Raw genomic sequence first — 127,931 nt, 5'->3', positions numbered from 1 at the left:
ATTGGAGAATTCAATGTTCATGCCATGGGTTGTTGATTAGCCAAGTGGAATACGAGATCATAGGGAATAGGAGTAGAATTATGCCATTCGGCCCATCAAGTCTACTCCGCCATTCAATCATGGCTGATCTATCTCTCCCTCTTAACTCCATTCTCCTGTCTTCTCCCCATAACCTCTGACACCTGTACTAATCAAAATCTATCTATCTCTGTCTTAACAATATCCACTGACGGCCACCACAGCCTTCTGTGGCAAAGAATTCCACAGATTCACCACCCTGACTAAAGATGCAGTTCCTTTAATGTTTATCTCTGTATAAGCCATTTATATTCAGCACCAATATATTGGAATCGGCAATCAAATGCCACCATTAGCCATTATTAACAATCACAGATGCACCTAACTTATGCTTTGTAATTTTGGCTTCCAATGGGAATTTAAGCAACATAAACTATCCTTGGTTAAAAAATGTAGAAAATGCTGGAAAAACAGGTCAGGCAGCATCAGTGGAAAGAGAAACAATTAAGATTTCAGATCTGGGGCCCTTCAAAAGAACTAAGGGATAGTCAAGCTCCTAGATCTGTGAAGTGCATTGTTAATGTTGTAAAGTCTGAGTAACATGGCATAATGTGGTCTCTATCTGAAATATTAAAGTCAGATTGAACCTTGATATTTGTACAGGGTGAGTGCACTGCCGATCAGGCATGTTTGATTTGTGTAAAGTCCTCTTTCCAATCAGACTGTTATCAGTAGAACAGAGTTAGTTTAGTGAAGCAATACTTTAGATTATTCAAGTTTTGGCACAAAATTGCATTATCTATTAAACGTGGGTGACGTGGCAAATTTTATATCAAACTTTTTTTTAAAGTATGCAAGCCGAGCAACATTAGTTTTACAATTGTTGGCTAAATTTAACATAGAAACATAGAAAATAGGTGCAGGAGTAGGCCATTCGGCCCTTCGAGCCAGCTGATCATGGCTGATCATCCAAATCATAATCATCGTAATATTTTATGAGCCAAGTATGTTTTGCAACATACGAGGAATTTCATTTGCCATACTATCATACTATATAAAAAGCAACAGAACACACAAAATATATTTTAACATAAACATCCATCACAGTGACCACTCCACATTCCTCACTGTGATGGAAGGCGAAATTTTTTTTAAATCTCTTCCCTTCTTTGTTCTCCCACGGTCGGTGGCCTTGAGCCTTCCGTTGACGGGGCAGTCTTGGCTTCCGTAGCTGGCGGCGTTTGGGCCCTCGCGTCGGGGCGATCAAGCTCCTGCATCGGGGGGGGAATCTCAGCTCCCCCGTGTCGGGGGATCTGACCCCGGGTCGGGGCTGGTCGAAACCTTCTGTGTCGTTTGGAGCCTCCCGACATCGGTCTCTACCCGAGATTGTGAGCTCCTTGATGGTGAAATCCGCAGGTCGGTCGGTCCCAGGCAAGGGATCGGCTCCGATGGTAAGCCCACATCCCCTCGATGGGGCTCAAAGTCAGTCCCGAGCAAGGCCTCCAGCTCCATGATGTTAGGCCGCAGAGCGACCGGAGATACGATCCGGAAAACAATTGCATCTCCGGTAAGGTAAGAGATTGAAAAAGTTTCCCCTGACCCCCTCCCCCACATAAAACATACCAGAGAACATTAACACAATCTTTTAAAACATACTAAAAATAACCAAAGAAAGACGAAAAGATAGACTGTTGGCGAGGCTGCCATCGTGCGGCACCACCTGGTGGAATCAGTACCCCGTTCCTGCTTTCTCCCCATATCCCTCGATTATAGTAGACCTAAAAGCTATATCAAACACTCTCTTGAAAACATCCAGTGAATTGGCCTCCACTGCCTTCTGTGGCAGAGAATTCCACAGATTCACAACTTATGCTTTAAGCAAGCATAAATAAAGTTCCATAATGTTAAATTCAGTTACACCCTTATCAAATTAATTTACATTTTTCCAGAGGAAAAAGAAAGGGTCAAGAGAGAACCAAACATATTCCATCACCCCACCATATACCCAGAACATGCTGTGAGGGAGACGCTAACCAGAAATAACAGGACATACAGGGTATCATTAATCTTATACAGATTCCTGTAATTATAGCCATATAATGAAATCATCAATTCCTCCTTGGAACACCGGGTGGTGCCACCAGCAGTGGCTGCCTCGCCAACACTCTGTCTGTCCTTTCTTCTTTTTGTTATTTTTAGTACGTGTTAAAAGTACGCTTTAGTGTTCCTTGGTTTGTGTTATGTGGGGGGAGGGGGTGTTGGGGGAAAACTTTTTTCAATCTCTTACCTCGTGGAGTTGGCGGCCTTTCCTGGAGACTGACGGGCGCTCCAAGCCGCGGAGAGAGTTTCAAGGAGTCTGCGGGACTTTAACATCGCGGAGCTTGCGATCCCTTTGCCGGGGATCGAAGCTTCAATCATGGGACCTGTGGACTTTAACATTGTGAAGCCCACGGTCTCTGGTAAGAAGAGGCCAACTCGGGAGCTCCAAGCCGCGGAGAGTTTCAACCGCCCTTGAAATGTTGTTGTCATCCAAAAGGAACAAGGGGGAGGAAAAGAAGACAAAGTGCTGGAGTAGTCCAGTGGGTCACGCAGCATCTCAGGAGAATATGGACAGGTGACCTTTCGGATTGGGTCCCAAAATGTGTGATCCATGTTCTCCTGAGATGCTGCCTGACCCACAAACCTACTCTAGCACTCTGTCTTTTGTTATCCAGCATCTGCAGTTCCTTGTTTTTAAGGGGAAGGAAAACATGGGGCAACAACATACAGAATAGCAATACAGCCAATCATAGTCCCTACCATCAATGAAATGACCAACAGTGAAACATCAGAGGGGTGTGGGGGACGTTGTGTGAATAAGGCAAACAGACATGCATGTATATGACTCCTTTCATTTCTACTGCTCCTTACACAAACGCAGAAATCTCAAAATGTTTTACAGTCAATCAAGTATTTCTGAAGTGTTGCCGCTCTTGTTCCACAAAAGATAAAGCAACAAATTTCCACGCAGTGAGCTTCCACACTTATCATTGTGACAATAATAAACTAATCAGTTTTAGTTTCTTGTTTTTTCAGGAAGAGATTTTGGTCAGTCTTTCAGTAATATGTGACCAAACTTTTGAAATTAGAAACATAGAAAATAGGTGCAGGAGTAGGCCATTCGGCCCTTCGAGCCTGCACCGCCATTCAATATGATCATGGCTGATCATCCAACTCAGTATCCTGTACCTGCCTTCTCTCCATACCTCCTGATCCCTTTAGCCACAAGGGCCACATCTAACTCCCTCTTAAATATAGCCAATGAACTGGCCTCAACTACCTTCTGTGGCAGAGAATTCCAGAGATTCACCACTCTCTGTGTGAAAAATGTTTTCCTCATCTCGGTCCTAAAACATTTCCCCCTTATCCTTAAACTGTGACCCCTTGTTCTGGACTTCCCCAACATCGGGAACAATCTTCCTGCATCTAGCATGTCCAACCCCTTAAGAATTTTGTAAGTTTCTATAAGATCCCCCCTCAATCTTCTAAATTCTAGCGAGTACAAGCCGAGTCTATCCAGTCTTTCATCGTATGAAAGTCCTGACATCCCAGGAATCAGTCTGGTGAACCTTCTCTGTACTCCCTCTATGGCATGAATGTCTTTCCTCAGATTAGGAGACCAAAACTGTACGCAATACTCCAGGTGTGGTCTCACCAAGACCCTGTACAACTGCAGTAGAACCTCCCTGCTCCTATACTCAAATCCTTTTGCTATGAATGCTAACATACCATTCGCCTTCTTCACTGCCTGCTGCACCTGCATGCCTACTTTTAATGACTGGTGTACCATGACACCCAGGTCTCGTTGCATCTCCTCCTTTCCTAATCGGCCACCATGGTACCATGTACCATGGTAAATTGTACCATGAATCTCTCAAGTTCAATTGTGGCAGTACATGGAAACCTCAGCTGAATATCTCAAACAAAAGACTGATTTTGAGTTTGAACAATAAATTTGTATATTTTAATTATTTTTTGTATTTGTCTGATAATTATGTCAAAATTTGTGATTCACAAATATTGTACCACAGAGTCTACCAATGACTAAGTAAGGAAATTGCTGATACAATTAGAAAGACGGCAACAGTGCTCAAGAGACCGCATTTATGATTATTGGATCCGCAAATGCAAAAAAGCATAAAAATAATTGTTAATTCAATGTATTTATGCTCAGAGAGAATGCAGGGACCTTGACTGAATTGGTATTATTGAGCCTATTTTATGTTTTCAACATTTAAAGAAAAAAATGCTTGCTTGGAAAAATAAAAACAAGTCTCTTTCTTTTTATGAGAATATAACAGAGGTAAGGAGAGGCTCAAATCCTGCTTGCCATTTGTCAAGTATGTGTAAGAAAGAAATGTAGATGCTAGTTTAAATCGAAGATAGACACAAAATGCTGGAGTAACTCAGCAGGACAGGCAATATCTCTGAAAAGAAGGAATGGGCGATGTTTCGGGTCGAGACCCTTCTTCAGACTGATGTCAGGGGAGTGGGCGGTACAGAGATAAAATGCAGTCAGAGACAGTAAGACTGGTAGGAGAACGGGGAAAGGGGAGGGGATGGTGAGAGGAAAAGCAAGGGCTATTTGAAGTTAGAGTAGTCGATGTTCATACCGCTGGGGTGTAAGCTACACAAGCAAAATATGAAGTGTTTTTCCTCCAATTTGTGCTGGGCCTCACTGACAATGGAGGAGGCCCAGGACAGAAAGGTCAGTGTGGGAATGGGAGGGGGAAAGTGTTGAGCAACCGGGAGATCAGGTAGGTTTAGGTGGACTGAGCGGAGGTGTTCAGCAAAAAGATCGCCGAGCCTGCACCTGGTCTCGCCGATATACGAGTGGACCAGGTGTGGACCAGCTCTGTACCGCCCACTACCCTGACATCAGTCTGAAGAAGGGTCTCGACCCAAAATGTCACCCATTCCTTAGTTACTCCAGCATTTTATGTCTATCTGCAATTCATCAAGATTATGACTGATCTATCTCAATACCATTTTTCTGCATCATCCCCATATCCTTTGATTCTCATACCACCAGAAATCTGTTATGTTTTGAGCACAATGACTAAGCCTCCATATCGATCCTACTAGGGTAGTGAATAATAACATTTCAAACTCTGCAGGAAGTAATTTCTCCCTATCACGATCCTAAGTAACTGACCTCTTTTTATAAAACTATGATCAACCCTTCTAAACTCAATAGCCAGAGGAAGTAATCTTCCCATTAAATCCTGTAAGAATCTTAAGTTTAAACAAGATCTCCTAAACCTTAGTCATGACTTTACTCAGATCATCAGTCAAATGCCGAATGGGTTACATAACATTGTGCAACTTTTCTATGTTCTTAGGTCTAGTTCAATTATTAGATGGAACATAGATAAAAAAGAGGTCAATGACATTAGCAGGCTATACAGCAATGAATTACACACACAAAAATCTTCCGAATTGTGTTAAAGTAACAGAGGGTAGACACAAAATGCTGAAGTAACTCAGCAGGACAGGCAGCATCTCTGGAGAGAAGGAATGGGTGACGTTTCGGGTCAAGACCCTTCCTCCGACATTCCTTTGTGTTACAGTAACAGAGGATGATGAGCTACACATTTTAGTTGAGCATCAAACTAGTAGAATGCAACAATTCCCTAGGTTATTTGAGGGTTCTGTTCCCAGAACTTTCTTAAACCGGTTTCTCCATGTCAGAAAATCCCTTTTCTGTAGCTACTCATATCGTCTCGCTCTAGATAGATGTGCTATATGTCTTTTATTTTATTAAATAACCACCCCAATGTTATCCATTATCAAACTAATGGAATATATAATGTATCCAATCAGTGACAGAAAATTTATATTATTACTAGTTTGAAAAATGCTTTTTTCAAATGAGAAGGAGGGAGAGGGAGGGAGAAAGAGAGAGAGAGAGAGAGAGAGAGAGAGAGAGATGACTTTTCAAGCTGATCTTTCAAATTAATGAACTACATAGCTAACAAAGTAATGTTAGAAAAAGCTCTAATTTAAATTTGCGAGACAAACTTTAACTTTGTGAAGAAGGAATTTTCCCTGAATTAAATGTCCTGAAAAATAAAAATTCTCGTTATTGATTCCAATAAAACAAATGTTTCAAATTATTGCAAAGTTGCAATTTAAAATAAGCTGAAGTGTACATTTCTTCAAAATAGCCAGACAGCAAATTTAAATCATACTGCCTTAACGTTCAAGAACTCGCCTTTCTTGTGGAACTGCAAACCAATATTCTGGCTGCTTCTCCCTCTTCACATATTGGTGTATTGTCGTCATGCTATATGACACAAATGACTTTCGCATAGGTTTCCCAAGTTTAATGCAAAGGAACATAGGTGGTTTCTTGCTCTTCTCTTCCTTTGATGGAAGCATGTCTAAAAAAATTAAAGTAAGCAGTACAATTACACGAGAAAATGAGCATCTTTGCAATGGTGTTGGAACAACAAAGGGTGAAGACATACAAATCTTAATATATTTTGTTCACCCAATGATGAGCATCAATCTAAGCGAATAGGATATTGAACAATATAGCTAAAAGAGTAACCAGAAGAAAGAAAAGGTTGAGATTCAGATTAGTCAGTTTAACTTTTAACTTCAAAGTTGATACTTTCTTTTGGAAAGAGATAAATAATATTAGATCATGCTACTCTGGCTTCTAATTATCTTCCTCTCAACCAGATACCCTTTAAAAAGTAAATGATGAATAGAAGTTTTGGTCACATTCTTCTTTAGTTTTCCTCTCACACTGCCGTGAAACGCCTTGGAATATTTTAAAACTACAATTAGGGCACCTAGTCATTATCATTGGAAGATGATGATAAAATTCCAACAATTTTTTCCATAAAGCAAATGTGAAAATACATTTCTCTTGTATTTTCAAAGAAATGCAGGGAATTTGTAAAGAAAGTTTAAATGCACTTTAGGAAAGGTTTGAAGGCTTTTATCAAATTAATTCCAATGATATGAGACTAATTCTGTGGATATACTGGAGAAGCTGAGGTTGTTCCTGAAAAAGGGAATACTTACAAGGAATTGTGTAGCAGTGTTTATATCATGAACAAGAAAAAGAGCGTATATAGAAAGAAACTATTCCAGCAGTGGAGGAATGAAGATCTGAGGAGGAATGGAATGGAAATGATCGACATTAGAACCAACGGGTTTTTTCCCTCCATACACACAATGTGATGCGAGGAGGAATTGCCAGGTGAAGGCAAATTTAATTGCAGCATTCAAAAAATTGGATAATCTGAAATGAAAGAAATTAGGACAATTTGGAGAGTGGGGAAGTGTAACTAGTTGAATTATTCTTGACAAGCCAAATAGCCTCCTCCTGCACCATAAACACTCTGTGATAAGTGCACGTCCAGCAAATAAGAATAAATCCCATCTATATTGGACAATTACCAAAGAAGACATTTCAAAGTTCTTACCAGTTTAGAAGAATTACCAGTCTAGTAAAGCAATGTCAAGCCATTGGGTGATACTAGTGCATATGACACTGTGGATTATGTTTTAAGGAGCATCTTAAAAAGGAGGGGAAAAAATCATTCCTGTAATTAAGGCCTTGACAGCTGAAGAGGTGGCCTCTAATTGAGCAGTGATTAAATTCAGAGACGTGCAAGAGTTGGGAATAACAATGTAAATATCCAAATAGTCTTGGGTTAGAGGAGATTATAGAAGAACATCAAAACCTTGGACAGATTTGAAACAACAAAGATTTTTTATATACTGAAATGTGGTTCAACTATGAGGCAAAACAAAGAATTAAATCAATGGGATAAGTAAGGGAGGCTATTTGGGTGGAACTGAGAAATGGGAAAGGGGTAGCAACACTTATAGGGGTAGGGGTGTATTATAGACCGCCAAATGGGGAGCGAGAATTGGAAGAGCAAATATGTAAGGAGATTGCAGATATTAGTAGTAAGCACAAGGTAGTGATTGTGGGAGATTTCAATTTTCCACACATAGACTGGGAAACACATTCTGTAAATGGGCTGGATGGGTTGGAGTTTGTAAAATGTGTGCAGGATAGTTTTTTACAGCAATACATAGAAGTACCTACTAGAGAAGGGGCGGTGCTGGACCTCCTGTTAGGAAATGACACGGGTCAGGTGGCAGAGGTATGCGTTGGGGAACAGTTCGGGACCAGTGATCACAATACCATTAGTTTCAATATAATTATGGAGAGGGTCAGAACTGGACCTAGGGTTGAGATTTTTGATTGGAGAAAGGCTAACTTTGAGGAGATGCGAAAGGATTTAAAAGGAGTAAATTGGGACAGTTTGTTTTATGGGAAAGATGTGGAAGAGAAATGGAGGACATTTAAAGGTGAAATTTTAAGAGTACAGAATCTTTATGTCCCTGTTCGGTTGAAAGGAAATAGTAAAAATTGGAAAGAGCCATGGTTTTCAAGGGAAATTGGACACTTAGTTCGGAAAAAGAGAGATATCTACAATAATTATAGGCAGCATGGAGTAAATGAGGTGCTTGAGGAGTATAAAGAATGTAAAAAGAGTCTTAAGAAAGAAATTAGAAAAGCTAAAAGAAGATATGAGGTTGCTTTGGTAAATCCAAAGGGTTTCTACAGCTATATTAATAGCAAAAGGATAACGAGGGATAAAATTGGTCCATTAGAGAATCAGAGTGGACAGCTATCTGCAGAGCCAAAAGAGATGGAGGAGATATTGAACAATTTCTTTTCTTCGGTATTCACCAAGGAGAAGGATATTGAATTATGTGAGGTAAGGGAAACAAGTAGAGTAGCTATGGAAACTATGAGATTCAAAGAAGAGGAAGTACTGACACTTTTGAGAAATATAAAAGTGGATAAGTCTCCAGGTCCGGACAGGATATTCCCTAGGACATTGAGGGAAGTTAGTGTAGAAATAGCAGGGGCTATGACAGAAATATTTCAAATGTAATTAGAAACGGCAATAGTGCCGGAGGATTGGCGTACTGCGCATGTTGTTCCATTGTTTAAGAAGGGGTCTAAGAGTAAACCTAGCAATTATAGACCTGTTAGTTTGACGTCAGTGGTGGGCAAATTAATGGAAAGGATACTTAGAGATAATATATATAAGCATCTGGATAAACAGGGTCTGATTAGGAGCAGTCAACATGGATTTGTGCCTGGAAGGTCATGTTTGACTAATCTTCTTGAATTTTTTGAAGAGGTTACTCGGGAAATTGATGAGGGTAAAGCCATGGATGTTGTATATATGGACTTCAGTAAGGCCTTTGACAAGGTTCCTCACAGAAGGTTGGTTAAAAAGGTTCAATGGTTGGGTATTAATGGTGGAGTAGCAAGATGGATTCAACAGTGGCTGAATGGGAGATGCCAGAGAGTAATGGTGGATGGTTGTTTGTCAGGTTGGAGGCCAGTGACTAGTGGGGTGCCACAGGGATCTGTGTTGGGTCCACTGTTGTTTGTCATGTACATCAATGATCTGGATGATGGTGTGGTAAATTGGATTAGTAAGTATGCAGATGATACTAAGATAGGTGGGGTTGTGGATAATGAAGTAGATTTTCAAAGTCTACAGAGAGATTTATGCCGGTTGGAAGAGTGGGCTGAAAGATGGCAGATGGAGTTTAATGCTGACGTACATGGTAAATGGTAGGGAATTGAAGAATGCAGGTGAACAGAGGGATCTTGGAATAACTGCACAGTTCCCTGAAAGTGGAATCTCATGTAGATAGGGTGGTAAAGAAAGCTTTTGGTGTGCTGGCTTTTATAAATCAGAGCATTGAGTATAGAAGTTGGGATGTAATGTTAAAATTGTACAAGGCATTGGTGAGGCCAATTCTGGAGTATGGTGTACAATTTTGGTCACCTAATTATAGGAAGGATGTCAACAAAATAGAGAGAGTACAGAGGAGATTTACTAGAATGTTGCCTGGGTTTCAGCAACTAAGTTACAGAGAAAGGTTAAACAAGTTAGGGCTTTATTCTTTGGAGCGCAGAAGGTTAAGGGGGGACTTGATAGAGGTCTTTAAAATGATGAGAGGGATAGACAGAGTTGACGTGGATAAGCTTTTCCCACTGAGAGTAGGGAAGATTCAAACAAGGGGACATGACTTGAGAATTAAGGGACAGAAGTTTAGGGGTAACATGAGGGGGAACTTCTTTACTCAGAGAGTGGTGGCTGTGTGGAATGAGCTTCCAGTGAAGGTGGTGGAGGCAGGTTCGATTTTATCATTTAAAAATAAATTGGATAGTTATATGGACGGGAAAGGAATGGAGGGTTATGGTCTGAGCGCAGGTATATGGGACTAGGGGAGAATACGTGTTCGGCACGGACTAGAAGGGTCGAGATGGCCTGTTTCCGTGCTGTAATTGTTATATGGTTATATGGTTACTATAAGAACACACTTACAGAAGTTTATAGGGAATAAAACGGGGTCAGATTCCAACTATACATATGAATTACCAAGCTTGATGGCAATCTAGGCATGGTAAGGGCTTCAGTAAGGGCTTCACAAGGTAAAGAAGTTTAGAGGTCATGTTGCAGTTGTATAAGGCTTTGGTGAGATTGCATTTAGAGTATTGTGTTCAGCGGATCTGAGCTATAGGGAGAGGTTGAGTAGGCTGGGTCTCTATTCCTTGGAGCGCAGGAGGATGAGGGGTGGTCTCATAGAGGTGTATAAGATCATGAGAGGAATAGATCAGGTAGATGCACAGAATCTCTTGCCCAGAGTAGGGGAATCGAGGACCAGAGGACATAGGTTCAAGGTGAAGGGGAAAAGATGTAATAGGAATCTGTGGGGTAACTTTTTTACACAAAGGGTGGTGGGTGTATGGAACAAGCTGCCAGAGAAGGTAGTTGAGGCTGGGACTATCCCAACATTTAAGAAAGAGTTAGACAGGTACATGGACACTACAAGTTTGGATGGATATGGACCAAATGCAGGCAGGTGGGACGAGTGTAGCTGGGACATGTTGGCTGGTGTGGGCAAGTTGGGTTGAAGGGCCTGTTTCCACATGATATCACTCTATTACTCTAAGGGGCTAAGATAGAGATGTTCTGGGGTAATAATGGTTGATCTTAAAGTTGCCAAGAATCCATGTTCTAAAATTGCACTTACATCAAATTTGAGACCAATTTCAAATTTTATTAGGAAAAAGACAAAGACAATAGCATAAATAATTGATAGCCCTTGCTTTCTCTCTCTCTATCCCCTTCCCAGTTCTCCCATTAGTCTTACTGTCTCCACCTACATTCAATCTTTGCCCCGCCCCCTCCCGACATCAGTCTGAAGAAGGGTCTCGAACCGAAACGTCGCCCATTCCTTCTCTCCAGAGATGCTGCCTCACCTGCTGAGTTACTCCAGCATTTTGAGTCTATCATAAATAATTGAGACATTTAAACATCTAGTTCGAGATGAGGTACGAACAATTAAAAAACTTGAGGCAAAAAGATCAAAGGATGAATTGGTGCGATAAATTATGTCTTACAGTGAACATTTGGAAAATTATGCCAATATTTTGGATTATTTTACAGAGGAGCATCATGTAGATGAGAAAGAGTAGGTGAGAAGAAAATAGATTTGAGAAACCAGATATAAAGATGTAGTTGTCCAAAAATTAGCAATACTAGTGATTCCCTGGCAATGAACAGATCACTCATAACGGAAGGCAAGTGCAATACCATCAAGCCACAAAGACATGTAAGAAGAGAATGGTGTGGTCAACCACATCAGGTTTGCAGAATGGTCAAGGTGGAAAAGGATGGATTACCTTAATTAATGTCACATTGGATGTCACTAGTGACTGATCAGAGTTTCTCCAGTTTTGTGGCAGAGCTGGAAACCTGGTTGGAAGGATTCAAATAAAAAGTTTCAAGAAAAATAGACATGCATTTGGGAGGCTATATGTCCAAGAGGGAAGGAATGCTGGAGATGGAACAGCAGGTTAAAAGAATGAAGGGTAGTTGCTTTTTTTTAATTAAAGGGGTGATGACAGCAGATTTAAAGATGAGAAAAACAATATTTGTGGAGAGAAAACATTGATAATCAGATGTTGCTTGTATTGGCGGACTTTAGTTATGGGGAAAAAGATTGGATCAGCTGGTCTTGCTTTCCCAGGACCGAAGGAGGCAGAAGGGCAAACTAAGAGAGGAATTTAAAATAAGAAGCATAATAGGATAGTCAGAAACTTTTTCCAATGGTAGAGATTTCAAAACAAGAGAGTAAAGGTTTAAACGTTTGACCCTTCTATGTTGAAGGGAGGAAGGAGGATTTGAGGAAAAGGTCTATTTTCACGGTGATGGTGGAATGAGGATTAATTACTATGTTAAAGAGGCAATTAGACAAGCACTTAAAGAGTGCTATCGTGAGCTTAGAAGGATATAATAGAGCTATCATGAGCATAGAAGGATATGTATCTAAAATAGGCAAATGGGATTAGTAGAGATGGGCAAAAAAATGTCGGCATGGATGGGGTGGACTAAAAGGACAATGTTTGTGCTGGACAAGTCTGTGACATCAAGTGAGTTAGAGAATTGGAGTAATTTAGACATTGGTCAACAGATTTGTGGACAGGTACTAGGGAACTGGAGACGGATCTGATGAAAGTAATGAGTTTGCAAAGGGCACAAGTAGTCAAGGGAGAGCACTATGGAATACAAGAGCTTGGGACTAGAAGAGAAACATTTGAATTTTTGCCTTGTCGGCTGAAAGTAGATGAAGTGACTGAGGCAGCAACATAAATAATCTTAATCCCAGACATCCATGAGCTATCTGAAGAAAAGTGGAAGCAGAAATTTAGGGATAGGGCAAGAGATAAAGAAGGATGTTAGGGCATCCAGTATAAATCTCTGGTGCCCAAACTGGAATAGTGAGAAATTTTGGCAGGTGGCAGCTTCAAAATCTGTGTGTGATTCAATCAGATCTGATAAACAGCTGACAGTTGCCCTATTAATTCAACCAAAACTGCAATCACTGCAATGCTTATTCAAAAAAGTGACAAAGCATGATGAGCCAGACAAGCATTTACAGTGCCTTCCATAATGTTTGGGACAAAGACCCATCATTTATTTATTTGCCTCTGTACTCCACAATTTGAGATTTGTAATAGAAAAAGAATCAGGTGTGGTTAAAGTGCACATTGTCAGATTTTAATAAAGGCCATTTTTATACATTTGGTTTCACCATGTAGAAATTACAGCAGTGTCAATACATAATCCCCCCATTTCAGGGCACCATAATGTATGGGACACAGCAATGTCATGTAAATGAAAGTAGTCATGCTTAGTATTTTATTGCAAATCCTTTGCATGCAATGACTGCTTGAAGTCTGCGATTCACGGACATCACGCTGGGTGTCTTCTCTGGTGATGCTCAGCCAGGCCTGTATTGCAGCCATCTTTAACTTATGCTTGTTTTGGGGGCTAGACCCCTCCAGTTTTCTCTTCAGCATATAAAAGGCATGCTCAATTGGGTTCAGATCGGGTGATTGACTTGGCCACTCAAGAACTGACCATTTTTTAGTTTTGAAAAACTCCTTTGTTGCTTTAGCAGTATGTTTGGGATCATTGGCTTGCTGTAGAATGAACTGCCAGCGAATGAGTTTTGAGGTATTTCTTTGAACTTGAGCAGATAGGATGTGTCTATACCTTTCAGAATTCATTATGCTACTACCATCAGCAGTAAGGATAGGACAGGATAGGAATACTTTATTGTCACATGTGACTAAGCACAGTGAGATTCTTTGCTTGCATACACAATGTATACAAATAGCAGCCACCTACGGCGCTGACTTAGTTACAAAGCACGTCGGCTCCCCTTTTTTCTCCCCCTTCCCCCACCACAGCAGTTCCCCCACGCCGGGTCCACATTGTCCTTTGTTCTCCCCCCATTGTCCATCCCCTCTCTCCTCCATTGTTCTTCCCATCCCCCCTCACAGTGGTTCTCCACGCTCTCATCGACCGTGGATCGACCCATGAGGCATCGCCGCCGTCGCAAGACTTCACCACCGCCGAGGCCCCATCGTCGCTGCTCACCGCTGAGGCCTCACCCCTGTCGACGCCCCACTTCACGCCTCCGTGGTGCCGACCTGGGCTCCAGCCGCGGGCTCCGTCGGCCGCTTCGCTCGTCCCAGGCTTCTACCCACGAGGCCCCGGCCGGGCCCCGAACCGGGCCTCTACGTGGTGATCCGGGAGGCATTGAGACTGCGGCGCCTCAATAAAGGCCTCCGGCTGTGTTCCCAGTCCACAGCCGTCCCCCGTCGGGAAGCCTTCTGTATCAATTAAGATAAGCTTTCATCAATGAAGATAAGTGAGCCAGTACCTTCAGCAGCCATACATGCCTCTGTATTTCTGTGCATGAAGTCTTCTGCAGACAGTGGTCATTGACAAATCCACACCCAACTCCTGAAGAGTGTTTCTGATTTGTCAGAGAGGTGTTTGGGGATTTTTCTTTATTATGGAGATAATTCTTTTGTCATCAGCTGTGGAGGTTTTCCTTGGCCTGCCAGTCCCTTTGTGATTAGTAAGCTCACCTGTACTCTCTATCTCCTTAATGATGTTCCAAACAGTTGATTTTGGTAAGCCTAAAGGGCCTGTCCCATGAGCATGCGACCTGTATGCGGTAAGCGCGACCTAAAGGGCCTGTCCCACAAGCATGCGACTCCATGCGGCAAGCGCGACCTAACGTGGTCGCTTGAGCCGTACGGCCTCGCGGGGCCGGTCCCACTTCGATCGCCGGAGCCGCATGGAGTTGTGCGGAGCTGGCCCCGACATCGCGCGGGACTCCGAAAAACTGACCGTTTTCAAAAATTCTGCGCGGCAATGGCATGCCGGCCCGTAGCCGCCTCAACGCCGTACGCACCGCCTCGACGCCGTATGTCACGAGCGAACTTCCGCGGACTTCGCTCGAACTTCATGTCACTCACTCGACCACCGCGTGGCTCCCGCTTCTGGTTTGGTCGCGCTTGCCGCATGCAGTCGCATGCTCGTGGGACAGGCCCTTTAGGTCGCGCTTGCCGCATGGAGTCGCATGCTCGTGGGACAGGCCCTTAAGGAATGGCTGATCTCTAACAGTTTCTCAGTCTCATAATGGCTTCTTTGACTTTTATTGGCACAACTTTGGTCCTCATGTTGATAAAACAGCAATAAACGTTTTCAAAGGTGATGGAAAGGCTGGAGGAAAGAGTAGGTGCTGAGAGCTCTCTTATACCTGCTTTAAGGAGGCAATTGAACACACCTGAGAAATTACAAACAAGCTGTGAAGCCATGTGTCCCAAACATTATTGTGCCCTGAAATGGTGGAGAAACTATGTAATTTTTACATAGTGAAACGAAAATGTATAAAAATACCCTTTAATAAAATCTGACAATGTGCACTTTAACCGCATGTGATTTTTTCTATTACAAATCTCAAATTGTGGAGTACAGAGGCAAATAAATAAATGATGGGTTATTGTCCCAAACATTATGGAGGGCACTGTACTTTTTCAATGATTCCAACAAAATTGAATATTTGCTATTTACCTTCAATTGGTCCTTTAAGTTTGTTAAAGAATGCTTGAATTTCTGATTGACAGCCAGCTTCTTCATTATCTTCATTCAAAGATGATTTTGTACTCGTGTCTGGACCAATATCAGATGGAAAATCCTGCATTGTGGGAACCTTGCTCCCTTTGCTCACGTACTTTTCTAGGTAGGTTCCCTTTGCTGTTATATCACTGTTGAAGGTAATTTCACTGTCCCCAGAAATACCATGATCTGAAGGAACACCAAATATTAAAGATGGACTTTCAGAAGAATGAATACACATTTTTGAGGTGGGTCCCAGTAACGATTTTTCAAGTATAGTTTGTTGGTCATTGGTCTCATAATTTTTCACAAGTGAGGCATGTTTCATACACTCCACAGCATCAGACATATCTGTAGCTTCCTCCTCAGTAGTGGAATCATCCTTGTAATAACCATGGCTTTTCAAGATAGAGCGAGTTGCAGCCACTTCTGACTTTCCTTCAACTACATCTCTATAAATACCATTTGCAAATTCTGCAGCACTTTCCTCTTTTACCGGGGATGATGCAAGTTCAGTAAACAATTCATCAGATGTATCTTCCATACTTTTGCGGAGAGGATAATGGTTTTCTGAAGAATCATGATCCTTCACCTGTCGATTTTTACTCATGGCCTTGAAACGATTAAATGGATTTAGATCCTTTTCAGCTGATAGATCATCCCAATCTCCAGGCCTATACAGGGGAGAGAGATCCTTTGGTACATCACTGTCAGGATAAATGATGCAGGCATTTGGGATGTTAAATAAAAAATAAAAATGAACACAAAAATGTTGAACAAAATCTAAAATCTTGAAATGAAATCAAATGTAATGAAGAAAATAATATAAAATATGCAATTAAAATGTAGCAAAGGTGTTAACAAATATCAGAACGTTTGGTACTCTTTAAACAATGAAATCATAGGAAGGTAAAACAAATTCAAAATTGTTAATTTTATAGTTTTAAAGCATTCAGGCAAAGTAAATAGCAATGCAGTGAATAAACATTTTCAATGTTATCTTATATCTATTAAAACTATGTGTGTGTGTGGGTGAACGGCATTTTGCATTTGCAACGTATCTCCTCGAAAACCAGACGCAAAAACGCGGAGATTTTTACAATTTCGGTAGGGATTTATCTTATGAGTTCAGAAATCCACTCCTTGGTCAATTAAAGCCCCAGATTTTGAATAAAATTGATCACAAAACTCACTTAAAAAATATATATAATCGCCGCTTGAGCTGCTGATGTCACAATGCCCACATTCCCACCAATCGAGGCCCACCTGCCCGCTCACTCCAACCCCCCCCCCCCCCACACCCCCGTTCTCAAAATGCTCTGCAGCTCAGGAGGTCATCGGAGGTCACAGCAGGTTACAGCTGGTCACCGGAGGCCACCGGCTTGCTTCTGAATTCTGAATGGCTCAATTCCTCCGTTGATCGCAGGGACACAGGGAATCGTCACGCGAGAGCTGCCAAGGCTCGCTGCCCGCTTGCAGTAGGCCCCGTCCGAGCCGCCCGCTCACCAAGTTCAGGTCCGCCCTCTCCCTCTCTCTCCCCCATCCTCTCCCCATCCTTCTTCCCTCTCCCCCTCCCCATCACCCCCACTCGCCCTCTCCCCACTCCTCCCCCTCCTCTCCCTTCCTACCCCTCCTCTCCCCCACACCCCTCATCTCCCGCCCCTTCCCCTTCTCTCTCCACACACACCCTCTCTCCCCCTGCCTCTCCCCTCCTTACCCCTCCCCACTATTCCCCCTCTCCCCACTATCCATCTCCCTACCCCTCTCCCCTTTCTTCCCCTCTCCTCCTCCCTCCCCCCTTCTCTCCCCCCCTCACCCCTTCGCTCCTCCAATCCGTACCCCCCTCACCCTCCACTCTCACCCCTCCCCCCTCCCTTCCCCCCACCTCTCCCCCTCCCTTCCCCCCACCTGTCCCCCTCCCTTACCACCCTCCCTCGCCTCCTCCCCTCCACCCCCTCTCCCTCTTGCCCCTCTCTCTGTCTCTGCCCCTCTCTCTCTCTGTGTCTCTGCCCTCACTCTCTAGAAGCGCCTGTGAGTTGGGGGCTATGCGTCAGTAGATAGGGCCGTAATGGGGTAAAAGGAGCAAATTAATAATATTAATATAATATCAAGGGGGTAGTTAGCGTGTTTGCGGGAGGGGAGGGGGGTAGTTAGTGTGTGTGAAGCCGCATGCTGCCCCCCCTCCCCGCAACCGCACGTTGGGGGAACACTTGGTCTAGTTAGTTTTAGAAAGAGCAATGTAATTTTCTTTGTGGGAGATTTAATACTTTTAGTTTAAATCTCTGTACGTTTTTGAGACACTTTGGCTAAGTTTAAGTATGCCTGATCAAATAATTTATATATTGCACTACAATTTTACAATACAAGGCATGCAAATATACAAAAGCAAAATACTTTTCCCAACTGAAATAGTTATTACGTTTGTCTCAATGTAAACTACTTACGATGGAAGAGCATCTTTAATCTTCATGTGTGAGATATCATGGTATAAGGCAATGGATATGACTTCTTCCATGGGACAAATTAGTCCGTATTCCTCACATCCATTTTCAATTACAAGGGAATCGGATTTATGTGGATCAAACATTATATTATTTGGAGTGACAATCATAACTCCTCCAACAACTCCCTGATGAGAGGGGAAACATTACATGCAATTAGATGTGCAACAAAAGGGAAATCTAGAAATGATTCAGTTACAGCTTTCATTTTATTAAAAGCAAAGTTATGTACTATAAATTTCACATATCTTCACATAAAAGGTAATGGTCAGAGACAGTTATGTAAGAAAAGGAAGATCTCACAAACGGCAATGATATGTATCGATTTAAACATTTTTTGGTGCTAATGGCCTAAGGAGATATCATGCTTCAAATAGCACAATGGGAAGGAACACCCCGCTAACTCTTTAACAGAGGCAGTAAATGCACATTTCATTCAACACTTGATACTGTATTCTCAACACAAAACTCACACAGCACTGTATTGAAGAACTTTGATAAACTACATGAAGTAGCCTGAAATGAGACCATCAAGTAAGTCAAAGTGAAATTGCTCAGTGAGGTAACCATAGGTGTATATCCAACAGTTGAACTCCATATGACATAACATATGAAAGAATATATAACTCAGAGACAGAAATGCAATGATAAAGACATACTGCTGGAGTAAATGTAGCAAAGTTGTGAACAGTTCTGGACAGTGAATAAAGTTAGCTGGAGTGACGATAATGGGCATCCATACAATTGGTTTCAGCCACAGCTCAGATGGCAGTACCTTCACCTCAGTCAGATTTTTGTGGGTTCAATCTTCAACGGTTGAAGCACAAAACTTTGGGGCAACTCTGAAGTGCAGTACTCAGTGTGCTCCATTGTCAGTGGTGCTACTCTTCTGATGAGCCAATAGACCAAGACCTCTGCCTGCCCTCTTGGCCAGATGTAAAAGATCTCATAGCACAAAAAACAGGGAAGTTATCTGCAGAACTCTAATAATCCCATTGCTGTCCGTAACACTTAGTCTATAAATTCTTATATTATATTAGTAACTACATTTCCAAAATTTAAAAATCAGTAAAATGATTCAGCAAATCCTAAAATTGTGAAAGACAAGTGCAAATCTAAACCTCCTTTATCTTTCAGTGTTGCACATTTCTTTTTCATCCAATATTGACTTTTGCTTGTATATTTTACATGCTCACATTTGTGTACTGAATGTACTGAAAGAGATAGTACATTGGTAGATTGGTATATTGATAACAGAATGTAGGTCAATATATCCAGCATAAAGTAGCCAGCCAAATTGATTTTCTCTATAAAACATTGACTAAAGAATCAACAGAACAAGACATTAATTTCAACCACCTCCCCCTCATCTTCTAAACGAATAAGTATACAGTGGTGTAATCAATATTTTGAAGAAAGGGGATTATTGGGCATTTTTACTGGTATTTTCCACTTTAAATATTGAAAATAATAAAATAATCTTGAAGATTATTGGTGAAGAATTCAGTGATAGGTTTAGAAATGTTATTATGATCACAATATGTGGATAAGAGTCATGCAGGAGAGTCACGTGATCAAGATTTTGCTCTGTGACATCTGTATAGTAGTTGGTATGCAATGGCTACTTCATGTTAAAAGAAACCACCCGTGGATATCTTCCACTCCACAATAAAAAGCTTGGGTTTCGAAAAGTTAGGCCCACTATGGACAATTCCAACAGAGAATTGTACGCTGTTCAGCCTTTCTCACTCAGGAACTTGGACAATTTGATATTGGCACCACCAGTGATTTAAACATAACAGGTAGAAGATGGTGTCATTAAAGAAGTAGACAGTTGGCACACTTTCTTCTTCAGTAGGGCCAAGCCAAAAAACCTCACAAATTACCCTGTCAGCCTCCACCTGTCCCATCTGTGCAAGAGGCTGCAGCTCCCCAATTGACTTCAGTCACATCATAACCCACCAAATAAGAGTGGAAGCAAGTCGCCCTCAAACCAGTGTCTGCCTAGAAGAAAGAAGGCACCAAATCTATTCCTGGGAAAGAGATGTAAAAATATTGTAAGTAAATAAAAGGAAGTGCAAAATTATTTTAGAAATTCAGTTTTATCCCAATGGAAACATGAAACAGAAATTGACAATGGAAAGACTATAGTAAACCTGTCACGGGCATTAGGATTTCAGACAGACAACTTACTAAAGTCTCAGTTCTCACCAAAAATGTAGGGATAATTCATGGATTATGAAAAAAAAATGTGAACTGATTAGAAATTAATTGTAGTGGTTACCTCGCCATCTGTGATGTATCTGCAATTCATTTTCAAAAACTTTTCTGTAAGTGGTTCATCATCTTCTGAACCAGATGATGTTACTCTCACAATAGGTTGTGAATGCACTGATGAGGAGAGGAAATTCCGAGCAGTTACTTTTCTTGGACGATCTGCATCCTGTAAATGATAGATTGGTCAATTAGGCATACAAGTAAAATTACCAGATATATCTCTCGATTTAAATGGCTCCACAGTAGGTAATATTTGTACGTTGCAGCTAATATCTGTTCAACTACTTTTTTACATTAAAAATTATGATCTAACAACAGGAAAATTTATCTTCAGAACAATCTATTGCTTAACAGCTCAATACGTACTGGAAGTTTACCATACTCTGTATCTGATGAGGGAGGAGTCAGCAGGCTTCCACAGACTGGGGAAATTGCTGCCGCAGCAGGTGGTGAATCTGGAACATACAAAGTCTGAAAGTACAAAAGGAACTTTGAATTTAAGCAACCTCCAAATTAATGTCAAGTATTAAATTAGCTTAATTGTATTTTTTCTGATATTAGTGAAGCCATACCTGACCAGGAACAACAACACGACTGTAAAGTTTGTTCATCTGCACAAGTTCATTTGGAGTAACATTGAATTTCAAAGCTATGGTGTTCATGGTGTCTTGGGACCCAGCCTGTATATTAAAAACAAAAATAATCAAAAGTCAGTCAATTTTATTCGTCACATGCACCTGATGTGCAGTGAAATGAATTTGCCAGCAGCGATACACTTAAAAAGAACACACAATACACAATAGAATTTAACACAAACATCCACCACAGCATTCCTCACTGTGGTGGAAGGCAACATTGTTCAGTCAGTCCTCCTCCTTTGTTCATCCGTGGTCGGGGCCATGAACCAGAGCTGCCAAGTTTTCTCAGAGCATTTCCGTATTCTAGTACCTGAAAATCAGTATTTTGCTGAGGAAATCAGTATTTTTACACGGTGCCATTTTGCTGATTTTTTTTTTTTTATGTGCAGTCATACCCATGTAAGAGTACAAGAATGCATAACTTTGCTACCAATTGACATGTCTTCTACGCACCTTACTTGACAGTGCATTCATTGCCATTTCTTTGTATACTGCTGTTTGAACGGCTGCTTCCTGCTTTTAGCACCAGATGATGATGTAGAAGCCATTTTGCATTTTTAATCCCTATTCTTTCTAATCTTGTCACGTCATATCCCTCGACTCACAACAGCTTTGCATCCACCACGCCACGTGGTACGTAATGCGCGCGAGCGCCCGTGAAGCCACGACCAAAGATCAAAGCCATAGTACGCTATGGGTAATTTTTCGCGTCATCTTAATGTGCTCGCGATTACCGTCATGGCGTCCACATCTACAGCTCACTGATTGAATGATACAGACATCCTGACTGAAAATCAGATCCTTCCGATCAATTATTTTAGGATAAGCCTTTCCAGAGAACATGCTACTTTTTACTTCGCCCATTTTCAAAATATTCATTCATGGGCGGAAATCGCTTTTAAAACATTTCCTCCCTCCCTCGCTCTCTCCCTCCCTCCCCCTTTCCCTCCCTCCTCCCACCCTCTCTCCTCCTTCCTTTTTTTTCCTCCCTCCCTCTCTTATTCCCTCCTTTCCTCCTTTTCCTTCTGTCCCTCTCCTCTCTCTCTCCACCCCTCCCTCTCTCCCTCTACCCCTTCCTCTCTCACACTCTGCCATCTTTTACCGTTCTGTAAAATCAAGGCCAATCCCAATGTAACTGCAATCCCACTGGTAACCTTTCACCACTAAGCTTATCCAGAATTCTACCACTGCCTGAAAAATAAACAAAGGCTCAACTGAAATTCCACTGAGAAAGAGAATTCCGAAGACTCTTTGTTATACGAGAATTTTCCCAAACAGTCTGTGACCCATAGCGCTGTGGCCATAGCACTATGTGTAAAGCCCATAGTGCTCCAGCTGGTAGCAATACATTCCCAAAGCGCTGCAGCCGACAGCTCTTCGTTTAAATTCCCACACGCTAAACTGCTCTGTTTAAACCTGGAGCGGGACAGCGGGACTTTTATTTATATGTAAATCTGAACTGCTGTGACATCTGGTCAGAGTTGGAAACAGTAGCTATTGAAATCACACAGAAAGAGATAGTACATTGGTAGATTGGTATATTGATAACAGAATGTAGGTCAATATATCCAGCATAAACATTATGGATAATCATGAATGTTTCATACAATAAAGCTGATTTAAGGTGCATAGGGTGGGTATCGATTAATTCTAGACAACAGATTAAAAAAATAATCTAACCCCATTAATTCACTCGGGGTGTATTATGAGGTTTCCACAGTATGAAGTGTACAGCAAAACTTGCACTTCCAGAGTGGTCTATCGTGTTGTTTCTTCAGCAGATCACGGATTTATTTTAAGAGCAAAACATAAAGTGCTGGAGAACTCAGCAGGTCAGGCTGGATCTATGGACGGCCCGCAGAAGGGTCTCGACCCAAAACATCACCTATTCCTTCTCTCCAGAGATGCTGCCTGACCCACTGAGTTACTCCAGCATTTTGTGTCTTTCAATGGAGGGAATGGCTAGACAACGTTTAGGGTCGGGTCCCTTCTTCAGACATTTTTTAAGGGGTTGGGAAAGATCAAAAATTTCAAGTATTTAAATATGTTATTACGAATATAACTAATAGTGTGGGAGAAAATTCCATGAGCCATAATTGCCACATACATATCCAAAAGTAGAAATGTAGAAAATTACAGTGCGTAAAAAAAATAGATATTACGAGCTTTGTAGTCTCCTTGTACCATTCAAACGCCAAATTCAAAATTTTACTCTCAAATCACACACCTTACCTCTATTACCCCTCTACATAAAACCAAAGTGTCAATGCCTCTTCAAGGTCTACTATTCCACCCGTAGCTTCAGTTGCAGGTACAGCTGAAGGGATTTGGCACAATGACCGCGTTAGAAGATCATCTGAGCATCCTGAAATCATCTCATGAGCACTAGTCAAGTAGTGAAAGATAGCCGGGTGACGCTATGAATTTATATTAATTTAAAAAATCTGATACCCATTTAAATCTTTCAAAAGCTACAACCACAACGTGATAAATGACACTAAATAAAACTGAAGCAAATAAAGGCAAACAGAAGAACTAACCTTGAAGGAGAGAGAGAGAGGAAACACACATAAACTTCTCATAAACTAACAAAAACATACATAAAGAAACTTTTGATAAACTAAAGGGCCTGTCCCACTTGGACGACCTAATCCACGAGCTTAGAAGACCCTAGACGAGTTGAAAAAAATGTCAAGGTCGTGATGACTCGTCGAAGTAAAACACCTCCTACGACTATGTCTGCGACCTCCTACTGCTATGTCTACGACCTCCTACGACCCCCTCTCGACCTCAGTCTTCCACACCTAAGACCAACTACGACCAGCTACGTGGAAAATGATCACATGATAAAATGATGTCATGTCTGCATTTTTTTCTCGGGCCAGTTACCGACCTACGACTACCTACGACTGTCTACGACTACTTACGACTATCATCACGACCCACTACGACCTACCTACCACCTACCTACGTATAAAAAGTATCAATTTTTTCCATGTCAACCTTTTTTTACTCGTGGACATTTTTTATCAGGCTGGAAAAAACGGCGCGACCTACTTGAGGCCACGAGTATGCGGAGACCACTCATGACCATGAGGAATAGTTACGAAGACCTCCTATGACCTCCTACGACCTCGTGGAGACCATGCTGCGAGTATGAGTCAAGGGCAATCTCGGCAGAGGTCGCCAATTATGTCATGAAAGTGGGACAGGGGCTTAACAAAAATAAAAAATAAAAACATTTTAAATTCATATAACATCCCTAAATGACGGGTAAAAATTACTAAATAGCGTGGGTGAGTGAGGGACTGTACCTGCACGCCAGGAAGAAGCCTGTGCTCGCGGTCCGGAGCCCTTAATGACAGCGAGTTTTAAGAAATTCTCCCGCGTCAGTAATACTTGAAGGTCAAAACACAATTATATTTACTGAGGAATGCATATCAATGTTTTGGTGACACATTGTATAACTACGTGTTAACTACTGGCAGATACAAGTGCTAACAGTGGTAGTTAACAAATCATTTTCGCCTCAGATGAATCAAGTGATAAACGACTCTTTCTGCAGTACTCATTAAACCCGAGCTTTTTAAAAATGTAAAATTCAAAGGCGATTTTGCTGCAACATGGCCGGTGCAGCGGTGACTCCATTGTCCATGGTCGATTATACATGGTGGTTTTATTAAAAAATCCTTATTTAACAACGCAAAATCATATTTCCGTATTCTTATCACATTTCCGTACGAAACACAGAAAATCCGTACTACTTTGCAGCTTTGATGAACCCTCCGTAGTCACCGCTACGGAAGGCCAGATGTACAGGCCCTCTCGTCAGGATGAACAAACTTTCGACGTCGGGACGGTCAAACACACTCCTTGGCTTGTAGTGCCCAAATTGGCACTTTCCTACCAAAGACCGCGGCTTCAGGATGTTATAGGCCGCAGGCCGGCGGTCGGAGCTCATCTGGCGATCCCCGGCAAAGGATCCCAGGCTCCCGATGGTAAGTCCACGCCACACCCGCGGCTAGAAGCTCCGCAGACCGCAGCTCCATGATGCCAAAGTCATCAGGCCAGCGATCGGAGCATTCCTCTCTGGCGACCCCCGGCAAGAGTTCGCCCGCTCCGCGATGGAAAAAGTCCACACTGCTCCTGCTGCTGAAGCTCTTGGGCCCGACTCGGGAAAGGCCGCTCCAATCCAAGCTGTTAGGCCCCGAGGGAGGCGACATGGAAAATGTCGCCTCTCCGTCGAGGAAGCTACTAAAAGCCGTTCCCCCTTCCCCCCACCACCCCCCACACGACACATCCAAAATAACACGCTACTGTGGCAGGGTAGCCGACTCGCAGCGCCCCCACCGAACCATCTTTTCGGGCGCCCCCACCGATCCGATCATCTCTTTCATACAGCAGATTAGCATCTTAAACCAGAGTAAATGTTTCCTTTTTTTTGGATGAACATATTTTTTCCACCTGTTTTCAACATGTCAGCAAGATTTTACACATGCAACAATTAAAATTATACACCTTACAAATTAATAATTTAATTCCTACCATATATTCTATGGTTCCAAATGGCTTCTGAGTAACCATTTTCTTTTCTTTATTCCTGTTCATCTGTCCATCACCTTTAAAAAATAAATCAGGTATTTTTTAAATAAAAATTAGTTGTACATAATCACTATGGTTGGTCAAAACTTGATAACAATCCTAAAAGAAAGCTGCACAATTAATTTGAAAGATCAGCAAAATGTATTATGTTTGGTTTGTTTTTAATAAATTCCTTTATTTTCAAAAGAAAATGCTAACTTCAAAGACCTAGGAAATTTTAAGTATCCAAGATAAATATTATAAGCACCAGGCTCTGTCCAGCATTAAAAATTACATGCTTAACATTTATGCCATGATTTAGTACTTTCATCTATCTATCTATATATTAAAACTGTGTGTGTGTGTGCGTGCGTGCGTGCGTGCGTGCGTGCGTGCGTGCGTGCGTGCGTGTGTGAGTGAGAGATTTGGCCTTTGATTCCTTGGTCCGCCAAAACCTCACGCTAAAATTCAGAGACTTTTTCCATTTCGCTAGCCATTTCACCCCAATCAACCATGTTTTCGCCTCCTGCTGGCCAGCCATCATAACGGCTGCTGCCGCTGGGCTCTCCTCCAAAAACGGCAACATATTTCAAATTCCCCGAGCGATTTTCGCTGCTGCCACCCAGCTGCTGACGTTAGAATAACTGTTATATTTTTACATCTTCTGGTAGAAATTTTCCTTATGATTTCAAAAATCCAATCCTCGAAACGTTTGGTCAATTATTTCCCAAGATATTTACTAAAATATATAACCAAACAGACATTTTTTGAAATATTAAGGTTGCCCAGCTGTTGACCTCACGATGCCTTTGCACCTGGCCCAACTGCCTCCTGGCTGGGGGGACAGTTGATTCCATTGTTTTTTATTGAATTGAATTGAATTATTTCTCACTTAACATCACTAATTCTTAACATTAACCTTTAATTTCAAAGAGTTTAAAAAAAAAAAATTTGCTGTCTTCATTGACAGCTTAGATTGGACCCGCTGTGTGTGTGTGTGTGTGTGTGTGTGTGTGTGTGTGTGTGTGTGTGTGTGTGTGTGTGTGTGTGTGTGTGTGTGGGTGATGGTTAGTGTGTGTGTGACGCAACAGGCTCCTCCCCTGAATTCCATAGAGCTGCCGACAGCTTTCGTGCATGAGATGTGCACGTTTCATTTCCAGAACATTCTGAACGCGTGACGCACGGTTACATTTCGCTCTGTCTCTCCCCCTCTCTCTCTCCCCATCTCTCTCTCCCTCTCCTCTCTATCTTTCTCTCTCCCCCTCTCTCTCTCCTCCCCCCCTCACTCCCCTGTCCCTCTCTCCCTCTCTCCACCCTCTCGCTCTCATCCCATCTCTCACCCCTCCTCCCCCATCCTCCCCCTCACCCACTCTTTATTCTCCACCACCCCCTTCTCCCTCTGTCTCTTGCCCTTCGGTCTGCCCTTTTCTCGCTGTCTCTCCCCATTCTCTCTCTGCGCTCACTCTCTACCCCCTCCCCTCCCTCTCTAGAAGCGCCTGCGAGTTGGGGGCTATGCATCAGTGGATACGGTGGCTATGGGGTAAAAGGAGTAAAATAATAATATTAATATAATATCAATAGGGGTAGTCAGCATGTGCACGGGGGGTAGTTCGTGTGTATGACGCTGCATGCCGCCCCCCCCCCCCAGCCCTCCCCCCCCCCCCCGCAAACACACGTTGGGGGAACAGACCCAACGGGTCTGCACTTGTTCTTGTATACTTTTAAAACTGTGTGTGTGTGTGTGTGTGTCATTTTGCCTTTGAAATGTATTGCCTCGAAAACCAGACGCAAAAACGCAGAGTTTTTACATATTTCGGTAGGGATTTAACTTATGATTTCAGAAATTCACTCCTCTCTAAATTTGCTCAATTATTTCCCCAGATTTTGAATAAAATTGTGCACAAAACTCACTTAAAAAAAATAATCATCGCTTGCCAGCTGCTGACGTAACAATGCCCACATGCCCACCAGTGAAGGCCCACCTGCCTCCTGGCCCCTCCCCCCCCCCCCCCCCCCCCCCCACCGCTGTGAATTAATGCAGCTGCTGTCAATGCGAATGCGCAGTTTTCCACGGAGTTCCACCGACCCCCCTGTTTTTCAAAAGGCGCAGTAAGAACGAGAATGTTCTGCAGCAAAGACCCTAGAGCTGCGTTCAGCTATAGGATCTTTGTTCTGCAGATCGCTCACGCGTTGAACGAGTTTCTCCTCACTGTCGGCACAACTCGTGAAGCCCCGCCCCTCCCATCCCCTGCACGCTCATTCCAGCTGTGGGTTTCCAGAGTCAGAAGCTGCTTCTGTCTCTGCATTTCGCAGCTCACAGAAGCCATGATGGCTTACTCCTTATTCTTAAATTGTGGCCCCTGGTTCTGGACTCCCCCAACATCGGGGACATGTTTCCTGCCTCTAGCGTGTCCAAGCCCTTAACAATCTTATATGTTTCAATGAGAAGCCCTCTCATCCTTCTAAACTCCAGAGTGTACAAGCCCAGCTACTCCATTCTCTCAGCATATGACAGTCCCGCCATCCCGGGAATTAACCTTGTATGGCAGACGAGTTGAACAGGTACTTTGGATCCGTCTTCACTAAGGAGGACACAAACAATCTCCCTGATGTACTAGTGGCCAGATGATCTAGGGTGACGGAGGAACTGAAGGAAATGCACATTAGGCAGCAAATGGTATTGGGTGGAATGATGGGACTGAAGGCTGATAAATCCCCAAGGCCTGATGGTCTGCATCCCGGGTACTTAAGGAGGTGGCTCTGGAAATGGTGGATGCATTGGTGATCATTTACCAACGTTCTATAGATTCAGGATCAGTTCCTGTAGATTGGAGGGTAGCTAATGTTATCCCACTTTTTAAGAAAGGCGGGAGAGAGAAAACAGGGAATTCTAGACCAGTTTGCCTGACATCGGTGGTGGGGATGATGCTGGAGTCAATTATAAAAGATGAAATAGCGGCACATTTGGATAGCAGTAGCAGGATCGGTCCGCGTCAGCATAGATTTACAAAGGAGAAATCATGGTTGACTAATCTACTGGAATTTTTTGAGGATGTAATTAGGAAAATGTCCCACATCGGAGATTAGTGGGCAAAATTAGAGCACATGGTATTGGGGATAGTGTGCTGACATGGATAGAAAATTGATTGGCTGACAGAAAACAAAGAGTAGGGATTAACAGGTCCCTTTCAGAATGGCACGCAGTGACTAGTGGGGTACCGCAAGACTCGGTGCTGGGACCGCAGCTATTTACAATATACATTAATGATCTAGATGAAGCGATTCAAAGTAACATTAGCAAATTTGCAGATGACACAAAGCTGGGTGGAAGTGTGAACTGTGAAGAGTATGTTTTGAGGATGCTATGAGGATGCAGGGTGATTTGGACAGGTTGGGTGAGTGGGCAAATTAAGTTTAATGTGGATAAATGTGAGGTTATCCACTTTGGTAGCAAAAACAGGAAGGAAGATTATTATCTAAATAGTGTCAAGTTGGAAAAAGGGGAAGTACAACAGGATCTGGGGTCCTTGTTCATCAATCACTGAAAGTAAGCATGCAGGTACAGCAGGCATTGGAGAAAGCGAATGGCATGTTGACCTTCATAACAAGAGGAATTAAGTATAGGAGCAAAGAGGTCCTTCTGCAGTTGTACAGAGCCCTAGTGAGACCACACCTGGAGTATTGTGTGCAGTTTCCCGGTAAGGCGGGACTGTCATATGTTGATAGAATGGAGCGGCTGGGCTTGTATACTCTGGAATTTAAAAGGATGAGAGGGAATTGTGATATCTTATGCTCAGACACAGAATACGGGTTGACACGCTGGTGACTGGGTATCGACTGCAGTGCACTACTGTGGTTTATTCAATCATTTACAGTCCTCCGACACAAAGGTGGCACTATTACAGGGATCTTATTGAAACATATGATTATTAAGGGTTTGGACAAGTTAGAGGCAGGAAACATGTTCCCGATGTTGGGGGAGTCGAGAACCAGGGGCCACAGTTTTAGAATAAGGTGTAGCCATTTGGAACGAAGATGAGGAAAATCTTTTTCACACAGTTGTGAGTCTGTGGAATTCTCCACCTCAGAAGGTGGTGGAGGCCGGTTCTCTGGATGCTTTCAAGAGAGTTAGATAGAGCTCTTCAAGATACCGGAGTCAGGGGATATGGGGAGAAGGCAGGAACGGGGTACTGATTGTGGATGATCAGCCATGATCACATTGAATGGTGGTGCTGGCTCGAAGGGCCGAATGGCCTACTCATGGAGTTTGAGCTGGTCCGGACTCTGGGCTTAGGACTGGGCAAGGGAGGGGCAAGGAGGTTGCTGCTGCCGCCAGCACCACCATCATCAACAGCACCAGCAGCTCCAGCAGGCGCCCGACCAGCCCATGTCCGGCAGGAGCCCGTCTGCAGACTCTCTCTCCAACCAGAATGACTCCAGCAACAGCGGCTCCGAGTCGCCCGTCTTCGAGCAGAGCCGGCGGCTGCCCATCTTCAGCAGGATCTCGGTGTTGGACTGAGAGGAGGGGGGTGGAGGTGGAGGGCTGCCTCATGGTCATTTTGTTCAAATTGCTTTCCCCCCCCCTCAGACCTACTCTTTACATCACTTCGCTCATCTTTAGGTTGCAGTTTATATTTCTTACAGGCCAAATGATGTTATTTCTATCGGATTTTGTTTTACTCAAAGAATACTGTTACAATCTTAAAGCTTACATAAAAATATTATTTCTGATTACCAATTACACCGTGAAAGTTTTATTTTGCTAATAAAACTCTATCTAAGCATTCTGTATTTGTTTTGGAACTTTCTTAAATTTGTCGGTACCAATTCTTGTTACAGTAATGATGACAGACTGTTGAATTAACTTTGTATATTCAAAATAAGCAGTTTACTGCAACAAGTTCTACTTAAAAAAAAACAATGAATGCAATTATCTGCCAAAAGTTCACAATTCTGTATAAATCTCCTAGAGAATAAAAATTATTGTCCGTAAGTAATAACATAACAGCCCCAATCTCTTGTTGCCGTGTTGGGAGTTATCTACATATCCCCTTCGACCTTCCAGTTTCCAGCATTAGCATTAATTTACGGAGATATCAATGCTTTTCAGTCTGGTGTCCACACTCAGCTGCCCTGGACCAGCCACATCGAAGTTAAGGCCAGGAAAGCACATGCCTTAGAAGGCTTTGGAGGCTTGCCATACCTCCGACAACTCTCAACATCTTCTACAAATGCATCATAGAAAACATCATATCGGGATACACAGCAGCCTGCTTTGAGAACAGCTCCATCCAAGACAACAAGAAATTGCAGAGAGTAGCCCAATCCATCGGACAAACCACCCTCCCTTCTACACTTTGTGTAGCCTCAGCAAAGCCACCACCATAATCAAGGACCAGTCTCAGCAGGGCCATTCCCTCTTCTCCCCTCTCCCATCAGGCAGGTGATACAGACGCTTAAATGAAGTGGTGAAATCATTGGACAAAGTCAGCATGGATTTATGAAAGGTAAATCATGTCTGACGAATCTTATAGAATTTTTCGAGGATGTAACTAGTAGAGTGGATAAGGGAGAACCAGTGGATGTGTTATATCTGGACTTTCAGAAGGCTTTCGACAAGGTCCCACATAAGAGATTAGTATACAAACTTAAAGCACACGGTATTGGGGGTTCAGTATTGATGTGGATAGAGAACTGGCTGGCAGACAGGAAGCAAAGAGTAGGAGTAAACGGGTCCTTTTCACAATGGCAGGCAGTGACTAGTGGGGTACCGCAAGGCTCAGAGCTGGGACCCCAGCTATTTACAATATATATTAATGATGAGGGAATTGAATGCAACATCTCCAAGTTTGCGGATGACACGAAGCTGGGGGGCAGTGTTAGCTGTGAGGAGGATGCTAGGAGGCTGTAAGGTGACTTGGATAGGCTGGGTGAGTGGGCAATTGCATGGCAGATGCAGTATAATGTGGATAAATGTGAGGTTATCCACTTTGGTGGCAAAAACAGGAAAGTAGACTATTATCTGAATGGTGGCCGATTAGGAAAGGGGGAGATGCAACGAGACCTGGGTGTCATGGTACACCAGTCATTGAAAGTAGGCATGCAGGTGCAGCAGGCAGTGAAGAAAGCGAATGGTATGTTAGCATTCATAGCAAAAGGATTTGAGTATAGGAGCAGGGAGATTCTACTGCAATTGTACAGGGTCTTGGTGAGACCACACCTGGAGTATTGCATACAGTTTTGGTCTCCTAATCTGAGGAAAGACATTCTTGCCAGTACAGAGGGAGTACAGAGAAGGTTCACCAGACTGATTCCTGGGATGTCAGGACTTTCATATGAAGAAAGACTGGATAGACTCGGCTTGTACTCGTTAGAATTTAGAAGATTGAGGGGGATCTTATAGAAACTTACAAAATTCTTAAGGGGTTGGACAGGCTAGATGCAGGAAGATTGTTCCCGATGTTGGGTAAGTCCAGAACAAGGGGTCACAGTTTAAGGATAAGGGGGAAATCATTTAGAACCGAGATGAGGAAAACATTTTTCACACAGAGAGTGGTGAATCTCTGGAATTCTCTGCCACAGAAGGTAGTTGAGGCCAGTTCATTGGCTATATTTAAGAGGGAGTTAGATGTGGCCCTTGTGGCTAAAGGGATCAGGGGGTATGGAGAGAAGGCAGGTACAGGATACTGAGTTGGATGATCAGCCATGATCATATTGAATGGCGGTGCAGGCTCGAAGGGCCGAATGGCCTACTCCTGCACCTATTTTCTATGTTTCTATAAACACTTAGCTCCGGATTCAGGAACAGTTTCATTTCAGCTGTTATCAGGCAATATAACATTATAAAAGGACTGGACAAGCTAGATGCAGGAAAAAATGTTCCCAATGTTGGGCGAGTCCAGAACCAGGTGCCACAGTCTTAGAATAAAGGGGAGGCCATTTAAGACTGAGGTGAGAAAAAACTTTTTCACCCGGAGAGTTGTGAATTTGTGGAATTCCCTGCCACAGAAGGCAGTGGAGGCCAAATCACTGGATGGATTTAAGAGAGAGTTAGATAGATCTCTAGGGGTAGGTGGAATCAAGGGATATGGGGATAAGGCAGGCACGGATTATTGATTAGGGACGAACAGCCATGATCACAATGAAGGGTCGAATGGCCTCCTCCTGCACCTATTTTCTATGTTTGTAACTGAATGGTCCTCTTATCAGCTAAAGTGTGGTCTTGACCTTCCATCTACCTCATTGCAAACCTTTGAACTTTTTTTTAAAATCGGACTTTATTGGACTTCAATGTTATATATCTCTTCGCACTAATTGTACCTTTTATCGTTATCTTTATCTGTATAGACTGGACGGCTTGATTGTACTCACATATAGCCTTTTGTTCGGCTGGATAGTACAGACAAAAGCTTTTCACTGTATCTCAGCTTCTGACAATAATAAACTAAACTAAAGATGGAAGTATCTGAGGGATAAGATTGTGGATTGATCTGAACAAAAATTAAGAATTTCAAAATTTAGGTAAAGTTTGGTTACCTCTTGGGCAGCAATGTTGCTGCCTCACAGCTCCTGTGAGTCGGGTTCAATTCTGACCTCCAGTGCTGCATAGAAATTTCTGCACTAGATATCAACAAACATCCTGACACTTTGGAGACAGTGAAGTGATCAAGCCAGGTGTAGACCAGGTAATGACAGAATGAAAACATTTTTTAAAATGATGTTGCTGAGCCAAGTAATGCTCCAGCCCAGGACTGTTCAACTATTTACTAGCTATAATTAGACAGTTAAGAATGGAACGAGCTAGATGGGGCTGCAGAGCATTGAAAAATGGTAAGGCAGCAAATGGTTCACAAAGAAGGGGGCATTGCGCACAGTGCAATTAGTATGGCATTAATGTGAGCCATTTCTATGCTAAGAAATGGGCAGAAACCAATTGAAACGACTCCAGACTTTCTGGGAAATAGTGGCTCAAATCCAAGCGAGGTTAAGGGTGTAATGCCAGTTAAGGATTGAGCAGTCAATTGTTGTTTTTTGTGTAGCTGTTTTATGCAAAAAATTGAAGGAGCAAGGAACAACAGTAAGAGGAGCAAAAACGCATTAAAAATGCCAGCCAAGATGAATAAATTGCGTAGCTCAAACTATTATTCGCCATCAGTAGATAATAGGGTCTGGCTAGAAACATTTAGTATTAGAGGGTTTACAGCTGTCATATAACAAATAATCACTAATTTATAATATTGGGTGAAAAAAGTCGGTATGTACGTACTGGAAGAAAACGATTGAATAATGTTTTCTTTGCCGCTCACTCTTTCGGTATCTTCGTTCAATGATTCTTGGCTACCGCCGATCGTGGAATAACCAGAAGAAAATGAATCTTCATCTTCTGGCTGAATTTCCCAAGTAGCTTTGTAATTAGTCGGAGTGAAAACCCTCCACATTTCAACAGGATCATGCATAAAAAAATCCAACCCAAACATGCTTGAAAGTTATCGACGAATTCGGCGGCAAGTTGATTGCACTTTCTTTACCCTATCATTTCGATTGCATAAACGTCTTACATCATCAATTCTAGCAAACTTCAACGGAGCTGCTATCTATCACTATTCAAAGTCAAAGCCGAGAGCTGTTATACGGCTGGCGCGCTGTCACAAAACCACGGACGTGCTTTGCACAACGTTTGCTCCGTCTGGAACATAGCGATCCCACATGGTCGATGTAAACACACGCACAGCACGTTCTACTACTATGTGAAATTTTGCGCTCCTTTTTGCTACAAGAGACGCAGGCAATTTCTAAAGCTGAAGGAGTTACGGAAGTTCCCTCTCACTGCAACCAATAACATATTTGATCTGGAATGGCTGAAAACCGGAGTGGGTAAGATTCTGGGCACGCTTTTAAACAAATATAAAGAAAACTTTTAAAGATATATCTAACAGTCTACACGTATTACGCAGCGGTTGATTATAACTATATTTACAACCGTGGGATCTCAAGTTTTAAAACTCAAAATATGTGGAATAACTGTTCCAAATCTTCTCAATTTGAATGGAAATCTACGGAAGTGGAAGATTGAGACAGAGTACAAATAGGCAGTCAACGAACCTGGCACAAAGACAAAAGGGTCCGGTGAGAAAAACAAATCGAGGAAAAAAATAAACCGAGGGTGGTTACAGAATCATACAGCACAGTGCACAGATATAGGTCGTCCGCAATTTATGTACATCCCGTACGAGCGATTTGCGAATGCCTCCCTTTGTGGAATAGCATAGAGCGGAGCTATGATCTTTGTGGAATAGGGCCCTCCTCTCATGTCATTCAATGCACGAGTCCATGACGACCATCAGCCTCCGAATGCAGGTAAATGCAAGTGTCACCTGCATATTGCAGCTCTGAAAAGGGGTGGTTTTAATTTTGATGTGGAGATTATGTAGGTTGACTTGTTTCCCATGAGTTCTGTAAATTTAGCCCTAGTAAATGTGAGATGATGCAACTGGGAGAACAAAAAAAAAGAGTAGGATATGCATAACGAATGGTACTGAGAAATGGCAAGCACAAGTTCAAAGATTCCTGAAGATGGCAGCACAGGTAGATAATGTGTTAAAGGCATACAGTGCCCTCCAGAATGTTTGGGACCCATAATTTATTTATTTACCTCTGTACTCCACAATTTGAGATTTGTAATAGGAAAAAAAATCACATGTGGTTAAAGTACACATCGTCAGATTTTAATAAAAGCCATTTTTATACATTTTGGTTTCACCATGTAGAAATTACAGCATTGTTTATACATGGTCCCCCCATTTCAGGGCACTATAATGTTTGGGACACAGCAATGTCATGTAAATGAAAGTAGTCATGTTTAGTATTTTGTTGCATATCCTTTGCATGCAATGACTGCTCGAAGTCTGTGATTCATAGACCACCAGTTGCTAGGTGTCTTCTCTGGTGGTGCTCTGCCAGGCCTGTATTGCAGCCATCTTTAGCTTATGTTTGTTTTGGGGGCTATTCCCCTTCAGATTTTTATCTTCAGCATATAAAAGGCATGCTCAATTGGGTTTCGGATTAGGTGATTGACTTGGCCACTCAAGAATTGACTATTTTTTAGCTTTGAAAAACTCCTTTGTTGCTTTAGCAGTATGTTTGGGATCATTGTCTTGCTGTAGAATGAACCGCCGGCCAATGTGTTTTGAGGCATTTGTTTGAACTTGAGCAGATAGGATGTGTCTATACACTTCAGAATTCATTATGCTACTACCATCAGCAGTTGTATCATCAATGAAGATAAGTGAGCCAGTACCTTCAGCAGCCATACATGCCCAGGTCATAACATCCCCACCACCGTGTTTCACAGATGAGGTGGTATGCTTTGGATCTTGGGCAGTTCCTTCTCTCCTCCATACTTGCCATCACTCTGATATAAGTTAATCTTTGTCTCATCTGTCCACAAGACCTTTTTCCAGAACTGTGGTTGTTCCTTTAAGTGCTTCTTGGCAAACTGTAACCTGGTCATCCTATTTTTGTGGCTAACCAGCAGTTTGCAACTTGCAGTGTGGCCTCTGTATTTCTGTTCATGAAGTCTTCTGCGGACAGTGGTCATTGACAAATCCACACCTGACTCTTGAAGTGTGTTTCTGATCTGTTGGACAGGTGTTTGGAGATGTTTCTTTATTATAGAGAGAACTCTTCTATCATCAGCTGTGGAGATTAAACATTATGTGGTGATGGTGTGATAAAGGTGATGAAAGGATCAAAGTACTGGAGCAACTCAGGTCAGGTAGCATCTTTGGATGGGGGAGGGAGGGGGGGAGGAGGAGAAGAAAGCTGCAAAAGGAGGCAGGAAAAAGCATGGCAGGTAATAGGTCAACACACACAAATGGGGGTTTGATAGGCACAGGCGAACTAAGGCCTGAGATAAGAACAGTACAACCATGTTTGAACGGTGGAGTAGACTCAGGGGACTGAATGTACTAATTCTGCTTCTGTCTTGTGGTCTTATCGAAGGTGTGAGACAGGTTTGGCGATTTGCAGATTGTGAAGTAATAGGGAGGAAAATGCTGGAGATGTGTGGAGGGGAGAAATAGGTGGGAGTCTAGGTGGGGCACACCTTGGGGAGGGGTCCTTGAAGGTTATCTAAAATTGGAGCATTCAATGTTCATACAAGAGATACTTGCCTTCATAAACTTCAGCATATAATGTAAGAGCAGGGAGGTTATGGTGCAACTTTATAAACATTGTTTCAGCCACAAATGGAATACTGTGGACACTTCTGGTCACCACACTACAGGAAGGATGCAATTGTACTGGAGAAAGTGCAGAGAATTACCAGGATGTGGGCTGGGATGGAGCAATTCAATTTGAGGAGAGACTGGGTTTGTTATCCATTGAACAGAGAACGCTGAAAGAGGACCTGAGAGATGTACAACATTTTAACAAGGTAGATGGTATGTATTAAAACTACAATATTTAGGTTCAATATTAGGGGCAAGAGATTTAAAAGAGATCTGGAGAACATTTTCATCCAGAGGGTCATTGGAATCGGCAAAGCACTGTCCGAGGGCTGACGGAGTATGTGACAGAGGGACCTCTCACTACATTTAAATATCTATGCGGGCACTTTAATTTTCCATACATAGAAGACCAAGGTGCTGGTAAATAGGATTAATGTAGATAAGTACTTGATGGTAGTGGCTGTTTCTATGCTGTAGTATGATACGGAGGTAGAGAGGACAATAAATGACACTAAGCAGTGACACTAACTCCATACTGGCATTTGGTTTGATAGGTGAACAGATCAGGGTCCGAGGCATCTTAAAATAAATTCAATATGTCACATTTAAAGTAGAGTTTATTAACATGTGCATAAGTACAGTACAGTACTGATACAATTAAAATCTGGCTTGCAGCAGCATCACAGGCACATACTCAAACAACACACAACAAATTATACATAAAGTAGTAATGTTACCAAATTTAGAGATTTTAAAAACCAAGTCTGCAATTTATCCCATCAGATAAAGCATAAAAAGAAGTTTAATTTGACACCTAATTCACTTTCATATCTTCAGTATTAAAAAAGCTATGGCCATTTTCATACTCGGAAATTAGCATCTTGTTCCCTATTGCTTTTCCATTGACTTAACACAAAAGCTGTGATCGAGGACAGTCAAAAGCCCATAACTTTCTTAAAAATTAAGAGAACTGAAATAAATTTTCAGTTATTATAGATTGAAGCATTCTGAAAAAAATATGAAACAATCTTACTTGGATGACCTGAAATGAAAGCATATAATTAGTTAGTTACCTAATTGTAGCTAATTACAAAATTCAATTACTAGATCTAAACATCTATCAATTTCTTGAGAAAAGGTTAACATTTTTAAATAGCCTAAGTGTCCAAATAGCATTCACACAAGAATTCACATTATAACATGATTTTTAAATCTCATTGTCATGAATTTATAGGCCAAATGGAAGGAATTTAATGTTTAATTCCCGTAAATTAATGGGCTTTTAAATCATCTTGCGAGTGGGTTTTTGTGGAACGCGTTCGATTGGAACGTTGCGGCTGCAGAGAATTTGAACCCCATTTCGGCAGGAAAAACACTGCCGGTTCATATAGGGCCAAAATCACATTTTCGCCAAGGAAATTTTGATTAAAGTCATCCTAAGAAGCAAGTTTATATGTAAAATAAACGACTTACCCCGTGTTTTGTCCCCTACGTGAGATATGTCCCGCTGTAGGCGTTGAGGGCGTTAGAAGTTGCCTTTTTATTTTACTCCAGCGATTAAATTGTCCCGCGATTTTTTTTTAATCTTCCGAGAACGGATGTCAGAACTATTTTTCTGCATCAGCTTAGCAGGCCGAGTAAATCCATCTTGGACAGGCAGGAGAAAACGGCATTTTAATCCCGCCCCCCCACCCCCTCAAAGGCGCCAAAGTCGCGCACACGGCCAGTGGCAGAACTGCAGCGCCGCTGAAGGTAAGTATTGTGACATCGCTACATAAAGCATACATAACTTCTGCAAGACAGTAAAAACTAAATGATGCAAAACAATTAGAAGACAAGTCCACACTAATACAAGAGGTGGACCGTAGTATTCCGTTGCTGAGGGAGGGTTAGGGTTGTGCAGTTCGGTTCAAAATCTGATAATTACAGGTAAGTAGCTATTCCTGATCCTGACATGTATATAACTAGTAGCATCTGTTGGTCACATTTTAAACAAACATTTAGCATTTAATATAGTTTAATTTATTTTACGCATCTCTTGTCTCCCCTTTAAACAATTAAAAGGGAGGACTGAAAACAAGTTACTGCTGCAATTCTGGGTGCTTTTGGATACTAAAGGGCCTGTCCCACTTTCACGACCTAATTCACAACCTTTTTTACTCGTGGACATTTTTCATCAGACTAGAAAAGCGCCCCGACCTACTTGATGCCACGAGTACCTACGACTAGCATCACGACCTACCTACGACCTCCTACGACCTCGTGACGACCATACTGAGAGTACGAGTCAAGGGCAATCTCGGCAGAGGTCGTGAATTAGGTCGTGAAAGTGGGACAGGCCCTTTATTCAAGGTGACTACATCTGCAGAAAATATCTGTAGTTAGAGAAAATTCAGCTCAATGTTAAGGGCTGGAGTCTAAGTTCTCTATAACTGGTAGAACAGGTAAAGGAGAACCAGTGGATGGAGTTTATTTGGATTTTAAGACTATTTGATAAAGTCTCATGTTAAGGGATTAGTGCACAGAATTTAAGCAGAATATAGGCAGACCCCAGGTTACAACAAATGTCTTCCTGAAAACTGTTCACAAACCAAACTGTTCATGTCAGAAATAAACAAAAAGGGTGCATGGATGAGGATCACAGAAACATCTGTGACGGGACAGCAAGCAGGCACGGGCAGTACCGCCACCAGCTGCTGAAAGAGCAAGTAAAAGTCTGCTTAGTGCTCTCAGCTTTGCTCCACTCAGTTGGTGCAGTGAAGAATTGGAATGGGAGGGGTGTAGCAAGAGAAGGCACGCAGAACTGCCCCACCCAGAAGATAACTGGAATCAGTAAATTCAACCTCATCCATCCCCCTGGTCTCCCAAATGCTCGTCCATATGTACTGGGTGTCCATACAACCTATGTTGGGTAGGATATGTAATATACTGACTTCATAGTTGGTAATTTCTCGACAGATAAGAAACAAAGCAAGAACACATTAGACTTTACTAGGGTAATTGGAAGTGATCTGTGGCATGCCGTAGAAATCAGTGCTTGATCGATAGCTATTCGCAGGAGAACCAAATGCAATATTTCCACTCGCCACCACCCATAATTGGATGGGATTGTGAAACATGAGGATGCAAAGAAGCTTCAAGGTGATTTAGACAAGTTGAATGAGTGGGCATATACATGGCAATTGCAATATAACATGGGTATATGTGAAATGATCATTTCATGCAAAATACAAAGACACAATATTGATACAAAGATAATAGATTGGGAAATGCTAATATACTAAGGGACCTGGATGATAGTGTACACCGGTCACTGAAAGCAAACAAACCGGTGAAGCAAGCAGTAAAAAAGGATAGTATGTTGGCCTTCATATCAGTAAATACCTTTATGTAATGTTTATGAATACCTTGTTACAGAGAATCTGGTGAGACCACACTTTGAGTACTGTCTGCAGTTTTGATCTCCTTCCTAAAGAAGGATATCATAGATCATAGAAAAGTATAGCAGAGGAATAGGCCCTTTGACCCTCAATATCTGTAACAAACACGATGCCAAACTAAACTAATCTCATCTGCCTGCACATGATCCATACCCCTCCATTCCATACCCCTGCATGCCCATCTGAAACCTCTCAAAAATGCCACTATCTTATCCGCTTCCAGCACCACTCCCGGCATCGCGTTCTAAACATCTGCCACCCTCTAAAAAAATTTGCCCTGCACATCTCTTTTAACCTTTGCACTTCTCACTATGAAGCTATGCCCTCTCGTCTTTGACATTTCCACTCTGGGGAAAAAGATTCAGAACATCTATCCAATCTTCACCTCTCTCAATTTGCAACATCAGAAATATTTCTCCACCATGCCTTTTCATTTTACGTAAATGAAAAATGGTTTGCTTGTGAAATAATTTGTAATTACCTACCAGACAGGTAAAAGCTCTTCAGTTCCGCACGTCGGATTTCTTTCCTTTGAACGGGTTTGCTTTTATTGTCTGCAGTATTATCTCCTTTTTTCAAAGAATTTTCTGAAATATCCTTAAGCTTTTCATCGTCAACCATATGTTGTGAAGATACACTGAGATTTTCTTTCGAGTCATTTTCACCAGGTTGTATTTCTATTTTAGGCAATGGATTTTCAGTATTGCAACTTGAAGGTTCTGCTTTTTGTTTTAGCTGCTTTGTTCTTTTTAACCTTTAAATAAAACATTATTGTGAGTTTGGTAGAAAGTCAATTGCTATTTGTATCTGCAGAAATATCATTAGAAATGTAATATGCTTCAAAGTACTTTGCAATGTACCATGATGACAACAAATATAATTCATTTTTCCATCTCATCTTATTTCAAATAAGAAGCTGGCATTCTCTGGGATAATATTTTGTCAACAAAGATCAATGATTACAGTTTTGGACTTTTCATCTGATTTAACATCAATTACTTTTCTTTGAGAGGAAATTCCAAATTTCTATAATTTGTGCAAAAAACTGCTTTCTGATATCACCTTGACACAGTCTTTCACTAATTTTAAGATTGTCGTTTTATTCTGAGTTCCTTCCACCCAAAGAAAATGTTCAGTTTACTTGAGGTAGATTTAAGTGCAACATAAATAAATAAAAGTTATGAACCATGCAGGAACAGAGAAATTTAGGAATCCATTAATTAACACCAATCACACATATTGAAAAAAAACAATAAAGTAAATTGGTACAATAAGGTTAATGTATACTCATTCAAAAAGTCACGATACAAAGAGGTAAAAGTTGCATAAACTTCTGCTTAGACTGCACCAGGAGCACCTCACTTATTTTTGGACACATTTCCACAAGGATTAAAAATGGTATAAATTACATTTATGATCATTGAAGGATAAAAGTGAATTGCAATAATTCAACTATTTTTTTCCAAATCTATCTATATTACTAAAGCTCTTCTCTTGTGTGTGTGAGAGAGAGAGAGTGAGAGTGAGAGTGAGAGTGAGAGTGAGTGAGAGAGAGAGAGATCTGGTTAATTCCAATTTTCTTCCAAACGGCAGGTCACAACCTTCCAATTTTCACACATCCTACTCACATATTTCCCCTGGAGACGATATACATCTTCCTGTCATATTTCCACCTATATTTCAGAACTTTTTGATCCTTGAAATTTTAAAAACAGCCCAAACTCACCAATTTTGAAAAAAAGAAATCCGACTGACGTCACAATGCACTCGCAAGGCAGGACGGGACACTCCGGGAGGGAGGGGCACTCAAGCACTCACGGTGAACGAGGAGCGGCGGCGGCTGCCGGCCGCCTGGTGGGAAGGCTGTTGCCGCGGGCCGAGCCCGGCAAATAGGCCTGGGCTGGAGATGAGCCTGGAGCTGGAATGAGGGCCAAGCCCGGGGCTTGGGATGGGGCTATGACCGGGGCCGAGAAAGAAGCCGCTGGTGGAATGAAGGACGAGACGGGATCTGGGGTCAGGGACAGTGAAGTCGGAATCTGCACTGGAGCCCAGGCGGCGGCCGAGCCGACGGCCGCCGCTGGAACCAAGGACGAGCCTGGGTCTACAGCCAGGGCCAGGTCGAGTACGAGAAACAGGCCGAGTTCCAGGCCCTGGCGCTGCTCTACGATTTGGGTAGGTCCTGGGGCAGGGAATGGGAGTGAGGGGAGGAGGATGAGGGAAATGAGAAGGGAGATGGGGTAGGTTCTCTAGGCTCCTCCCTCTCTGCCCCTCCCTCTCTCTCTACCCCCTCCCCCTATAGCCCCTCACCTCCATCTCTACCCCCTCCTTCTCTACCCCCTCCCCCTCTCTACCCCTCTCTCTCTCTCTCTCTCTCTCTCTTCCCCCTCTACCCCCTCCCATTCCCTCTCCACCCCCTCCCTCTCTACCCCCTCCGCCTACCCCCTTCCCCCTCCCTCTATAACCCCCTCCCTCTCTGTCAGCTCTCCCTCTCAACCCCCCCCTCTCAACCATCCCTCCCTCTCTAGGGACCTTTTTTGGGACCTATGGGTGAGTGGTGGAATATTGCGTTCGAGGACCAGCCCTCCCGTGACGCCGTGCGCCCCTCCCCCCCCACCCTTGGATTGGGAGACGAGACCCAACGGGTCTCACTTGGTCTAGTATACTTATAAAGTATCTTTTATGTATGTACACATGCGTGTGTTTCTGTATATGTTTTTCTTCCTTCGTCAAAACGGCACGCGCTAGTGCAGGCATTTTCAGATTATTAAACACATTAACCCCATCGATAAAATAAACTGCTCACTTCACATTTCATGCTATATTTCACAAGTTATAACGTTTTAAAAATAGCCAAGGTTTTAAATGGCAAACGTCCTTCAACCTGTTTCGAGTGACGTCACAATGCCCCGCATTGGGCAGCCACCAAAGGGGAGTGGGTGGCCACTAACTTCCAGTGAAGTCAGGGGGAGGTCCGCATTTAAATTAACGTTCCGCTTGTTCCGACCCGGGCTTCTACCCGCGACACCCCGGCTGGGGTTTTACGCAGCCATCAAGGAGGCATCGAGACCGCGGCGGTGAAGCCTCGCGACGATGGGGCTGCGGCAGCGGCGGTGCGGCATTGCGACTGTGGGGCCTCGCGGCAGCGGAGAGGCGTTGCAGCGGCCGTGGGGCCTCGCGGAGACGGAGCAGCGGCGGCGGTAGGGGAAAGGGAGATAGTGGAGAAGGAGGGATTGGGCGAGGAAGAGAGGGGAAGATCCTGGGGAGGTGAGGAGGAAGATGGGGGGATTGAGAGGGAGGTGAGGAGGGAGATGGGAAGATTGAGGGTGAGGAGGTAGATGGGGGGATTGAGGGAGAGCAGGGGGTAGGGAGAGTAGTTGCCAAATCTACACTCCCACTCTCGCCCCCTCCCTCTACCCCCTCTCTCTACCCCCTCCCTCCCACCTTTACCCTCCTCCCTCTATACCTCCCTCCCTCGCCCTCTCTACCCTCCCCCCCACTCTACCCCCCTACCTCTCCCTCTGCCCCCTCCCCCTCTCTCTCTACCCCTCTCCCTCTACCCCCCATTACCCCCTCCCTCCCTCTGTACCCTCTCACTCCCTCTCTCCAACCCCTCCCTCTCTAGGGATTGGGGGGAGGTGAGGATGACAGGGGACAGAAGAGGGAGGGTGAAGAGCAGGAGGAGGGAATGCTGGGGGATGAGGAGAAATGAGCCGCAGTTGGGGGCTATGCATAAGTGGTGGAATATTGCGTTGGGGGAATGGGTTGCGTTGGGGGAACGGGTGAGTGATGGAATATTGCGTTGGGGGAAGCAGACCCAATGGTCTGCACTTGGTCTAGTTATCAATAAAATGCTGTGAAAGTAGCAACAGGTCTGGTACATATCTGCGCAGGATACCATATGACATATCCTACACAGAGTGCGCGTAATCATTATCCTTGTTCTTGTTTACCTACCTCCTAACCAGGATATCAGGTGAACCCATTGTTTCTCGTAAATGTGGGTAGACGTGTGAATTTAAACTGGAAAACAACTGACAGCTTAAAAGAACAAGATGCACATTCAGATGCCTCACTAGTTCCTTTACAATGTGTCAATTAAACTCAGTTCAACTTTGACACTAATTATTTAAGTTCAGAACTTCAAGTAAAAATAAACAGTAATTTCAAATGGGCCTAATGTCCTCTTATTCTGTAGTTTTTCACTTCAAAACATATTCAAGGCAAAATGCTTTTTATAGAATAAAAATCATTAATCATGATGTCACCCAAGTAACATGAATTACCAGTTTTCATTACTTGCCAACATTCGCCAAAGCAAAATATTAATGTTCGCTTTTTCTTAGTAACATTTATTCTATTTTGTAAATGCACACACAGGGAAGAAATTTGTAATGCTTTAATTCTTATATATCTAGGCATATCAAGTGAGTTAAAAATCAAGAACATTGATTCCAAATAATGACACATACTTGCCTCCTTAAAAACAGCAGTGCCATTCAAATGGTGCTTCACAATGCCCTGTAAATCATGCCTCTATGCATGTATGACAGTTGAAAGTTTACTGCAGGATGAGCTTCAGCAATGTTGGCAATATGCATCAATTTAAGAAATGACTTGAAAGCGGCATACAGTGCCCTCCACAATGTTTGGGACAACCATCATTTATTTATTTGCCTCTGTACTCCACAATATGAGATGTGTAATAGAAAAAAATCATATGTGCACATTGTCAGATTTTAATACAGGCAATTTTTATACATTTTGGTTTCACCATGTAGAAATTACATAGTCCCCCCATTTCAGGGCACCATAATTTTTGGGACACAGCAATGTCATGTAAATGAAAGTAGTCATGTTTAGCATTTTGTTGCATATCCTTTGCATGCAATGACTGCTTGAAGTCTGTGATTCATAGACAGCACCAGTTGCTGGGTGTCTCTCTGGTGATGCTCTGCCAAGCCTGTATTGCAGCCATCTTTAGCATGTTTGTTTTGGGGGCTATTCCCCTTCAGTTTTCTCTTCAGCATATAAAAGGCATGCTCAATTGGGTTCAGATCGGGTGATTGACGGGCATTCAAGAATTGACCTTTTTTAGCTTTGAAAAACTCCTTTGTTGCTTTAGCAGTACGTTTGGGATCAGTGTCTTGCTGTAGAATGAACCGCCAGCCAATGGGTTTTGAGGTATTTGTTTGAACTTGAGCAGATAGGATGTGTCTATACACTTCAGAATTCATTATGCTTCTACCATCAGCAGTTGTATAAACAATGAAGATAAGTGAGCCAGTACCTTCAGCAGCCATACATGCCCAGGCCATAACACCCCCACCACCGTTTTTCACAGATGAGATGGTATACTTAGGATCTTGGGCAGTTCCTTCTCTCCTCCATATTTTGCTCTTGCCATCACTCTGATATGTTAATCTGCGTCTCATCTGTGCACAAGACCTTTTTCCAGAACTGTGCTTGTTCTTTTAAGGACTCCTCGGCAAACTGTAACCAGGCCATCCTATTTTTGTGCCTAACCAGTGGTTTGATTCTTGCAGTGTAGCCTCTGTATTTCTGTTCATGAAGTCTTCTGCGGACAGTGGTCATTGACAAATCCACTCCTGACTCCTGAAGAGTGTTTCTGATCTGTCGGACAGGTGTTTAGGGATTTTTATTTATTATAGAGAAAATTCTTCTGTCATCAGCTGTGGAGGACTTCCTTGGCCTGCCAGTCCCTTTGTGATTAGTAAGCTCACCAGTGTTCTCTTTCTTCTTAATGATGTTCCAAACAGTTGATTTTGGTAAGCCTAAGGTTTGGCTGATGTCTCTAACAGTTTTATTCATGTTTCTCACTCATAATGGCTTCTTTGACTTTCATTGCACAACTTTGGTCCTCATGTTGATAAACAGCGATAAAAGTTTCCAACAGTGATGGAAAGGCTGGAGGAAAGAAGAGGTGCTGAGAGCTCTCTTATACCTGCATTAAGGAGGCAATTAAACACACCTGAGCAATTACAAACACCTGTGAAGCCATGTGTCCCAAACATTATAGTGCTCTGAAATGGGGGGACTATGTGTAAACACAGCTGTAATTTCTACATGGTGAAACCAAAATGTATAAAAATGGCATTCATTAAAATCTGACAATGTGCATTTTAACCACATGTGTTTTTTTTCTATTACAAATCTCAAATTGTGGAGTACAGAGGCAAATAAATAAATGATGGGTCTTTGTCCCAAACATTATGGAGGGCAACTCAGATTGAAACTGCTGTTCTTCACTTTTTGTTTTTGACTTTCTCCCTATCATTACATTTGTTTTTATCCCAATTGTGATGACAATGAAGAATCTGAAATATTAGTTGCTTTCTCCAGAACTGCTGCCTGATCTGCAGCACTTCTAATGATCTGCAGGACTTCTAATGTTAAATGCCCGCTAAACTTTATTAAAAGTTGTCTGGCTTCTTAAAAGTGTCTCCACTCCTTCACCCCCCCTTCTCCCCGTATCGTCCCCCCCCCCCCCCCCCCGCCCTCCGCGCTCTCTAAAGGACTTACCATACACTGTGCCAGCCGTCTTTTGCCTTCCTGTTCATCGTGGGTGTGAATTTCAGACAGCGCTCCCCCGCTTTCCCTGGCCCCTGCCTTTGCAATATGTTTGTGTGTGTGTGTTGACGGTCGATCCAGCTCACGGTTTAATCGCTGACGGTCGATCCAGCTCGAGGTTTTTCAGGCGAGTGCCCTCGAGCTTGAAAGTCGAAGACAGTTGCTGAAAAGTCTCGTAAGTGGGACAGGCCCTGAACACTTCTACCATTCGTAAATATGTTTTACTTTTAGTTCAACTGGGAAGACTGCATTCCTCGTAGGTGTTTTGGTTTTTCCAGGTCCAATGGAAGAGGTTTTAAGAGATACAAGCATTTTTAAGGCAGAAATAGCATCAATTTTGACATCTGAAGCTTTTTGTTGGCCATTATAGAATTGTGAAGTGTTATAAGAAAACCGGCACCTTTCCTGTTATCCAATCCTGTTCATTGGTAAAAAAATAAATGATCCATGAGCTCAAAAAACTAAGATTGATGTTGACATGGTATGGGGCCGCGACATCAACATCAATCTTAGTTTTTGTCATGTTTTAGCAATTGTGATACAATCCAGATCGATGATTCCAAGAACAAGGTTCATCCCCATACCTTTGCATTCAATAATATAACTGACCTGTTCTTACCTCTATATATGACATTACCAAACAGCAGAAAACATGACAATAGCCCAGCCAATATATTCTTTCAATATTTCTCATGAGACCATGTCAGAGTAGTCTGGTGTCAGAGGAATACAGATTGAAAAAAACAGCACACCTGATACTAGATGATGCTACGGAACAACAACAAATCAATCAACAGTTATACAGTACAGCATGCAAGTCAGGGATTCAGAGTGCAAGCAGGGTGTGTGGCCATAGTGGATTTGGGTTCCAAAACACCAGGTGTCAGAAACACAAATAAGTTTGCGTCCAGAGCCACAATGCAGACGACTTACATATTTCACACTCCTTTTGAACTCACTGGAAGATGTATTACTGTGTAACATTTATAAAATAGTTAAATGAAAGTGGATTTGTGTAGAAGATCATCCAGAGAAAAATTGCTAATCTGGCACTGCCAATGTTCCAAGAGTACCACTTTAACTGAGTTTTATTGTGTTTAGCACGGGTATGGCTAGTCTCCTTTTATACTGTGCCTTAAATACGGGCTAATTGATGGCCATTTTCTCTCAAATGTATTGTGATAACTTGATTAGTACACATGATATTGCAATGGCTGCCACACCAACAGTTTGTCTGTCCCTTCCTTCTTTGTTATTTGAATTGTGTGCGTTAAATGTATGTTTTTAGTGTTCTTTAGCTTGTTTTATGTGGGGGGTGGGAAACTTTTTTTGATCTCTTACCTTGACGGAGATGCAACTTTTTTTCCGTATCGTATCTCCGTCCACACTGCGGCCTAACATCGAGGAGTTGGCGGCCTTTGCTGGAGACCGACATCGGGAGCCCCAACCGCAGGAACCTGCAGGACTTAACATCGTGGAGCTCACGATCCCTTTGCCAGGGATCGACCTCGGAGCTCCACCCATAGGAGCCTGCGGACTTTAACATCGTGGAGCTCTGGTTAGAGACCGACTTCGGGAGCTCCCAGCCACCGGAGCTTTGATCACCCCGACACGAGAGCAACGACCGCCGGCTGCGGGAGCCTCGATTGCCCTGACGGATGGCTCGACTGCCCCGACCACGGGAGAATAAAGAGGAAGAAGGTTGGACTTTATTGCCTTCCATCACAGTGAGGAATGTAGGGAATCTGCTGTGGTGGATGTTTATGTTAACTTTTATGTAGTTGTGTGTCTTGTTGCTTTTTTTTAGTATGGCTGTATGGTAATTTGCATATCACTGTACCTTTATTGGTACATGTGACAATAAAAGACCTTTGAAACCTTTGAACACATGCTTGGAATAAAAGGCGAAACTTTATATTAATTGACAATTTCAGCAACAGACAAAATAGTTTGACTAGCCCCACAACCAAAGCAAAAGGAAGATCACAAGAGCATGATTATTAAAGGTAATATTCAATGTATAATTGATGACTTATTTCTCCAACTAGAAAAGGCAAATAGCAGCCAAGATAAATTACAAAAGTTTTATTTAACTATTAATATTAACAGAATTATCCAAAGTTAAGCAGTGTTAAGTAAGAGCACTTAATGCCAAATAAAAGAGTTAAAATGATAATTCCACACATTTATATATGTTAATGGACTTTGTGCTTCCATCTTAAAAGTTTAATGTTTCATCGTGGCTATTGCAAAAGGAATTACAAGATAGGTCATTTTATTTTAATCTAGTAAAAATAATCGTTGACAGTTTGCGGTCATCCTACTTTGAGATTCTGTGATGAACCACATGGAAAGTTTCATAATGGTGCTGATTATTAAACAGAAGACAACAGAGTTCTGGAGTAGCTCAGTAGGTCAGGCAGGATCTCAGGAGAACATGGATAGGCGGCGTATCAGGTCGGGACCCTTCTTCAGACTGAATGTGCGGGTTGGGACTGTTGGTGGAAGAAAGCAGGGGCAAGACAAAACCTAGCAGGTAACAGCCCGACAGAGGTGAGGCGGGTTATTTGATCGGCAGATGAAGAGGCAGAGGGGCAAGGCAAAAGGATTGAAGAGTTGTGAATTGTGAAACTAGAGGAAGGAATGTAGGTGGAAGGGGAGGGGAGAAATAGGTGAGAGTCCAGGCGGGACTCCAGGTTGTGTGTGGCCTCATTCAAGTGAGCCAAGGAGTTGCGGAGGGAGCAGTCTCTGAGGAAGGCAGAGAGGGGTGGGCTTCGGACTCCGTGACTAGGACCCCATAGTAGTACACCAGCCCATCATCTCAATTTGTTTCTGATCTCATCACCTTTGACAATCTCCCTTCCATGGCTTCAACCTTATTGCTCCCCAGCCCCACACTGTCCGCTTCTTTCTTCTTCCCAAAATTCACAAACAGAACTGCCCTGGCATACTCATTGTTTCTACCTTCTCCTGACCCACTGAAATTATCTCCAATTTCATCCTATTCCCAATTGTCCAGTCCCTTCCAACCCACATCCAAGACACCTCACACACCCTTCAACACTTCAATAACTTTCAGTTTCATGTCCCTCATTGCCGCATGTACCATGGACGTCCAATTTCTTTACACCTCTATCCCCCACCGGGGGATTCAAATTCTTACTTGAATGGAGGCCCAATCAGTTTCCCTCTACTAACAGTCTCTCCCACCTGGTAAAACTTTTAGTCACTCTCAGCAACTTCAATTTTGACTCCCCTCACTTTCCCCAAGTTAAAGGTGTAGCCATGGGCCCCAGCTGTGCTGCCTTTTTGTCAGTTACATTGAACAGTCAGTGTCCCAAACATTCACTGGTAGCATCTCCCAACTTTCTCCGCTACATCGACGACTGTATTGCGTCTTCCTCCTGCACTCGTTTAGAACTCTTTAATTTCATTAACTTTACCACCAACTTCCAACCTGTATCTCCAACATCTCTCTCCCATTTCTTGATTTCTCTTATCTCAATCACAGGGGACAGACTAGTGATTAACATCTAATGGAAACCGACCAACTCCCAGTTTTCTGGACCAAACTTTTCCCCACCCTGCCTCTTACAAAGACACTATTCCCTACTCTCAATTTCTCTCTTTCCGCCACATCTGCTCCCAAGATGAGGCGTTCCATTCTAGGGCATCCTTGTTCTTTAGTAAATTTGGTTTTCCCTTCTGCTGTTATGGATCCCTCACACGTGTCTCCTCTGTGTCCCCTAGTTCTGCTCTAGCTTCCCCCCCCCGACAGAATAAGGATAGTTCCCCCGATCCTCACCTCTCCCAATCTTGTCATCCTATTACGTGCCAAGCTTTCTCCAGCTCCTCCTCTCTTCTAGCTTTCTTTCCCCCACAACCAGACTGAAGAAGGATTCTGATCCAAAACGTCGCCTATCCGCATTCTCTTGTGATGCTACCCAACCTGCCGAGCTACTCCAGCACAGTATTGCGGATGACACGAAGCTGGGGGGCAGTGTTAGCTGTGAGGAAGATGCTAGGAGGCTGCAAGGTGACTTGGATAGGCTGGGTGAGTGGGCAAATGCATGGCAGATGCAGTATAATGTGGATAAATGTGAGGTTATCCACTTTGGTGGCAAAAACAGGACAGTAGACTATTATCTGAATGGTGCCCGATTAGGAAAAGGGGAGATGCAACGAGACCTGGGTGTCATGGTACACCAGTCATTGAAAGTAGACATGCAGGTGCAGCAGGCAGTGAAGAAAGCGAATGATATGTTAGCATTCATAGCAAAAGGATTTGAGTATAGGAGCATGGAGGTTCTACTGCAGTTGTACAGGGTCTTGGTGAGACCACACCTGGAGTATTGCGTACAGTTTGGTCTCCTAATCTGAGGAAGGACATTCTTGCCATAGAGGGAGTACAGAGAAGGTTCACCAGACTGATTCCTGGGATGTGAGGACTTTCATATGAAGAAAGACTGGATAGACTCGGCTTGTACTCGCTAGAATTTAGAAGATTGAGGGGGGATCTTATAGAAACGTACACAATTCTTAAGGGATTGGACAGGCTAGATGCAGGAAGATGTTGGGGAAGTCCAGAACAAGGGGTCACAGTTTATGGATAAGGGGGAAATCTTTTAGGACTGAGATGAGAAAAACATTTTCTACACAGAGAATGGTGAATCTCTGGAATTCTCTGCCACAGAATATAGTTGAGGCCAGTTCACTGGCTATAAGAGGACCTTGTGGCTAAAGGGATCAGGAGGTATGGAGAGAAGGCAGGTACAGGATACTGAGTTGGATGATCAGCCATGATCATATTGAGTGGCAGTGCAGGCTCGAAGGGCCGAATGGCCTACTCCTGCACCTATTTTCTATGTTTCTAATATCTTCTTGAGTAAACCAGCATCTGCAGTTCCTTGTTTCTACATTTCCTGATTATTTAACAGTTAAATTTACTTTAGATCAAAATTATATATTGATTCCAAAAAAATACAATTGGCGACAGGTGGATAAATGAGTGGTCAACATTATGAAAGATGCACATTTGTTGGGAGAATTATGAAGCTATCCTCAGCTAGGAAAATCAGACAAGCACATTTTTATGAAAGTGATAAAAATAATAAATGCTGGAAATATTCAACAGGATAGGCAGCATTTGTGGAAAGATCATAAACCTGAAATATTAACTCCCTCCACAAAGGTTGTCATACTTGTTGATTATTTCAGATATCCTTTTTTTGCTCTTTGATTTCTAACCTCATGCACTTATAGCAATGTCACAAAATTTTGAGATTTAAAAAATCAAGTCTGCAATTTATCCCATCAGATAAAGCATAAAAATAAGTTTAATTTGACACCTAATTCACTTTCATATCTTCAGTATTAAAAACGTTATGGCCATTTTCATACTCTGAAATTAGCATCTTGTTCCCAATTGCTTTTCCATTGACTTAACTCATAAGCTGTGATCGAGGACAGTCAAAAGCCCATAACTTTCTTAAAAATTAAGAGAACTGAATGAAATTTTCAGTTATTATAGACTGAAGCATTCTGAAACAAACATGAAACAATCTTACTTGGATGACCTGAAATTAAAGCCTATAATTAGTTAGTTACCGAATTGTAGCTAATTACAAAATTCAATTACTAGATCTAAACATCTATCCATTTCTTAAGAAAAGGTTAACATTCTTAAATAGTGTCCAAATAACATTCACACAAGAATTCACAATATAACATGATTTTTTAATCTCATTGTCATGAATTTATAGGCCAAATGGAAGGAATTTAGTGTTTAATTCCCATAAATTAATGGCCATTTTAATCATCTTGCGAGTGAGATTTTGTGGAACGCGATCGATTAGAACGTTGCGGTTTGCGGTGAATTTAAACCCCATATCGGCAGGAAAACACTGCCGGTTCGTATATATTTACATAATCACATTTTCGCTGATGAAATTTTGATTAAAGTAATCCTAAGAAGCAAGTTTATGTAAAATATACGACTTACCTTATGTTTTGTCCCGTACGTGAGATCCGGCCCGTTGTCGGTGTTAGAAGTATATTTTTATTTTACTCCAGCGCTTAAATTATCCCGCGGTTTGTTAGAATTAGGTAGTAGCCCGAGAAAATATATCTCGGACAGACAGGAGAAAACGGCATTTGAATCCCGCCTCACCCCCCTCAAAGGCGCCAAAGTCCCGCACATGGCCAGTGACTGAACTGCAGCGCCGCTGAAGGTAAGTTTTGTAACATACCTAAACATAGGTACAGTAAGCAAATAGGAAAGCAAATTTGCCTTGTAGGGTGTGCATAAAATGCACAGGAATAATTGCTGCAAATGAAAGGGATTGTCCTTTGGGAAGAGATTCATAAGACTTTAGAACAAATCAAAAATGAGATTTTGCAAGATTAGGAGATCACCAGAAACATGCAAAATCCTAAAGATGCTGGATACAAGTCTGCATTCAAGAGAATAGCCTCTAAATAAGGGACATTTTCTTTAGGACAATAAGAAAATTCTTATTGATAGAACTTTCAAACTCTTTACTTCAGAGACTGTGGTTACTTATATTGAATATAATCGGAGAACAAGATTCGTTTTCAAAATAACCTGATAATTTCATTGTCACTAATAATAGTACAAACTTTTAATTCCAATTTAGTAAGATTAAAATTCAACTATATCAGTCCCCAAATTTGGTTACAAGTCTGGCACATTAGTCATTGTGCTACCAATTAAATCACTGAAGTGGTGATTGCAAAGTTAAATAGTTATTGAATAACCTTATAGATGAAAAGCATGCTCAAGGAGGTTTACAAACATATTAAACAGGAAAAACTGTGCCTACTGGGGCAGCTTAAATGCCACCACATCAGTTAATCAAAAATACTAAACCTATTAATACTCAACATTGCTGTGCCTTTCTTTGCTAAGCATCATCAAACATTTATTGCATTAAATATGTCTGAAAGTATAAATTACCAGTGTACTAGCAATCATTGCATCAATTTACTTCATTCCAATTGTAAACATGTGGAACCCAAAACTACAGAATTTTTTCCAAGAGCCTTTCAGAGCTTCACATCTGCACTAAATGTAGAAATTATGGACATCTGTATCTGAAAATGAGTATTCATAAAGTCGCCAAATTTAAAATAGTTGGACAATAACCATTAAGTTAAATAATTACATGGTAAATTAATACTTGCAGAACATAGCGCCGTGAGCAAGAACATTTAAACATATAATAAATCAAGAGAAATCAATGATTTTGCTCGTCATCTATACATACTACAACATTGCTTCCCCAAACCTAGGTCTTTCACCAATTTCTAACAAACTTACCAGTGCTGATTTAGTGAGAGGCTACAGAGAGAGACGTATGGGGACGTCATGTGAAGCAGCCTGAAAATAGTCAAAAAGCAATAAAAATGTAAACTGAAAGTTTTTAAGCATCAAATTGGACATACAATATGAGGGATATGGTCTATAAAAATGCCATGCCTGATAATTTTAATAAATGGAGTGTGATAAATGAAGGGTCAACATATGCACAGTATAGGAATGATTACTGGCATACTGTACTAGGATATTTAATCCAGGAATCTTCAATCTCAACAGGATAAAGCCAGATCACTGCAAGAATAAAACAATAAATATGCAGAGACATGACATTTTGGAGGACAGTCCAGCAACTTGCTTTCCTATGCCATATGAAAAATAATGAAAACAGACGAATGACTGTTAAATAATTTGTCGTAGAAAGCACAAATATAGATTAGAGAGAAGACTAATGAGCACTTCATCAACTGTTCTACTTACTCCCTTTTATGATCGATAGAGCTCAAAATGAGAATGTTATTTACCTAAAATTTTCAGTCTTGTGACTGCATAAAGTATGGTCCATTGCTGCAAGATGAGGATAGCAAAACAAAACCTTCCCAGATGAGTCACAAGTCATCTCAAAAATGCAGTAAATACTTATTAGCAAGTTATGGCAAAAACTCAACTCTGTTTGACAACCCTTTGAAAGTATTTGCATCTGTGCCTACAAAACCTCCATGATTGGAATCTTTCATCTCCACTATTCGTAGGCCTACCCATCCCTAAATTAGAATTCGGAGAGGGAAGAGAAAAATACATTATTTTAAGATGTACCACAACAGTCCTCATTACTTTACTTCTTATATGCAAGTATAGCGACATGATAGAAATTGGCACCAAACACTACACAGATGCTTCAAGTCAAGAAGATTAAAAAGCTTGCAGAAAAAATAGGCACAAGGTGCTGGAGTAAGTCAGCGGGTTAGGCAGCATCTTTGGAGAAAAAGGATGGTTGACGTTTTGGGTCGGGTCCCTTCTTCAGACTGAAAGTAGGGGGTGAGAAGTGAAGAGCTACAGGCGGGAAAAGACCAGGACCAATCAGGGCCAGCCATAAAGGTAGGGTGGTGCCCTGGTAAGCCCATTGTTGGCTAGGGAAGGTACGATCTCGAGAGGGATACAATATGGTGAACTGTGGAACTGGTTATTCACGGTTGCAATGGAGGAAAGCTTTGGTAGAAGTTACTTCAAATTAGAAAATTCAACGTTCATACTGCTGGGTTGTTAGCTACCCAAAAGAAATATGAGGTGCTGTTCCTCCCATCTGCATGAGGCCTCAATCTGGTAGTGGAGGAGGCCTAGCACAGAAAGGTCAGTATGGGAACGGGAAGGGGAGTTGAAATGGTTAGCAACCGTAGGCCTTGGTGGACCGACTGCAAGTGTTCAACGAAATGGTCGCTGAGTCTACGTTTAGTCTCGCCGATGTAGAAGAGCCCACAAAAGGAACACTGGATGTAGATGAGGTTAGAGGAGGAACATGTAAACCTCTGCCTCACCTGAAAAAAACAGTTGTGGTCCCTAGATAGAGTAGAGTGAGGAGGTGTACGGACCGGTGTTGCATCTCCTGCAGTTGCAGGGAAAAGTACCTGGGGAGGGGGTGGTTTGGGTGGGAAGGTATGAGTGAATCAATGTGTTGGAGGGAGTGGTTTCTACGGAAGGCGGAAAGGAATGGAGATGGGAAGATGTAATCAGTTGTGGGATGCCGTAAGAGATGACGGGAATGCTGGATGATATTATGCTGGATGCAGTGGTTGGTGGGCTGAAAGGTGAGGACCAGGGGTCCTTTTTGTTTCTGGGGGTGGGAGGGTGTGGGGGGAGGGAGCAAGGGGAGAACTATGTGACACAGAGGAGACGTGTGTGAGGGCCCCATCTATGACAGAAGGGGAGAACCTGTAAAATGAGGGCAGCTCGGATGTCCCAGTATGGAATACATCCAGTTGCGGTGGAGATGCTGAATTGAAAGTAGGCTTCAAGAATCAAGAGTGTTTTATTGCCATATGTTCCAGATAGAAAAATGAAATTCTTACTTGCAACAGCACAAGAGTATGTAAACATAATACACTGTAAACAATAAAACAGATAAAAAATCAGCGTGTGTGCTTGTAGGGAAAGTTAGTTCTCTGTCAGATGACTCCCAATCTATATTATCAGCCAGGTGGAAACCGCAAACAGCAGCCTGGTTTAATATTTTAATCAGCTGCCACTCTGTTCTCCTAAATCACAATTTAACAAAATGCAGATTAAACCAATGGGATTGATAACAGTCTATCAGCACTTAATGAAGTCTATTATAACAATATTCTCAAACGCACAGTACTGTGAAGGACAGAACAATTTTACCCTAGAACAGGTAGTCGAGATGGAAATCAACAGACTTTCATAACTGACCAAGATCCTCAAAAGCACACTGGAGTCAGAATATGTCTGGGCTACAATCATACTTGTCAAGATTTTATTCTTAAATTCAGATATTGACAATCTATTGCCACACATGAATAATTCCCATTCAGTGGTGGGGGAAAAAACCCATTATCTGTGAAATTACATTTCAATAATAACCCACATAACAGAAAAAAAAGAACTGTTGAAAGAGAATAAAAAAGGAACTGTTGAAAGAGAATATGAACTGGATTACTTGCAGCACTGTAAATATTACAACATTTCCTTTTAGCATTAGAATCTGGAAGACCAAGTTAAGCTAGAATTTTATTAAACTTGTTAAGCTAGAGGAATAAAATTCTAAGGTACATAAAAATGCTGGAGAAACTCAACGGGTGCAGCAGCATCTATGGAGTGAAGGAAATAGGAGCGAAGAAACCCGCTGAGTTTCTCCAGCATTTTTTTGTACCTTCGATTTTCCAGCATAAACATGGAATAAAATTCTAGTTTGTCAGAATCTATTCAAAAGCACCATTGATCTAGCGACTTCATTCTGTCCTTAAATCCTTGGTTCACAAGAAGAAACACTTCCCCAAATAACATGACTAGCAAAACACGGCTTTACCTTATGCTCATTCCATGAAATATTGTGAAAAAAATAGAGAAGGGAATTGGTGACAGAGCCACATGCAGTGATATCTCCTCTCACTTCATCCCGTCCTTGTTAGCCATCCTGACAGGAACATTCTGAACTCAGGACAAACCATTCTTTTCTAATTTGATAAGTGTCTTTAACAGGATCAGGTTGTGTACTATGTGCTTGGATTACGTGACCAGGAGAGGATTGAGCAGGTGTTGCCATTTTAATTGGATTCTTTATTAAGGACCTAGGGACTGAACAAAATAAACCTCAGTGTCAAGAGTCAAAGATATTAAGATCAAAGTCTGGAAAACCAGCAGACGAAAGAAAGGGTTATTAATGCTAAATGAACTGTGATGCAGGAGAATATGCACTTAGGAATTTCCCTGTCTGCCTGGTGAAAGGTATGAAGCGAAGTCATGACCAACACAATTAAAGAGTAGTGCAAACCAGAGCTTGAAGGCAAAGAAGCAGAGCTCAGTTGCTTTTGAAAAATGCATCAGAATATGTGGAGGAAATGCGGAGCATTAGCCAGGAGCAAACTGTAAGCAATGAAAGAGCATGCTGCAGTGTACAGAAACTGCCTGTGGCACTGTATGTATGCTGCATACCTTCAGAAAAGAGTCATATAGTGTGGAAACAGGCCCTTCAGCCCAATTTGTCCACACCAGCCAACATGTCCAGGTACACTAGTCTGTGTTTGGTCCATATTCCTCCAAACTTGTCCGATCATTGTACCAGTTTCTTAAACGTTGAGATAGTCCCTGTCTCAACTACCTCCTCTGGCAGTTCATTCCATACACCCACCACTCAATGTGAAAGTTACCACTCCGGTTTCTATTAAATCTTTTCCTCTTCACCTTAAACCCATGTCTGCTGGTCCTCGATTCCCCTGCTCTGGGCATGAAACTCTGTGCATCAACCAATCTATTCCTGTCATGATTTTATACACCTCTATAAGATCACCGCTCAGACTCCTGCACTCTAAGGAGCAGAGTCCCAGCTTACACAACCTGTCCCTATAGCTCAGACCCACGAATCCTGGCAACAGCCTCGTAAATCTTTTCTGTTCCCTTTCCAGCTTGACAACATCTTTCATATAACATGGTGCCAAGAACTGAATACAATACTCTAAATGCGGCCCCACCAACATCTTATACAACTGCAACATGGCCTCCCAACTTCTACACTCAATGCTCTGACTGATGAAGGCCAAAAGCCTTTTTGACCACCCTATCTACCTGCGACTCTACCATCAAGGAACCATGCACCTGCACTACTAGATCCCTCTGCTCCACAACACTCCACAGACCCCTCCCATTCACTGTGTAGGTCTTTCCCATATTAGACTTCCCAGAATGCAACACATTACATTTCTCTGTATCATTCCTCAGTCCACCTGGCCAACCAAGATCCCGCCGCTGTTTTTCACAACCATCTTCATTATCTGTAATACCACCCACTTTTGTATCACGTACAAATTTGCTAATTTTGCCTATTAATTATTCTTGCTAATCTTAATTTTCTATCCATTGGGAGCTATCTCTCCTTGGATCCCAATTTTAGTCATTTCTATACTTCAAGTAGTAAAGCAACTTTCGTATTGAAATTAATTTTCAGTTACTGGAAGATCGCCACATGTTAATTTATGATGGTTGCGAGGAGTGTAGGGCAGAGAAAGAACCTACTGAATAGATCTTTTAAGAGCCAGATGGGCAAAGGGCTGAATGACTTCCTGCTGTGCTGTAATAAAGTTGCTGGTTTCTCTCGTGAAGGGGTCCCGGGTTTTGGAGAAGTACCCTTAATTAGCTTCTGTGAATAAATGCAGATTGGCTGCTCAACACTAGTACACAGCAAGGATGCATTCTCAGCTCCCTACGATACTCCCTAAACACTCAGGACTGTGCAGCCAAATTCTGCCTTTACAAGTTTGCATTGCTGTGGGTCGGTTCGCATAAAGCGAAGAGATGGAGCACAGGAATAGTAACATGGTGCCGAGCAACTACCTCTCTTTCAATGTCAGCAAGACGAGGTGTGCACATGCCCCAATCAACATCAATATTTCCATGGTGGAGATGGTGGCGAGCTTCATGTTCTGGACCAACCACATTGAAGATGTGACGAAGGAAGTACACTACTTTCACAGTAGACTAAGGAGGCTTGGCAGATCTCCTGCGAATCTCCTACCAACTTTCCATCTGCCAGAAGATACAAAAACTTGGACGAAAAAAAAAGCATCAGCAGATTCAGGGATAGCTTCTCTATTTCTAAACTCCAACTGGTGGCTTGGGTGCTTTGGCTTGAAGTTGAAAGGCAATACTTACTGCTAATGGTGGCATGAAGTTGAAAGGCACTATTACTGCAAATGGTGGCTTGGTTGCTTTGGCTTGATGTTGAAAGGCACTACATACTGCAAAGGGTGGCTTGGGTGCATTGGCTTGAAGTTGAAAGGCACTATTTACTGCTAATGGTGGCATGAAGTTGAAAGGCACTATTACTGCAAATGGTGGCTTGGGTGCATTGGCTTGAAGTTGAAAGGCACTACTTAATGCAAATGGTGGCTTGGGTGTGGCTTGAAGTTGAAAGGCACTACTTACTGCAAATGGTGGCTTGGGATCTTTGACTTGAAGTTGAAAGGCACTACTTAGTGCAAATGGTGGCTTGAAGTTGAAAGGCTCTACTTACTGCAAATGGTGGCTTGGGTGTGGCTTGAAGTTGAAAGGCACCTCTTACTGCTGATGGTGGCTTGGGTGTGGTTTGAAGTTGAAAGCCACTACTTACTACAAATGGTGGCGTGGATGCATTGGCTTGAAGTTGAAAGCCACTACTTACTGCAAATGGTGGCTTGGGTGCATTGGCTTGAAGTTGAAAGGCACCACTTACTGCAAATGGTGGCATGAAGATGAAAGGCACTACTTACTGCAAATGGTGGCTTGGGCGCTTTGGCTTGAAGTTGAAAGGCACTACTTACTGCAAATGGTGGCTTGGGTGCTTTGGCTTGAAGTTAAAAGGCACTACTGTAAATGCACTTACTTCCTGTTTGCACTGTATATTGATTTTAGATAAAACGCTACCACTTACGGCTGTGATTTTTGGCCATCTTACTCAGTCCCCCTCCGCTGAGCAGGTGCAGAGAATTCTTTCCAGAGGGGGAGGGGTTATAAAACCGGGAAATGTGGGTGTGGCTCAGTCTCTGCAAGATGGAGGAGGGAGAGGTCATGACTCGCTGTCTTTAGTGGCTTTGCAACCTACTTCAAATGGTATGAAACTGCACTTGAATTTGGTGGCCTTGCACCCTGCTAGAAGTGGCAGAAAACTGCACTTGAATTTGGTGGCCTTATACCCTGCTTGAAATAGAATTTCAAGGATTAGCCGTGAGTCAACTACCAGCCCACCAGCCGTGAGTGAGTGAGTTGCCAGCACAACAGGCTTGATTGACTGAGACGCCAGCCCAAGAATCCATTTGGCGCACAATTTGCATACTAGCCCTCTGGAAACCAGTCCCTTCAGCCCACAACACCCATACAAGCACTCCAGAAAGCCCGCCCCCCCCCCCCCCCAAACTGGCCACCAATATTAGAATTGGTGGAGAGGTGGAATATTGCGTTGGATGACCAGCCCTCCTGTGTGATGCTGGGACCCAACGGGTCCCACTTAGTCTAGTATATTATAAAAGTATGATATTAGTTTTTGTGAATCAGCCTTAATATTCATTGCTTCTTCTAAAGGGTCTAAAAATAGTTTGAAATCTATGTGTATATTTCTTCATAAAGTCACATATCTGTATATATTTAAAATATTATCATTCAATTTAAATTTTGATTTTAATTGTTGAAATGATAATAATTTGCCCAATTCATACATATCTCCTACTTTCCTAAATCCCAGTCTATCCCATTGTTTAAATGTTTTGTCGATAATAGATGGTTTGAATGCAGGGTTGTTCAATAGTGGGGTTAGTACTGATAGATGATTTAATTTCAAGGATAATTTTATTTGTTTCCAAATTCTTATTCTATTGTGAATAATTGGGTTCTTATATGTTATACTATTCAATTTTATTGGTGAGAACAAGATCGTTCCTATATCGTACGGGAAACACTCCTCTTTCTCCATTCTTATCCACTCCGACTGGTGAGTGGAACTATCCAACCAGTACATTATGTTCTTAATATGCACTGCCCAGTAGTAATACGTAAAGTTAGGTAATGATAAACCCCCAACTTCTTTAGGTTTACACAAATGCTTTCGTTGAGTTCTGTGTGCTCTATAATCCCATATAAAATTAGTGATATTAGAATCTAGTTTTTTTGGAAAAAAATATATATTTTGGAATATATATCGGGATCGCTTGAAACAAATATATTATCCCGACTGGTTAATGGCACATTTTGTATGTGGATCCAGGGCCTACCCATGGTTACCAGGAATGCCGCCAGCAGACGGGGCAGCTTGTGAACAACTAAAAGGACCCCATCACTGTACAGGGTGTTGTTATGTTGCATATGTGGTGCCACACATGAGAAGCATGAACCAGTTACACCAGCACACGGGGATTTCCAAGCGAAGCCTAACGAAGGCTGAGCAATTTTTTATGATCCTGTTCCCATCCTATGGTAGTATGATAGTATCACGGGAACGAATTAAAATGGCCTCTGCTATAGAAACGCTTGCAAATGCCACTGCCGCCTCGTTGAGTGTAACCCCGGAAGAGATAGAAGGGGTAACAGCTGAGATGGTAGCTATGAGAACTGTAGTATTACAAAACAGGATGTCCTTAGATTTTATCCTAGCAGAAAAAGGAGGGACCTGCGATGGTCTTTCTTATGTACTCTGCGAGGACTGTAATTGTTATCAAATTGATAAAAAAGGAGGGAATGATAAGGCTGAATGCTGTTAAAATATAAAAAATATATTATGGATTCCTGGGCTAGGTTACAACTCATATTTCGTCTCAAAGCAGGCTTTTTCTCCAATTAGATTGATACAGAAAGACAAGCCCAGACTTCCCCAGGTTGCTGTGTATTAAGACAATGACTAACATCTTTGGAATGTGCTCAAGTGACTCTGTATTGAACTAGCCCAGGCTTGCCTCCGGTTAATGTATATTGAGACAATGACCGATGACTTTGAAATGCGTCTACCAATTGATGAGCAAGGAAGCCCAGGTTAGTCCCAGTGAGCGGTATTGAGACAATGACCGATGCCTTTGAGGTGTGCAATGACAGGATGCCTTTGATATGCGACTGCCTTGTACCAAATGACAGGATGCCTTTGATGCAACTGATGATTGACAAGAGTCACATCCTGTAGTAATGTGTATTTACTGTACCTCTGACCATGACTAATGTCTTTGGAATGTGCTTAGGTGACAAAAGAACAGTATAAAATACCATGTAATTCTGTGTTCAGGGAAGTGGAGTAAAGAGAGTCATGTGTCCATGTTGCTCACTTGGCTGGGGTTATCCTTGCCACTTCCATCGGCCGATAATTAGTAAAGTTTTGAATTGATCTACAATACCGTATTGCGAGTTGTCTGTTTATTTAAAAGTTAACCTTTTTCATCTTGAACTATATATTAGTTTCAGTTGCCACTGTCATCAATGTTTGGATATCTTTGCTGTACTTCAAAGAGAATATTCAGTTCATCTTAGCCACTATACGGTATTGGAATAGTTCACGTGCAAGTTTGATTCTCAATTAATATCAAAAACTTTAAAAAGCAACAATTCATGGACATGGTCATTACTGGATATTGCAACTGCTCATAAGTGATAGCAGAATTACGCCATTTGGCCCATCAAGTCTACTCTGCCATTCAATCATGGCTGATCTATCTTCCCCTCTTAACCCCATTCTCCTGCCTTCTCCCCATAACTCCTCACACACATACTAATCAAGAAGCTATCTATCTCTGCCATAAAAATATCCATTGTCTTGGCCACCAGTGTTTTGTGGCAATGAATTCAACAGATTCACCACCCTTCTGGAAACTAAACAGATGAAATCCAGTGGGATACAATGTTGTCCTGTTATAATGGTCCCAGTGTTAAATGAAATGATACTTAATGTCATTTAATTCAAATTTAATCAAATAATAAGTCCCTACATAAACATTTGGGTAAGGGGCCAGAGAGCAATTAGAATCCATTAAGCCATAGCTCACACTAATGCCTTTGGGCAGGAAAGGAATACACTGGCTAAATTTAAAACAAAAATTAATAAAAGGAAGTACTATGCCAGACTACACAAGATGCATAAAAGAAATAACAGGAAGCAGCACTAACAAAATTCAGAAGAACGATACCAAGCAGATTTGCAGATTTTTTTTTTAAATTATCAGGTTAGAACAATCTTAGCAACTTGTTGATTGATAAAAACTATTACAATACTGTAGCCAAAAGATCTTCAAAGTTCAAACCCTAGCCATGCCAAAAAATGGAAATCTAGTTTATGCAAACTCAGAAACAAGATCAGAATTTGTTGCCAAGCACTTTCAATACAAACAACCAAAGTTTTAAAATGTGGTAGAATGTAACGCTCTCCACTTGCCTGAATGAGTGCTGCAGCAACAACACCAACAAGATGAACAGCAACGTGGACAAAGTGGCCGCCTTGCATAGCATTCAAAGAAAAACTCAAATTCATTCTCATGAGAACTAGTGCAAAGTGGCTGCAGTATATATCATCTACAAAAATGTACTTCAGTAACTTGTCCAATGTACTCCATAGAATCTCCCAACCTCTACCACCAAGGATGGTGATCGCATGTGTATGGAAATGCCACCACCTACAAGTTCCCCTCCAAAACACACCTTATCCATATACAAAAAAAAAGCCTCTTTCATTGTAGCTGGATCAAAATCATGGAACCATCTACCCAACTACCCAACAGTAAAAGTGCTCTCACCAAAAGGAGTGATTAAACAACACAACTTAGTACCACCTTCTCGTAGGCAAAAATAAATGGTTTTCATTGCTAACGTCACCTAGATCACAAAAATGAATTGAATAAATTCACACATAGAAACAAAAAGACACGGTTAACAATTCCATTGCAACTGCACTAAGCGTTGCATAACATTAAATGCATAAATTCAAACTTAACAGCATAAAGTTAGACAATAGTCTAATGGACAATAGCCACACAATGGCGCAGCTGGGCAGCACAGTGGCGCAGCGGTAAAGCTGCCGCCTCACAACGTCAGAGACCCGGTTTCGATCCTGACTACGGGTGCAGTCTGTATGGAGTTTGTATGGATTGTTTAGAGTCTCTTGATAAGCACATTCCATTTGAATTAGGATCATCTTTTTGCACCTGGAGTTAGAGAGATGTGCTCTACATTATTAGTATGTTTTGGTTTTGAAAAGAAATGTTGACAAAACAAAGCCACAGCTACTAGCAGATACTTTTGTTCGATTAATATAAAGATTTGGCAATCTGCCAAGACCTCTTTAAAATCATGGAATTAGAAGAGGAAGAAAGAACTATGCCAGATGAACCACGTGGTGGTGAAGAAAGACCCAGACAACTTGAAGAAACAGATATTTCACTAGCTGCCTGTTTGAAAGAAACCGAGAAAGAGAGAAATGAATTATGGTTGCAGGTTACCAGATTAATTGATACACAGAAGAAACTATTGGAATCAGAACAGAACATGATCAAGGTGAAATCTAATATGAGCCAACTATGGAACCTCTACCAGGAGGTTGGCAAGAAACAGAATGTATTGCTATGTTCAGTGCTGTCTTGGGAAGAACGCAGAAGAAATACCCAGTGGGATGAAGACACGAAGAAGATATTCAATGGTTTCATGAAAAAGGCAGAGAAGTGGTTATCTGAAATTATGTCACAAGTTACGAGCTTAGTAGCTGGAAGTGCGAAGCAACAAGGTGCCAGAATGGAAGAAGAATTTAGACGATGAGATAATGTCTCCAATATATCTTCACGAGGATCAAGACATAAATCTGGTTGCTCAGCCAGTTCGGGGTCAAGGACTTCTGCTCAATTGGGAGCAAAGGCTGATTTTGATGCGCTCTCAATAAAACCGGATGCCATGAAGAAAAAACATGAGATGGCGCGACAGCAAGAAGAGAAAAAACATGAATTGGCGCGACAGCAAGATGAGATGACGCGACATCGAGAAGAGAGGACGCAAGAGATGGCGCGACAAAAAAATGAGATGGCGCAACAGCAAGAAGAGAGGACGCGAGAGATAACGCGACAGCAAGAAGAGATGATGCGATGTAAGGAACAACTGGAATTAGACACAAAGATGGCGATAGCCAAAGCCAAGAAGGACATACTGGAAAGTGAGGGCTCAAGATGCAGCTCGAGATCGTCGAGGACGATGAGCTCTGGACCAAGAAGAAAAATTGCTCTAAATGATTTAGCAGTTGGATCAATTCCACAGTCAAGGTCCACCGGATTTCTAGGCTTTGAAAACCCATTGTAACAGAGGATGATGGGTAAAACTGCATCTCAGCAAATGAGTGCTAGATCGAAACCAATTACTATTGGAGCGTCTGTGGATGCTCGAGACAAACCATTACCGGACCACACTTTTTCATGGCCTGGTGCACAGGCTCGAGCAAGCCAGTTTGAATCACAAAGGTCTGTTTATCAACAGGTGGAGCCAAGACAGAGTAATCAGGATGGATTATTGGCACTGTTGTATAGGCAAACTGAATTCAACGAGATTATAGCTCAACAAAATACCTCTCTCATTCAACCACCAGTAGAAATTCCTACGTCTGGTGGAGATCCTTTGCAGTATGAAACTTTCGTAAGAGCACCAGCGGAGGTGTTAGAGACAAAAGTTAAGGATGAAAAAGAGAGCCTACGATTTCTGGTGAATCGAAGGCTACCAGACCTAGTGGAATTCTTGGACAAGGAAGTACGGAACATGTTAGACGCAAACTACGGGAATATTAAAGATTACAAACTGATGGCAACTAACAAAGGTTCTACCTTTTCCAAAACTGAAGAAAGATCTGAACCTAAGAGAAGTAGTTTTGCTATCACGACCATATGTGTGGAAAAGACAGATGAAAGAAAAAGAAAGGTGTCTACTAGCAAGAAAATAGTATTTTGTTTGTATGTGATGAAGTTGGTCACACCATAAGATGGTGTCGAAGATTCAAGATGAAAGAATATGAAGACAAGATGGATTTCTTGAAAGAGAAGGGAATCTGTTTTGGATGTTTGAAAAGAGGACATATGGTGAGAGACTGTAAGAGTCCTATAATTTGTTATCAGTGCAAACAATATCACCCTGAAGCACTTCTCATTGAAGAAGAGCTACCAGAGCATTGGGAAGAAGAAGAACTAGAACAAACGGATAATGAGTTACCAGAGCAAATAGAAGAGGATGAACCGGAACAAACAGAACAGGTCGAGAAGCCAATTACTAGAAATGCTATCACCTCGCTTCAAGTAACTGCTCATATTGCGGCCGGGGTTGAAGCTTGTAATTTTTCTATCTTACCAGTACAGGTAAGGAACAGCAAGACGAATAGTGTTGCAAACATATGCTTTTCTGGATCACAGAAGTTCGACTACCTTTTGCACAGAAAGCCTGACAAGAAGGCTAAATATCAGAGAAGAGACTAAGATTCGATTACATGGAAACATTACATACCATGACTAAAGATAAAGAGAGCATGAGTCATTGCATTACAAGTAAGGAGGTATCCAGTTTGGACAAAGATAATTTCATACCGATATCTGAAGTGTTTACGCATGGAACTATGCCTGTTGGTCGTCAAAATATATCAAGACATGAAGTATTAAAGCAATGGTCTTACCTGAAGAATGTCAAGATATCTGAAATAGATTCTAGTGTTGATCTACTTATCGGAATGAATGTTTTGAAGGCTTTGGAACCTATACAGATTGTTAGGAGCCAAGGTGAAGAACCGTATGCTACGAAAACCCGACTTGAAAAGGAACCACGAAATCGGAAATCAGAAGAACTGTCCTGCCATTGCTGTTAATCAAATGACTACTGATGAATTAGAAAAGCCGGTGAAAAGCTATTTTTTCCTCGTTAGTATCGCCTGTCACACGGTAGACCGGGGTTTAATTTCCCAATGAGGAGCCACAGGGTTTTATTCCGACCTTTTGCTTTTGATATATGTTAAGGCTTTATGGCCACTTTTTTAATGTTTATTAGTAATTGCCTCGTAATATACTTAGAACAATTAGGGGCCATTATGAAGTGGCCATTTGGCCTGTTTTGCATGTCATTAATGATGGCATGTGCCTTTAAATTTTAGACTGCCCGTTATCTTGTGGGTGGGATTTATGACGTGTTTTTGGGCGTGTTTGGAGCTTAGATGCTTGCGCAGAGGTTTAGTTTTTAGTTTAGTTTGGAAAGCCGATGGGGAAGGTTAACCCTTCTACCATGCGGAATCATTATCAGTGTTACGGAGACATGAGGAGTTTACTAATGTCTAAAGTAATGCTGGAGTTCGAAAAAGATTGTAGTAACGAGTCGGAAGAAACTTGGATGTATCAACAATAAAGCATTTATTCATCAAAAGACTGTGTTTTTAAGCCATATCTGAGAAGAAGCTCTGAAGGTCTCTGTGAGTGAGCTTGCACGCGTTTAGAAGACACCCCCTTTCAACCATTCTCATCCAAATAGCGACTAGGGTGCTAATTACCTGAAAGATATGAAAATCTGCCACTACATACAAAATCATAATATTATGATATTTTGAATTGTATGTATATGGGAAAAGTTTGGAGTCATCTAAAAAATAGTCGATTCTTGAATAAGTTTTATGTACTGATGAGTAAAATAAATATTCTCGTCCAGTAAGTTTTTCTATTCTCCAGACATCTTCAATATTGGTAGTATTAATATATGAAATTAATAATTCACTTGCCATGGATTTTATTTTCTATTTTTAAAAACTAAAAAATGGTAAATTCTTGAGTGGCCAAGTCAATTACCCGATCTGAACCCAATTGAGCATGCCTTTTATATGCTGTAGAGAAAACTGAAGGGGACTAGCCCCCAAAACAAGCATATGCTAAAGATGGCTGCAATATAGGCCTGGCAGAGCATCACCACAGAAGACACCCAGCAACTGGTGATGTCCATGATTCGCAGACTTCAAGCAGTCATTGCATGCAAAGGATATCCAAAAAAAATACTAAATATGACCATTTTCATTTACAGTACATGAAATTGCAGTGTCTCAAATATTATGATGCTCTGAAATGGGGGGGATTATGTGTAAACACTGCTGTGATTTCTACCTGGTGAAACCAAGATGCATAAAAATCGCCTTTATTGAAATCTGACAATGTGCACTTTAACCACATGTGATTTTGTCCTATTACAAATCTAAAATTGTGGAGTACAGAGGCAAATAAATAAATAATGGGTTTGTCCCAAACATTATGGAGGACACTGTATAAACAACTCTGCTCATCATTTGCCAATTTCAGAAGTTCAATTTTCAACAGTTAATGAAAAACACTAAAAGCAAGTCAAACCATTCTCACCTTTAAAAACATTCGGAAGTGCTCGCAAAATTTAAAAAAATCACCTTCACATTTATGAATCTAACTGCTTTGTTCAGATCGTAACTCCAAAAATCAAATATTTACTGAACTTTTTAATAAGATTAAATGTTAAAAGTAACAAAGATTTTCCTATTTAGTCCTTTAAAGGAATCAAGTGGTAAAACCAAAAATCAGTGTTGATACTATTTTTAAAACTACCTCATTTAATTTTCTGCACCCAGGTTTCTCTCTACCAAATGAGGCGATAATATTAGGGGTACAGTGCGTCCTAATCTTTTCCGGGAAGCCTAACATTTGGTAAGATTAGACATCTTAAATCACATGAGGGCCTTCCATGCATTTGTTGTTCCACTGTTTTAATAAATCAAGGATTAAAAGAGTCAGTCAGAGACAGACAGCACAGAAACTGGCCCTTCAGCCCAACGTATCCATGCTGAACAAGATGCCCCATCCAACCTACTCCCATTTCCCTATGTTTTCCCTGGATCCCACTAAATTTGTAATTATTCTACCTGTTTGGAAGGTAGTCACATGCACGAAAATCTGGATGGAAATTCAAAATTTAATATGCAATTGCCTTAATTTATCTCCAATGAAGCCTAAAATTATATTTGAGAATATGCAAACATGGATTGTTTACCAACATTGTTACCAACTTCACAAATAAATGTGTGGAGGAGTGTGTTCCCACCAAGACCATCCAAATGTGTCCTTCGTCTTCTTCATTCTTGGAGCTACACTTTTCCAAGCCACCGCATAATGCAGCCTCTGGCACATGGGTTGAAGACCTTGAGATCTACTGGTTTGCAAGGCTCTGGGAGGAAGGGGAGGTAAGTAAGTAGGTATGTTGCAAAGCCTACCTGAAGCGTCTTTGAAAATCTGCTGCTGAGGGTGTGCGCGATTTTGGCGCCGTTTAGAGGGGGCGGGTTTAAAACGCGATTTTCTCTAGGCTGTTCAAATCGAAGATGTTCAGCCTAGTTAATTATTAACGAAAAATCGCTGGAAGACCCCGTCGCAAAAGCTATTATTAGTTTTAAAGGCCTCGTAAAATAGTTATAGTAGTTTAAAAATCAATCTCTAAACCCGTGACCGCCAGCAACCGCAGAGTCTCATAAAGCAAACAGCTGAAGTTAGGCTGTATATATTTACATTAAAAAGGGCTTCTAAAGAACCCTTTATACAAAGTTTAATATTGCGAGTAGCTCAATTTGGGCCCATTATATCGCGCAGTATTTTTCTGGGCATTTGGGGCACAAATCTACCGCAATGTGAACGTTCTAAACCAGCGCGTTCCACAGGGACCCACTAGAAAGCTGATTTAAATGGGCATTTATTTACAGCAATTGAACACTAAATTCCTTCCATTTGGCCTATAAATTAATGTAAATGAGATTTAAAAATCATGTTTTATTGTGAATTATTTGTGAATATTATTTGGACATTTAGGCTATTTAAAAATGTTAATCATTTATTAAGAAATGGATAGATGTTTAGATCTAGTAATTGAAGTCTGAAATTAGCTACAATTAGGTAACTAACTAATTATATGCTTTAATTTCAGGTCATCCAAGTAAGATTATTTTATATTTGTTTCAGAATGCTTCAATCTATGATAACTGAAAATTTCATTCAGTTTTCTTAATTTTTAAGAAAGTTATGGGCTTTTGACTGTTCAAGATCACAGCTTTTTTGTTATGTCCATAGAAAATCAATAGGGAACAAGATGCTCATTTCCGAGTATGAAAATGGCCATAACTTTTTAAATACTTGAGATATGAAAGTGAATTAGGTGTCAAATTAAACTTATTTTTATGCTTTATCTGATGGGATAAATTACAGACTTGATTTTTAAAATCTCAAAATTTTGTAACATTGCTAAAGTAAGTGCTCCATAGTTTGGGTTGCCTCCCCACAGTCACATTTGTTTGGTCCATCGTTGTTGTACCCCCACTTCTGCATGAGGGCTTTGCACCGTCCGACCCGTGTTCTGGGGCGATTGAGGCAGAGCCAGACTGGTCATGTTTCTTTCGCTCCCAATGGAAGGGACTCCTCAGGGTATAGTGTCAGTGTGTGGGGTTTTAATTGTAGGTGTGTCACCCAAGCATCTATCCTTCAGGTGCGGGAGCTATCATTCAGGGGTTGAACTGCATGTAGGAAGCTATTTCTGGATTTTAACCTCTTTGGTGCCTGGACGTGTTGGGACATTGGATGACGAGGGTCATCCTCCTGCTTGGTGCGTTCCACTTTTGAGAATACTGCTCTTCTGATTGGAGGGGTGCAATACCACATAGCAGGTACAGGTTGTCAACTCATGTGGGTTTGAGGCAACCAGAGATGGTTCTGCATACTGTACAAAAGGAACTGTACAAAAGGGACGGATTGCATCTTAACAGGTGGGGGACCAGCATTCTGGCAGGCAGGTTTGCCACTGCTACACGGGTGGTTTTAAACTGAATAAGGGGGGTGGGGTGTCGAATGGGATAGTTGAGGATGGAGTTAAAGGGAAAGGGTTTCTTAAATGTGTGAGCATAGAGACAGAGGGGTGTAAAATGAGGGTAGAAGCAATAGGTAGCAAGGTGAAAAGTAAAAGTGGCAGGCAGACAAATCCAGGGCAAAAATCAAAAAGGGCCACTTTTCAACATAATTGTATAAGGGGTAAGAGTGTTGTAAAAACAAGCCTGAAGGCTTTGTGTCTCAATGCAAGGAGCATTCGTAATAAGGTGGATGAGTTGAATGTGCAGATAGCTATTAATGACTATGATATAGTTGGGATCACGGAGACATGGCTCCAGGGTGACCAGGGCTGGGAGCTGAACATCCAGGGATATTCAATATTCAGGAGGGATAGACAGAAAGGGAAAGGAGGTGGGGTAGCGTTGCTGGTTAGAGAGCAGATTAACGCAATAGAAAGGAAGGACATTAGCTTGGAGGATGTGGAATTGATATGGGTAGAGCTGCGAAACACTAAGGGGCAGAAAACGCTAGTGAGAGTTGTGTACAGGCCACCTAACAGTAGCAGTGGAGTTGGGGATGGCATCAAACAGGAAATTAGAAAAGCGTGCAACAAAGGTAAAACAGTTATAATGGGTGACTTCAATCTACATATAGATTGGGTGAATCAAATTGGCAAGGGTGCTGAGGAAGAGGATTTCTTGGAATATATGCAGGATAGGTTTCTAAACCAACATGTAGAGGAACCAACGAGAGAGCAGGCTATTCTAGATTGGGTATTGAGTAATGAGGAAGGGTTAGTTAGCAGTCTTGTTGTGCATGGCCCCTTGGGCAAGAGTGACCATAATATGGTTGAGTTCTTCATTAGGATGGAGAGTGACATTGTTAATTCAGAAACAAGGGTCCTGAACTTAAAGAAAGGCAACTTTGAGAGTATGAGACGTGAATTGGCCAAGATAGACTGGTAATTGATTCTTAATGGGTTGACGGTGGATATGCAATTGAAGGCATTTAAAGACTGCATGGATGAACTACAACAATTGTTCATCCCAGTTTGGCAAAAAAATAAATCAGGGAAGGTAGTGCATCCGTGGATAACAAGGGAAATCAGGGATAGTATCAAAACAAAAGATGAAGCGTACAAATTAGCCAGAAAATGCAGCCTACAAGAGGACTGGGAGAAATTCAAAGTCCAGCAGAGGAGGACAAAGAGCTTAATTAGGAACGGGAAAATAGATTATGAAAGAAAACTGGCAGGGAACATAAAAGCATTAAACAACCGCTTCCCATCTTAGAAATAATTTAGAAATAATTTTATTGCCACACAACCAAGGTCGGTGGTATTTGGGTTGCCAGCAGCGGTACAATAATAAAGAACACAACCACATTAAAATTTTACACAAACATCCACCACAGCATTCATCACTGTGGTGGAAGGCACAGAGCTTGGCCAGTCCTCCTCCATTTCCCCCCGTGGTCGGGACCACCACCCTCCACAGCCGTTGCTGCGGGCGTCCAGATGGTAAGGGACAAAGTCAAAGTCAAGGTGAGTCCAGGATCGGCTCTTCTCAACCAGAGACCGCGGCTTCAGGCTGGTGTAGGCCGCAGGCCGGCGGTCAAAGTTTTAAAGTACCTGCCGTGCCGCAGCCGGAAGCACCGCAGTCTGCAGGGCCGGCGGTCGAAGCTCCCCTCCAGGGGAGATGATAAGTCCATACCACGCCCGCGGTAGAAGACGGCCGCGGGCCGGCGGTGGAAGCTTCTTCTTCCACCCGGGTCCCCAACGTGAGATCCCGGGCTGTAGACGCCGCACCAGCTGGAGTTCTGCAGACTGCGGCTTCAGGCTGCCGGCTGCCGCGGGCCAGCGTAACGGAGCGCTCCCCTCCAGCGAGGGCTCACCCGCTCCGCGCCGAGAGTCCACGCTGCGCCCGCCGCTGAAGCTCCGGGCGCGTCTCCGGGAAAGTCGGCGCCGATCCTTGCTGTTAGGCCACGGGGGAGGCGACCTGAAAAAGTCGCCTCTCCATGGAAGAGGCGGCCAAAACGGTTTCCCCCTTACCCCCCCCACACCACCCCCCACACTTAACACACAAAGAAACATTAAAAACACACTTTTAAACATACTAAAAAAATTTAAAAAGTTGAAAAAAGACGGACACGCTGCCGACAGGCGCTGCCAATCAGCAAGTACCGCTTTTTGGTACCATTCCAGCACTGTGAATACATACAAAAATAGGCATGACAACCCAAGCCGTAAGCAGTCTATTGAGAATCTGTAGAACATATATTAATTTTATCATGCAACAGCTGATCTCTCAAGCCACAGGCTGAACCAGCAAGTTACCAGCAAATCGGGAATCAAACTGCATAGGCCAATTCCACAGCTGGAACCTAAAGCGACTCTTGATGACTATTTTAAGACCCGACTCATAAAGCAAATTGGAGGAAGACATAAAAGACCATTCCTCATGCTTGTAGCGAGAATGTATCTTTCGCCACTGTTATGCCACACATTTTTGCAACCTTTAATTAGCATGAAAACAATATCTATATTCGGTGTTGCATTAAATCAGAATTTCATAAATACTGCGTGGTCCAACACCTATTCTGTGTTGTCATTGATCTGTACTTAATGATACTCCAGTGGCAAATTAGATTATGTACCTTTTACAGGATCTTTTCCTAATTTACTGGATAGGAGAGAACATTTCTATTCTATTCTATTCTAAATTGCATTCTATAACAATTCCTCAATTAGCTTGAGACTGAGTGGATTTTAGCCAAATACAGCATCAAAATATAATCCAGACAATACATCATGTGTTTTTGAACTCTGAGTAGTCCTTTGAATGATTATTGTTATCATACTGTTTAAATTGCCTCATCATAACAATGCCTTCAAATATCTCTGATGATCATTGTACATGGAAAACCCTATGAAATCAGTTTGATCACCCTTCTTTCATAATGAACAGGCCACACCTGCCATCATTTCGAGTCTGCCCTGAACGGCAACTCTGGCCCGGTTCCGATAATTCTCACATGTCCCAAGACAACTCTTGCCATAATTCTGACCTTGCCTTGAAAGATATTTCCCCATATCTCCGAGCCTGTCTCGAAAGCAACCTGGCTAAAATACTGGACCTGGCTCAACACTCTTCTGGCCAAATTCCAACCTTCTTGGAATACTAGTATTGTCCAGTTTACCTGGTTAAAATGCCTCTGAGTAGATGACAATGTCTCATCATTTGTGTATTGCACAACCAATTGTAAATCTTACCAACTTGTTCGTGGTCACTAGGTTGTAGAGTAACTCTGGTCAGCTTTAATGCTGCTACCAGCTTCAGTGAACCGTTTCCTGCCGATGAAGCCGTGGGGTGCGTTTTCCCCTAACTATGAATCCTTACTCGTCATTGGCCTAATTAGTCCAACAGTTTATGCTTCGTCCTTTAGGTCTTACCTGAATAGAAGATTCGGCCGGTGGCTCTAACGTCCCGATAGCGGTGTTCACTGCATTATGTTGGGATGGCAACCTTGCTGCCAGGAATCGTACCTCTGACATGCACCCTTCATCCCTTGAGGTATGCTCCACACTATACCCTCAGCCTCGGCATCAGATTTACACTGACCTGGCATGTTCTCCTCTTCCATACGGGAGACATTAAGCAGCCCTACTACAAGGCGCTGCTGGTGCAGCCTCTCCAAAAGGCCCACCCTTCAGGGTCAGAAAATGCCCCGGTAAGCTCACCTCCTCCATGAGGGAGACATCATACAGGTGCAACAGACATCAGACATCTACAGGTGCTGCTGCCATACATTAAGCAGCCCTATACAAGGCACTGCTGGCACGGCCTAGAGCAATAGGCCGGCACTGCCATAGACTCGGCATCCCCATTATGCAGCCGTTACAAGGCCCTGCTGGCACGGGCTCTCCCATCTGCCCAACACTGCCATAGACTCAGCATCCCCTTTAAGCAGCCCTGCTGCTGGTGCGGTCTTTCCCATAGTCCCCCACTGACACAACTCCTGATGTTAGGATGTATGCAGCTTGAGCCTCCTCTCAATAGGGCTCCATCCTGGTCAATCTCCACATTTTCCATTTTACCGGAAGGGAACCCTCCCGGCACCAGGACTGACCACTTGGGTCGGTTTACCCCATATCTTGGGGACCTCTTCGGTCTGGGCACCGCATTGCTGGTGGAATTCCCCTCCCCCGGGAATCCCAGCACCCATATATATATATATATTACCGGAGGGAAAGCCCCTACCGGCAGCAGGGCTGACCGTTCCGGTCCGTTTAACCCCTTACCTGGGGACCCCTGCGGTCTGAAAGCCGCATAATCACTGGATTCCCCTACCCAGGAACCCCAGCCTCTATATGTATATCCGGCATGTATATATATGCCCCCCCCCCCCGACTCCCGGTCTACTGGAGGTCCCCTCCACGGGAACCCCAGGATTATCATTCATATCGGAGGGAAAATCCCTCCCGACTCCTGGTCTACTGGAGGTCCCCTCCCCGGGAAACCCCAGTATTCATATTCATATCGGGGGGAAGCCCTCCCGGCCTACTATAAGTCCCCTTCCTCGGGACACCCCCGCATAAATCTTTATTGTCGGAGGGAAAACCCCCTCCCGGCACCTGGCCTACTGGAGGTCCCCTCCCTGGGAACCCCAGCGTTTATGTGCCTATCGGAGGGAACCATCCCGGCACCCGGAGCGCCTGGACGCCACTGACCCCCGTCAGCGACCGTCTTCCGCGACACCCAACAACCCAGCTACCCGCGGCAAGAACCGGGGTTTCCCCACAGCCCATAGCTGGTTCCCTCGTCGGGCCTCGCGAATCCTCCAGCAGGAAGCCTCTGGAACAAGAGGTTCCTGCAAGGAATAAAACAGGTAAGAAAGAAGCTTACCTGAAGTTTAAACTTACCGCGTTGGAGGAGCTCCTGCTCCCTAACCGGTCGCCTGCACCAATGCATCTGACGTAATGACGCACGTGTGGCTGAACGGGCTTCTTCACGTAGTCACTCACGTGACTCCGAAGTAAAATAGGAATTTGTGGGGCAACCTTTTCACACAAAGGTTGGTGGGTGTATGGAACGAGCTGCCAGAGAAAGTAGTTGAGACAGGAATTATTCCAAAGTTTAAGAAACAGTTAGACAGGTACACGGATAGGACAGATTTGGAGGGATATGGACCAAACTCAGGCAGGTAGGACTAGTATAGCTGGGACACGTTGGCAAATGTGGCCGTTAGGCAGAAGTGCCTGTTTCCATGCTCTATGACACCATGAATTTGCCCAAATATTACTGCTAACTTGCCGTTTCTATGCAAGTGCAGATTTTCCCCCCAACATTACTGCATTATTCCTGTTGCATACACTTCTAATTTGATGTTTTAGACTCCATCTAACATTTCCAATTGCTCAAAGGCTTGTGAACAACACTCAATGTTCTACCTCTTGGATTTTTTCACTCTTTTGCCTTTATTCCATTCCTTATCATGGATATCCCTCCTTTTCCACTTTGCCAATCATTGCAGATGTATCCTGGAATATTTAATTCACAACTTTGGTCACTTTGCAACCCAGATTTCTAATGACTACCAATTCATATCCATTTATTTCCATTTGTTCAATTGAATCAGTTGCATTGTAATGCATCCAGCACACATTCAGAAAAGCACCTTCAGGTTTGTCTTCATACCACTGCCTATGTATGTGCTTATATACATCAATCAGGTCTCTTCTCAGCCTCCGACGTTCCAAAAGAAAACAAACTAACCTTGTTCAACCAATACATGCTACAATGACTTTCATATTAGATTCCTTTGCTAAAACTCAGTTCCGAGTGGATAAAGACCAGAATTTAACGTGTAGAATTAAAAAATATAAACACCAACTATATGTAAAGATGTCATCTTACAGGGAGAAAATCATGCAAACATTTTTGCTTGAGGCACATTTAGTAACTTAGGAAGAACAATTACTTTACTATTATTTCAAAAAAGAAAAATTTTGCAACCTCCAACATCATCTTCAGTCTAAAATATTAGAAACTATAGAAAAAAAAATGTATTTCCTAAATGAGAGATGATTTATTTGTCAAAGAGATTTGCACACATTTTCCTACTCAAAATAAACTGTATATTGCATCCTGGTGCAGTTTCTATATAATTCTGTAGTTATTCCAGCTTCGACAAAAATCAACCAGCATATTCTATCTCTATTCCAAACAGTGATAATATTAAACAGTTTATTCCACGTATTTATTCAGAACATATTTAATCCTATGAAATGATAATGAATGGGGAAATGAATGCAGCAGAATGCTGAGTGAACCATGAAATATGAGATACTTCACCTGGCAAAATAACCTGGCCTTCTCTCTTTTCTCAACTCTTTAGTTTCCATGGTTAGATATAATAATGCCGATTTTAATCTTCTTCCGTGCTACGTCGCTAAGTCACGTTAGTTTCCAGGTTTCTTGTCATCCACGTAGAAAATTCCTGTAATGACAATCTCTCGTGAGTCAATTCACAAACATAATGAGGAGGACTTATTGTTTACGCGAGTGGCTGCAGAATGGTGGACTCAGCCTGGTTCAGCACGGCACAACCCTCCCCATCTTCCAAAGCATCTACATGAGGCTCTGCCTCACCAAGGTATCATCTATCATCAAAGGTAGCCATTATTCAGATCATGCCCTCTTCTTGCTGCTACCATCTGCCAGGTGATACAGAACCCTGAAGTCACACACTACCTACTTTTCCTATATTAATCAGGTTCTTGCACCAACACGCACAACCCTAATTCTACATTGACAACAGAACTCTAAGGACCACATTTTCCACTACCATGGACCTAAAATTATTCCAATTAAGTTTTGCACTTTTGCTTTTTATCTTGTTCCTTTGCAGTTTTTGTTTCCTTTTACTACCAGACAGAAGTTTATGTATAGACCCACTGACTCCCACAACTATCTTAACTACACTTCTTGGCACCCTGCTTCCTGCAAAGTCTATCCTCTACTCCCAATTCCCCCGTCTACGCCGCATCTGCGCCCAAGATGAGGTGTTCCGTACCACCAATTCTTAAGGGAACGGGTGTTCCCCTCTTCCATTATAGATGGGGCCCTCACACGCATCTACTCGGTACCCCGCAGCTCCACCCTTAATCCCCGTCGTCGCAACAGGCACAGACCCCCTAGTCTTTACTTTTCAACCGTCGCATATAACACATAATCCTCCAACATTTTCGCCACCTCCAACGAGATCCCACCATTATTCACATCTCCCCATCTCCTCCCCTTTCTGCCATCCGCAGAGACCGTTCCCTCTGCAATTCCCTGGTTAACTCATCCCTTCCCACCCAAACCACCTCCTCCCCAGGTACCTTCTCCTGCAACTGCAGGAGATGAAACATCTGTCCCTATACCTCCTCTCTCAACTCTGTCCAGGGACCCCTAAAGTCCTTTCAGGTTAGGCAGAGGTTCACTTGCACTTCATCCAACCTCATCTACTGTATCCGTTTTCTAGATGTAGATTCAAATACATCGGCAAGACCAAACGTAGACTGTGCAATCGTTTCGCTGAACATCTTCGCTCAGTCCGCCTGGACCTACCTGATCTCCCAGATGCTAAACATTTTAATTCCCCTTCCCATACTGACCTTTCTGTCCTTGGCATCTTCCATTGTCAGAGTGAGGCCAAATGTAAATTGGAGGAACAGCAGCATCTCATATTTTGCTTGGGCAACTTACAACCCAGGGGTATGAATATTGATTTCTCGTACTTCAAATAACCCCTACATTCCCTCTCTCTCCATCCCTACCCCATCCAAATCACACCAGATTTTTGTTCTCCCCTAGCAAACCGCTAACAATGGCCTGTTTCCTTTAACATTATTAATTTTTTACATATTTTTCATTTAATTGTTCAATATCTCTCTACATCATCATCTATATCTCGTTTCCCTTTCCCGTGACTTTCAGTCTGAAGAAGGGTCTTGACCCAAAACGTCACCCATTCCTTCACTCCAGAGATGTTGCCTGCCCTGCTGAGTTATTCCAGCATTTTATATCTATCTTCAGTTTAAACCAGCATCTGCCATTTCTTCCTACATAGGTTTATGTATAATTTGTTTATTCTGATTTATAGATTCTGAGACTATGTGCCTGTGATGCTGCTGGGAGCAAGATTTTCATTACACCTGTATATCACCATGCTCATGCATATGACTTGCAGAAAACGTTACTGTAGAACTTTAGTCAAATGCTTTTATGTTACGCAGTAGCTCTAATTCAAAGCTAGTTTTTAATGGATTTTACACGATACAAATTGCTTCACAACATCTTGCACTAACTTGGAAGCTGTGTAACCAACTAAAATTTGACAGACAGGAATGTAGTTCCTGGTTACATGAGACCAAAAGCAAGATGGCATACTATCCTGAAAAATACCAGCAATCAGGTTTGTAACTAACAGAATTTGATTACGTAACTGTCCGCAATCAGTACCATCATGAAAGGACTCACATCTACGTATGTTTTGAAATCCCTAATGTTGTTGCCGATTACTTCCTAGCTCCGTTCCAACAACCCGGCAGAGTGCAAATTCTTGATGTTTCCTTGCAGTTAAGGAATGCCAACTGGATCTACATTATGGTAAACAAGGGGCAGCTTTAGTGATAAACTAGACCAGGTGCGGACCCGTTGGGCCCGTCCCCAAGGCAATATTCCACCCGACCCACAGCCACCAACTACGCAGGCGCAGCTGATGGGTTCCCATTGTGAGGCCAGAGATCCCCGCGAGTCACGGTAAACCCTCCCCAACTGTGCGGCCGTGGTCAGCAAGTGGGAGCGAGACTGCAACGTTTTTAAAGTTCAAAATGGCAATAGCCTGTAAAATATCACCCCATCCCCCTCCCCTCCTCCATTACCTCGACATCCTACCCCTATCCTCCTCCATTCCCCCTCATCCTCCAGCATGCTTTCCCCCTCCTCTTCACCCTCCCCTTCTTTCCTCTATGTACAGAACATTGGAAGACGATAATCAGAGCACCCACTATCCCTAAAGTTGTATTTCATCAGGTCCTTGCTATGTCAGCTTTCAAGATCACCAGTTTTTCTTGTACTATTTTTTGATCAATATTTAGTTCCATATGCTCACTAAATCCTTGATTCTCTAATGTATCCAACTGATTTTGTGCAAATTCTTCCATGCAGACACAAACTAATCGTTTAATTTCTCTGATTCTTTAATTCCCATTATATAAAGGGCCCAAGGTAGACACAAAATGCTGGAGTAACTCAGCGGGGCAGGCAGCATCTCTGTGTAGAAGGAAAGAGTTCCAGAAATGCTGCCTGGCCCGCTGAGTTACTCCAGCATTTTGTGTCCATGTTCGATTCAAACCAGCATCTGCAGTTCTTTCCTACACATAAAAAGGACCCACATTTGCTTGCACTAATCTTCTGTTTTCTACATTCTTATTGCAGTCTATTAAAAAAAAATCTCACTAGTCTACACTAATATTCTACTTTGCCTGTTTTAATCAATTTTTCATCTTCCTCTGCTCGGTTCAAATATCCTCAAGTCTACTGCCATTTCTGGCAACTTTATAAGGCATACTTCCCCTTTGGAGTTTTGTGCTTTATAATAAACAATTTTTACCACTGCATTTTAATAATAATTTGCTATCTTCATTATTCCTGCCCGTGGAAACTTCATCTTCCAATATTAATTTGCAATCTTTCTTTGCTTACAACGGAACTATGTCCGTGCCCGTTGTCCTCCTCACAATTTGCTAGCCTATCTATGTGTATCATTAATACATTTGGCTACAGTACATTTGGTGTCTTCATGCAAATCATTTGCATATATTATAGGTGATTCCTACTAGTTACTGATAGCCAATCTGAAAATAATCTGAAACAACTAGAGGTTGCTAGACCTGCTGAGTTAGTCTTAACGCTCTATATTTTGCTCAAGATTCCAGCATTTGCAGTTTCTTGTGTCTCTCTGAAAATAAACTACTTGTCCTGACATTGTAAGCTGTTAATTACCACTCCTTTAGCCTTACCCCCAAAAAGGTAACATCTTTTGCAGTAACACATTAAGTTAAAATTTATCAAATGCCTTCTGGAAATCCAAATACACTCCATCTAATAGTTCCCTTTACCACCCTGTTTGTTACACCCTCAAAGAGCTGTGGAAAATTTGTCCAATGCGACTTCTTTATCATAAACTATTGGTCATATTCTTATGATTTTCTCATGCCAATACCTTCTCAAATGTGGATGCAGCATTTTCCCCAAACGGGAGATATGGATGTCAGAGGTTATGGGGAGAAGGTAGGAGAATGGGGTTAGGAGGGAGAGCCATCATTGAATGACACAATAGACTTGATGGACCGAATGGCCTAATTCTGCTCCTATCACATGATCTGTGATGTTAAGCTAACTGGCGTAATGTTTCCTGTTTTCTGTCTGCCGCCCCCACCCTACTTTCATGAATGGTGGCATCATACTTGCTGATCCTTCAGGAACTCTCCAGAATCCACAGGACTTCAGTAGATTACAGGCACTGCTTCCACTGCATCTGCCATATCTTCCTTTACGACCAATGGATGCAGGCCATCAGGTCAGTCTTCTGCATCATTAGTCTGTCTTGTATGTTTTTTTTCCCCCAGTCACAGATAGTTTCATGTTTCAGACAGGATCATTGATCAACCTTATCTCATTACATAAAATCCAATCTAAAATAGCCTGCACCCTGATATTTCTTCAGCATGGGAAAAGCGAACTATTAGATTGGTCCAAAAAACTATCCCGAGTATATTTCATGAACTTATTCTCAATTGACAATCAGCTGAAGGAACTCAGTGGTTCTGGCAGCATCATATATCAGATGGTGATCACAGATGCTGCCTGACCCATCAAGTGCTTCCAGCAGATTGTTTGTTGCTCTAGTTCCCCTGTCTGCAGTGTCTCTATTATTCTCTGTGCAGTAATTAAAACAACCCACAAATGTTGCAGTACCTTTCTTACAAACTCCATTCGTTTTTTTATGGCACAAAAGTCGGTCATAAATAATTATTTATACTCCTTCACATTCCCAGCTTTTAGTCTGTGACAGTGCATTAAGTTCTCATCCAGGTCCTTTTAAATGCAGACGATTTTGCCAATCTTTCAGGCAAGGAGTTCAAAACACCAACAGTTCTGGGTAAAAATAAATATTCTCAATATTCTAATCCTTCCAATAATCAGCTATTGTCATGCCCCTGCATTAATCTTTCTTTCTGTTAAGAGAAATAGATATTTTCTATTCATCCTATCTAGGCTTCGCAAATGTATGTGTCTTCATTAAATGCCCCTAACCTCTGCCATTCCAAAGAAAACAACCCCAGTCAAACAAAATCTATACTATTACTAAAACTCTCATCTTGACCACTTCCGGTCCGCGTTGTAATTAAATTTGCGCAAAAACGATCCCCCATAGCGCTACGATTTTTCACCACCTTACTCGCCCATTCCCCTCTGCTGCAAGTCAAATAAGTTTTGTTCTGATCGGTGAACCGTACAAAAGTTATGAAGGTTTAAAGATCGTAAAAACCGCCCCTTCCGGAACCCGCTGTCAATAACGTGGCGAGGAGAATAAAAAGCTGAAGGGGTGCAGTATGTTGAGCAGCTCGCGGGGAGTCAGCGGCTCGTGGGTTGCTTCTGTGGTGGCCAGCACGACCAGCCGGAAGCTGATGAGTTGAACCGGAAGACTCTGAGTGAAGTCGGAGTGGAACAGGGATCTGCTGCGTGAGGCCGAAAGCTGAAGGTGCGGGGTGAGCAGAATGCGAGCCCCCCCCCCCTTCTACACACCCCACCTTCCCCCCGCTCCCCTCCGCTGCTACCCGCTCCCACCTGCTCCCCCCGTTGCTAACAGCTCCCATCCGCTGCTAACCGCTCCTCCCTGCTACTACCCGTTCCCCCTTCCTCTCCCTCCCCCTCCTCCCTCCTCCTCTCCCCATCTCTCCCCCTTCTTTCCCCCCCATCCCCCGTCCTCTCCCCCTCCTCTCCCCTGCCTCTCTCCCTTCCCCTCCATCATCAAACATTCCATGTTTCTCTAGACTTTTAAGTATCTTTCAATATCATTCTGACAGAGCACATAATCTATCCAAAAAAAATGTAAGAAAATATTTGACGGTAGCCTAAATGTTTTGTTATATCAGATAGAGAGATAATCTTTTAGTGTTCAGTCAAGGACAGGGAGTTTTCCCTCAACACCTCCTGATACCTGGATCATAGTTCATGTGGGCTTTGAGGAACATGCCAGAGTGAAATAACATTACACCTCCTGGTCATTCCCTAAATAAGAATTATCACATGGTTTAGTAGATGAGAGTTGTATTTTTGATGAATGGACAAACACATGAAACAATAAAGAGAATAAAAAGCTGAAGGGGTACAGTGTGTTGAGCAGCCTGCACAGAGTCAGCAGCTCATGGGCTGCTTCTGCGGCGACCAGCACGACCAGCCGGAAGCTGATGAGTTGAACCAGAAGCCTCTGAGAGAAGCCGGAGTGGGACCGGGATCTGCTGCGAGAAGCCGAAAGCTGAAGGTGCGGGGTGAGCAGAGTGCGAGCCCCCCTCCCCTCCCCACACACCTCGTTCCACCTCCCCCTGCTACTACCCACTCCCACCCGCTCCCCCCACCGCTACCTGATCCTCCCCGCTGCTACCCGCTCCTCCCGCCTCCTCTCCCCCCCCCTTCTCCCTTCTCCCCCTCCTCTATCCCTCTTCTCTCCCCTCTCCCCACCTCTTCCCCTCTCTCTACCCCCTCCCACCCTACACCTCCTCTCTCCCTCCTCCCCCTCCCCTACATCATCAAACATTCCATGTTTCTCTGACTTTTAAGTATCTTTCAATATCATTCTGACAGAGCACATAATTTATCAATTTATTTTTTAAAAAAATATTTGAGGGTGGCCTAAATGTTTTGTTATATCAGATAGAGAGATAATCTTTTAGTGTTTAGTCAAGGACAGGGAGTTTTTCCTCAACACCTCATGGTACCTGGATCATAGTTCATGTGGGCTTTGAGGAACATGCCAGAGTGAAATAACATTACACCTCCAGGTCATTCACTAAATAAGAATTATCACGTGGTTTAGTAGATGAGAGTTGTCTTGATGAATGGACAAACACATGAAACAATAATCTCCCCTCTGATGAATGATTGCAACTATATTCTTCAGAAAGGTAGCGTGATCATTTTCAGGAGAGAAGAGTATTCAGATCTGGAAGCCATGAAGTACATTTGACAAACAAAAAAGTACACCTGTCTCTTTCTTGGTTCTGCCAAACTGTCTTAGACCTGCAACATTAACTATTTTTCTTTCCACAAGCATTGCTAAGCATTTTCAGTTTTAATTTCAGATTTGCAGAATTTTGATTTTCAATTGAATTCATACCATGTGTATCTGATACACAGTTCCCACTGAAAGCACCTGGTTATTCACAAAGCCTGGTTACACAAAAAGTAATTTCTCAGTTTTTCGGCGGTAAACACGATATTGTTCGTGTGGGTAAACTTTGACCTTGATTACATAGCCTTCAAAAATAAAATATTGGAAGTAAGGCGTGGCAAAAGATTGTTTAAAAAAAAAGTACAACCAACTGCAAAATGACAACAGCATCACTTATAACAATAGACAATAGGTGCAGGAGTAGGCCATTCGGCCCTTGGAGCCAGCACCGCCGTTCAATGTGATCATGGCTGATCATCCCTAATCAGTACCCCCTTTCCTGCCTTCTCCCCATATCCCCTCTCTGCTATCTTTAAGAGCCCTATCTAGCTCTCACTTGAAAGTATCCAGAGAACCGACCATCCAGAGAACCGACCACCACCGCCCTCTGAGGCAGAGAATTCCACAGACTCACAACTCTGTGTGAAGAAGTGTTTCCTCGTCACCGTTCCAAATGGTTTACCCCATATGCTTAAACTATGGCTCCTGGTTCTTGACTCCCCCAACATCGGGAACATGTTTTCTGCCCCTAGCGTGTCCAAATCCTTAATTTTATATGTTTCAATAAGATACCCTCTCATCCTTCTAAACTCCAGAGTATATAAGCCCAGCTGCTCCATTCTCTCAGCATATGACAGTCCCGCCATCCCAGGAATCAACCTTGTAAACCTACGCTGCACTCCCTCAATAGCAAGAATGTCCTTCCTCAAATTTGGGGACCAACCCTGCACACAATACTCCAGGTGTGGTCTCACTAGGGCCCTGTATAACAGCAGAAGGACCTCTTTGCTCCTATACTCAACTCCTCTTGTTATGAAGGCCAAAATGCCATTTGCTTTCTTCACTGCCTTCTGTACCTGCATGCTTACTATCATTGACTGATGAACAAGGACCCCCAGATCCCGTTGTAATTCCCCTTTTACCAACTTGACACCATTTAGGTAATAATCTGCCATCCTGTTTTTGCTACCAAAATGGATAACCTCACATTTATCCACATTAAACTGCATTTGCCATGCATCTGCCCACTCACCCAACCTGTCCAGGTCACCCTGCATTCTCATAGCATCCTCCTCACAGTGCACACTGCCACCCAGCTTTGTGTCATCTGCAAATTTGCTAATGTTACTGAATCCCTTCATCTAAATCATTGATGTATATTGTAAATAGCTGCGGTCCAGCACCGAGCCTTGCGGTACCCCACTAGTCATTGGGGTCGAGACCCTTCTTCAGACTGAGAGTAAAGGGAGAGGGAAAGTAGAGATGGAAGTGTACAAAGAGCATGCATGGTGTGAAATGAACAGATCAAAGCAGACGATGATTAAGGAAATGTACAATAGTTCATTGTTGTCTGAGGGGAAGTTGAAAACAAGGCATATGAACTAAAATTAATCAGGAAAGTAAAACCAATAGAACTAGGGTGGGAGTGGGACGGAGAGAGAGGAACTAGGAGAGGGAGAGCAAGGGTTATTTGAAGTTAGAGAAATTAATATTCATACCGCTGGGCTGTAAGCTACCCAAGCGCAATACAAAGTGCTGTTCCTCCAATTTACATTTGGCCTCACTCTGACAGTGGAGGCGTCCCAGGATGGAAAGGTCAGTATGGGAAAGGGTTAAAGTGTTTAGCACAGTTTAGCATATAGTATTGTTAGTGCTTTATGAATTATTAATGTTGTTATAACTAACAAAGGTTTTTCTCCATTTAGTGTTCTGAAATTGGATTGAAGACTTGTTCTGCAACATTCATCAACTTAATTTAATGTGGATCCCAGTTTGTTTCCTCTCTCACGTCTCCATCGTTCAGACTCCCACAACTTCCTTATCTATTCTACCCCATGATCACTCTCCCATTTCCTGCCCACCCATGCAGCTTCCCATTCCCCCTTGTACCACATCCCACCCACAAACACCCCGTTTTACTTTCGTTGTACCGCTTCCCACCCTCGCATCACCACTCACCCCCTTCATGTGGCCTATACCCCAAAAGTTCCGGCACACTACCTCTACCCGCATCGGCATGCCACATCCTCTTCTTGGATTCCCTGTTCCTTTGTATACTGCCTTCCCCATTTCCCTTCATGCTCCCCAGTCGCTCCATGCTCGTACAAACCCAGCTTCTCACACGTGTAGACTCCCATCCATATCACATATACCCAAATGATCATCACACAGTTCCACCTTTCAAAACATTGCTCAATCCCTATACAATCCCCTGTCCCCATCTGGCATCCTGAACACATCATCGTCTTGTACACAAAAATGCTGGAGAAACTCATCTTGTACACTCTTCCTAGCCCCACGCCGCAGCCTGCCTCGCACAACACGTGCTCACATACCCACATTCTCCGTCCCGGCCCTCCTAATCACACCCTCTCTCCTTCCCCATAACACCTGCATTGCCCTGCCCCACCACATCCTCTATTTTCTTCCCCCTAAGTTCCCACCTATTTTTTCCTCTCATGCTCTTTCCATCTGCTCCCAGGTCCTCTGCTTCCTCTAATTATGTTCCCTTCCTCTAATCATGTTCCCATCCTTCTTCTGCCCCAGCCGCCTCCTCCTCCCACCCTCCCTCCTCCTGTCCCCCATCTCTGCCACATTCTCTCCTGATGCCCAACCCCATCTGCCTTGCCCCCCTCCTCCTGCCATCCCATCTTCCACGCTACCTCCTACTACTGTCACCCCCTGATCCACGCTACCTCCTCCTGTTCGCCCGTGCCATTCTCCCTTCCTCTGCTTTCATCTCCCACCCTCCCTCCACCTGTCCCCATCTCTGCCGCGCTCTCTCCTCCTGCCCGTCCCTTGGCTGCGCTCCCTCCTCCAGCCCCCACACCTCTTGCTGCGCTCCCTCCTCCTGCCCCCTCACCTCTTGCTGCGCTCCCCCCTCCTGCCCCCTCACCTCTTGCTGCGCTCCCTCCTCCTGCCCCCCACACCTCTTGCTGCGCTCCCTCCTCCTGCCCCCTCACCTCTTGCTGCGCTCCCTCCTCCTGCCCCCTCACCTCTTGCTGCGCTCCCTCCTCCTGCCCCCTCACCTCTTGCTGCGCTCCCTCCTCCTGCCCCCTCACCTCTTGCTGCGCTCCCTCCTCGTCCCACCTCTTGCTGCGCTCCCTCCTCCAGCCCCCTCACCTCTTGCTGCGCTCCCTCCTCCTGCCCCCTCACCTCTTGCTGCGCTCCCTCCTCCTGCCCCCCACACCTCTTGCTGCGCTCCCTCCTCCTGCCCCCTCACCTCTTGCTGCGCTCCCTCCTCCTGCCCCCTCACCTCTTGCTGCGCTCCCTCCTCCTGCCCCCCTCACCTCTTGCTGCGCTCCCTCCTCCTGCCCCCTCACCTCTTGCTGCGCTCCCTCCTCGTCCCACCTCTTGCTGCGCTCCCTCCTCCAGCCCCCTCACCTCTTGCTGCGCTCCCTCCTCTTGCTGCGCTCCCTCCTCCTGCCCCCACACCTCTTGCTGCGCTCCCTCCTCGTCCCACCTATTGCTGCGCTCCCTCCTCCTGCCCCCACAGTTCTGCTGCGCTCCTTGCTCGGCAACCTCCGCCTGCTTTCCTTCCTCCCCCCTGTCGCTTCCCACGCCCGGGACTTACGAGGCTGGACAGAGGAGGGTAGCCGCCAGCGCTGGGCCTGTGAGCTGGGTTGGGTTGGGTTGAGCTGTGCTGGACTGGACTGGACTGTGCTCCGGCTGGTGCTGCCCGCGGGCACCCTCAGGGACCGTTACTGGAGCCGCCGCAGTGCCGCCGCTCCCCGCCTGTTTATCCGCCACTGCGCCTGCGCGCCTGCGACGCAACAATGCCAGGAACAAGGCCAAGGTTCCAGCCCCGTGTCAGCGGGTAATGTGGTGTCTGTCCGCCCGCTCGCTCTGCTCCTTCAAGGCGATCGGTCGCTGCAGCAATCTCTCTCTTTACTCACATTATTTTCCTCTTCCCAAATTGGCGTGTCCGTCAGGGAAAGCATGCTGATGACGCGAATAAACACCCGTCCTATACATCAACATTAAATATGTGATCTGGCAGTAAAGCACAACGCAACAAAGACTAACAAGCATCCCTTCAGCGCTGAGCATTTTAAACGAACGATGAGTGGGTCAGAGAGTCTATTTCAATGCTGTATCTCTAAACTAAAAGTAATGACCTTGCCCATCTTTTTGTTTCAAAGACATGCCCTGGCGCTCAGTCACTATTCCAAGATCCGTCGTGAGAAGAGATCACCAGAATATCAGAGAAGATTTTTTTTAATGCTCAAACCTGGTAGAAATGCATTTGCCCCACTGACGCCTGAGAATCCTGGTCCATGATTACTCACAGTCAAGGAAGAGCATTTGGGATGGCATGTGAATCTCAAATCCAAACAGCAGGAGCACACTGAAGCCAGTATTAATGGAGCAAGGAGGTTTGTACATTCATCACCTCAGAACCCACTAAACAGGAGTGCAAGCAAGTCATTCTCAATCCCAAAGAACTGCTGAGAAATTCTAGAGACTGTGTGATAGTGCAACATTTGTTTGTGGGCAGCTCCTTGCATTGGTAGAGCAGCAAGTTTCAATCAAACCAAAGGGCATCTTTTATCAGGTCGATGATCTTTCAGTGGAAGTTCATGAAGTGCATGTCCCTGGGAACAGCTGAGTACGAAGTATTAAATCACAGACACACAAAAAGGCAGACTAATAAAACACCTTTTAGTTTAGTTTAGTTTAGAGATACAGCGCGGAAATAAGCCCTTTGGCCCACTGGGTCCACGCCGACCCGCGATCCCCGCACATTAACACTATACCACTAGGGACAATTTTTACATTTACCAAGCCAATTAACCTACATACCTGTACGTCTGGAGTGTGGGAGGAAACCGAAGATCTCAGTCACGGGGAGAACGTACAAACTACATTTTTATTATTTTTAATGTATTTGTTGTTTTATAAGGGTTTCACATGACGAGTATGATATTCATTATCTAATGCTCAAAATATAAGCTTTTATGAAATGTAAAATACCAAAGGTTTTCAATTATAATTGTTCACTAAAAGGGAACAGCTTCCCTTTGGCTTATAAACAGTTATATCTAGAATTCTATAAATATTATTTTTGTTACCTTAGCAGGTGTATTTAAAAGAATCAGGAAATGACATGTAGGTACATTTTCTGAACGATATTCTAGGTGTAAAAACTAAAGGTAAATTTAGAAAAAATGCAGTTACTGAAAATCTGAAATAAAAACAGAAAATGTTCATAACATTTAACAGGTGGGACAGCATCTGTGGAACATTTCAGATCTGGACATTTCATTATAACTGGAAAGGAGAGAAAACGAACACCTTGGCCAAAAACATTAATTATTTCTCCAATTACATTAACATTTTGTTGCATAACATATTTTCCTGGCAAATTGTTAAATTTTAAATACTCCTAATCCTCTCAAATAATTTAAAATTATTCCTGTTTTCACTAATGTGTCTTTAGTTTATGATGTTTCAACTTCAACATTAATTCTGTTTGCAACTCCCAATCTGTTTTCAGTAAAGTCAATGTATTTTCAAGATTATTGTCTGTGAGGCCACTGTGATAGTCCCATATTCACTGACGCATGAGATTGAAGAAAATTGATGCTCCATTTAAATCTCCACTCCAGTGATTATTTTCTCTAAATAACTGAACCATATTTTTAACTTGATTTTTAAAATTAACAATTTAGGGAAATGATATGGTTTTATTATGTGAAAGTATATGATCACAGAGATGTCACTAAAATGGTGCTTGAGGTTGGTGGCATGCTCATCTCTTCATCACTGATAGTAAAACCCAGGAGGATGTTCCTAGATTTATCTATCACCGTGCCATTTTCTGCAGTATAACTAACCATATGGTAAATGCCATTCACTTGAAAACGTTCTCTACGATACGCCAAGAATTGCTCTTTAAATATTTATTTCTGTACCAACATAACTGACTGAACAACAAAACATACTGTTCCTGCTTTTTCTCTGATTCACAATGTGCATGTCAGTTATCCAACCCTGGCAATATAAGTCATTGGTGCATGACTGTCATGATACAACAACCTTTTAGCACATCTTTGTGGTCATTTGCTTTCACATAATAAAACCATATTGTCTAATCCCTAAGATAATTTAGTTCCAAAATCAACAAACATATGATTCAATTGTTTGGGGAAAATAAGCACTCGGTTAGAAATTTGAGTAATATACCTTTTCACATCATGAAGATTATGTTAAATTGATCCATTCAAAATTTGTGGTGCTTTATATGACATTCTTTATTAAAATATTTTTGTGGAGTACAATGATTCCAACGGATGGGGTGAATCATAGCAAATAATGCAAAGTTTACAAACTAACATTCCTAACAGTTTGTTACATTCACCGTTTGATAAAAAAATAAAGTTGTATCCTGAGAGATCTACGATTGTTGTCAATTCATTATTATTTTCTTCTCTATAACAATAACCATATATGTTTGTGCACACCATGTTGTAAATGTACTTCGAACTCTACATTCATCCCTCACTGGGTTTACTTACTTTAAAAAATAATCATTAACCAAAAAATCTTTCCACAAACTGGAAAATATACTTCTGTAAATACATATGGAAGAGGAGAAAATATAATGTCAAAAAATGAATACAATTACAAGAAGGCACTTTTCATATTTCATGCAATGCTTATCAATAGAATAAAGGTGTCACAGAGAAAATATTTCAAATGATGATGGTTTTTCATAAGGTGGAGACAGGAGACTACAGATGCAGGAATTTGGAGGAAAAAACAAGCTGCTGGAGAAACGCATGCAGCATATCTGGAGGGAAATGGACAGTCAATATTTTGGACTACATGAACCAGTCCAGATGAATAATCTCAATCCAAAATGTTTACTGTCTATTTCCTGTCTATTTTCTACCATAGATGCTGCCTGGCCTGAGTTCCTCCAGCAGCTTTTTTGTTGTTGCTGTGATTGCTGCAAATTTTGCTTGTTTTCAGGGCAAAGCATTTGTAAGAATTAAAATCCCACATTCATCTATATCATGTACCCATCCATTCTCTGGTTTTGTAAAAAAAAGTGGCTGCATTGATAATACATTAATGGCCAACTTCCAAAAACTCTGAAGGTTATGGAACATGTGGTAGGGAGATAAGGTGTTGTGTGTGTCTGATATGGGGACAGGGGAAACGAAAGTGATGCAATATGAAACCCGGCATACTAAGTAAGAAATCCAATTGCACCTCCCCTGCCTGCTGCAGCAGTGAAAAGTTCAGAGTGTTCCTGTCTTGCAACTTTGTTTCGAAGTGTGTTGGAAGCTGATAGGAAGGAGCAGCCGTCAACGAATCAAAAGGCAGAAAGGCAGCCGGACGGCAGCCGGTCGGATGGCACGAGAGTTTTAATAGTATACTAGACCAAGTGCAGACCCGTTGGGTCTGCTCCCCCAATGGTGTGATCCCCCAAGCCAATATTCCACCATGCACCCGTCTCCTCCAATGGAACTGAAGCCGTTCCCAAATGTAAGATTCCAGCACTCCCCTGCCTCCCTCAGCAGTGGTTTAAAAAAAAAATCCAATTGCACCTCCCCTGCCTGCTGCAGCAGTGAAAAGTTCAGAGTGTTCCTGTCTTGCAACTTTGTTTCGAAGTGTGTTGGAAGCTGAAATGGCTGCTTGTATGGGTGAGAAGCCAGTTTATTTGATAAATAGTGGGGGGTGGGGGGGGGGGGGGGGAGAAGGATGTGATTAAAAACGTGTACTTAAACACGACAAAATGTAATGAGGAGCGGATACTTAGAAAGAAAGCGAAATCTCTACCGAAATGGAAAAGATCTCGGAGATTGAGCGTCTGGATCCGGCGTGGCAATAAATCAAAGGAAGAAATGCAGCCGGCAGCCGTACATGTAAATTGATCCATTCCGATTGGACATCTGCGAGCATCGGCCATTCCGATTGGACATCTGCGAGTATCGGGCACGAATCAAAAGGCAGAAAGGGAGCCGGACGGCAGCCGGACGGATAGCCCCAGAGTTTTATAGATATACTAGACCAAGTGCAGACCCGTTGGGTCTGTTTCCCCAACGGCGTTTGCGGGGGGGGGGGGGGTTGAGAAGAGGGGAACGGAGGGGAGAGGAGGAGGAGGAAACGGGATAGATTTGGGAGGGAAAGGAGGGCGGGGTAGGGGGTGAGAGATGGGGAGAGAGATGTCGGGGAGGGGGGATGGGAAAGATCGGGAGGAGGGAGAGGGGTGGGGGAGAGGGGTGGGGGAGAGAGGGGAAAGAGTGGGGAGGGAGAGTGGAGGGGAAGGGGGAGAGAAGTGGAAGAGTGGGGAGGGAGGGAGGGGTAGGGAGAGTGATGTACCTGCCTTCTCTCCATACCCCCTGATCCCTTTAGCCAACGCAGCCGTTCCCTACCCGTAGCCCCCACTGGGGGTTGGGGGGCGGCATCACACACACTAACCACCCCCACACACAGAGTTGGAAAAGTGTATAAAGACCGTTCCCTACCTGTAGCCCCCAGGGGAGACGTGGTCGTCGAAGTCGGGTCCCGGCCGTCTTAAAATAGCGTATCTTGAAGTCGTCGAAGTCGGGTCCGTCTCGGCAACGCGGGGGGGGGGGGGTGGCGGGGCGGCATCACACACACGAAGCATCCCCACACACAGAGCCTTAAAAGTGTAATGCCCCAACGCAGCCGTTGCCTACCCGTAGCCCCCACGGGAGACGTGGTCCTCGAAGTAGAGCCGTTCCCGAAAGGCCGTTTTTAAATGGCGTCGCTTGAGGTTGTGCTGCGGGCGCCAGCAGCCGTTATGGTCGCTGGCCAGCAGGAGGCGACAAAATGAGTGAGTGGGGGGGGGGGGGGGGTTGAAGGTTTTAATGAAAAAAATGGCCATAAACATAACGAAATGTAATGAGGAGTGGATAGCTGGAAGGGAAAGTGAAATGTCTACCGAAATGGCTGCTTGTATGGGTGAGAAGCCAGTTTATTTTTGAAAAACTGGGGGGTGGGGGTGGGGGGAATTGATTAAAAACGTGTACTTAAACACGACGAAATGTAATGAGGAGCGGATACTTTGAAAGAAAAGTGAAATCTCTACCGAAATGGAAAAGATGTCGGCGATTCTGCTTTCCCCCTTATCCTTAAACTTTGACCCCTTGTTCTGGTCTTCCCCAACATCCGGAACAATCTTTCTGCATCTAGCCCGTCCAACCCCTTAAGAATTTTATACGTTTCTATAAGATACCCCCTTAATCTTCTAAAATCTAGCGAGTACAAGGCGAGTCTATCCAGTTTTTCTTCATATGAAAGTTCTGACATCCCAGGAATCAGTCTGGTGAACCTTCTCTGTACTCCCTCTATGGCAACGATGTCTTTGAGCATTGGGCATTGTGACATCACACGATGGAACGTTCACCATTGGCTGGGGCTCCTGCATAGGCATATGTAAATGAATCCATTCCGATTGGACATATGTGAACATTGGGCATTGTGACATCACACGATGGAACGTTCAGCAGGGGCTGGGGCTGGTGCAGCTTCTGTGGGTGAGAAGCCAGTTTAGTTTTGAAATTTTGGGGGGGGGGAAGGATTTGATTAAAAACGTGTACTTAAACACGACGAAATGTAATGAGGAGCGGATACTTAGAAAGAAAAGTGAAATCTCTACCGAAATGGAAAAGATGTCGGCGATTCTGCGTCCGGTTTCGGAGTTGCAGGGAATCAAAGGAAGAAATGCGGCCGGAAGCCGTACATGTAAATGGATCCATTCCGATTGGACGTCTGCGAGCGTCGGGCATCGCGATTGGACGTCTGCGAGCATCGGGCATTGTGACATCGCACGGCGGGAACGAATCGAAAGGCAGGAAGGGATCCGGACGCCAGTCGGACGGATGGGGCGAGAGTTTTATATAATAACTAGACCAAGTGCAGACCCGTTGGGTCTGTTTCCCCAACGGCGTTTGCGGGGGGGGGGGGTGAGAAGAGGGGAGGGAGGGGAGAGGAGGAGGAGGAAACGGGATAGATTTGGGAGGGAAAGGAGAGCGGGGGTAGGGGGTGAGAGATGGGGAGAGAGATGTCGGGGAGGGGGGATGGGGAAGATGGGGAGGGAGGGAGAGGGTGGGGGAGAGAGGGGAAAGAGTGGGGAGGGAGAGTGGAGGGGAAGGGGGAGAGAAGTGGAAGAGTAGGGAGGGAGGGAGGGGTAGGGGGAGTGATGTACCTGCCTTCTCTCCATACCCCCTGATCCCTTTAGCCAACGCAGCCGTTCCCTACCCGTAGCCCCCACTGGGGGGGGGGGGGGGCGGCATCACACACACTAACCACCCCCACACACAGAGTTGGAAAAGTGTATAAACACCGTTCCCTACCTGTAGCCCCCAGCGGAGACGTGGTCGTCGAAGTCGGGTCCCGGCCGTCTTAAAATAGCGTATCTTGAAGTCGTCGAAGTCGGGTCCGTCTCGGCAATGCGGGGGGGGGGGGGGGTGGCGGGGCGGCATCACACACACTGAAGCATCCCCACACACAGAGCCTTAAAAGTGTAATGCCCCAACGCAGCCGTTGCCTACCCGTAGCCCCCACGGGAGACGTGGTCCTCGAAGTAGAGCCGTTCCCGAAAGGCCGTTTTTTAAATGGCGTCGCTTGAGGTTGTGCTGCGGGCGCCAGCAGCCGTTATGGTCGCTGGCCAGCAGGAGGCGACAAAATGAGTGAGGGGGGGGGGGGGGGGAGAAGGTTTTAATGAAAAAAATGGACATAAACATAACGAAATGTAATGAGGAGTGGATAGCTGGAAGGGAAAGTGAAATGTCTACCGAAATGGCTGCTTGTATGGGTGAGAAGCCAGTTTTTTTTTGAAAAACTGGGGGGTGGGGGGGGGGGGGGGGGTGAAGGAATTGATTAAACATGTGTACTTAAACACGACGAAATGTAATGAGGAGCGCATACTTTGAAAGAAAAGTGAAATCTCTACCGAAATGGAAAAGATGTCGGCGATTCTGCTTTACCCCTTATCCTTAAACTTTGACCCTTTGTTCTGGTCTTCCCCAACATCCGGAACAATCTTTCTGCATCTAGCCCGTCCAACCCCTTAAGAATTTTATACGTTTCTATGAGATACCCCCTCAATCTTCTAAAATCTAGCGAGTACAAGGAGGGACTATCCAGTTTTTCTTCATATGAAAGTTCTGACATCCCAGGAATCAGTCTGGTGAACCTTCTCTGTACTCCCTCTCTATGGCAACGATGTCTTTGAGCATTGGGCATTGTGACATCACACGATGGAACGTTCACCATTGGCTGGGGCTCCTACATAGGCATATGTAAATGAATCCATTCCGATTGGACATATGTGAACATCGGGCATTGTGACATCACACGATGGAACGTTCAGCAGGGGCTGGGGCTGGTGAAGCTTCTGTGGGTGCGAAGCCAGTTTACTTTTGAAATATTGGGGGGGGGGGGGGAGGATTTGATTTAAAACGTGTACTTAAACACGACGGAATGTAATGAGAAGCGGATACTTAGAAAGAAAAGTGAAATCTCTACCGAAATGGAAAAGACGTCGGCGATTCTGCGTCCGGTTTCGGAGTTGCAGGGAATCAATGGAAGAAATGCGGCCGGAAGCCGTACATGTAAATGGATCCATTCCGATTGGACGTCTGCGAGCGTCGGGCATCGCGATTGGACGTCTGCGAGCATCGGGCATTGTGACATCGCACGGCGGGAACGAATCGAAAGGCAGAAAGGCAGCCAGACGGATGGGGCGAGAGTTTTGTAGAATAACTAGACCAAGTGCAGACCCGTTGGGTCTGTTTCCCCAACGGCGTTTGGGGTGGGGGGGTGAGAAGAGGGGAGGGAGGGGAGAGGAGGAGAAGGAAACGGGATAGATTTGGGAGGGAAAGGAGGGCGGAGTAGGGGGTGAGAGATGGGGAGAGAGATGTGGGGGAGGGGGGATGGGGAGGGAGGGGAGGAGGGAGGGATGGGGAGAGGGGTGGGGGAGAGAGGGGAAAGAGTGGGGAGGGAGAGTGGAGGGGAAGGGGGAGAGAAGTGGAAGAGTGGGGAGGGAGGGGTAGGGGGAGTTATGTACCTGCCTTCTCTCCATACCCCCTGATCCCTTTAGCCAACGCAGCCGTTCCCTACCCGTAGCCCCCACTGGGGGGGGGGGGGAGGCATCACACACACTAACCACCCCCACACACAGTTGGAAAAGTGTATAAAGACCGTTCCCTACCTGTAGCCCCCAGGGGAGACGTGGTCGTCAAAGTAGGGTCCCGGCCGTCCTAAAATAGCGTATCATGAAGTCGTCGAAGTCGGGTCCGTCTCGGCAACGCGGGGGGGGGGGGGGGTGGAGGGATGGCGGGGCGGCATCACACACACAAAGCATCCCCACACACAGAGCCTTAAAAGTGTAATGCCCCAACGCAGCCGTTGCCTACCCGTAGCCCCCACGGGAGACGTGGTCCTCGAAGTAGAGCCGTTCCCGAAAGGCCGTTTTTAAATGGCGTCGCTTGAGGTTGTGCTGCGGGCGCCAGCAGCCGTTATGGTCGCTGGCCAGCAGGAGGCGACAAAATGAGTGAGTGGGGGGGGGAGAAGGTTTTAATGAAAAAATGGACATAAACATAACGAAATGTAATGAGGAGTGGATAGCTGGAAGGGAAAGTGAAATGTCTACCGAAATGGCTGCTTGTATGGGTGAGAAGCCAGTTTTTTTTTGAAAAACTGGGGGGTGGGGGGGAGGGGGGGAGAAGGATTTGATTAAAAACGTGTACTTAAACACGACGAAATGTAATGAGGAGCAGATACTTTGAAAGAAATGTGAAATCTCTACCGAAATGGAAAAGATGTCGGCGATTCTGCTTTCCCCCTTATCCTTAAACTTTGACCCCTTGTTCTGGTCTTCCCCAACATCCGGAACAATTTTTTTTGCATCTAGTCCGTCCAACCCTTAAGAATTTTATACGTTTCTATAAGATACCCCCCTTAATCTTCTAAAATCTAGCTAGTATCCAGTTTTTCTTCATATGAAAGTTCTGACATTCCAGGAATCAGTCTGGTGAACCTTCTCTGTACTCCCTCTCTATGGCAACGATGTCTTTGAGCATTGGGCATTGTGACATCACACGATGGAACGTTCACCATTGGCTGGGGCTTCTGCATAGGCATATGTAAATTAATCCATTCCGATTGGACATATGTGAACATTGGGCATTGTGACATCACACGATGGAACGTTCACCATTGGCTGGGGCTCCTGCATAGGCATATGTAAATGAATCCATTCCGATTGGACATATGTGAACATTGGGCATTGTGACATCACACGATGGAATGTTCAGCAGGGGCTGGGGATGGTGAAGCTTCTGTGGGTGAGAAGCCAGTTTAGTTTTGAACTATTGGGGGGGGGGGGGGAAATGTAATGAGGTGCGGATACCTAGAAAGAAAAGTGAAATCTCTACCGAAATGGAAAAGATGTCGGCGAATCTGCGTCCGGTTTCGGAGTTGCAGGGAATCAAAGGAAGAAATGCGGCCGGAAGCCGTACATGTAAATGGATCCGTTCCGATTGGACGTCTGCGAGCATCGGGCGTCGCGATTGGACGTCTGAGAGCATCGGGCATTGTGACATCGCACGGCGGGAACGAATCGAAAGGCAGGAAGGGATCCGGACGCCAGCCGGACGGATGGGGCGAGACTTTTAAATAATAGATAGAGAGATAGAGAGATAGAGAGATAGAGAGATAGAGAGATAGAGAGATAGAGAGATAGAGAGATAGAGAGATAGAGAGATAGAGAGATAGAGAGATAGATAGAGAGATAGAGAGAGAGAGAGAGAGATAGATAGAGAGATAGATAGAGAGATAGATAGAGAGATAGATAGATAGATAGATAGATAGATAGATAGATAGATAGATAGATAGATAGATAGATAGAAGATAGATAGACAAGACCAACTGGGCCCTATCACATGGGAAGCCTGGTACCCCAACGCAATATTCCACCACTAACTCGTAGCCCCCACAAGAGGCGCGGTCCCCCAACTCAACCCGTTCCCCAACGTAAGATTCCACCATTCCCCTGCCTCCCCCAGCAATGGACTTAAAAAATCCAATTGTACTTCCCCTGCACTTCCAATTGAAATACCAATTCACCCCCCCCCCCCCCCCCCTGTTCAAGCACTTGCTGCCAGGAGCTGGAGTAAGTAACATTGTTGCAAATGTCGGGTGGAGGACTGTTGGATCCCATTGTGACGTTTTAGCTCCTGTTTAAGTTCAACCTTGGCGGAAGTACAGGGTGTTCCTGGATTGCAACTTTGTATGGAAGTTTGTTGCAAACTGGGCCATCAAGGATTTAGCAGTAAAAATCTTTTTAAACTTGAAATTTTAAACTTAAAAATCATGAATAACTTGTGAAATATAACATCAAATCTGAAGGGAACTTGATAGGAACGACCACGGGACAAAGGTGAGTAAAGGGCCTGTCCCACTTTGGCGATTTTTCAAGACTGTCAAGGGGGGGGGGGGGGGGGGAGAAGGGGTTGGAGAAGGGGGGGGGGAGAAGGGGGGGGGAGAAGGGGGAAGATAAAACTTGGTTTAAAACATAACCGTTTGATTCGTTTGATAGTTGAATTACTTTGGCAATTGGTTAGATTATGTTCCCAGGTTTACCCATTTTCAAGATTGTCAAAAGAACTTGAATCTCTGTGAATTTCTATGGCATCTCAAAATAAAAGGATGTGCCTTTAGAAAGGAGATGAGGAGGAATTTCCTTAGCCAGAGGGTGTGAATCTGTGGAATACGTTGTCACAGACAATTGTGGAGGCCAAGCCTTGGGTATTTGTAAAGCGGAGATAATAATAATAATAATAATAATAATAATAATATATCTTTTATTGTCATTGCACGTCAGTGCAACGAGATTTAGTGTGCAGCTCCACTGATGTACAAGAGAGGTAAATAAATACAATACATAAATAAACAAGCTGAATTGATTGACGTGACCATCTGAGGGAGACTGTCCAAAGGGGGTGGGTGGGGGGGCACTCATTAGGGCCGGTTCAGAGCCGCTATAGCTCTTGGGATGAAACTGTTCCTGTGTCTGGAGGTTCGGGCGTAGAAGGCCTTGTAACGTCTGCCGGAGGGAAGTAGTTGAAACAGACCGTGGCAGGGGTGTGATGAGTCCTTATGGATGCTGAGGGCCTTCCTGAGGCACCGCGTGTGGTAGATGCCCTCCAAGGCTGGTAGCTCTGTCCCGATGATCCTCTGCGCTCTGTTGACGACGCGCTGAAGAGCTCTCCTCTCCGCCTCCGTGCAGCTGAGATACCACACAGAGATGCCATACGTTAGTATGCTCTCTGTGGTGCAGCGGTAGAACGTTGTCAGCAGCTGTTGGGGCAGACCAGTCTTTTTTAATGTCCTCAGGAAGAACAGTCGTTGCTGTGCCTTCTTGACCAGCGCGGCGGTGTTTGTGGACCACGTGAGGTCTTCTGAAATGTGAGTGCCCAGGAACTTAAAGCTGGACACTCTCTCCACACTTTCCCCATAAATGGAGATTGGGGCGTATTCTCCAGAATGGGACCTCCTGAAGTCAATAATTGATTGATATGTTCTTGATTAGTAAGGGTGTCAAAGGATACAGGGAGAAGGCAGGAGAATGAGGTTGAGAAGGAAAGATAGATCAGCCATGATTGTATGGCAGGGTGGACTCGATGGGCCAAATGGCCTACTTCTGCGCCTATGTCATGAACTTATTGACAAGCATGGAGAAGAATACATACAATGAAAAAGTAGTCACTACATTTTTAAATTAAAAACTCTCAAACATTAGAAAATTCTTAGAACACTTTAATTGCAGCTTGGTTTGACAATTAAATCTTTCTAAATATGCTTAATTGATTTAAAAAAATGTGAATTACTTGAAACATACTCATTCCACACAGCCATTCTTCTCCATTTAATTAAAAGGTGCTGATAAACTTGTGCTGAGTCTAACCCAACCATGTTTGGCATGCAGAGGAGGAAGTTATTGGTGCTCTGCTGGAATCTTAGACTGCAAATAAATGAAAGGAACAGGAAGGTTCAAGACATCTAATTTCACTTAGGTGCCCCTCAGAAACCATGGTCATTCTGGAACTCTCTGCCAAAAAAACGTTATGCACTATTGCGCTTCTTCCGGACTCTGACTAGTGTTGAATACGGGTTTAATATTTAAGGAATGGGAAAATACTAAACAAATCAGCAAATAATTTTAGACCTATTCCACACAATTTAAAGAAAAATTATCAAGGGAATCAACTTCCATTTCCAATCCACACTGCTTCACTCTCCACATTTTATCTTGTTTTCTGCCAGTTTTATCTCATTTTTCAAGAGACCTAAATGTAATGTCCTAATAAATAAAAAGCTGATATTTCATGTGAACCACAGGCAGTTGATAAATTGGTCGAAATGCCAGCTGTTGACTTTATAATGTCAGCCTTCTTCCAAAATCTTGAAATAGTAAAGCAACAGGAAATAAGACATTTCAGGTTGAGACCCTTCTGAGTTACTCTAGGATTTGTGTCTATCTTTGGTGTAAACCAGCACCTACAGTTCCTTCCTACACATGAGATAAGACATGTTCTGCATGTTCATTATCAATCCTATCATCAACATATTTTGTGGGCACAGTACCAACCTGCTGATAACCCCCGTCAGCAGCCAACGCCTAGCTATTGTGCTACTCAGGAAAGTCTCATATATGACTGCTTTGAGTTTGACTGAATTTCTAGGCAGAGAAGTGTTACTTTGGCTAATGTATTGCTTCAATCAAAATCTAGTTTTTTCCTTTCACTCCTGTTGTTCAGCAAATGGTTTGCACTGAGTCATTGTTTATTAAGGGTGGAGGTTAATGAACATTTTTTTTTACATGGAGAAAAGCACATACATTTACATCATGCTTCACAATCTCATGTTCTCTCTAGATACTTTATGGCTAGTGAAAAACGTTTAACATGTGTTGTTGTAATGTAAGACATGTCACATTTTAATGTACAAAAGACAAACTAGTACCTTAAATTACTATATTTCTGTGCCTCACCTCTCTTTTTGCAAACCTGAAAACTAATCTTCATTTTGAATATGTAAATTGAGAAGGATGTCTTGTATGGTGTCCAGTTCATTGTGTTGTATAGGTATTGTACAGTGTCCAGTTTTATTAAGTAATACTCATGATAGGGAGCTTTGACCGCCAATGAGTGCAGTTTCTTACCCACTGAGACCAAAAGAGAAATTGATTGAGGGGTTCCATAAATCCCAGGAATACATGGAGCAAGAGTGTGCATTGTCAGAACAATCATCATTGGAAATAGCAGGATCCTTATGACTTCATGTTTGGTACGTGTCTTTGACATTTTAACTGGCCATCTCCCTGACTTTCATGGAAAAGCAGAAAACCATCGTTCTTAGTTGAGAAAACATTTCCTACAATGTATTTTTCAAAAATTCTAAGCTTCAATGTTTTAATCATATCAATAGTTATAACTATCCATACTTTACAGAAATTAAAATACCTGAATGGATCTAGAAAATAGAAACATACATTGCTAAAAATAACAGTCTATGCTGATAAGCTAATGAAAAATTATTTACTTACTTACTTACTTACAGCATATTATGCCTTCTGGCATGGAGGGCAGCAACGAAGGTCCTCCACTCCTGTCTGTTCTGGACTAGCTTCTGGACACTACCCCAGGTCAATAGCCCTGGAAGTCCATCATGCCCAGTAGCGTTGATTCCTTCAGTTGCTGTTTCCGTAACATATTTGTTTTACGAGACATGGTTGTTAGCCCTGTTCTCAACCTCCAACCTGGAGGACCAGTGGATCGCTCTTCGTCTCGCCTCTACCCTTCAACGTGTCCAGCATGGGAGACCCTAACAGGAAACTAATCTCCCGCTGGCATAGATCTAGGGGTCACTGAGACACACAAGCTCCCCGACCACGACAAGGTTGCAATCCAACGGGGAGAATGAAAAATTAAACTAAGTATATTTCTAGAGAAATATGTGAAAAACAGAGAGAATTCCCATCAACTTATAAGATACCTTGGTGGAACCATGCCCAGGAGAGAAGCATTTCCATATTACATAAAATGCACTACAGATACTGCAGCAAGTTATTTTGTTTCAGAACACTTTTCTTCTCTAATTTGTAAAGATTCAAATCTTCCAAAGACTGAGTGGTCTGCTTATTCCTCCTGCATCACCTCACACTTGAATGACATTTAGATCGCAGGATCAGAAAAATGGTCCAACTTTTAACAATTGGAGCGGTTGGAGCAGCGTCCAGGAGCGGTTGGAGCAGCGTCCAGGCGGTGAGATTAAAAACGGAGCGCGGGGCTTTGTTCCACAGAGGCCCAGGAGCGGTTGGAGCCGCGTCCGGGCGGTGAGTTTAAAAACGGAGCGCGGGGATTTGTTCCACAGAGGCCCAGGAGCGGATAAGAGCGTTGTAAAAACAAGCCTGAAGGCTTTGTGTCTCAATGCAAGGAGCATTCATAATAAGGTGGATGAGTTGAATGTGCAGATAGTTATAAATGAATATGATATAGTTGCGATCACGGAGACATGGCTCCAGGGTGACCAGGGCTGGGAGCTGAACATCCAGGGATATTCAATGTTCAGGAGGGATAGACAGAAAGGAAAAGGAGGTGGGGTAGCGTTGCCGGTTAGAGAGGAGATTAATGCAATAGAAAGGAAGGACATTAGTTTGGAGGATGTGGTATTGATATGGGTAGAGCTGCGAAACACTAAGGGGCAGAAAACCCTAGTGGAAGTTGTGTACAGGCCACCTAACAGTTGTAGTGGAGTTGGGGGATGGCATTAAACAGGAAATTAGAAATGCGTGCAATAAAGGTAAAACAGTTATAAGGGTGACTTCAATCTACATATAGATTGGGTGAATCAAATTGGCTGGGGTGCTGAGGAAGAGGATTTCTTGGAATGTATGCGGGATAGTTTTCTAAACCAACATGTAGAGGAACCAACGAGAGGGCAGACTCTTCTAGACTGGGTATTGAGTAATGAGGAAGGGTTAGTTTGCAGTCTTGTTGTGCGTGGCCCCTTGGGCAAGAGTGACCATAATATGGTTGAATTCTTCATTAGGGTGGAGAGTGACATAGTTAATTCAGAAACAAGGGTTCTGAACTTAAAGAAAGGTAACTTTGAGGGTATGAGACGAATTGGCCAAGATAGACTGGCAATTGATTCTGAAAGGGTTGACGGTGGATATGCAATTGAAGGCATTTAAAGACTGCATGGATGAACTACAACAATTGTTCATCCCAGCTTGGCAAAAGAATAAATCAGGGAAGGTAGTGCATCCGTGGATAACAAGGGAAATCAGGGATAGTATCAAAACAAAAGATGAAACATACAAATTAGCCAGAAAAAGCAGCTACCAGAGGACTGGTGGAAATAAAACTGACTGCAAAATTTTTATAGATATGTGAGGAGAAAAAGATTAGTTAAAACAAATGTAGGTCCCTTGCAGTCAGAAACAGGTGAATTGATCATGGGGAACAAGGACATTGCAGACCAATTGAATAACTACTTTGGTTCTGTCTTCACTAAGGAGGACATAAATAATCTGCCGGAAATAGCAGGGGACCGGGGGTCAAATCAGACGGAGGAACTTAGTGAAATCCAGGTTAGTCGGGAAGTGGTTTTAGGTAAATTGAATGGATTAAAGGCCGATAAATCCCCAGGGCCAGATTGGCTGCATCCTAGAGTACTTAAGGAAGTAGCCCCAGAAATAGTGGATGCATTAGTGATAATTTTTCAAAACTCTTTAGATTCTGGAGTAGTTCCTGGGGATTGGAGGGTAGCTAATGTAAACCCACTTTTTAAAAATGGAGGAAGAGTTCTGGACTTCCCCAATATCGGGAACAATCTTCCTGCATCTAGCCTGTCCAACCCCTTAAGAATTTTGTAATTGTCTATAAGATCCCCCCTTAAACTTCTAAATTCTAGCGAGTACAAGCCGAGTCTATCCAGTCTTTCTTCATATGAAAGTCCTGCCATCCCAGGAATCAGTCTGGTGAACCTTCTCTGTACTCCCTCTATGGCAAGACTGTTTTTCCTCAGATTAGGAGACCAAAACTGTACGCAATACTCCAGTTGCGGTCTCACCAAGGCCCTGTACAACTGCAGTAGAACCTCCCTGCTCCTATATTAAAATCCTTTTGCTATGAATGCTAACATACCATTCGCTTTCTTCACTGCCTGCTGCACCTGCATGCCTACTTACAATGACTGGTGTACCATGACACCCAGGTCTCGTTGCTTCTCCCCTTTTCCTAATCGGCCACCATTCAGATATGTCTACTTTCCTGTTCTTGCCACCAAAGTGGATAGCCTCACATTTATCCACATTATACTGCATCTGCCATGCATTTGCCCACTCACCCAGCCTATCCAAGTCACCTTGCAGCCTCCTAACATCCTCCTCACAGCTAATACTGCCCCCCAGCTTCGTGTCATCCGGAAACTTGGAGATATTGCATTCAATTCCCTCGTCCAAATCATTAATATATATTGTAAATAGCTGGGGTCCCAGCACTGAGCCTTGCGGTACCCCACTAGTCACTGCCTGCCATTGTGAAAAGGACCCGTTTACTCCTACTCTTTGCTTCCTGTCTGCCAGCCAGTTCTCTATCCACATCAATACTGAACCCCCAATACCGTGTGCTTTAAGTTTGCATACTAATCTCTTATGTGGGACCTTGTCAAAAGCCTTCTGAATGTCCAGATATAACACATCCACTGGTTCTCCCTTATCCACTCTACTAGAGTATCAAGGGTGGTATTTATTGTCCATCCTTCTTTGCACCGTTGCTTCCTCCCCACATTTCACCATCTCCTTTTTCATCACATCCCACTATATGCACCCTTTTGTCCGTTCCACTTATCACCTCCAGCCTTGATTATCATCCAACCCCATCACCACCTGGCATCTTCCATCACCTCTCCTTACCTGGATCAATTTCTCACTTGCTAGTTCTTGCCCCACTCCAATCCCCCACCTCTGTCAGTTTGAAGAAGGGTCCCGACCAGTACATTGTTTGTCCATTTCCCTTCACATATGCTCTTCACCCGCCAAGTTTGTAACAGCAAAAGGCCTCACTTTCTCATTAGTTAGTGGCTAGATCTTACCAATCAAAAAACAGGTAAGACAAAACAAAATGTGTACTTACGTCAACCCTGTTGTTAAATTAGTTCAGTAACTTTACAACTGCACAATGAATTTTTTTGGAATACAAAAAGCTATCGAGTAAGACATCTACTATTTATTTATATTATGAATGGGTGCGGTTGAGACGGGAAATGGTCTGGAATCACAAGGCATGGTAAACAATGATAATATGCAAACATGTGATGTACATTTTATCTTTGGCATTGGCTTCTTTAGGGTTGCAAAGACGCATTTCCTGTAAAACGGTCTATGAGCATAAGACCAACTTTTGTGGTGATGAGGAGAAATAATGGCAGTGTTCTCTTAAGAGGGGGTGGGGGATGTTTCTTGAAAGAGCACGGAGTCTGGTTGGGATTTGTAGTCAAATGCCATTTCTCTTTAGGTTATCAGTTGTGAAATACATTTGATTTAATACGAAGCACATTTGAAAACGCGGCATGTAACTCTACAAGCAGATCAGAAGGGGGCAGGATTTACAATTCGACAAGTTAAATACGTGGCCTTGTGTCTGAGGCATGGATACGGAAAAATGAAATGACTGTAAAATAAAATTGCTTTTAACAAAACAAAATAAAGCCTTGCCTTTTCGTGCGTGGTTTGCAGAATCCTGTTCGCTCGGTTTTCAGGAACCTCGACAACGCGTCAAGTATACAAGTTATTGGAGACGGGCGAGAAAGGGGGATTAGGATAAACTTCTCGTTTCATATCCTCGAACAACATTGCACAGAACTGTTAGCTGCTGCTGCTGCTGCTTTACAAAAGGACACAAAGTGCCGGACAGTGAGTTACTCTGACACTTTGTGTCTCTCAGCATCGCCCAACTGCAAACATTAGGTTTCTTTTAACAAGTGTCTACCCGCTGAGTTACTCCAGTTTTTGTGTCTATCTCCAAATAAAGTGTCACGTTTCCCTGTGCATTGAAATACATGTTGAGGAAATAATCTCTGGGCCGCCACGTTTAATTTCTTAATTATACTCTTGGGGTTTTAAGTTAAATTTAAAAGGAATAATCTTCAGGCCGCGGCACTGTCTGTCGCCATGGTTTCCCGTGCATCCCGTGCATAATTAACCGCTGGAATATTAATACGTTGACGAACCCGTGCTCTTGTACTCGTATATGCACTGAAGGTTGATTTCTTCAGGTTCCCTGGTGGTCTAGTGGTTAGGATTCGGCGCTCTCACCGCCGCGGCCCGGGTTCGATTCCCGGTCAGGGAATTACATTTTAAATTATAACTGCTCAATCATTTATTTTAGCATTTAACACTTTGCATAAACTATGTGCTGTAATCATATGATTAATAATATTTATTTAATTCTACTTTTTTTAAGGCTTATAAATACAAATACCTCATTTCATTTAAATACCAGATTGAAAAGGCAGAAACTAAAGTGCAAATAATATATTACAAATAATTATTCAAGCGACCAGTTCCTGTGAAATTGCTATCTTCAACTCACGTTGTCTATTTTACTTGTTATTCCTTCAAATTACGCTGGTCATTTCTCCGTCTCTGCGAGGAATCATTGTGCTCTTATTTTAAAATGAATGACCAACATATTTTAGTTTACTTTTACATCCTTTTACTTTGCATTATTTGTAATGCATCACAAAATAAGTATACGATTGAATCTAAAGGTATATTTTTCTGTATTTGTGCATTTTTGGAGATAGACAATAGGTGCAGGAGTAGGCCATTTGGCCCTTCGAGCCAGCACTGCCATTTAATATGTTCATGGCTGATCATCCCCAATCAGTACCCCATTCCTGCCTTCTCCCCATATCCCCTGACTCCGCTATTTTAAAGAGCCCAATCTAGCTCTCTCTTGAAAGCATCCAGAGAACCTGCCTCCACTGCCCTCTGAGGCAGAGAATTTCATACTCACAACTCTCTGTGAGAAAAAGTGTTTCCTCGTCTCCGTTCTAAATGGCTTACTCCTTATTCTTAAACTGTGGCCCCTGGTTCTGGACTCCCCAAACATTGGGAACATGTTTCCTGCCTCTAGCGTGTCCAAACCCATAACAATCCTATATGTTTCAATGAGATTTCCTCTCATCCTTCTAAACTCCAGAGTGTAGAAGCCTAGCCGCTCCATTCTCTCAGCATATGACTGTCCCGCCATCCCGGGAATTAACCTTGTAAACCTATGCTGCACTCCCTCAATAGCAAGAATGTCCTTCCTCAAATTAGGGAACCAAAACTGCACACAATACTCCAGGTGTGGTCTCACTGGTCTCTGTACAACTGCAGAAGGACCTCTTTGCTCCTATATTCAACTCCTGTTCTTATAAAGGCCAAGATGCCATTCACTTTCTTCACTGCCTGCTGTACCTGCATGCTTACTTTCATAGACTGATGAACAAGGACCCCCAGATCCCGTTGTACTCCCCCTTTTCCCAACTTGACGCCATTTAGATAGTAATCTACCTTCCTGTTTTTGCTACCAAAGTGGATAACCTCACATTTATCCGCATTAAACTTCATCTGCCATGCATCTGCCCACTCCCCCAACCTGTCCAAGTCACCCTGCATTCTCATAGCATCCTCCTCACAGTTCACACTGCCTCCCAGCTTTGTGTCATCTGCAAATTTGCTAATGTTACTTTGAATCCCTTCAACCAAATCATTGATGTATATTGTAAATAGCTGCGGTCCCAGCACCGAGCCTTGCGGTACCCCACTAGTCACTGCCTGCCATTCTGAAAGGGACCCGTTAATCCCTACTCTTTGTTTCCTGTCTGCCAACCACTTCTCTATCCATGTCAGCACTTGACCCCCAATACCATGTGCCCTAATTTTGCCCACTAATCTCCTATGTGGGACCCTATCCAATGCTTTCTGAAAGTCCAGGTGCACTACATCCACTGGCTCTCCCTAGTCCATTTTCCTAGTTACATCTTCAAAAAATTCCAGAAGATTAGTCAAGCATGATTTCCCCTTCATAAATCCATGCTGACTCGGACCGATCCTGTTACTGCTATCCAAATGTGCGGCTATTTCATCTTTTATAATTGACTCCAGCATCTTCCCCACCACGGATGTCAGGCTAACTGGTCTATAATTCCCTGTTTTCTCTCTCCCACATTTCTTAAAAAGTGGGATAACATTAGCTACCCTCCAATCCACAGGAACTGATCCTGAGTCTATAGAACATTGGAAAATTATCACCAATGCATCCCCGATTTCTAGAGCCACTTCCTTAAGTACCCTGGGATGCAGATTATTAGGCCCTGGGGATTTATCAGCCTTCAGTCCCATCAGTCTATCCAACACCATTTCCTGCCTAATGTGGATTTCCTTCAGTTCCTCCATCACCCCAGATCCTCTGGCCACTACTATATCAGGAAGATTGTTTGTGTCCTCCTTAGTGGAGAACACTAGAGGACACTAGACCTCCTTAGATATTCCTATTGTTATAATAAATAGCAGGTTCAGAATAATATTTGAGAATTTAAGGCATGGTGAGATCCAATAAATCATCCAACCCAATAATGGATAAAGATGATCATTAAGATCCAGGCAAATTTGTGAACTCAACCTCCTAATAGTTTCCTTTTATTCACTGCTTTTTTTTATAAAGTGAGTCAAAGTCCTTTATTTTTGTAAAGGACTTTGTAAACACAAAATGCTGGAGTAACTCAGCAGGTCAGGCAGCATCTCTGGAGAACATGGATAGATGATGTTTCGGGTCTAAATTTAGGACTTTTCCTGATGATATTCCACACAACCTCGCCATTGCCCTTGTTGGGCCAATTGGGGTGGTCTTGCCACAGGGCTGTTGTCTGGGGAGATGATGCTTGATAGTGGTTCAGCATTATCTGCTGCTAAGCCAACACCTCCAATGAGGCACAACAGTGTTTTCTGAGATGCTTATGCAGATTGCTTTTGTGATCTAGTTGTAATTCTGAATATGAAAGAGCACAAGATTCCATACCTTTTCAGATCATTATATTTGATTTTACTAACACTAAGCCAATTCTCATTGACAGGCTATGTGTTTCACATGGTGACACTAAACCTGAGAAATGCACTCTACTCACAGTTTAGTCTCGTCACAAAAAGAGATTACCTGGTGGACAAAGGAAATGACTAAAGGAGCCTTGAACTAGTATAGTATTTTCATTGACCTGTGGGAATCCCTGAACCATGTCTACTCTTAACTGAGATAAGGAGCATTTGGGATGGTATTCAGAACCTCGAATCCATATATTGGGAGCACACACTTTACAAATTACACAGCTGCCCACTCTTTCACACATCCTATGTCCCAGTAATGGCCGGGTCTTTCGGTCGCATATTAGCCTCATGAGTCACCTTGGAACCCACAGAAGTGGAGGTAAAGCATGTCCCTCATCTGAGGGATTGCCCAAAAAAGAGTGCAAAGATTTTGGCTGTGTGGACGTCAGCCATTGTACTCAATGTCAGCTTCTTCAAAATGTTGGTGCCATTATCTATAAGATTTAAATATCGCTAGATCAAGTGCAGGTACTCCCCCAACACACCCGTTCCCTACCCGTAGCCCCCATGGTCCTCGAACTCAAGACGCGTGTTGCAATAGCAGTTCGCCTTCCCCCTCATGTGAGGTGAAAAGTTGAGAGTGTTCCTGTGTCGCAACATTGTGTTGGAAGCTGGCAGGATTGATTTTAATAGTAAAAAATTTGTGAAATTTGTCATTTTTAAAGCTTTAAACCCGAAAAATCATGAAGGGGTGGAGGGGAGGGTGTGGATGGGAGGGGTGAGGGGGAGGTTTGGGGGAGGGGTGAGGGAGGAGGTTCGGGGGAGAGGTGGGGGGAAGGGAGGGGGAGAGGGGGTGGGGAAGGAGGGCAGGGAAGGGGGAGGGACGGGTAGGGGGAGGAGGGAGATAGTGGGAGAGAGGGGAGGGGGAGGAGAAAGGGGGAAGAGTGGGGAAGGAGGGGTAGGGATATGGGTAAGGGGAGAGAGAGGGGAGAGTGGGGAGGGGGAGAGGGAGTGAGTGAAGAGAGGGGAAGGGGCGGGAGAGGAGGGGGAAGGGGCGGGAGAGGGGGGGAGGAAGTGGGAGGAGGGGGAGAGGAGTGTGGGTGAAGGGGGGAAGAGGAAGGGGAGGGAGAGGGCGGACTTGTACTCGGTGAGCAGGCGGCTCGGACGGGGTCAACTGCGAAAGGGCAGCGAGCCTCGGCAGCTCTCTGGACCTCGGGCGGCGTGGAGAGCCTCAGAAGCTCTAGCGTCACAATTCCCCGTGTCCCTGCGGTCAACAGAGGAATTGCAGGTTTCCCAGAGGGAGTAATGGCCGCCAGGGCCACCTTCTCATCACGTGCCCCGCGCGACGATAACGGCCGCTGCCGCCATGTTCTACGATTGGGCGGGGAGACGGAGAGGATTCAGAAACAAGCCAGTGGCCTCCGGCTGTGAGCGAGCAACTGTGAGCGATGCCTCGAGCGAGCGGCTGTGAGGGAGCGGTTGTGACCTCCGGATCTGCAGAACGCTCGATCTTTCTGCGCGTTTTGAAGAAAGGGGGGGGTGGGCTAATGTACCTCGTGGAAAACTGCGCATGCGCGTTAACAGCAGCTGCATTAATCCAAAGCGGGTGGGGGGGCCACTAAGAAAGGCATTGTGAGGTCAGCAGCTTGGCAACCGTTATATTTTTTTAAAATGTCAGTTTGGTGATAAATTTTAGTAAATATCTCAGGAAATAATTCACCAAATTTACACAGGAGTGGATTTTTTGAAATCGTAAGGAAAATCTCTACCAGAAGATGTAAACATTTGACCGTTATTGTAACGTCAGCAGCTGGGCAGCAGTCAGATTTTTTTTTAAAAGGTCAGATTGGTCAACACACAACTTAATTTTTATATATTACTATTTCCAAAAATGAAACTCTTTAATTTTTCTTTAAAAAGGATCAAGAATGCTTCGGATTTCAACAATATAAATAATGTTGCACGTTTATTGTTCTGATTTCATGTAACTTCCCCAAAAGTAGATCGGAAATTGCAGGTAGTCAAAAATGCTGGAGTAACTCAGTGGGACAGGCAGCATCTCTGGAGAGAAGGAATGGATGACATTTCGGGTCGAGACCCTTCTTCAGAAATTGCAGTGTATTTTCTGTTATTATCCCAGAGGTTTGATTTGAGAGCAAAGGTATCTCGTTTCATGGAATCCGCTAATAAGTAATCAAATTTCCATTAAACTAGCAGAATAAGTATGTTGACACAAGAATCTGAAGATGCTGGAATCTTGAGCTAAAATAAAAGTGCTGGAGGAACTCAGCAGATCAGGGTGTATCTGCGGAAGGAATGGACAGACGATGTTGTGGGTCTCTCCTGGGTCGCTGCCTGGCCCGATGAGTTCCTCCAGCACTTTTTTTTGTATAAGTGTGTGCCTTGGTGGTTGAGAACAAAAATGGATTAATTCCTTAGCATGCTGTTGGTGCTACAATTTCTAAGTTATTCCTGTACTGTTTTTACTTCATTTTCATTAGTCAAAAAATGGAATCCCTGGACAACTGAAGTTGAAATAAAAGCAAAATTTATTCCTTCAGCTGTTACGGTCAAACTCAAATGCTTTGAAGAAAGAGCTTTGCATATGGAAAGCAATTAACAAAAATGGACAGGAACTTCCAGGTAACAAGCTAGAGGTCATAAGCTGTTCTCCGGGGCCACATGTGAACTATCCAAATCGTATATACAGCCAAGAAGTTATCAGTCTGACTCCAGGATAACTGCTATAGCCCCTTGGGGCCACACAGATTTAATATTTGATCTAAGACCTCCCCTGTAGACAACCCGACCATAAGTATTTTGTTATTTGTGGATCCTGTCTGGTTTCTTGAATACTTTGGGGGAGACAGACAAACCTCATTATGTAAGGCCAAGCCAAATTGGTTTTGTTTAAAGTACTTACAGAAGATGTATATTTTCTTATTTTGATTAAATTCTGGCTTGGCTTGGCTCTATTGTTTAATCTGGAAAATCATTTTTTATAGGCGAGCAAATTTACATCAAAGCATTTCAGTTTTCTTTGATTCCTTGTGTCATGACTGTGATTCAACGTTGCAAACACACAGACCCACAGTGGTTGTTGGTCTTTTTTTTTTTGGATTCTGCCTCATTTCATACTAAGATCTAATCTGAATCATTGATAACCTTTGAATTAACTTGATATATCTATCTAGAATTGTATATAGCCAGGCCAAAATTCCTCTTTTGTATCTCGCTATAATACTGTAACTTTGTTGATTAGCTCAAAGTATGATGAACAAATGAGTGAACCAAAACTGAAGAAAAATAATAGTGGGAAACCCTGGAAAATCATACACATTGGAGGCTGTTTATAGAAATCAATTAAACAAATTAACAATCTTATATTCATTGTTTATCGTATTTATAAAAACAATATTGCTTGAAAATATAAGTTTCCCTATCCTATATGAGATTTCACAGTTGCTTTGAAATTTCTCTCAAAGGCTTTCAGAAGATATGTGGATAGGCACAAATTGCAGCAACCACTTGTATGTGCCATGATCTATGCCCACACATCCAAGCAGAAAATGGTGAAGAGAAAATAATGGAGAAGCTATCCAATGAAAACAAAGTCCTATTTTCAACCTTGAAGGAAGTTGTCAAAGATTCCACCTTTCCCATGGTTAAAATATGGATTTGGGGATTTTTACTTCCACAGATTATCATAGACGCTCTCTATATGTACCTCGGTGATTTTGTGATTAAACTGTGACTCGCAACACTAACTCTTTTTTCCAAGGATATCCCTGCAAAGCAACAGTATTGGAGGATGTATTGTATTGTATTGTATTCAAATTTATTGTCATTGTCTCAGTTAGAGACAACAAAATGAATTTCCCTTACAGGCAGTATCATAAAAATAAAAATAAATAAATAATAATAAATAATAAAACATATTAAAAATTAAATAGAATTTAAAAAAAAGCACAAACACTGAAAGTCCACGACACAACATAACACAGTGGCACCAAGGTGAGGAAGGCACCATAGTCCAGCCAGCCTCCCCTCCGTTCTTCCCAGATGTTCACTCGTGGTCGAGGCCTTCCTAGCACCCGCAGTCGCCGCCCCGGGTGGCCCGATGTGTGGGGGAGACAGGATAGTTGCAGTTTAGTGCATGTAACTTCTTTTAAATCTGATGTAAATTGGATGAAGGAAATTAAAGGTTAAAGGGCAATATTATTCCCTTATCCAACATTATGTAGAACTGGCAATTCCTGTTATTTTGTCTAAAAACTAAAGAAAATGTGCAAATATTAGGAAGCAAATCTGCAACTTAGGAACTTTGTCATAGATAGGAATTGATTTTAAATCAATTGTTAATATTTGATTTTGTGATTCAAAGCTTTTAATTGACCAAAGTAAATCTTAAAGAATAAGGAATATGGAGTTGCATCACAAAGTTGCCATGATCAAATGAAGCAGAGCTATAGGCTCAAAGGACTAAATATTCCCAACATTCTTTGTCCTACAAGAGTTGGGAATTATTTAGCAGTCTAAACAATATAGAAGTGACTGAACTATGCTATAAAAAAGCCATTTGCTTTGTTATTCTCTGCAGGCAGATTTTGCTCTTCAATGGTACTTATTGTCACATCTACCTAGATATAGTGAAATTCTTTGTTTTGCATGCAATCCAGTAAACTCATACTATAAATAACACCCAATATACATGTCCAAGTGTGCAATGAGTGTAGTGCAAAAATTGTAGACTTCTACACAAAGAGTTGCCACACTTCCAGCACCAACTTCCATGTATCGTTCTTAAATATATCAAGTCTTATCATGGTTCAAAGGGGTGGCACAGGGTCTGAGATGCAGTGGTTAGCATGCACTGCGATGCTGTTGTTGTCCTCCTCTGCCATTCTGCACTGCTGCAGGCCACGTCCGATTTGCGCATTCGTCTGTGGGGCCTCCAGCAGTGCCTGATCCACGTGACCCCCCGTTTGCTGCAGGGTGTGTAATGGCTCATTCCACTGGCACCTCGACCCTTGCCATCCTTTCACCTCTGGCAGCCACCGCTCCACCTTTGTGCCTCCCATAGCAGACCTCGGAACCCCCATATCACTTCTGAACGCTGAGACAAGCTCACAGCCCGCTCATCAATACCGTTCTTCTCCTCCATCCGCCGCCACCGCCATCTTGAAAGTAGTTTTATCACCCTGTATCCAATCGTATTAGCATATCCTTATTTTCACGTGTAGTTTTCCAGCTTTCTTTAAATGCATTTTAGTCTCTCATCAAGGAAGACACAAAATGTTGGACTAACTCAGCTAGCCAGGCAGCATCTCTGGAGAAATGGAATAGGTGATGTTTCATGTCGAGACCCTTCCTCAGACTATGGGTTAGGAGAGAGGGAGACTAGAGGCATGAAAAGGTGCAAAGAACAAAAGAATGAAAGGTATGAAAATAACAAATCAAGGCCAGCAAAGATGATCAAGGAAAGGTGGAGCCTACAATGGTCCATTGTTGGCTGTGGGGGAGGTGATAACGAGGGGGTGCAAACAGTGAAACTAAGCAGGATGACAGTAAAACTAGTAGGACAACTAAGGTGGGAGAAGGGTGGAGAGAGAGGAAATGCAAGGGTTACTTTGAGAAATCAAATTCATACCGTTGGGTTGTAAGCTGCCCATGCGAAATATGAGGTGGTGTTCCTTCAATTTGCATTTGGCCTCACTTGGACATTGGAGGAGGCCCAGGACAGAAAGGCATCTGTGTGAATGGCCACACAGTCAAGGATGCCCAGAGAGTAGCGCAGGGGAGTAAGCACATAATACAAATGTCTTGCGGGTCAGAATGAAGGAAATATTATGTCCAACTCTAACCGCCTGAGGTCTGCCAGAGAAGTCCAAAAGTCAACTGCAGATGGTGGCTGCAAGATCATGGTCGAGGAGTACTTGTATGGTATTATGGTGTTGAAGGCTGAGCTGTAGCCAGTGAATAGCATCCCGACATAAGTGTTCTCATTATTAAAGTGATCGAGAGCTGAATGTAATGCAAGAGAGATAATGTCCTTCGGAGACCTATTTTTCTTTTGTGCATATTGCTGAGGTCTAGTTTGTGTGGGTGGCTTGTGCAAATGTGGACCAATACCATTATTTCAAATACCTTAATTGTGGTTGATGTTAGAGCTACTGGACAGAATCATTTAGACAGGTCAATTTATTTTTCTTGTGGACTGGAATGATGGGGGATTTCTTGAAGCAAATAGGGACGGAAGATTGCTGAAGTGAGGGATTGAAGCTAGAAACCATGCCAATTAATTGGTGGTGATTTCAGAACCCATCCAGGAACTTCATCCGGGCCAGGTACTTTCTGAGCGTTTGCCGTTGTGAATGCAGATCTGACATACAACCGAGATGTAACGATCAGGGCCGGCGGAGAATGGGGAGCATGCCTTAGTGGAACTTTGTTTGGCTGTTGAAAACAGACATAAAAGGCATTAAACCTGTCCAGTAAAGATACATTGTTGCCACAGATTGCATCTGTAGACCAAGGACATGGATCTCAAATATTTGTGATTTCCAGCTTGTTTTGGAAGTCATACTTGGCATCCCTGACAGTATTATCTCTCTCGAAACCTTTGGATCCGAAGTTTAGCATAATATATGTATTAATATACATGCCTAAGTATAATGGGCTAGTGCTATATTGCAAAATAATATGCAATATATTTACTTTACTTTCCATTACTGTTGCCCTATTAAACCTATTGTTTTTAAAGTGCTTAAAAGTGCTGTTTACTATTTTGATATTGTTTCTCAATTTAAAGTAGTTTTCTAGATATCTTCTAATTGAACTATACTTTTAAACTTAATTGAGAACACTAAAGCCCAATAAAGAACATTAATTCAAAATAATCATTGCATAAAGTTTGTAGATAAAAACAAATCTTAATCTTTGTTTTCTACTTTTTGTAAATATTACATAATCCATTCTCTTCCCAGAAACAAGTCCCAGGGAATAAAGCAGTCTATAATTGGCAAACTATTATTTGAATTTATATCTTTGATAAAAGAGCACAATCTACCAATGAGAGAATAGCATTGAGACCAGAGAGTTGATAAAGAACTTTTGATTTACACAGATTTGTGAATTTTCCTATATGGAAATTGCCCAAACCTCAGGTTTATGCAAGTCCTTTTGATAGCTGAACATATATTCAGAACGGAATTGTAGCTAACAATTACAATGAATTGCTATGGCGTTTTAAATTACATTGTTTTTGCATTGTATCACAAGCCCAGTATACTTGTACATATTAATATGTATATAAGAATGAAAATCCCCCCAAAATTTGCTTGCTTCTCTTGCCAGATGTTCAGATGCACCCCCACCTATAATAGGCAAATTTGTCACCAATAACTGTTTATTTTCTACAAGTAATGCAGATTGAAACTTGTAAAGTAATTGGATGTTTTTGATTATTGACCTCGTAACAGTCATGTATTCCTGGCTATGAATTAAAATCACAGCCTCTACAGCCCCCTACAGCTTCTTTCTTCCTGACATTGTCATCTAATATTGAGTTGCTGTATCTTCTCCTATCTACTATTCCTAGGATTCCAGTTGGTACCTGTGGCAAATGAGACCAATATAACAATTTGTCATGATGTTGCTGCTGACCTGCTGCACTCACCTTTTTGTCCTCGGCCTCCTCCATTGTCAGCGTGAGGCTAAGCGCAAATTGGAGGAACAGCACCTCATATTTTGCTTGGGCAACTTGCAACCCAGTGGTATAAATTTTGATTTCTCTAACTTCAGTAACCCTTGCATTCCCTCTCTCTACATCCCTCCCCAACCTAAGTCACACCAGCTTCTCGTTCTCACCTAGCACACAGCCAACAATGGTCTGTTTCCTTTATCATCATTACTTTTTCACATATCTTTAATTAATTTGTTCTACATCTCTCCACATCACCATCTATATCTCTCATTTCCCTTTCCCCAGACTCTAGTCTGAAGAAGAGTCTCGACCCGAATCGTCACCTATTCCTTCTCTCCAGAGATGCTGCCTGTCCTGCTGAGTTACTCCAGCATTTTGTGTTTCCCTACTATCTGAACTTCTATATAAAACCTCGGTCTATTTGTTTTACATCATTCACTCTCTCCATATACCTTTTCTAAAAAAAGGTGAAAGCTGTTGAAATAAGATATTTCTTCCCATTTTAAAGTTAATTTTCTATGTTAGGAATCAATTCCTTTGTCAAGGGCAGGTAAACTGCTTATGCTCCTTGCCAATATTTAGATAACCGTTAGGAGATGCATAAGAGCTGGCTGCTAAATTGGTTCCTTGTCAGGAAATGCCTCCCTCTACTGGAGGGAATGTGCAAACTCCACGCAGACTGCACCCATGGTCAGGATCGAATATGGGATCCTGGCCAGTCAAATTTAATTTAGAACATTCAGAATATTAACATTTATAATCAATTCTGATTATTTTTTCAACCAAAGACAGCAGCTGTTGGAATCTAGAGAATAAAAACTCAAGGTCGAGCAGCTTCTGTGGAAATAAAAGGATGACCAATGTTTTGGGAGCTGTGCAGGGTCTCGCCCTTAAATACCAACCATCCCCTTGCCACTAAGTTCTTCCAGCAGATCATCCTTGATTAAAAAAAAAACATCCTTATCTTGTTTCACTTGTGAAGATTAAAGATTGACGATTTATAGGAAAAGTCACCTGATTTTACCAAGAACCAATTAGATGTGATATTCAATGACCAGCACACTTTTTGTAAAACCAGTGTATATTTATAAACATTTAATGTATAACAGGTTATAGAATGCAGGTAAATAAGCAAAAAGTGTCATTTGTATTGTATCATCACCTGCATACAGTAAACTTATTTTTTATCACTGTCTTCTCCACACAGCAGAGAATTCAAGTGCAACACATTATCTACAGTATTATATTTGTACACATCCTAATCTCTGACCTTGCATACAAGCATCCTTTTGCCATATTTTACATTTTCCTTAAAGGAAAAAAATAGATTTTGGACAGGCTCAAATTAAAAGTAATTTGCTTAACCTAATGCCATTATAGCAGCAGATTACTGAGTGGAAATGTGACTGGGTAAAGGGACCAATGAGCACAATTTATTGATGATATAATTGCTCTTTCATATGTAGGAAGCTTTTTCTGCAAGGCTTTTCTCATGAAATAGTGTCTTCCATATATACATTGAAATGAATGAATATATTTAAAAATATTTCCAAAATACAATGACCATCCACATGTATCAACTGTGGGCAATTAAGTCCCTAGGTACCAATATTATTTGCTGCATGGCATGAACTTTGGTCTAGGAGTTCCAAATTACCTTTAACGGAACCAATTATCTAATCATCCCTGTTTGTTTTTGCATAGATAACATATTAATCTGATGCTAAGTTGTTTTGAAAAAGAAGTGCAGCTAATTCACTTATTTATTATTGTGTGGAACAGTTTACTGATTGAATGTAATATCTATTATATTAACATTATAATAATAACTTTCACTTTTCATTTTGAAGATAATTAAGCAGAAAGCATCCTGCAAAGTATTAGCCTGTGGCAATAGAGAAGTTCTATTTCTTTAATCTAGCTGTAATAAAAGTATTCTAAGCATTGAAAAATGGAGGATGAGTAAAATGCAACAAAAGTAAATTTATTTGTAAAATTCTACTTTAGTATGTCAACAGCCATGAATAAAATGCCCTTTCAATGGTATTCATATGCTGCTTTAGTGACATTTTTCATGCTGAATAAGCTAATTTCTATCCACTTCAATGTATATTTGTATTAGTGTAATTTAGTTTAAGTGGCAACAGAAAGAATGAAAAAGTGTTTCATTCACATGAGATAATGATGCTAAAACTGTACTATGAACAAAACGAAGTACAAGGAAATGCAAGGAAATATTCTCCATTCTACTACTTTAAGCTTAAAACCTCTGCATTGTAACAATTATGATAATCCCCCATGTTGTGTATTCTGAGAGAATGGTTGAAACAGGTGAGTACAAAATTAATCACAATAGTCTCAGATACTGACGCCCCTTGCCCACCTATTCACTGTACACCATGAAGCTCACTGGATAATCAGAGGACCTCAAAATGTACAGTACTGTCAAATGCAGGTATATGTTTGGACTCGGGTTTAGAATAAACAAGGTTGGCACAGTTTGTAAACTCATGTATAGATAGGGCTATGTGTTTATTTTCTGGAAAGGTTTCCATGCAAATCTCCAATTGTTGTTTCCACTGAAAATATGGGAATTGGTCATTTTTTTAATTTAAAATTAGTTAATATTTAACTAATAAAGGCTATACATTTTTAATCCGGGCAACCATATTTTGGATCAGGGTAAGTGAAATATGCTCTATGGATGAATGATTAAAGAACTTAACATAGGCTACTGTAAATGTTGTTTTGCCCCTTGGTTTTAAACTTTTGACATGAACTGAACGAGTCAATCCTTTGTATTTCCACAAGTGTCCAACTCGGCTCAGACCTTGTGCCACCAAGCCATTTCCACTGCCGTAAGAAAACACAGTTCGTATAATATCCCAGTTGGTGATGTTGGCATATAAATGTACTTCTCATAAAGAAACTGGTGTCCAATTAGGGACGCTGTCATTTACTGCTGCTGTCGCCATCTTCACCTCTGTTCAGCAGTTTCAGATTGAGGCACAGCGGCGTGAGAATGCTGTCATATTATTGCTTTTGATACTACTGCAGGTGCTGTGGAGAACACACCACTCCAAATCCTAAAATCCTGTTCATTTCCGGTAGGTGCTCTATAATCCCACTGGGAAAAATCTCCAGGCGAAAATAAAACCGAAAACTATCTACGGGCTGATCAGTCTGAAGAAGGGGTTCGGCCCGAAACGTTGCATATTTCCTTCGCTCCATAGATGCTGCTGCACCCGCTGAGTTTCTCCAGCATTTTTGTGTACCTTCGATTTTCCAGCATCTGCAGTTCCTTCTTAAACACTATCTATGGGCTTGACTGAAATTAATTAATCCATTGTTCCGTCTTGGTTATTCTTCTAAGGATCGACATTGTGGTTGCAGGATGAAGTCTCAAACGGAAAATAAAACTGCTACGCATCCATAAAGATATCCTGCGAAGTATGCGAGACATTTTGCAAACGAAAGAAACCGCGCTACGACCGAGAACCATCCAAAATCCGTCAGGTTTGATTAATTCCATTATTCTTACTAGATGTTGATGGCAGAGGAAGGCGTTTCTTTTCTCTCTGGTGGTTAAGCTGTCGTGAGGGTCCATTGGAGCAAACCACCTCATGGAGATACAGCGGAATGGTTTGCGTACACATAATAGTCGACATTGGGATACTTGAACGCAGAAAGCTCGCGTGTAAAATTGCTGTCGATTTGCTCGTAACAATATTGATGCCTCTTGCAGTGGGTTACAAGCCAAGGCCCTGCAGAGAGCAAGTGTTTTTCAATCAATTACATTGTTTTCACGAGCGCTTCCTTTTTTGATGATGAGGCGGCAGAAGTCAGACTGTCGTGAATGCGTGGAGGTGAATGACAAGTTCGCCAGTAGTAGTCAGGTACAATGGAGAGTGAAGCCCTTCGCTGTTTCCCACAGCGAGCGCCGGCACCGCTGAAGAAGTCCCATCTCAACCAGCGCAGGGCGCGGGTGAGGCCGGTGGTGATAAGGGAGAGGAGTGTGGAAGGAAGGTTGGTTCAGAAGTGTGACATGTCAAATAGGTGTGTGTGTGTGTGTGTGGTGGGGGGAGGGGAGCAGAATTTGTCCTTCTTCCGCACTCAGTCCGGTTCAGAAAGCTCCTATCTCCATCCCCCAAGGTCGATAAGGTTTCCCCCCGCCGCTGCCGCTATGGGGGACGGCGGCAAAGCGGGGCGGGTTGAACACTGCGCCGCCTGGGGCCAACAGGGCAGCGGCGGGCAAGGTGCCAAGCGGGAGAGGGAAGGTGTGGGCGGCAGCGGCGGCGTGCACCGTGGCGGAGAGGGAGAGGAGGGAGGCGGAGAGCGGGGCCACTCGGCCCGCGGCGCCCATGGGGACCGCCCGCAGCGACGTGTCGCTTTGAGCCGCGGCCGCCGCTGCAGCAGCCGCCGCCGCCGCCGCCAAAGTGGCGGTGAGCAAAGCAGAGCCTTCCGGGCGATGCGGGATGGCGGTACCTGGGTGCAGTTCGGAGGTGGCGGTGGCCAGCAGCCTGTCGCTGACGAGGCCGTGGTGCTGCAACAGAGCAGAGGGCAGTTGGTGGAAGGCGGCGGCCCAGTGTTGTTGGTGCTGCTGGAGGTGATGCTGGTGCCGCTGTTGCTGCTGCTGGTGGTGATGGTGATGATGAGCCACCGACGAGCTCATCACTGCCGCTTCCCGTTGAGAGGCGTAGGTACTGAGGTGAGAGACAAGGCGGAGTCGCAGCGGGTCCGACGTGTCGAGACCTTCGACCGAGCTCAGGTAACGGGCCACCTCGGCCAAGCACTCCCGGAAACCGATGCTCATAAAGTCCATGGCGAGAGCGTGGGCGTCAAAAAACCCTGCGGGACAGAAAGATCAGTAAAAGTTAGCGAGATAGTCACACTGCATGGAAACGGGCTACCTGTTCATTATACCAAAGCTGTCAGACTGTAACTCTGAATATCATGCTGGCCGCACTTTGTGACTTTTCATCACCACTTCAACATGTCTGATTTAAATACTTTTCAATCAGTAATTTGAGTTTCGTATCTGATGTTTTTTTTATACCAATCATCCGTTAGTGTTTACGAGTTGTGAATCAGCGGCATCCGTAATTATTCTCCGATGAAAATGGTTATAGTTCACCGTGACCATAAAATGTCGGATAAATTAGGTTAAACGAATGAATTACTTCCAGCAGATTGCCTCATCCCACACGACTGTAAGGAAACTGCTATAGTTCTTACAGATTTCGCTGCGGGACCGGTCTGTGGCTCAATGTTCACAATAGGTGGCGGTGTGGAGATGTCGCCGAGGCCTCTTGTTTATGTGTTTGTGCTTGTTTTGTCTTTCTGGGCAGGTCTGGCTGCTCCAAGCCAAAAAAAAAGTCCAAACAATCTCTGCATGCGACTCCCCGGTTTCACAAAGCACTCACTCCCGCAATGTTAGGAAAAGCAAACAGAAGCCGAGGTCAAGTGCCGCTTTTGTCTCGCCGGCTCTTTCCCACGAGCTCAGTGATACTATTAGCATTTCCACTGCACTCTGCCGGGCCGCCCACAATTGTCAGCGCGCTGTTTCCTTAGGTTACCCCTTCCACGTGGCCTTTGAAGAGGCGCTCAATTAACTTCTTACCTTTACCTCCGGTTGCCCGCAGCATCTTTAGATGATCCACCGTCATCTGAAGTATTTCCGCTTTCTCGAGCTTTGCTGATCCCTTGAAAGCAGAAAAATGTCCCAGTTACTTTGCCAAATTTTCACTCGTTTCAATGGTGAACACTAACATTGCAATGTAGTACTTCACTAAAGTATCCATAAAAGGGCAATGTAATATCACATCACTAAATTAATCACTAAATTGACGAGGTTAAAACGCTATTTTGTGTAAAATTGGAAAGACTGAGTGCAAAAATAGAATGTAAAAACGTAGTGGATCACGCTCAATCTACCTGTTTCTCAAAAGCAGTGGGGACCAGTCGACGAAGTTCCGACAAACTATTGTTAATACGATCTCGACGTCTCTTCTCGATGATCTAAGAACGCAAATCGTACCGTTAGGACAGTTTGAATATTTTAGAAAGCAATCAAAACGTGACCCATAAAAGTTACTACAACAAAAAGAAAAGCACCCTCACCCCTCTCCTTTTCTTCCTGGCCATTATTTGGGAAGTTGTAGACGGAGACCCGGCTCTCATGAGTACATTATTGTCCTGCCTGTTAAAACGGGAGAAAGGGATCGCCACTGTCAGCTTTTTCCCCGTGTTATACCAATCACAAGAATGAAAAGATTGAACTACCAAGTGCCATTTAAAATGTACACCAAGCTTCGCCGTAAAAGAGACGAAAACTCACCCTGCGCAGATATTTTCGCTCCCCACGTCTATGGTTTCATCAATATCACTATCTGAAGAACTTTCTTCACAAGGACGTTTCATTATCACTGGAGAGAGAGAGAGGGGGGGGGGAGAAACACAATTTTCCGGTCTGCTTTTTAGAAGCTGGCGGTTTAGCTCCAGCCACCCAGGCAGCCAGAGCGCAGTGTGATGCGCTTTCCCACGGTATAAGCTATATCAATGTTGCAATGTCTCGCTGAGCGCACTCTGTCCCACAGCCCGCAAGCAGCCCTGATTGACAGCGCGACGCTCCGGGTTTGAAGGAGACGCCTTTCTCATTGGCGCAACACGACGACGTCCCCCTTCCCTGCGTCAAACGCGCGGGTCGGGGAAAGCGTGGGAAAGCTCTCTGTCCACTTCACTTAAAAGGGATCGGCTGTTAGAGGAACTTCTAGAAACTTTTTTTTAAGTTGGTAGGAGAAACATTTATGTGCAATGTTAACGTGTTTTATCTACATTAAAGTTCCAGTATTGCTCTCGTGTTAATATCCCATTTATAAAATATGAAATTATGCAATTCCCATATTCCATCGGCCTTTGTTGTTCTATTGAAACCATATTTTTGATCGGCATGGCATGTTCATTTCCAGAAACCTGAACTATTTTTTTGTTTCACATGGAGAAAATCCCGTGTTGCCCTTGCTCCACATCCATCGATAAGAAAATTAAGTCGATATGTACTGTACAATCACTGCAGTGATTTTTTTTCCTCAATTCTATTAAGATTGTTTGTGTAGGAAGCACGGCTGTTTAAAATAGGAATGCAATACTAACTAAGTAAAGTAGGCATGCGTTGCATTAGAAACATAGTCCGAGCCAATAAATCAAATCTCAAACACGATTATAAACGCATACATATGTATGTACCATGCAAGTCAAGTTACTCCATTTAAAGTGTCTATAGACAGCTAAAGACAGAAGCATCCATTGATTTATTTTATTAAAGAGCCGCGTTTATACTCGGTGCATGGCTAAGCTGTGGTATAACCGTGTGAACAGAAACTGGACACTATTCTTCAGCACTTCCCCTGTAATTTGAACTTTCTGAATTACACGCTGCCCGCAAGAGAGGTGGTTTGAAGAACATTACAGCACCCTGTGTGCATTACCCCCGTCAAGGTGTTCTGGTAAAGCTAATAAAAAAGCACACCAGATAACATAGTAGGAGCATTGTTGCCGGATTTAAAGATAGCCGTACTATTGTCAGAAGCATACCGACCATTTTATTGAACTAACAATCCACGTTGTTATTTCTTTATCCTCATTTCACAGACATCATTGACAAGAAAAAAATGGGATCACCAACATAACCATACGCGTTAGGATTTTTTTTGGTACATCTTTTCTTTTAGTTGGCATTTTTTAAACTGTAGTAGAACGTTAAAACTGTATTGATTTCTACCTACATGAACCCAGGACTTTCCAACAATTGACCCGATGGAGTTACTTGAGCTACTTTAGAACATTGTATATTGCTCGGGAGCGGGAAAAACTTATGTTTAAATAATTTCAGTTTCCAACTTGGTCTCATCTCTTGGACTATTCCGGGCCGACATGCTCCTAGTGGTTTATTTGTTTCTTTTGTCAGTGTTTTGGAAGTCATTTGTTTAACTTCACGTAGGTATCTGGGCCAGAAAATAAAGGTTGTTTAGAACCTGCAAACTAAAGAGGTGACAGCATTATTGCTTACATGAAAAATGTCACCGGCCACATAAATTTGTTTAAGGATTACGGCACCTGGTATTGGGGAGTGATACATATACATACTGACGGGACCGTTCAGACGTTAACTTATTTAGTCTCTTTATAGTATTATTAACTGCTTCGGAAGTCATTACTCCCGCTGCAATTATACTGAACAATGTAAAACGATGCTTCAAGAGCGAATAGAATAAATGATCAAGAATCTTTATTTCTTTTTAATTAAATGAACTGTGCGTCACAATACACTAATGGTTAAGCATTAACTTTAACTTGTAGACAGTTTCGTAAAAGATGCAAGCAAGAATATTTTACTGCTTCCAAGTTAATTCTGTACTACTTAGACATTAATTGTTGGTATTCGATTTCCATATTTGTGACCTTGAACACAATGAGACCACTGGCATTTAAGACGGGCCCGTGTTAAATGCCGGGTGATCGTCCCATCTCAACGCTCCACGAAGTCAAGATCAAGGAACGTGTAATTGGTTTGACAATAACCTCGGGATCATCCTCTCGTCTACATGCTAATCCGATAAAGTTTTAACCCGGCGAATGCGAATGACTGCCCCAAAAGTTCTATAAAGAGCAATTTCTCTTCCTATGGGATGTTTGAATATTGAATGCTACATATTTAGTATTTTTCCCATAAATATTGATACATTTTACGAAAATCACTATGGTACCAATGGCCGGATAGATTCAAATCGATCTTTGAAACACTGTAAATTACTGTCAAATAAACGGCGAAGGGCTTTAAGGGCAAGAAGTTGATGCTTGTTAGAGTCTTTAATAAATTTTCGATCACAAATTATCGTTACCAAATTATGGTACTCATAATTGAAATGTTAGGGTTACACATGTATTAACAATGTTTTGAAGACTATCCTTATGTAACACTCTCTTTGACTGAGCTGCATAATTTTAAAATTATTTTTATTCAACCATAATTTGTAAAGGCAACATATCAAAGCTACGCAAAACAGTCAATACGTTTTTGTCTCGGCACATTAGTGACTGTAGTGCTGTTTCTTGCTCTCCCACAGGACTCAAACATTTCATCAGCTTTGCTCTGATTTTCCAACATGTTCCATACAGTCCATCTCTGACTGAGTACTTTTTTGACCGTTTATCTCCATCTCAGTGGCTGGGTGAGCGACCAAAATCCTTTACAGGCCTTCATACTGCCGCAGCTATCATGAGATAATCTCCTCCCACTTTGCTTCCTGTAAGGTTTCCATTCCCATATCCCAGTCTCTCAGCTTCCATTCTATTTGATCAAAACTTCTGATATGTTATCTTCTATTAGGTCAAGTTTGTTTTCATCCGCCATATTTGAAAAGACTCTTAACCACATTTGTCCCATTTCCCACAGTCTTACTCTAAAACTCTCTCCTTCCATCCAGATTAAGGAACAGGGTCCTTTTTATCTTCCCATTCCACAGACCATTCTCCGTAATTTTCAACATATGTGGCTACCTACCACTAGACACACATTTCCCGCCCGCCGACCATATTTATCATTTTGTTTTGAATTTTAGGTTTCCAGCAGTTGCCATGTCTCATTTCTCTGTTGGTTTGTGTTTCCCCCTTTAACTATATTGTCTCTTTCTTTCCTCTGCTTTTATTCATATCCTTCTGTTTGCATCTCTGGTAGATCATCCGCGATTAACACACCTTCTTAATCCCTTCTCAACTGGTACCACAGTCACATGTTTCATTGGGTTTCCTCCGGTCTCCGTTCTATTCTCTTTCTTCTCCCCTTCAGCCACACTTCTGCAACTTAAAATATGTTCGATTTATAACTTCTCCTAGTTCTGTGTATTGTGTTCAGTGTTGGTCATCATGTTATAGGAAATATGTTGTCAAGCTGGAAAGGGTTCAGGCACGACTTACATGGATGTTGCCAGGACTCGAGGGCCTGAGTTATAGGGAGAGGTTGTGTAGGCTGGGACTCTATTCCTTGGAGCGCAGTGAGGGGTGATTTTATAGAGGTGTACAAAATCATGACGGGTATAGATCGGGGACGGGCAGTGGGCAGGTGCTATAGACCTACACGGGAAGGTAGACGCTCCCGCCCCCGCGAGTCTCGGGCAGATGGGGCTCGTCAGCCTGGGAAGGCAGTCCATCCAGGAGAGGGAAAACTCTGATTTAAAACCTCCACTTCATTGTGGCCAGTCATGGAAAAGGCTCCAGGAGTAAACCTCAAGAAACCTCAAGAAAATCCGGAGTCGGAACCCCCTAAGGGTCGTTGTCTACAACCTCAC

General features: G+C 43.0%; 2 protein-coding genes, 1 long non-coding RNA gene and 1 other non-coding gene across 5 annotated transcripts; 2 read left to right on the top strand and 2 right to left on the bottom strand.

Annotated features, from left to right (window-relative positions):
* Positions 1-6,327: 6,327 nt before the first annotated feature.
* Positions 6,328-77,699, bottom strand: LOC116973292 (nuclear receptor coactivator 7-like). The gene is made up of 11 exons (XM_033021211.1): positions 77,593-77,699; positions 54,192-54,251; positions 40,750-41,018; positions 25,561-25,634; positions 20,950-21,057; positions 20,744-20,848; positions 20,385-20,543; positions 18,044-18,228; positions 15,555-16,306; positions 11,804-11,876; positions 6,328-6,440 (listed from the first exon to the last, which is right to left on the bottom strand). Exons 1-10 carry the CDS (start codon positions 77,640-77,642, stop codon positions 11,830-11,832), a joined length of 1,809 nt encoding a protein of 602 aa, XP_032877102.1. The 5' UTR covers positions 77,643-77,699; the 3' UTR covers positions 6,328-6,440; positions 11,804-11,829.
* LOC116973294 lies at positions 62,498-65,887 on the top strand. Its single transcript, XR_004412033.1, has 3 exons — positions 62,498-62,667; positions 64,163-64,164; positions 65,877-65,887. It is a non-coding gene; the product is annotated as an uncharacterized LOC116973294 (long non-coding RNA).
* Positions 77,700-107,067: 29,368 nt separating the features above from the next.
* trnae-cuc lies at positions 107,068-107,139 on the top strand. Its single transcript has one exon. It is a non-coding gene; the product is annotated as a tRNA-Glu (tRNA).
* An 11,526-nt stretch (positions 107,140-118,665) lies between these two features.
* Positions 118,666-124,556, bottom strand: hey2 (hes related family bHLH transcription factor with YRPW motif 2). 2 transcript variants are annotated; one of them, XM_033021209.1, is made up of 6 exons: positions 123,923-124,547; positions 123,706-123,784; positions 123,520-123,603; positions 123,206-123,287; positions 122,071-122,433; positions 118,666-121,349 (listed from the first exon to the last, which is right to left on the bottom strand). In XM_033021209.1, exons 1-6 carry the CDS (start codon positions 124,003-124,005, stop codon positions 121,207-121,209), a joined length of 834 nt encoding a protein of 277 aa, XP_032877100.1. In that variant the 5' UTR covers positions 124,006-124,547; the 3' UTR covers positions 118,666-121,206. The 2 variants fall into 2 exon arrangements, with proteins under 2 accessions (XP_032877100.1, XP_032877099.1); XM_033021208.1 differs by having other exon boundaries at positions 121,224-122,433; positions 123,923-124,556.
* Between the last annotated feature and the right edge of the window lie 3,375 nt (positions 124,557-127,931).

The sequence above is a fragment of the Amblyraja radiata genome, chromosome 5 (genome assembly GCF_010909765.2).
Source record: "Amblyraja radiata isolate CabotCenter1 chromosome 5, sAmbRad1.1.pri, whole genome shotgun sequence".
In the NCBI taxonomy this organism is placed as follows: domain Eukaryota; kingdom Metazoa; phylum Chordata; class Chondrichthyes; order Rajiformes; family Rajidae; genus Amblyraja; species Amblyraja radiata.
Note: the sequence above shows the minus strand (reverse complement) of the source record. Positions and strands in the feature narration are given on the sequence as shown.

Bases quoted from the DNA above. Each gene is read 5' to 3' on its own strand.
- LOC116973292 (XM_033021211.1), bottom strand. From the start codon at position 77,642: ATGGAAACTAAAGAGTTGAGAAAAGAGAGAAGGCCAGGTTATTTTGCC. The intron at 20,544-20,743 runs GTACGTATTGAG...TATCATTTACAG, and splicing joins CAGAGTATGGTAAACTTCCA to GATGCAGATCGTCCAAGAAA. The intron at 18,229-20,384 runs GTAACCACTACA...CCCTCTCATCAG, and splicing joins GATACATCACAGATGGCGAG to GGAGTTGTTGGAGGAGTTAT.
- hey2 (XM_033021208.1), bottom strand. From the start codon at position 124,005: ATGAAACGTCCTTGTGAAGAAAGTTCTTCAGATAGTGATATTGATGAA. The intron at 123,288-123,519 runs GTAGATTGAGCG...TCTGCTTTCAAG, and splicing joins CCACTGCTTTTGAGAAACAG to GGATCAGCAAAGCTCGAGAA. The intron at 122,434-123,205 runs GTAAGAAGTTAA...TCTGTCCCGCAG, and splicing joins GCGGGCAACCGGAGGTAAAG to GGTTTTTTGACGCCCACGCT.